Source organism: Arvicola amphibius, chromosome 14 (genome assembly GCF_903992535.2).
Source record: "Arvicola amphibius chromosome 14, mArvAmp1.2, whole genome shotgun sequence".
In the NCBI taxonomy this organism is placed as follows: Eukaryota; Metazoa; Chordata; class Mammalia; order Rodentia; family Cricetidae; genus Arvicola; species Arvicola amphibius.
The window spans coordinates 2,131,329-2,252,403 of NC_052060.1; the positions used below are offsets into that span (position 1 = coordinate 2,131,329).

Genomic DNA, 121,075 nt, shown 5'->3' on the forward strand with positions numbered 1-121,075 from the left:
GCTGGCCTGTGGGTGCTCAGAACTGAATCCTGGTCTGCTATAAAAACAGCCAGTGCTCATAACCACTGAGCAATCTCTCCAGTCCCTATCTTACTTCTGTGTTAAAAAGCCAGGCATGGGGCTGGAGAGATGGCTCAGTGGTTAAGAGCACTGCCTGCTCTTCCAAAGGTCCTGAGTTCAATTCCCGGCAACCACATGGTAGCTCACAACCATCTGTAATGAGGTCTGGTGCCCTCTTCTGGCCTGCAGACATACACATAGACAAAATATTATATACATAATAAATAAATTTTAAAAAAAAGCCAGGCATGATGGCACACACCTTTAATCCCAGCACTCAGGAAGCAGAGGCAAGCCGATCTCTGTGAGTTCAAGGTCAGCTGGGTCTACAGAGAGTTTCAGGACAGTCAGAGCAACAGAGAAACCCTGTCTTGAGGTTTTTTTTTTTTTTTTTTTTTTTTTTGTTTTTCGAGACAGGGTTTCCCTGTAGTTTCTAGAGCCTGTCCTGGAACTAGCTCTTGTAGACCAGGCTGGCCTCGAACTCAGAGATCCGCCTGCCTCTGCCTCCCAAGTGCTGGGATTAAAGGCGTGCGCCACCACCGCCCAGCTGTGAAACCCTGTCTTGAAAAACTAATAGTCAGGCAGGCAGTAGTGACACATACCTTTAATCCCAGCACTCAGGAGGCAGAGGCAGGCAGATCTCTGTGAGTTCGAGGCCAGCCTGGTCTTCAGGGCAGCTCCAAGACAGGCTCCAAAGCTACACAGAGAAAACCTGTCTCGAAAAACCAAAAAAAAAAAAAAAAAAAAGAAAAAAGAAAAAACAAAAAGAAAAAGATTTCCAATTTCTTTTGCAATAAGATAGTCCTATGTGTGGTGTGGGTTTGTGGGTTTACCAGGGGAGCTATTCTTGGACTCTTGCTTTTAATCAGCAGTATCTATGCTACATTTAAGGACATATTTGCAGAAATCATATTGTATCTCTGTTCTTTTGTGAGGTTTTGTTTTGTTTTTGGAAGGAATGTTGGCTATTTTGAGAGACAGGGTCTCATGTTGCCCAGAGGATCTCAAAGTTACTATGTGGCTAAGAATGACTTTTAAATTATTTTTTCATAGGCTGGGCGGTGGTGGCGCATGCCTTTAATCCCAGCACGCCTTTAATCCCAGGAGGCAGAGGCAGGTGGATCTCTGAGTTCAAGGCCAGCCTGGTCTACAAGAGCTAGTTCCAGGACAGGCTCTAGAAACTACAGGGAAACCCTGTCTCGAAAAAAAAAATATTTTTTCATAAAATCACTTTTGTATGTATGTGCATGCGTTCACGTGCACACGCGCTCATGGTATATGGGCATGTGTTCCACAACATGTATGTAGAAGTGAGAACAGCTCTGTGAAGTCAGTTCTTCCACTTCTATGTAGGTGGTCCTGGGAACTCTAACTCGGTCACCAGGTAAGCACAGCAACTTGGCTCACTCAGCCACCATACCAACACCTTGAACTTTGCATATGTGTTCTAGTAAGTATGAAACTGCACACGACATGGTGCATGTGCCATTGCACATGTGTGGATGTCAGAGGATAATGTCAGAACTTGCATTTGAAACAGGGTCTCTTGTTTCTCCACGGCATCTGCCAGGCTAGCTGGTCCTTGGCTTCTGGGGTTCTCCCGTCTCCATCTCGGACCCCAACACTCATTCTACCATAGAAGGAACTGGGATTACAGCCCTGGCTTTATGTGAGTTGGAGGCAAGTGAACTTGGGTCCTCATGTTGGAAGCAAGCACTTTACCCACTGAGCTATTTCCTTAATCCCAACCTTAAACCATATAAAAATATTTATTTATGTAGTGTGTATTGTAAATGGAGTCTGTGTGTTGATTTCCTGGACACCCAGACAAAAACTATACTCCACTAATTACAACAGTTTGGGCAGTGGCTTAGGAATATTCCTAGCTAGTTCTTATATCTTAAGTTAACCCATTATGGTTGCTGGGAATTGAACTCAGGACCTCTGGAAGAACAGTCAGTGCTCTTAACCGCTGAGCCATCTCTCCAGCCCCAACTTTTATATCTTTATACACTACTCAACACTGGAGGGCCCAGGGCATTATTCACAACCTTTTTTTTTAAATTATACATATATATATATACATATATGCATTTATTTGTTTTTTTTTTCTTTTTGTTTTGTCTTGTTTTTCAAGACAGGGTTTCTCTGTGTAGCCCTGGCTGTCCTAGAACTCACTCTGCAGGCCAGGCTGGCCTTGAATTCATAGAAATCCACCTGCATCTGCCTCCCTAGTGCTGGGATTAAAGGTGTGAGCCACCACTGCCCAACTAAGTAATAGCATCTTAATTTTTTAAAAGATTTTTATTTATTTATTTATTATGTATATAGTATTCTCAGTATTCTGTCTGCATGTACGCCTTCAGGCCAGAAGAGGGCACCAGATCTCATTACAGATGGTTGTGAGCCACCATGTGGTTGCTGGGAATTGAACTCAGGACCTTTGGAAGAGCAGGCAGTGCTCTTAACCACTGAGCCGTCTCTCCAGCCCCGCATCTTACTTTTTTTATGTGTAAAACAGCACACTCATCCCTGGTGTCCACAGAGGCACAGAAGAGGGCACTGAGTCCCCAGAACTAGAGTTTCTAATGGTTATAAGCCGCCATGTGAGTGCTAGGTTCTCTGCAAGTGCTCTTCCTGGACATTCATCTCGCAAGCACCCAAAGTGTGTGTGTGTGCGTGCGTGCTTACTACAAACGGTCAGAGGACAGTTTGCAGTAGTCTGCTATCATTACAGGCCAGGGGGCTTGGTGGTCTTGATGCTCTGAACTGTCTTCTAGGGCTGTAACTCAGTGGTGTAATTTGAAAGATCTGGAGTTGACAGTGGTGTCACCCTGGTGTCACACGTCCCTAACTGGGGAGACAGAGGCAGGTGGATCTCTGAGTTTGAGGCCAGCCTGGTCTACTGAGCGAATTCCAAGACAGTCAGTGCTACACAAGGAATTCCTTTCTCAAAAAAAGTAAATAAATAAATAAATAAACCTAACTAAATAATCCTAGAGTTGGGGAATTGGCTCACTGGTTAAGAACACTAGCTGCTCTTTCAGAGAGTCTGGATTTGATTCCATTACCACAAGGCTGTTGTCAGCAACTCCAGTTTCAGGGGAATCCGACGCCCTTCTCTGGCTTCTGAGTCACTGAATATACATAGTGCACAAATATACACGCATGCAAAAAAACCATACACACACATTAAAAAAAAATTTAAATCTGGATCTGTTGGGCCAGGTATGGTGGCACACTCCTTTAATCCCAGCATTCAGAGTCAGAAACACAGGCCAACCAGAGCTACAAAGACCTTGTCTCAAAATCAAAACAAACGGCTCAGGTCTGTTGGTGATCAGAGTGGAGCCAACGGGGCTCTCCTGCCAGCAGATTGTAGTCTCTGGTCTTCTGTTCGACATGGCATCTTCTGATTGATATTCAGGTGAAAGAACTGGAGAAGCATGCTTCAGGCCAGGCTTCTGAGCTGACTCGCAACCAGCAGTCAAAAGAATACATCCCCAATTTCCCCCTTTCCCTCCCAAAGAAGAAGGATCTTTATAGAAGCTGCGTAAGAATGGCACAAGCCTCATGACTTGGAAGTCCTAAAGCAGCCGGCTGAGAAGCAGGAGCATGAGAAAGAAGTACTTCAGAAAGCCATTGAGGAGAGCAACCTCAGCAAAGTGGCAGAGGAGAAACAGACCCACAAAATGGAAGCTAACAAAGAGGCTGCCAAACTGGACCATTCGCAAGGGAAGGACAAGCACCTTTTCCACTTCAGTACACTTGGCATGCTGTGTTAATAGCTAGTACTTTGTTGACATTGTGGAAGGCGTTATCAAAGATTTTGCAAGCTTCTTCCAACCTGTTAGATGCTGAATATCTGTATAGCCCTGACTGTCCTGGAACTCTCTGTAGACCAGGCTGGCCTCGAATTCACAGAGATCGGCCTGCCTCTGCCTCCCGAGTACCAGGATTAAAGTTGTGTACCAACATCACCCAGCCATGATGGATTTTTATTATGTGTATGTTCACTTGAGTCCTGGGATTCTCTACAGCAGGAGTTATAATAGGCAGTTGTGAGACACTGTATGTAGATACTATACACTCTACCGGTCCTCTAGAAGAGCAGGGAGTACTCTTAACCAGTGAACCATCTCTCCAGACCTTTTTTTAAAATTTTTTTTAATACAGTCTCATACCATAGAATATAAACTCCTGACCAGGGATTTGCTCGTTGAACCTAACAGTGTATCTATCTTCAACTGACACTAGTATGGCGGTGATGGTGGCTCACACCTGTAATCTCACAGCATTTGAAAGGCTGGAGAATTACCGCAGGTTCAAGGCCAGGATGGGGTACAGACACCCTGTCTTAAACTTAAAATACCCACCCCAAAACCCGTTAATTACCCAAGTGGCAGAGAAAGGACAATGTAAAGTTTTAGGCTCCTGTACGTGGGAGCAGCAGATACCCTCCAGGAATGGGAAAAGGAAGAGGCACGGCCCAGAGATGGCGTCAGACTGCAAGGCTTCTTGAATAATTCACAATCATAACAGTGTAGCCTCAGGAAGGGCTGGGACACAGCCAGGACAACAGAAAGAAGTAGGAGGTAGTAAATACTGCCCCAAAGGGGCAGTTTTTGGAGACTAGATATTTCCTATGCCAAGGCTCTTTAAGGAGCAAACTCAGGAATCTTGATCTGCTTCCGTGGGATGCGCTCAATGTGTATACCCACTCGCCCTCCCCTCGGCCCCCACACCACATTAGCAGCGCGTGGCCATTCAGACACAGCGGCGCATGCGCCACCCTCGCCACGCCTCGCCATCCTTGCCGCAGTGCAAAGTCTACACGGTAGACCAAGAACAAATTTAGGCTTCACGTGGGCTATGCCGGTCAGACAGACAACGCTGTCCCAGAAGAACCAATGAGAAGTAAGAGATCCCACCTCTTGGCAAAACCTCAACTCCTTTTCTAAGCCGAAGTCGTAGCCTGCGCACTCCGGTAGCTGCGCACGGCAGCTCTTCCCGCGCAGGCTCCGAGGGGCGCTCCCCTCGCGCCCCGCCCACCTCATGCCCTGCCCCCTCCAGTCTCGGGCCGCGCCGCATCTCCCCACCCCACCCATCCGTTCCCCGCCCTCCCGACTCACGCCCCCCCATCCCATCCCGCCCCGCCCCGTCCCGCCCTGCCTTCCGCCCCACCCCCGCCTTTATCACGGCCCGCCCACTCGCTTTTGGCTGCTGGGATTACCTTTAGCCTCCGGTTGGCGCTGCTGTTTCTCCAGTTAGACCTCAGGCTGAATTAATTCTGGGTTTGGTGTCTTTACTTTTCCCTTCCCAGCATTTGCACTGAGCCATTTCATTATCGTCCTTAGTTGCTGTGGTGGTTAGTGTTTGTCACCTAGGACACTTTGACACTCATCTGATTAGCCTGTGGAGCATATTTTAATTGCTGATTGATGTGAGAGGGCCCAGCCCACTGGGTGGCGCTACCCGTGGACAGTGGTCGTAGGTGTAAGAAAGCAGGTGGAGCAAAGCCTTCATTTCCCCATGGCCTCTGATTAAGTTTCTGCCCTAAACTCCTGTCCTGATGATGACGGGTGGTGTCTGGAAGTTATAAAAGGAAGAGAAGCCTTTCCTCCCCAAGTTGTTTTAGTTATAGTGTGTATCACAGAAGCAAACCAGAACAGTTACAAAGATACTTGTGTTTTACTAACAGAGAAAAGGTAAAATCTCAGTGTGTATACTATTGTAGCGTAGCCAGACAGCTTAAGTCTGGTCCATGGAGTTCATGTGAGAAAGGAAAGAGCCTACTCGATCCTGTTCTTTGACATCCACACAGTGCACCCTGGCAACTGCACACACACACACACACACACACACAAAATAAGTTTAATTTTTAAAAAGGGGGTAACAGATGGGCCAGATGGCTCAACTATTACTGGAACCCACATAAACATGGAAAGAAAACTAACTCTACAGAGTTGTCTCCCATTCTCCACACACATGCCATCACTCCTCCCCACCACCATACACACATTGAACCATTTTAAAAAGAGGTGAGTTAAGTGTGCTTGTGCAAGTTTTCATCCCAGCACTTGTGAGGCAGAGGCAGGCAGAACTCTGTGAGTTCGAGGCCAGCCTGGTCTACATAGTTTGTTCTAGTCCAGGCTACATAGTGAAACTTTGTCTCAAAGAAGAAAAAAGAGAGCTGAAGGGAGTTGGTTCAGCAGTTAAGAACTTGGACTGCTCTTCAAGAGGTTCAGTTCCCAGCACCCATGTGGCAGCTCACGATTATCTGTAACTCCAGTTCCAGGGGTCTGACACCCTCACACAGACAAACATAAAGCAAAACACCAATATATGTAATTAAAAATAAATCAGTCTTTAAAAAGAAAAAAATCAAGTTTTTATTTATGTTGTTTTTTGAGACACAGTTTCTCTGTGTTGCCCTGACTGTCCTGGATCTTGCTCTGTAGTTCAGACAGGCCTTGAGTTTACAGATTTGCCTGCCTTTGCCTCCTGAGTGCTGGAATTAAAGTCCTGCACCACCACTGCCTGGCAACAATCAAGTTCTTACTCAAACAAAATTAAAGCTGTGTGGTAACACACAGCTTTAATCCCAGCATTTGGGACACAGAGCCAGGCAGAGCTCTATGAATTCAAGGTGTGCCTGGTCTACAGATTAAATTCCAGGACAAAAACAAAAAACAAAAAAAAGAAAAGAAAAAAGAAAAAAGAGGGGCTGGAGAGATGGCTCAGTGGTTAAGAGCACTGGCTGCTCTTCCAGAGGTCGTGAGTCCAATTCCCAGCAACCACATGGTGGCTCACAACCATCCGTAATGAGATCTGGTGCGTGGGCATTCATGGAGGCAGAATGTTGTATACGGAAGGAAGGAGGGAAGGAAGGAAGGAAGAAAGGAAGGAAGGAAGGAAGGAAGGAAGGAAGGAAGGAAGGAAGAAGCTCTGGTTGGAGATGCTAGAGCATCTGATTGCTGAGGCCATCGGCACACAGCTGTGGAATTCTGGGTGCATAAACTAGATGGGCCAGGCCCCAAGGCGAACAGGTCCTAGGCAACACTTCCTGGAATCCAGGGAGTCTAAAGAAGCTGCTAAAAAGCCTGCTTAGCTGCAACATTCAGTGTGCAGCCCCGTTCATTCTAAGCATACTCCTCTCAAAACAGACCTGTGACCACTCCTCTTTTATGGATAAGAAACAGGTGTAGAGGAATTCAGTTACTGACCTCAACATGATAAGCAAACAGTAGGTGATTGTGAGTTGCCAGGACTCAAACACTACGTATCTCCCAGAAACTATACTTGAACATTGTCAGAATCCAAGATAAGTAATCAATTTTTCAGAGGGTGTGTGGCTAAGACTTCACTGTCATAATCATAAAAGCGTGAAAAGACTCAGTCAACAAGCATAGAGCTCCTGATGCCTATTAAGTGCCTCACTTGGCTTATCTTACCTAGCCGGTAGCCTCTGTGAGATAATGCTGTTGTCTCTGTCCTGCAATGAGGAAAAGACTCAGAGACCTGGCGTCAGGCAGACCATTTGGTGTGTGTCACTGCCAATAGATCTTACCCCAGGGACAGCCCTCTTCTCGGTCCACCGAAGGTTTCACTGTGACCAGCACTCCAGCTCTGAACTTCTTCATCAACCTCCCAGTCTTGTGTGGAAAGATGAGTAGCTTTCCAGTCAGCAGCTATGATGCAACATGGGAATCAGGAAGTGCCAGTGGGCAGGCATTACTTCCTCCCTCAGCCCTGCCACCCAGTGCCAGACTGTGAGTCCCTGCATGCCACTGTCACTGCAGCCACCTTCTCCTCCAGGAATCCTTTACGGAGAGGTCTTCAACCACAAAGGGTCCCTCTTCCTCTCAGGAAGTCCTCTACACACACCTGCCAACAGTTCTTTCTGTGCAACTGCCTGACTCGTGGGTGTCACAGTCTCTTTAGGGCAAAGAGTGTGTGGATGTGGGGTTTTCTTTTTCTTTTTTTTTTTTTTTTTTTTTTTTGGTTTTTCGAGTGGGGTTTTCGTTTGTTTCTTTCTTTCTTTGTTTTCGAGACAGGATTTCTCTGTGTAGCTTTTGAGCCTGTCCTGGTACTCACTCTGTAGACCAGGCTGTCCTGCCTCTGCCTTCTGAGTACTGGGATTAAGGGCATGTGCCACCACCGCCTGGCTATGTGGGGGTATTTTGTCTGTCTGTTTGTTTGTAATTATGTATGTATATCTGTGTGGTGTGGGCCACCACTGCCCGGCTATGTGGGGGTATTTTGCCTGTTTGTCTGTTTGTAATTATGTATGTATATCTGTGTGTGGGCATGTGCGTGTGAGCGCAGGGCCCTTGGAGGCTCTAAGTCCCCTCTGGCTTGGAAATAGGAGCCTTTACTCAGCTCCTACTCCACACAAATCCTTGTTCTAGCCTCATCCTAAAGCTGTCAACCACATAGGCCTCCCAGAGTTTTACAGGGTATGTAATGAATGAACAGCCAGAAAGAATCCAGTTGCCCATTACAATCATGGCTTCAATTGCCTCACTTCCTCTATCACGTGACTGTGTTAGTCATCACATGACTTTGTCCTTCCCATTTAAGCCGGAATTAACTCGCTGTGCTAGTCCTATAGCTATGTACCTGTCTTCATCCCTGTTTTTATCTCACAGATCTGTCTCTCCAAGACTCTGGAACCGCCACAATCTTCTCCTTATCCACTGACTCTGAGGAGCTTGTCTTTAAGACCTCTGCAAGGTAAGCAGGCAGGGCTGCTGTTTGCCTTGTCAACTTTGCTTCTGGAATTCTGCTCATCCAGACTACAGAATTCAACGAATGACAGATTCTTTTTCTAAATTCTGAGCAAGGCACAGGTGGAGAGAGGGCTGCAGGTTGAAATTTGTGGGCGGGGGAGGGGCAGAGTGAAGAGAGTCCTCTTTGGGGTGAACAGAAACCTCACGAGCCCAGTGGCTGCAGAGAGGAGCATCCAGTGCCTTTGAGCACTGTCCGGTCACGAATAAAGATGGAGACTATGCTATGAGCATCCACAGGCAGCTAAACCCTGGCCAGGAGAGGGGTTGTGGGGTAGAGAAGGACTTACCTTCTAGTCATACCTTATTCTGTTCTCAGGAGTGTCTCAAACACCTGGGTGGGGCAGGTGTCATGGCTGCCAGGCTTATAGGATTCTTCCTACTTCAGGCGATAACATGGGCATATGGTAAGTAAGTCAAAGAGGGGGGTGGCCCCGTGGACAATTCCCCTGCCCCACAGTCCTTTGGAAACCTCCCACTATGGTGGAGAACTTCCAGCAGGGGCTCTGTAACTCCTTTACAATGCCTGAGACAACTATGGGCTGGAAGTATAGTGGAGGGATTTCAAACAAATTATTGCTCGGTCTCCTTGACTGGCACAACCACTCCCCTCGTCCACCCACTTTGATGCTTGCCTCTGCTTGTGCCCCTGCCTTCTAGGTGCCCAACCCTGCATCCCTAAAAGTTTTGGCTACAGCTCAGTGGTCTGTGTCTGCAATGCCACATACTGTGACTCTCTTGACCCCCTGACCTTACCTGCTCCTGGTACCTTCAGCCGCTATGAGACCACTCGAAGTGGACGACGAATGGAGCTGAGTGTCGGGTCCATCCAGGCCAACCGCACTGGCACAGGTGGCCGCTTTAGTTCTCCTTCTAAGCCCGGCTGGGTCCCCTGGCTCAGAGTCACATCACTTATCAGTATGTTCTCCTCTGTGCGCTGATTACTCCCCCTTTTTCCCTACGGTGCCCTCAGGACTACTACTGACCTTGCAGCCAGAAGAGAAGTTCCAGAAAGTGAAAGGATTTGGAGGAGCAATGACAGATGCCGCTGCTCTCAACATCCTTGCCTTGTCTCCCTCTGCCCAGAATCTGCTGCTCAAATCATACTTCTCTAGTGAAGGTGAGGAAGGGCAGGACGAGATTACACACTATGATTGATACATTTTTATACCCTGGCTTTATTTATTTTTTTTTTAAGATTTATTTTTATTATGTATACAATGTTCCTCCTGCATGTACACCTCCATGCCAGAAGAGGGCGCCAGATCTCATTACAGATGGTTGTGAGCCACCATGTGGTTGCTGGGAATTGAACTCAGGACCTCTGGAAGAGCAGCCAGTGCGCTTAACCTCTGAACCATCTCTCCAGCCCTATTTTTTAAAATTTTTATTACATTTTATTATTTATTGTGTGTACTGTGACTGTGCATGAGTGTGGAGGTCAGAAAACAATTTTCAGATGTCATCTTCTTCCACCATGTGGATCATGGGTATTGAATCAGGTCCTCTGGCTTGGCACCAGGCACTCTTACCCACTGAACCATCCTGCCAGCCTTTTTACTCTGACTTTTGCGTTCTTCCCTGTCGTCTGCCTCCTCCCTTCTTACCCCCAGGGGGTCTCATGTATTCCAGATTCAGATCCACTGTGAAGTCAGTGCTGATCCTCCTGCCTCTGTCTGCTGAGAGCTGGATTATAGATGTGTGTCATCACACTGTTTACCCAGTGCTGGAGCTTAAACCTGGAGCTTCATGCATTCTTGGCAAGTGCTCTGCCACCTGAGCTGCATCCCCATCCTGCCTCTCTTTCTTTCCTCTTCCGCTGTCCCTTCCCACCTTTCTTTCTTTATATCAGGCTTGTCTAGAACACTCTATGCAGCTGTGACTGATTTCAAACTCTTCCTTACTTGGTCTTCCAAGCTCTGGGATCACAAGCTTATGCTCCCAAGTGTTGCTGCCTCAGTTCTACTGAAATGGGATCCACCTTTTCAATGTTTTGCTAAGTACTTACTGCTCAGAAGGGGCTTCTCACTCAAGTTCTGGTTTCTGTGATTCCATACCTACTTCCTGGGTTCCCTTTGGAGAAGGGACCGTATTGAATGAGAACCTATTGAGGACTAACATGTGATTAAAGTCAATTTTCATATTCACCTTTTTGGTTTTTGTTTGTTTGTTTGTTTGTTTTTCTGTCTTTTGTTTTTCAAGACAGGGTTTCTCTGTGTAACAGTCCTGGCTGTCCTGGAACTCACTCTGCAGACCAGGCTGACTTTGAACTCACAGAGATCCACCTGCCTCTGCCTCCTGAGTGCTAGGATTAAAGGCGTGTGCCACCATTGCCAGGCCCCCCTTTATTTATTTATTTATTTATTTATTTATTTATTTATTTATTTATTTATTTGAAATAGGGTCTTACCTTGGAGCTCTGGCTGGTCTGCTCACATGGATTTGGCAGCCTCTGCCTCTAGAGGGATGGGACTACCGTCATGGTTCCACCAAACTCAGCTCCATTCTCTATTGATTCAGATTTCCCTATCTTGGGCATCCTTTTCTGCAGGAATTGAATATAACATCATCCGGGTACCCATGGCCAGTTGTGACTTCTCCATTCGTATCTACACCTATGCTGACACCCCTAATGACTTCCAGCTAGCCAACTTCAGTCTCCCAGAAGAAGACACCAAGCTCAAGGTGGGCATTCTGGCTGCTTCAGTCCTATTGGTTTTTCTGTCTGAGGCTGAAGGCTGGGAAAGGCCAGGTTAGAACGCTCTGCAGGTCATGTAGAACCCTTCTCCTGCAGCCTACTTGCCCTGGGGTAGGAGGGTGGGGGCTGGTGGTTGGACCTGATGCACTGGTCGGGCTAGTGTGTGTTCCAATTCTGGGTGCCTCTCTCCTCACGACATCTATCTCCAGATACCCCTGATTCACCGAGCCCTGAAGATGTCCCCACGCCCCATCTCACTCTTTGCCAGTCCCTGGACATCTCCCACTTGGCTCAAGACCAACGGAGCAGTGAATGGGAAAGGGTCTCTCAAGGGACAACCAGGGGATATCTATCACCAGACCTGGGCCAATTACTTTGTCAAGTAAGGGACCATTGGAGCCATGGGGTCTGTACCAACCTCTTTGGGATACCATGGTCTATATCCTACCCCTTGGCTTGCTCCACTTCCAGATTTGCATCTCAGCTCATCTTTCTACGTTCTGTGCCTTTCAGATCATAAATTTCCAAGACCTATCCCAAGGTCTCCATCCAGTTCTTGCCTTTGATCACACGTGCCCTTTCTTGCCAGGTTTCTGGATGCTTATGCTAAGTACAAGATAAAATTCTGGGCAGTGACAGTGGAGAATGAGCCTTCTGCAGGGCTCTTGACTGGGTACCCCTTCCAGTGCCTGGGCTTTACTGCTGAGCATCAGAGAGACTTCATTGCCCGCGACCTAGGGCCAGCGCTTACCCACAGTTCTCATGATGTCCAGCTATTCATGCTAGATGATCAGCGTTTGCTGTTGCCCCGCTGGGCACAGGTGGTAAGGTCTAGAACTTCCCAGGGTGCCCCAGTGAATCCCAAGTCACCATCCAAAATGTCTGGTTACAATTTTAGGTTACCTTCCCTATGTCAGAGTTGAGATAGGATCTTGCTATCTACACCAGGCTGGCCTTGAAGTTGTCACCCTCCTGCCTCCTAGGTGCTGGCATTATAGGCATAAGCCACCACACCTGACTTCTTGCACCAGGCTGGCCTTGAACTCATAGAGATCGACTTGTCTCTATCTCCCGAGTGCTGGGATTAAAGGCACACAACACCATACTCTGGCCTCTCAGTATCAATTTTATGTCCGTGCAGGCAGAGGTGTGGCCCTTAGATTCACCAACAGCAGCTGAGTTTACTGTGGCCTTTGTTTTGTTTTGGTTTTTGAGACTGAGTCTCTCACCGATTAAGCTAGGTTTGCTACCCCTGAGCCCCAGGGATCCACCTGTCCCTCTTTGCCCTGTGCTAGGATCGCAAGGCCTTGAGAGGATGTGGTGCTAGAGATCAGACCCAGGTCCTCAGCTGCTAGGCAAGCACTTTGCCAGATCCAGAAAGACTTGTGGAACACCCTAGGCTGGATCTGGTTGCCCGGGACACTACCATCTCTGGACTCCAGGGCTTGACGAATCCCTATGGCTGTCCTGTCACTTTAGCTCCCAGGTCTTCCATCCTGCCAGCCACTTCCTTTCCCTTCAGAGTCCTCTGGGCAGGACTTGTGGCCAGGGCTCCCCTTTCCTAATGTTCCCTCTTTCTCTCTGTAGGTGCTCTCAGACCCAGAGGCAGCTAAGTACGTTCATGGCATCGCTGTACACTGGTACATGGACTTTCTGGCTCCAGCCAAAGCCACTTTAGGGGAGACACACCGCTTGTTCCCCAACACAACACTCTTTGCTTCAGAGGCCTGTGTGGGTTCCAAGTTCTGGGAACAGAGTGTCCGACTGGGCTCCTGGGGTCGAGGGACGCAGTACAGCCACAGCATCATCACAGTGAGTTTTACTGTCCCCTTTCCCACACAGACCACCTGGGATAGGCAAACAGGCCTTCCTTCTCAGCTCGCTTGGCAGCTTGCTCTTTGAGGCAACTGTGGGATGTCAGGGTTATTTTTTTTTTTTTTTTTTTTTTTGGTTTTTCGAGACAGGGTTTCCCCATAGTTTCTAGAGCCTGTCCTGGAACTAGCTCTTGTAGACCAGGCTGGCCTCGAACTCACAGAGATCCGCCTGCCTCTGCCTCCCGAGTGCTGGGATTAAAGGCGTGCGCCACCGCCGCCCGGCTGGATGTCAGGGTTATTATTTTCTTCATAGGTGTATATTCCCATCAGTCCTTTTTTTCTTGTCTGGGGCCAGACGGCCATATCTGCCTCCAATTTCCCAGTTCCGAGATGCCTTCATCCTCACAATCCTCTTCGCAGATATTAAGACAGGACACTCCTTCAAAGGAATAAGCCATTCCTACCCCAGCTCCCTTATGTGATTCTCACCTGTCTTCTCTAGGGATACCCCTCTTTAAGTTAACTTTTCCTTGCTTCTACTCTAGAACCTACTTTACCACGTGGCTGGATGGACTGACTGGAACCTCGCTCTGAATCCTGAGGGAGGGCCCAACTGGGTCCGCAACTTTGTTGACAGCCCCATTATTGTAGACATCCCCAAAGACACGTTCTACAAACAGCCCATGTTCTACCACCTTGGCCACTTCAGGTGAGCAGGGGGTGGGCACCCGCACTCCGTAGCAGGCTTACATCATCCTATACCATGAAGGAGCAGGAAGGTGTTCAGGGTGGCAACCCTGGGAGAGGCACACTCCTCCTCTATTGCACCATGTAGGCAGGAAGTGACTAGGTGGCACCATAGTCACAGGTAATCCCTGGGTGACTGATGCAGGACAGGGCAGAGGCCCAGCAGCACAGGAGTGAAGGGAGGTTGGCTGCCCAGGAAACCGTCATCTCCCAGCCCCCGTCCAGGTCTCCCACATAGCCAACGGACTATAGTTGCACATCCCCAGGCAGCTTTGGTAGGTCTCAGAAGCAGAGACGATGCTGGGGGAGCTTGATGGGACAGTGCCCTCAGGGTGGCCCTTGATGCTTCCTGTCTTTGCATTCAGCAAGTTCATTCCTGAGGGATCCCAGAGAGTAGGGCTGGTGGCCAGTGAGAAGAATGACTTGGACACGGTGGCACTGATACGCCCTGATGGCTCTGCAGTTGTAGTCGTGTTAAACCGGTAAGCTGGGTACAAGAGCAGGTCTGGGCCTGAGCAGCGTTGGGGGTTGGCTGCAGCGGGTTGATTTCAGCCTTTCTTCTCCCCAGCTCCTCCAAGGACATTCCTCTTACCATCAGTGACCCTGACCTGGGCTTCCTGGAGACCATCTCACCTGGTTACTCCATTCACACCTACCTGTGGCGGCGCCAGTGAAGGAACCTCATGGACATTAAAGGGAGTTAGCTCATGTGCTACCGGGTAACTTCACAGTGGCACAGGCGTAGGCCAAGGGTTGGGTATCTTGTTCTCCCTTCTAGTATGTGCTGAGGGGGAAGCCCTAGTGTCTTCAGTTCCCCATGCATGTGCTATAACTGCATGAGGAAACTGGGCCTAGGCCTTGGGTGAGTTCACTGTCTGTAAACACAAGACAGGGATGGGGAAGACTTGGGAAGGTGGACCTATGTAGAAAAGCAAAATAAGTCAGTATAAGGACTAAAGCAGTTTTAGAACCCAGTGGGGAGGCCTACACCTATGCATTCCTATTGTGGCAGCTAGGAAAATGGCAGACCCATAACAAAGAAAATGTTTGGTCTCAGTGTGAACAGCTTTATTCTAGGGATAGCACCCTATTTTGGGGTGCTCCAACAATGGGGCATCTGGAATGCATGACAGTAGAAAAATCAGTCCTAAGAGCATGAACACATCATTCCTCTTCATCCTCTTCAGCCATGCCCAAGGTCCGGGTGCTTGGGGCCCGAGCGGGAGATGCCCGCTGGATAGAAACAATGCCACTGAGCAAGGCATAGCCCACCATGGCTGCCAGCCCTGCCAGCACAGTCAGAATCTGGTTCCGGCGTCGGTATGGCTCCTCCTCGGTCTCAGGGCCTGCTGGTGTCTGGCGTGGAGGTGGTACCTCAGCTAGGGGACAAGAAAGGAAAGTGGGCAAGGGAGCTAGTCCTTGGACCCCAGCCCCTTCTCCGCATCCGTTCCTTACCTCCATCCCGGGGAAAGTAGAGGCTAAGGATGTGGGTACAGTAGACACAGAGATTGTGCAGCCCACGAAGGTGGGCCTGCAGCTTCCCACTGGGCAGTTTTGCCTGCAGCAGCAAGACCAAATGACTAAAAACAAAGGCATCCAGGGAGGCAGGGCTGGAGAGACAGAAAAGGGTGGGATGGAAGTGGACAACCATGCAGAGGGTCAGCATGGAGAAGAGGAGAAAGTCTGCTTTGGTGGAGTAAGCTCTGGGCAGCAGGGGTCACCAGGGGAAGGGCAGGACACCTAGCTCTGGATTTGGTGAGGGGAGTCTTCCCCCAGGTGGCGCCAGCCTGGCCCTGAATGAAGCTCTATCCCAGGGCTGCATAAAGGATACATTGAGTGCCCCACAGCCCAACAATTCCCTCCTGTGCCTGGCTGCTCTCCCTTCCCACCCTCCTGTACCACCAAGAAGCTTCTAGCCCCATATGCAGTCCCTGACCAGAGTCAGTGCCTGTCCTAAGAACTTCCTCTTCACAACCCAGTTCAGGCTGGATTTTCTCCACACATCCATTTGTTCCCCTTGGCGTTAAGACTCACGCATCTCCAAAGAAGAACTTCTGAGAGCCCAGGCGCTGAGAAAGAAGGGTTAGGCACTCCCGAGCCTCTTGATAGAGCTGTAGGGAAGGACACAGGAATGTGGCTGGGGAGCTGTGGCGCCCCCACTGTGGACACTCTTCATTCTCAGCCCTTCTCTTTGGCATTCATCTCATCTGTTCCAATGCTACCTCTTTCTCTAGTTCTTCCTCAGTCTCTGGTCTGTGCTCGCCACACAGCAGCTGCAGCCGCTCCATGTACTTGCGCTGCATGCGGCCAGGCAGGAAGAAGTTGAGAGGAAAGGGCATAGCCTCTGCATACCACTTTCGGGTCACTTCCACATAGTTCTTGGCATCTACCCAAAAAGTATGTATCTGGATTGGGCAGACAGAAGAGAAGAGAAAATGTGAGCCAGTGCACCTGCCTATCATGGGTGGAATTCTAAGTCCCGTGCTGCTCTGATATGTGTGTCTGCCCCCTTTCTCACAGGCTGTGCATGCTAGGTCCAGACGTACTCACCAGCACAGGAAGGAGTTTCTCCTCCAGCAAAGACATGAAGGCTAGGGTATCCGCTCCTTGCCGAGCTGACAGATCATAGTCAGCGTTATACTTCTGTGGAAGAAATGTCCGTGAGGTGAACACTAAAGGAGAGCAGGGTACGCTCTCAGAAGGGATGGTACCCCACACCAGCCTCTGAGCTTTGCCTGCTCAGGACTCCTTGCCTCAGCCCAGCCAGTAGCCTGTTGCTGTTGGCAGAAAGCCTGGGCTTTGGAGCCCACTGGCTGGTGAGGTCCTGCACCCACTGGGGGAAGAAAGGAGGCCTGGCCGCACAGTGGGAGCAGCTCCCAGAGTTTCCACGGAAAGCTGGCAGCATGCCGCTGACAGCCAACTTTCTAACAGTAGCTTCCTGATCCAGACACCGCAAAGCAGCAGAGTGGAGCTCACTGCGGGCTGGGCCTCAGCCCGTGATGCAGAAATCAGGGGGCACCATCTTTACCCTCCTTGAACCCTGTAAATTTATGCCCAGCCACCCCCACCTCCAACTTGTCTCTCATGACTAAGCTCTTGGCTCTCTTCTGCTTCACTCAAAGTCTGTGTGCCATCACTGCACATATATCCTGCCAGGACTCTAGTGTCTTAGTGGGGCCTACTTTTCCAGGCTTCAGTCTGGGGCTTAGTAGCTCCCTCCCTGTACTAAAAAGCTTTGTCCCCAGACAACCTCTTGAGTATGATACTTAAATTTCCCAAACCTCACTTTCTCCTTTATGGAATGAGATAGTAATCTTTTTCTCTCCATGTGGCTGGGTTTGGAAATAATTTAGGAAAAAACACTTTGGAAACTGGAAAGGCTGTGTTTATATGCAAGGAATCAAGGCAGGAACCCAGGTCCTGCCAGGAACCTTGGCTTTTGTCTGGATTCTATTTCTCTGGGCCTCTAAGCTTCCATTACTTTCCCAGCTCCCTGGAAAGTAGAGATGAGAAAGAGGCTCCTATTTCTGATGGTATGTTCCCTCTTGGAACAACACTGCGATGCCAGGCCTTTTAAAGCATGCTGGCTAAGCCCCCATGTTTTAAAGAGTTCCGGTTGGCGAGATGGTTCAGCAGGTAGATGTACTTACTAGCAAGCTTGATAACATGAGTCCCATCACAGGAGCCCATATGGAAGGAGAGGATTTATTCCCACAAACTGTCCTCTGACCCCCCCAAGCATGCTGCAGCATTCGTGCATACACCCCCACACACAAGATAAATAAATGTTTAAAAACAAAAACAAGAGTTTATTGCTTTTGTCATTGTTGTTGTTTTAAGACAGGATTTCTCTATGTAGTCTTGGCTGTTCTAGAATTCACTTTCTAGACCAGGCTGGCCTTGGATTCACAGAGATCTACTTGCCTTTGCCTCCCAAGTGCTGGGAGTAAAAGTGTGCGCCACTATTGCCTGGAGAATTTATTGCTTTGAAAAGTTAAGTTACTTGTTCCACATCACAGTCAAAGGCAAAAGAACAGAACTAAGGCCTCCCAAGCTCTTATAATTCTCTTTCGAATCCCTCAGCCTAGCACTGAGCTCTGGCCATCCTGAATCCTCTCCCCAGCATAATCTGGCCCCTGAAACAAAACAGCCTTAGAAATCCCTTCTTTCCTCTCTCTCTCTCTTTCCCTAGCCTGACCCGTACTCTTTTTTTCTTTGACAGGGTCTCACTATCTAGCCCTGGTTGGCCTGGAACTCAGAGATTTGCCTACCTCTACCTTCCAAGTGCTGGGATTAAAGGTGTCCACTGTGAAACCTGACTTTTTTTTCTTTTTGAGACAAGGTCTCATGTATCCCAGGCTGCCCTCAAACACATTATATAGCCAAAGATGGTTCTAAATTTCTCATAATCCTGCTCCTACCAAGTACTGGGATTATATGTATGTACCCCCATGCCTATTTCTATTAGAAGTTCCTTTCTAGTTCTGCTTCCAGGGCCTCCCCAAAGCCAACTGCCGTTCTCTATTCCTTTTTATTCCCCATGTCTCATCAGCCTCCCTCATTTTTCTCCCGCCCTACCCAGCATTCAGAAGAAACTGGATCTCAGTCTGCCCCTTCCCCACAGTCCTCTACGTTCAGTATCTGGTTATCACAGTGACACGATCTTCTTCACCCCATCCTTGGTGCTCTGGAACACCCTTATCTCACTTGGCATGTGTTTGGTGTGCAACAAACGTTACAGCGAACGAACTGGACTTCATTGTCACCCGTCAAGCCACCCACCTCTCTACGAAGACGGGTGATGATCTTGTGTGGTGCAGAGAGAACCTCTCCGTTACTGGTTCGAAGGGCAGGCAGAGTTCCTGATATTGAGAAAAAAGATCATAGTTTGCCTACTCCTGCTCCGCCCCTCACAATCCCCTTCCTTACAGCGCCACGATATACCTGAAGGGCTCTGCCAAGGGTTGCTGATCTTGTGTATCTTCAGGGGTGCACCTGTAAATCTGGTATAGGTCTGCAGGGAAGGAAGCAGAAGGGAGAGAGGCCCAGGTATGGCTTCCCAAAGTAAAGAAAAGAAATATTTCCTTAGACCACTATGTGCCAGGAGCTATATATACTTGGCACTTATACCGAGAGGAGAGGTGGAAGGAGGAGCCATTCCCATTCAGAAAGGGCCGACGGAACTCGGAGAGATTACGGGCATGTTCATTATGTCCGTTCCCACAATTCCACATCAGGAAAATCTACCTTCCTTTCTGCCGCCTACACTCTCAAAAGCTCTTCCTCACTACTATCCCTTCCCCTGGAAGTACTGACTTACTTTGGCAATCTCTATACTCTGTTCCTGCTTTTACATCAAATACCTGAACGTTTTATTTTCTGCTTACATGTTTGCCTTTCTGTAAACAACACTGCAAGGCAATGTCTGACATCTGTAAGAAGCATAGTAAATGCTTGTATAATTCTGAGAGGTTGAGTGAAGTGAAGCAAACCTGTCTAGTTACAGAGCTTTCCCGGACTCTGGTCCGGCTGTGGGCTGTCTGCTCGACAACTACACTCAATCAATTCTTAGTGAAGAAGGGGGTGAAGGGGGTTGAGGGGCAGGCAAGCCAAGTCTAAGATTACCCCAAGGTCACACAGGCAATAAATGGATTAGCAAGGTCTAAAAGGCATCTCTGAAATCCCGATTAGACCTGCTTCCACTGATACACGAATCTATCCTAGGAAATCATAGCGTAGTCACTGAGCCCACGTCGGCCTTCGATTGCCTCAGTTTCTCTCAATACGCTCGTGTTTGAGCTCCCGGCAGAGTTCGGACCCCCTCCCCGGGCCTCCAGGGCGTAGCAGAGGACGCCTGCACCATCCCTCACCAGCACCGCCAGACTGTCCAGGTCCACAGACGGCAGCCCCCAGCCCCCTGACCAGCAGAATAGCTCCATGGGCGCCGCCATCTTGCACACTCTCTGACCCGGAAGCAGCTCCCCAGAAGTTCCCGCCTTCCCTCGGCAGGGCCCGCCCCCGGCCGCCGCCTCTCGGGCCACTGGGGGCCGGGGGGCTGGGGCGGCCCCAGGGGAGGCGCGGTTTCTCGAGGCCTGAGAGGCAGCTGGAGTGCCGGGGGTGGGGCCGCGGACTTCTGAGGCGCGCGGCCGCGGGCTCATCCTGAGGCGGCCCCGGCCAGGGGGCAGGGCTGCCGTCCAGACGTGCCGGGGAGAGTCGCGGCGCCTGTGCCGAATGCAGCCGCGAACCGCCGCAGACCCGGAGGGCTTGGGAGAGGGGCATCGGGTGCGGCTCGGCGGCCTTTGGGGGCTCTTGCCAAACTGCACGTGGCCTAGACAACCCCGGGCCCCTTCAGGTCTCTGCCCCGAGCGGGAGTTGCGGGGGGGTCCCCCGGGCCGCATGTTTTCCACAGCGCGTTATGTTTGGAGCGGACCTCGCGCTGCCTGTCGCCATGGAAACAAAACAGGGGCGGTGGCGGCGCCCGAGCTGAGGCCCGGCTGGGGCTTGAGTGGGGGGAAGGGAGTGCGGCTCGCGGGCTGTTGCCTTCCGAGGAGCTCTCCTGGTTCGTCCCGAAGCTTCCCTCCGGTTCATCCCGGACAAGGCCTTCCCGCGGTACTCGGTGCCTACCAGTCCTCCTCGCCCCAGTCCTCTGGTGATGTCTCCCCCTTTCCTGATTTCTTCATTTCGACCTCACTAACCAGTTTAGGCTCCATCGTCTGGTTCCCGTCGGACGCTTCCAGACTTCCATTTTTCCCAAGAATGAGAGAAAATGGAGGAATGGGTACATGTCATAAAAAGTATTTTTTTTGACACCGTAATAAAAAGTATTTGTTATGCCACAGCAATAAGCCCCATGTCGTGGGCATCCTCTAGGTACTGTAGCAAGCTAGTTTCGGCCAAGTCCCTTGCTATCCTTCTCTATCAACTGCCTAGAAACCCCATGGCAGGTTTTCTGCCTTCTCCAGCCGCGGCTTCCACAGGACAGTAGCATTTGGTAGCGCTCGAAGTTGAAAGCCCCCGAGAACCAGATGTCAGAGGGAAGGGAGCCACCTAGAAGATGACCATTATGGAGGAGCAGGAGGCAAGGAAGGCTCTAGGACTCTCCCAGTGCCCCTGGTTCCTAGAGCTGATGATGCCTCCAAGGTGATTGGCAGCTCTTTGTTTCAGCCCCCCCTTACCCGCCTGCTGCCCCCCCCCCCCAGCTCGCTCCTCAGTCCCTCCGCCCCCCTCCCGCTCCTGCTCTCCGCCTAGTCCTTTTCCCTCCCAGTCGCCTGCCTGCCAGGGGTAGTGAACCGGCTAAGCAGCATGGAGAAGCCAGAACTTTGGGGGGCCCTGGCTCTTCTCCTCCTCTGCTCTTACTCATGTAGCAGTCAGGACCTTCAGGGTAAGCCTGCGCCCATCCTCTTTGACACCTCTTTGTCTCCTTTCTTTTGCCCCCAGCCAAATAGCAGACCACATGTGGGTTTGAGGAGAGAGGGAGGAGTCCTGAAATTGGGTTGGAGAAAAAAGTTACACTCGGAAGAGTAAAGAGTTGGTGATAATGTGGGAGGAGTGGGCACCAGAGGGTGGGTGAGTGCAAACTGGCCCAGTGTCGGGCGTTCAGACCGGGATGGACTCAGGATCTGAATGCCAGCACTGCATGGTTTGTCAGCGCATCAGCAGGACAGTCTGGGAAAGCAGCCTGATGATGGTTGCACTATATGGGACCCTGGGCTTGGTCCCCCCTTTATCCTTACTCTCGGATATTAAAAGATAGGGTGGGGGTGGGAATTGAGCGGCTAGAGCTCTCCCCGAGGTCTGGTGCTGGGATGGCTAATGGGTGGTGTAGGAGAGGTAGTTGAAGCAGATGACACAAGCAAAGATTCTTTCCTGGCTGGAGGGGAAACCACAGATTGGCCAGGACACAGGAGGCAGAGGCAGAGGCACTGGGTCCTACATTCCCGGGAGAGGGTGTGTGTGGGGGGCGGGGAGGCTAAACAGGGTTGGAAGGGTCAGAGCCCTTTGTGGACAACTGTCCTTATCTAGACACACGTGATGAGTCGCTAGGATGGGAGGAATGGCACCAGGATTTGAAGTGAGCTAAACCCAGTAGCCAAGAGAAGCTACCTCTGGTTTCTGAGCTGTGGACACCAGGTGCCACACCAGTCTGATCAGCAATGTCTCACTTGCGCCACCTGGTGGGACATACGAAGTTTGTGGAGTGGCTTCGATATTTCTAAGTGGACTCAAAGCCTATACGTTCCCAAGGCTTTGGAAGCCGCAGAAGGTGCTGGGAGGGAAGAATTGCCTGTTCCCTGTTGAAAAAGGGTTGAAGTTTTTGTTTATGTAGATGGGGACTTGTACCCTGGTCTATGTAGCTGAGTCTGGCTGTTAGCTTGAGGCAATCCTGAGATTGACAGGCATGTACACCACTCCTACTGAGTTTTAAGGAGGTGATTTATGCTGTCGGGATGCCTCACCTCTGGGGGCTCAGGAGAGAGGGCAGGCCTTAACACTACCTCCTTTCTCTGACTCTGATCATCCCTGCCTGGCCAGTAATTGACCTGCTGACTGTGGGCGAGTCCCGGCAGACGGTAGCTGTAGCAGAGAAGATCCGGACGGCTTTACTCACTGCCGGGGACATCTACCTCTTGTCCACATTCCGTCTCCCCCCAAAGCAAGGTGGTGTCCTCTTTGGGCTCTACTCTCGGCAAGACAACACCCGCTGGCTCGAGGCCTCTGTTGTGGGCAAGATCAACAAAGGTGACTGACTGGTGGGCACCTCCTGTCCTGACCCAATGACCCCTTGAGCAATCTCCTTATCCGCACACCCAGGTGCCTCTTTATTCTCCTTGACTTCTATTAAGGGACACCTGATATGGCAGTACCCCAACAGTTGGGTAAGGTCTGGTACTTATAGGGATGGGTGGCAGGTTGTATGTGGGGGATGCTCAGAGGGCGGGGGGGTGGAATATCTGTGTGTTAGGAGTAGTAGAACCACGTAGAGTTTGGCTAAAGTTCAAGGCTAGCTGTCGCCTTGGCAGAGGACAGTTACTTGAGGCATTGAGAACTAGTAAGGTCCTCATCTAAGGTCAATTTGAAAAACGTTTATTGTGCATCTGTTACATACAAGGTGTTGAGAGATACACATAAAAATTAGGAATTGTCTTAAGAGATGTGGTATCAGCCTGGCGTTGGTGGTGCACACCTTTAATTCCAGCACTCAGGATGCAGAGGCAGGCAGATATCAGTGAGTTCAGGGCCAGCCTGGTCTACAAAGAAAGTTCCAGGACAGTCAGAACTACACAGAGAAACCCTGTCTCTGGGGGATGGGGGGGAGTGTGTGTGTGGTATCTAGCTGAGCAGTGGTGGTACACACCTTTAGTGCCAGCATTCAGGGGGCAGGTGGATCTCTGAGTCCAAGGCCAGCCTGGTGTATAGAGTGAGATCTAAGGTTACACAAAGAAACCCTGTCGAGAGAGAGAGAGAGAGAGAGAGAGAGAGAGAGAGAGAGAGAGAGAGAGAGAGAGAGAGCCAGCGGGTGGGGGAGACGGTATCTAGAAATGATCCAAGTCAATCAGGATGGGATGGGGGCTAGTGCCCATACTGACATCCACTCCTGGGCAGTCCTGGTGCGGTACCAGCGGGAAGATGGCAAAGTCCACGCAGTGAACCTACAGCAAGCAGGCCTGGCTGATGGGCGGACACACACGGCTCTCCTGAGGCTCCGAGGACCTTCTCGACCCAGCCCTGGCCTGCAGCTCTATGTGGACTGTAAACTGGGCGACCAACATGCTGGCCTTCCAGCCCTGGCCCCAATTCCTCCAGCAGAGGTCAGTGGCCTGGAGATTAGAACTGGACAGAAGGCTTATCTGAGAATGCAGGTGAGAGGAACAGCCTCTGGTCTGGGGAAAATGGTCTGTAGCACCAAGAGCCAAGCTGCTAGGCCCTCCCTCTCTGCTTGCTGACCCCTAGGGCTTTGTGGAGTCGATGAAAATTATTATAGGTGGCTCCATGGCACGGGTAGGAGCCCTGAGTGAATGTCCATTCCAAGGAGATGATTCCATTCACAGTGCAGGTAACAGACTCTGATCCTCTCCACTTCCTCCTGCTCAATACCCGTCCCTTTAGCGTGCCCATTTCGGAGGCTCTTGACGGCACATCTGCAAATCTTTCATCCCTGACTTCATAAAATCATCTAGCAGGACTCTGGGGAACTCTAGGGAGTGAGGAGATGCTAGTCTCAAGGTCTCTGTAGTCCCTCTTAGCAGCTGTCACCTCCCAGCGGGCAGCACCTCCAGCCAAGGCCTCTCACTCTGGTCTTTAACAAGGGTGCTCAGAGGCCCTTACCTAAGCAAACACCCACTTCCCCCAGAGACTTCAAAGGGTTCTTCAAGTGGCAGCTTGGGAAAGGGTTTGAAATGGAATGTACTAGGGCCCTGGCCTCTCACTTGGAGTCCTCCTGGTACCACCATGCCTGGGATCCAAGATTTGGGTTTCTGACTTACTTTGAAGCAGTGCCCAGAGGGCCTTTAGGGCTGTGCTACAGCTGAGCGGCGGCAGGGGGAGACTGTCTGTCTGTTGCACAGGAGGCTGGTACTGTAGCACCCCTGCCCTGCTCTGCACCACCTCGATTTCACTCGGGCTCCGTCCCTGGCCCTGTCCCAGACCCCTTTCCCTGCCCCCTCCTCCCAGCAGCCCCCCTGACTGCTGTACTTCTCCCCTAGTGACCAGTGCGCTGCAGTCCATTTTAGGTGAGTCAACCACGAGGAGGTGACTGAGGCGAGGACAGTCCTGTCACGGGTGGGGCTGAAAGGTGTGGTGGGCTTGGGAACGAGCTGGCGTACAGTCCAGAAAGGGCCCAGAGTGACTTCCCAGTTCTGAGTCTCTCCATACTCTGGACCTTGGCAGGGGAACAGACCAAGGCACTGGTCACCCAGCTAACCCTCTTCAACCAGATCCTGGTGGAGCTTCGGGATGACATCCGAGACCAGGTTTGGGTGGGCCAGCCAAGGAAGCTTCTGACGTTGGGGTGGGGTGGCAGGTGCGGAGGGCTGACTGCTCCTCCTTCATCAGGTGAAGGAGATGTCCCTCATCCGGAACACCATCATGGAGTGTCAGGTGTGCGGTGAGTGGGCGAGGAGAGGAGGGCTCCAGACAGCACTGCTGTGCTTCCTCCTCTGTGGCTGTGGCGTCCCTTCCCGGGTGGCTCTGACTGTGTCCACCTCCCAGGTTTCCACGAGCAGCGTTCCCACTGCAGCCCCAACCCCTGCTTCAGAGGCGTGGACTGCATGGAAGTGTATGAGTACCCGGGCTATCGCTGTGGGCCCTGCCCACCTGGCCTGCAGGGCAATGGCACCCACTGTGATGACATCAATGAGGTGAGGAATGAAGGTGCCCTCAAGGGTACAAAAAGTTGGGTGAAGCTGGGCAGTGGTGGCGCACACCTTTAGTCCCAGAACTCGGGAGGCAGAGGCAGGTATCTCCGTGAGTTCAAGGCCAGCCTGGTCTATAGAGCTAGTTCCAGGACAGGCTCCAAAGCTACACAGGGAAACCCTGTCTCAAAAACAACAATAATGTTGGGTGAAAGTTGTGCAGAGCAAAGGAATTTAGGGGAGACCAGCACAGCCAGGCTGGAGGAAGGGGGCATAAGATAGACTGGAAGGTTATAGGGTGAAGGAGCTGGTGAAGAGGCGGAGAGGTCTGAGATGGCCAGCCAGGGGAAAAGGAGCACCAGGAGGTTGGGCTGGGAGCTGCAAAGGGACCGAGGAGCAGTGCTTCTAGGACCGCATACAGTTGCCTCACCTTCCCAGGCAAATGCCTGACTTCTGCCTTCTCATTTGGTCCCCAGTGTGCTCACTCTGACCCCTGTTTCCCGGGCTCCAGCTGCATCAACACCATGCCTGGCTTCCACTGTGAGGCCTGCCCTCCGGGGTACAAGGGCACCCGAGTGTCTGGTGTGGGCATCGACTATGCTCGGGCCAGTAAACAGGTCAGATTGTGTAGTCTATGTGGCTTTCTGGTAAATGAGATGAGGCTGTCCCACTCAGCTCTTTGGGTCTAAACTGCCCCATCATTACCGACTTCTGGATCTGTGAGGCCCGTCTCAACTCTGCCCTGTTAGGTCTGCAATGACATTGACGAATGTAATGATGGGGACAACGGTGGCTGTGACCCAAATTCCATCTGCACCAACACGGTGGTGAGCTGAATGCCCTGCCCTGCTCAGGACTGGCAAAGGGGGACTGTTTCTTCCTCTCCGCTTGGGTGCTACTCGAGTGCTCCCATGAGCCTGGCTGAGATGTCCAGGCTCTGCCTGTTACTAGGTGTGACCTTTGGCAAGTTAGTTAATCTTTTCGAATCTCAGCTTTCTCATCTGAAAAATTGGGCTATTGTCTACCTTAAAAGAGAACCCAAGGGAGACCGATGTGCCTGGTGTGGTTCTAGGTGTCTGTCTTATACTCTACAGGGCTCCTGGTGAGTTCAACTTCCTTCCTAACTCTACTCTTAGGGGTCTTTCAAATGTGGTCCCTGCCGTCTGGGGTTCCTGGGGAACCAGAGCCAGGGCTGCCTCCCAGCAAGGACCTGCCACAGTCCAGCCCACAGCCCCTGCCATGTCCATGCCCACTGTCTATTTGAACGCAATGGCGCAGTGTCTTGCCAGGTAACCTGGACCTAAGACAGAAGACAAAAAGGGAGGGAAAATGTGTAAGGCCAGTGAAAATATCTAGGGACTGACCTGAGTGCCTTCATGGGGAAAGAGGGAAGCCTGGCCCCGGGAACTTACTAGTGGGGAGAGCAGAGCCCAGAGCAGAACTGTAGGTCAGAGTATGGGGATGCCAAGCCAAACTGCTGATGCCTACTGTATGTTTTGCCCTAGTGTAATGTGGGCTGGGCAGGGAATGGAAACGTGTGTGGGCCTGACACAGACATCGATGGCTATCCGGACCAGGCACTTCCCTGCATGGATAACAACAAGCACTGCAAGCAGGTGCAGGCCACAGGCTAGCTGCGGGGGGTGGGATGGGCGGTGGCACAGTCTGGCTCACACTCACCCATCCTCTTCCTCCCTCTGAACCTCAGGACAACTGCCTTTTGACACCCAACTCTGGGCAAGAAGATGCTGATAACGATGGTGTTGGGGACCAGTGTGATGATGATGCTGATGGTGATGGCATCAAGAATGTCGAGGTACTGCCAGGCGGTGGTGGTGCACACCTTTAATCCAGCACTCAGGGAGGAAGAGGCAGGCGGATCTCTGTGAGTTTGAGGTCAGCCTGGTCTACAGAGTGAGTTCCAGGCCAGCCAGGGCTACCCAGAGAAATCCTGTCTCAACAAAACAAAATAAACACACAAAAAAATGTCAGCTGGGCGGTAGTGGCATACACCTTTAGATATGGAGGCTGGAGAGATAGCTCAGTGGTTCAGAGCAGAGAACCTAGGATCAGTTCCCCGCACCCACATGGCAGCTGACAACCATCTGCAACTCCAGTTCCACTTACGGCCTCCATAGGCACTGCACAAACGAAATGTGATGCAATAGACATGTATTCAGGCCAAAACCTCATACACAGAAAATAAAAATGAATATTAAAAAAGAAGAACTTCGAAGTCAACTTGCAATGATGGCATGTGCCTGTGATCAGCACTTAGGAGACAGAGGCAGGAAGACCACTGCAAGGGGGAAGTCAGCCTGGGCTACAAAAGGAGACCCTGTCTCTAAAAACCAAACAAGGCCAGTGACCTGAATTTAATCCCTGGGACCCACATGGTAGGAAGAGAGAATCTACAGCTACAAGTTACCCTCTGCCTTCCACATAGGCAAAGTGGCACTTGTGTGCCCACACACACGTACTAACTGACTAAGTACATCAAAGAAAAAAGAAAGAAAGAGGTGAAGTGAGACCAAAACAAGAACCAGGCCAGGAATGGGGGTGCACACCTCTAATCCCAGTACTCAAGAGGTGGAGGCAGGTGGGCACCTGGGGGTTCAAGGCCAGCAAGGGCTACATAGTGAGACCTTGTCTCAAAACAAGCAAACGACAGAACAACCACCAAGAACCAACAACAAAACCACCAAAGACCTCTAAAGTCAAAGGATGCTCTCTGTGCCCCTCTCAGCGCCTGTGCTCTCCCCATAGTGTAGTGTCTCTTGCTGAATCCCATAATCCTGCCTCTTCTTGGCCCTGGGTGATTAATTCCCCAGGATAGTCCCTATGACATGAAGTGTGGTGTCTGGACAAGGTAGACTATATGGAGGTCGGGCGGGTGGGACAGCATGAAGCAGTGGACCATTACAGGGCATTACCCTTCTTCTCCTACCCCCTTGCCCAGGACAATTGCCGACTGTTCCCCAACAAGGACCAGCAGAATTCAGACACAGATTCATTTGGGGATGCCTGTGACAACTGCCCCAATGTTCCCAACAATGACCAGAAGGACACAGATGGCAATGGAGAAGGAGACGCCTGCGACAACGATGTGGATGGGGACGGTGCAGGCCTGGGGCCCAGGGGATGGCTGGGAGAGCAGCAGGGATGAGGGAGGAGGTGGGGAAGCAGGCTCAGAGACACCCGCTAAGGACACGAAGTGGCTACAAGTGGTTAGTGTGTGTGATGCGAGTCCCACAGGGTGCAGGCAGGCTTCCCGGCAAAGCTCAGGACTTCCGCCAGCAGAGGAGAGCACGATAGCCTTGTCTCTCATATCTACCAGGCATCCCCAATGGACTGGACAACTGCCCTAAAGTACCCAACCCACTGCAGACAGATCGGGATGAAGACGGGGTGGGAGATGCTTGTGACAGCTGCCCCGAAATGAGCAATCCGACCCAGGTACAGGGGAAGGGGGAGGGACTGGTGGGTGAGGCCTGGACCTTTAAATAAGAGGCGAGATCACCCTCTCCAGAGTTATGAGGAGATGGTGAGATCAGACCCCTCTCTCAGACAGATGCAGACAGCGACCTGGTGGGGGATGTCTGTGATACCAATGAAGACAGGTAGGGTCTGGGCCAAGAGATCCAAGGTCTCCCAGGGAATATGTTCCTCTACTACATTCTCAGTTGCCTCATGATGTAGCCTTAACTCATTAGCCCACTCAGCAGGGAGTCATGCTCACAGTCCGCCCTATATTCCTACTGCTGGATTCTCATCTCATCTGGATGATGGCAAAAGGGACCAGGTTGAAAAAAAAAAAATTAAAAAAAGGCCGGGCGGTGGTGGCGCACGCCTTTAATCCCAGCACTCGGGAGGCAGAGGCAGGCGGATCTCTGAGTTCGAGGCCAGCCTGGTCTACAAGAGCTAGTTCCAGGACAGGCTCTAGAAACTACAGGGAAACCCTGTCTCGAAAAACCAAAAAAAAAAAAAAAAAGGGACCAGGTTGGAGGGCAGGCAGGCCCCAGAAAGGCCCCAGAAGACAAGGAAAAGATGGAACCTACATTTCCAGCTGGTACTTGTTGCCTTTTCTTCTGAACAGCGATGGAGACGGGCATCAGGACACCAAGGACAACTGTCCTCAGCTGCCAAACAGCTCTCAGCTGGACTCAGACAACGATGGACTTGGGGACGAGTGTGACGGGGACGATGACAATGACGGTGTCCCAGACTATGTGCCTCCCGGGCCCGACAACTGCCGCCTGGTTCCCAATCCCAATCAGAAAGACTCGGACGGTAAGGCTGGGGCCCAGAGATGGCTGGCGACGTGGATACAGGCAGACCCGAAGGGAGCCAGCGGGGCCTGAGCATGTGGCCTCTCTGCCCAGGCAACGGCGTTGGTGACGCCTGCGAGGATGACTTCGACAGCGATGCAGTGGCTGACACCCTGGATGTGTGCCCGGAAAGCGCAGAGGTTACCCTCACAGATTTTCGGGCCTATCAGACTGTGGTTCTGGATCCTGAGGGTGATGCTCAGATTGATCCAAACTGGGTAGTGCTTAATCAGGTATGCAGGGCAGTGGGCTGGGCAGGCGCTGGCAAACCATACCACCTATTGGTACCTGGGTGGCATCTGTGTACCTGAATCAGGGCTTTTAAAAAATTTCTTTCTTTTCTAACAACCCCAGGGCATGGAAATTGTTCAGACTATGAACAGTGACCCGGGTCTTGCAGTTGGTATGTAAGGGACACCCAGCTCAGTGATTCCCAAAGGGAAGGCTGCTAGAGAGGGTAGGGAAAGAACCAGATGGGAGGATGGGCGGGGGCTTACCGCAGACTCTGTCCCCAGCACCCGCCCACCATGGGCTACCCCTAACATGTATCCCACTCCCACCCCAGGATACACGGCTTTTAACGGTGTAGACTTTGAAGGCACTTTCCACGTGAACACAGTCACTGACGACGACTACGCAGGCTTCCTCTTCAGTTACCAGGACAGCGGCCGCTTCTACGTGGTCATGTGGAAACAGACAGAGCAGACTTACTGGCAGGCCACGCCTTTCCGAGCCGTGGCCCAACCAGGGCTGCAGCTCAAGGTATTCCAGCTGCCTAATTTCCCCAACCCACTGACTTGGTGAAAGCTGTTCCTGCCCAGCCTCAGGGGCTCCACTGCCTGATTAGGACCCTTCTTACCCAGCACCAGCTGTGTGGGGGGCTCCAGAGAATTTGCTCAGTTCTTGACTCCCTTTCTCACTAGCTACCATCTTTTGTCTCCTTTCACCCTGGTCCTGCCATTGACACTGTCAATAACTCCCAGGCAGTGACATCAGTATCGGGCCCAGGTGAGCACCTCCGAAATGCTCTGTGGCACACTGGCCACACCCCTGATCAGGTACGACTGCTGTGGACTGACCCCCGAAATGTGGGTTGGCGTGACAAGACATCGTATAGATGGCAGCTGCTGCACCGGCCCCAAGTTGGCTACATTCGGTAAGGAGAGGGCCTGAGCCCTAGGCAAGGGGGAGGGGCAAGACTCACTCTCCCATACCCTCTAGCTAGCAGGGACTCAGTACTGTGACTTCCCTCTGCTCATTTTCTTGGTGCCATGGGTAGAATCCACAGACAGTCTCTTCCATTTCTTATTTCAGCACAGAGGAGGTGGTGTTAGGTGCACCATTCCTCGGCACCAAATTTCCCCTTGAGATCCAGGCTGTTGGGCTGGACACCTTCCAGTTCTCTGGAGTGTGTAGGCCCCAGGCCGTCTGTAGAAGAGCCCATCACTTCCAGCCCCTTAAATGTCCAGAACTTGCTCCAGCAGCATCTGACTTTGGAAAGGGCCCATGGCTTCCATTAGTGCAGCCGGAGGCCCATGGCTTCCAGGCCTCCCTCTCAGTTTGGCTTCTTGTTTGTGACATTGGTTTCTCCCTCCTATCCGTGTCCCTGGTTGGTGAGGATGGCTTGAGAAGGGAAGGGAAAGGGATCTGCTTAAAAGCTGGACTTCCTGTAGCCCAGAGCCTAGAATCCTGGGGGCTGAGTTGGTTTCTCTTTAAGGTATCTAGAGCGGTGGGGCGCCAGGGCAGAGGATAAAGGGGGGGTGTGGACTAGAGCCTGGGAAGCGGGTGACTTCACCCCCCAGCCCTTTGTGCTCATTGTCATAGCAACCCAATCCTTGCTAGGAATGTGCTGGTGCTTTGAGATGCAAAAGTGGCTGGACAAAGAGCTAGGGGCCCAAGGCCTGAGAAAACGCACCCCTCCCTCCCCTTTCCAGCCTTCCCTCAGGACTAGTGTGCACAAGGTGGGGGGGGGGGGCACAGAGCCCACTGGCACCTTAGCACCAATGATACCTCTATCCTGGACAGGGTGAAGCTCTATGAGGGTCCCCAGCTAGTGGCAGATTCTGGGGTGATTATTGACACGTCCATGAGAGGGGGGCGTCTTGGTGTATTCTGCTTCTCCCAAGAAAACATCATTTGGTCCAATCTCCAGTATCGCTGCAATGGTGAGGCTCTAGACGGAGGTCAGCCTGACCGTGCCCTGGGAAGCCCTCATCCTCTGACGCGACTTGTTTCCCCTCTTCAGACACAGTGCCTGAGGACTTTGAGCCATTCCGGAGGCAGCTGCTCCAGGGAAGGGTGTGAGGAGTTGCTACCGGATTCAGAATTCCGATTGGAGACCTTTGACCTTGGGCTCTGTTCCGGAGACCCTGGGTCTAACCTACAGCCCCTCAGCCTAACATGGTTCTCTGGCACCCATCGGGAGCTCAGCCCCAGAGGGGTAGTGACCCCATTGTGCAGGGGCTGGGGGAATTTCAAGGGGGTATTGCTCAGGCACTGACCCCAGGAAAGACATCAGCACATTGCCATAAAAGTTACAGTTATTTTCTAAGTCAGTGCAATTACTTATTTTAGGCCTTTTCTAGGACAGAAAGGAACCTGAGGGGTAAGGAAGGCTGCTAACTGCAGGTAGAGCTAGGGAAAGTTTGACCGAGTTGGAGTGTGGATGGGAAAAACACCCAATGAAGGACGAGGCTGGAGGATGGCTGAAGTCCTTCCAGCCCCACTTACTCACCGTGGCTGCAGCGACACTTCAGTCTAAATTCCGCAGGGATCGAAAGCCCAGGGCCGGGGCTGCCCCGCTCTGGGTGAGGGGGCGCCGGGGGGGCCGAGGGGGCCGGAGGCCGGGACGAGTGCAATATTGGCGGGGGAAATAACAACACTGCACCGCGTCCCGTCCCTCCCGCCCGCCCGGGGCCCCGGAATCCCCGTTCCTTACCACGTGGGCCTTTGGAGCCCAGGGACTGGGGGCGGGCGCTCTGGGGAGTTTGGGTCACCTTAGAGGTATACCAGAGCCTGGGTGCCCGAAAGGGTAAAGGGGAAAGGGTGAGGAGAGAAGGGGTGCCCCCGGTGCTCGGGAAGGTTACTTTCCGACGCTGAAGCAGTGCGCGCGCTTGCTCTTTAAATACTGAGACTGAGAGGCGCGGAGCTATTGCCATGGTGACCGGTATCCCAGCAACCAAATTGAATGGCTGTTGCCTGGCAATTCTAGGAGTTGGGGTTTGGGGCCGCCCACCTAAATACTTGTGGGCGCGCTGACGTAGGGCATCCCCACTCTGTCTGGAGCGGGCCTCCCAAAATCGCTCGGAGGCACGACACACGGCAGGAGCGTGGGTCCCATGCCTCTGTTCATGCACCTCCGAAATGCTTTCTAAAGTATTAGCTTCCGTTTATATTCGTTGGGACTAAGAATTGTTTGCCTACTACAGTTGTATCTGCTCCTGTTGGTTTACACTACAACCTACACCTGCAGGATCTGACCTGGTACCCTCAGTCAGCATGCTGCTGTGAACCGAAAGCCCTCCCCGTCCCCAACTATTTCTGACCTTCAGAATACCTCTCCTCCCTAAATACACACATGAGTTTGCCCTGCACCATGTGCCTGTCCGTCCCAAATAACATTCCTCTTCCAAATACAACTCTGAGCTCCCAAATTCCATGGTTGCCCCATCTACTCTGCCTAGATGTCCCACTCTCACATTCTGATGTCATCACACAACTTGATGCCCCTTCCACATACCTTGGAACCCCGTCCATCTAACATCATTTCCCCCAGACACCAACCCCAGAAGTCTGAGTATCCCAAGTACTGATCCTTGCTCCTCCACCGCACTGTGCATTCCTTCCGATGTGTCCTAGGCATTGATCCTTTTCGTTAAGGCCCATCAACGTTCCTAAGATCTGTCTTTACTTGGGCTGTGCTGTCTATGTTTAGCCTTCTCATTTGTCCGGTGCGGGCCGGCCGCGCGATGCTCCTCGCTGACCACTAGAGGGCAGGCGTTCCTGACCAGAAGGACCGGTCAGCCTGTCACTCAAGGTGGAGAGTTGGCCAGGAAGGACCTCAGGCTTCGGTAGAGCCCCAGTTTTGTCCTTTTTAAGTGGAAATTTACTCCCACCGCCTTTCTCAGAAGCAAGCCAAAGAGGGACCCAGGCTACTGGAAAGTCTGGCAGGGGCGGAGACTGTGGTTTTCAGAGTACAGGGAGCGGCTAGAAGGGTGGGGCTATTCCGGGAAGTGGGGGGGGGGGAGCGACCTGTCCACTATTATCCAGCCCCCTTGTGTGCTCTCAACCTATGGAAAGCGGGTTTCAAGGGCCCGCAGAGAGAACAGGAAAAGGGATTGGGGGACCTAGGGATGGGTTTCTCTGGGCTCGATTCCCCGGGGCCTGTCTGTGTTACCTTTCCTCAGCTTGGCTGTTGCTCTGGGGCTTAAACCAGAGCCAGGAGGTCCCAGGTTTCCTCCACATACACACCTGGGGAAGTCAAGAACTGGTTTGTAAAAGGGGGAGGCCAATTGGAGAATAAACAGGTTGTCAGAAGGTTGAGTGACTGGAGCCCAAGTACCCTACACAGGAATGGTTGGGGAGGAGGAGGAGGAAAAGATAGGGGAGGGGGCGGAGTTTTGTTACCTGTCACCTGCTCTAGCTGTGCCTAGGGCGGGAGGGGTGCTGGTATAAAGCAGCGGACACCAGAGCTGCTCCATCGCACACACGCAGCACCCGCCTTGAGTCTGTTTCTGCCCCCTCCCCGCCTGCTCACCACCACCATGACCCCAGGCGTCCCGGCTCTTTTCTTCCTGACGTTACTTATAGCGCATGTAACAGGTGAGAGGCACACGGTGGGGGTGGGGAGGGACTGGGCTGCTCAGGTGCCACTCGTCACCTTTCTGTGGCCTTTGCATTACGAAAGTCATGCATGGCAGACAGAGATGGCACAGTATTGCTGGAGCGAAAGAAAAAGGCTAAGGACCCCAGGAGAGTGGGCACCATAGGAGGCAAATGCTCTGTTTGTGGGGTGTGGAGAGGCCGGCTGTGTAAGGAGAGGTAATGCGGTAGTGGAAGAATGGGCCAGGCTGCGTGCAGTGGTAGGTCAAGGCCAGCCTGGGCCTCAGGATGAATCCTTGTCTCAAAAGTAGTAGTGGAGGGATGAATGAGCCAGAAGCAGGGGTGAGTCTCTTAGAGAAGGAGAGAGTAGTGAAGGAAGTTGTCAGCCTTAACAGTTTCTGTCTCTAGCCAGAAATCATGCAGGTTACCTGAAGCAACTTAGTGTCCACCTCTGTTGAGAGGTGTGTGCACGTAAAAACGATCTACTCCCCACCTTCCACTCTGGTTCAGGCCTTTTTGCCCTTCCAGGTCAAAACAGTGTCACCTCATCTCAGGACACCAACAGTTCCTCAACCTTGACTACCACTGCAGTCCACGGTGGTGTCTCTGTCCCGGCCACCAGCTCCGCAGTGGACTCAGTCACCACCCCAGTCCACGGTGGTGCCTCTACCCTGGCCACCAGCTCCACAGTGGACTCGGTCACCACCCCAGGTCACAGTGGTGCCTCTGTCCCGGCCACCAGCTCTACGGTGGACTCGGTCACCACCCCAGGTCACAGTGGTGCCTCTGTCCCGGCCACCAGCTCCACAGTGGACTCGGTCACCACCCCAGGTCACAGAGGTGCCTCTGTCCCGGCCACCAGCTCTACGGTGGACTCGGTCACCACCCCAGGTCACAGTAGTGCCTCTGTCCCGGCCACCAGCTCCACAGTGGACTCGGTCACCACCCCAGGTCACAGTGGTGCCTCTGTCCCGGCCATCAGCTCTACGGTGGACTTGGCCAGCACTCCAGTCCACAGTGGTACCTCTGCTCCAGCCACTAATTCTACAATGAACTCGGCTACCACTCCAGTCCACACCGGTTCCTCCATCCATACCACCATGGCTATATCAGGCTCAGCCAACACTCCAATCCACAATGGCTCTTCGGTTCCAACTACCAGCTCTGCATTGGGCTCAGCCACCAGCCCAGCCCACAATAGTGCCTCATCTATGACTAATAGTTCCGAATCAAACTTGGTCACCACTCCAGTGTACAGTGGCACCTCAGTCTCTACTACCAAGGCTACTTTAGGCTCTGCCATCACCCCAGTCCACAATGGCTCCTTGGTGCCAACTACCAGCTCAGCTACCACTCCAATCCAAAATAACAGTTCTACAATGGCTACTACAACTCCAGCTGGCAATGGTACTCAATCTCCAGCCCCAAGCCAGCACCCTGTTACTCCCATCACCCTGGCCGTCTCTGGCAACAGCACCGTCCCCCTTAGCACAGTACTTTCCCTGGCCTTCTCCAGGAATACTTCACCCCAAGTGTCGCTTGAGGTGTCTGTCTTCTTATTGTCCTTCCACGTTTGGAACCAGCAGTTTAACTCCTCCCTGGAAGACCCCAGCTCCAACTACTACAAAGAACTGAAGCGGAACGTTTCTGAACTGGTGGGTACTAGCCTGGCCTCTGCCCTGCTCTTCTGAAGCAGCTCTGCAGGACTGCTTGGACCCGTTGCATCAAATTTGAGCCCTCTCTTCTTATCCCAGTTTCTGCAGATTTTTAATGAAGATTTTCTGGGGATCTCTACTATCAAGTTCAGGTACAGTGTAGATACGACTCAGGGTGGGGTGGACACCTGACTTTGTGGTGTGGGGGAAATGCTAAGCCATAAGCAGATCCCCGTGGCTGAACCACCCGTTTCCTGTGACCAGGTCAGGCTCGGTGGTAGTGGAGTCGACTCTGATTTTCCGGGAGGGTGCTGCCAGTGCCTCTGAGGTGAAGTCGCAGCTTTCACAGCACGCAAAGGAGGCAGAAGACTATAATTTGGCTATCTCCAAAGTCACTGGTAGGGCAACATCTCCACTTTCGGTGCTAGCCGGGGAAAGTCCACCTCCATGGGGGACCTCCCCAACCACTGTTCTCCCTTTCAGTGGATGAGATGCAGTTCCCTTCCTCTGCCCAATCCTGGCCTGGCGTGCCAGGCTGGGGTGTTGCCCTGCTGGTGCTGGTCTGTGTTTTGGTTGCTTTGGCCATCATCTATTTCCTTGCACTGGTAAGTCTCAGGCCTTCACCCATGTGCCCCAGTAAATGAGACCCCATGGGCCAGCATAACCTCTTGTTTCCCCAGGCAGTGTGTCAGTGCCGCCGAAAGAACTATGGGCAGCTGGACATCTTTCCAACCCAGGACACCTATCATCCTATGAGTGAATATCCCACCTACCATACTCATGGACGCTATGTGCCCCCTGGCAGTACCAAACGTAGCCCCTATGAGGAGGTAAATCTGTGTCCCACTGTTTGGGGCAGGGGCCCTGGCTTGGTAAGGGTTTCTGGAGAGGTTCCTGGGAAACCCAAGGTGCTTTAGAGAGCTGAGCAGTGGAGAGCCTGGCAAGGTGGGGAATGAAGGTGGAGTTCTGAGGGCCAGGTCTTGGGAAACTACAGAAGAAAGGAAGTAACGGCCCTAAAAACCCTTGCCCTCACCTCTGACTGAACTCTGAACTGTAGCAGAGTGTTTATTAGGATGCCCGAGGTGAAGTGAGGGGGTATTGTGCCCAAGGAGCCCTGCCTGAAGGAGCGAGCATTCCTGTCTCACTCACCTCCTAGGGGCTGGGGAGTAGATACAGAACTCGGGAGGAACAGAAGCTTCCTCTAGTGAGAGCAGTGTGCCCAGAGGGTTCTTGTGAGTTTTAGCCCTTCCCTCTTTCCTTACCCAGTCTCTCTGTAGGATCCAGTAAATCATTACTGTGGCTACCTGAGACCAAAAGGCCAGAGGGTGGGAAGGGACAAAAGTTTCCTTTTCTTGCCCCATTTTCCTCCTCTCTACACACACACACACACACACACACACACACACACACACACACACACACACACAGCCTGATGTTGGGCCAGATAATCAAAAAATAAGAGGGGAAAAGGACAGGAAGGAGGGGCCTACAAGAGGGCTGGGGACTTACAGCGAGGGGAGGGAGGGGGCAGTGGAGGAGTTGGGTGTTTACAGTCACCTGGCTGCTCTGAGGCCCAGCAGGTGCACACTCTGAATTAACTCCTTGAGAGCTTGCCAGACCTATAGCCTGGGGTGCCATCCGGGGTTCTACCTGACAGACTCTTTCACCTGAATTTATTTTCCCTCCGCTCAGGTTTCTGCAGGTAACGGCGGTGGCAGCCTGTCGTACACCAACCCAGCAGTGGCAACCACTTCTGCCAACTTGTAGGGGACCTCATCACCACCTCAGGGGCAGCGTGGCAGTCTGCCCCTCAGTTTTCGCGGCCAGACCCCTGCACTCTGATCTGGGCTGGTGAGCCGGAGTTCTGGTAGGCTGCTCACTGCCTTGCTGAGACTGCCAAGTGTCTCAGCCATCTGAGCCTGGTGAAGCCCAGCTCTGCCCTGGGGATGCCCTGAGGCAGGGGTGCAGTATATCTCTCAGGACTGGCCTAGAGAGCCTGGGGATGGACATGGGAAGGCAGACACAGTGAATAAAGGGCCCTCCCGTTACTTATGTCAGCCGTGACTCTTCATCGGCAAACTTACGGACCAAAGGGGCCAGAACGCTTCTGTGAGGGGCCTCCGGGGATCTGTGGGTGAAAATTCCTGAAGGCAAGGAGGCACGGAGGGCGGGCATATTTGAAAACATGGGGATATGGGGAAGAGGTGACACTGGGACAAAAAGGTGACCTGCAAAGGAACCCAGAACCCCCCCCCCCCCATGCCTGGCAGCCCTGAAGGAAGGAGGAAATGAAACCAGGACTGACTCCATTGGGCCTGCCCCCGACCGGCCTCAGCCCGCGCCAGTGACTCTCTTCTAGGGCCAGCCCATGTCCCTCTCCGGCTGGCATGGTGCCCCTAAGGTAGTTCTATTCTTAGTTGTCCAGGTGTGAAGCAAATCCTTGGGCCACAGATAACAGTGGAAGAGTCAATACAGCCATGATAAGCCAGGGCTGGGACAGATCCGGGTGCTGCTGGCACCAGGCCCTGGCCTTTTGCCATTCCACCCACTGCTGCCTCTGGGTGGGCTCTCTGGCACCCTGGGAATGAGGAAGTGGTTCTAGTTCCCTGACCCCATTGGGCCCAGCCACACCCCCACAGGGTCCATTGCCCCATTGGTCCAGATGCCCAAGCTGAGTGTGACTCTAGCCGTCAGTGTTGTGCCCTCCTGGCCGTGAACGTCAGCTGGGGCCTGGGTGTCACGGGAGGCTGTGCACACCTAACTTAGGGACCTTCATCCCTTGGGTGCCATTTGATGTAGGGCCTTTACCATGCCAACTAGACTGGAAACCCCAGGAAAACAGAAACGCGCCTGGTGTCGCCATTTATTGTTTCTAAACCATGAGAACGACACTGTGGCGCAGCACAGGCCTAGCCATGCCCACTGCAAGGAGGCGATAGCAGGCACCAGAGGCCTAGCTTGGCCCAACCCAATGGGGACACCAGCCTCAGTCGGGTTCCCAAGGGAGACTTGGCACATTGGCATGGGTGCAGGATAGGAAAAGCATGCAAGAGGGAAAAGAGGGACAGAAGGGACATGCGGTTGGGGGGTATAGGGACCCAAATAAAATGGTAGGTCCTCCTCCCTCATTGGAGAGGCTCAAAGCCTGGCTGCCAAGGCTGTGGTTCAGCATCAATGGAGCAGGGAGCTTGGCAAGGCAAAGGGCAGAGCTGTCAATCACACCCACTGTTCCAGGTGCCCTCCCTTTCAATAGCCTCAGGGGCACAGGACAGGGATGGGTCAGGGGCCATAGTTAAGACTCCAAGGGCAGGGCCTGGAGCCTAGGCCAACAGGTAACACAGAATGGAGGACAGCCAGAGGTAAGCAGGAGAGAGCCCCTTCGACAAGGAAAGCCCTAGGAAGACAGGGCTGGCAAGGTATGGGGCAGGACCACACACATAGTTAGGGAAAGTTGGGGGGAGAAGCTGCTGGGTAAACAACCTGCTGCCTGGATGCTTGGGGAGCAGAGGTCAGGTCTGGAAATGGGGGCTGAAAGGCTCAGTCCAGCTTGGCAAAGCCCCCGATGGTGACTTTCCTCTCAGGCTTAGTGCCCACAGGCTCCTGCAGCTGTACAGCGCCACCACCAATGAAGCAGAAGGCAGGGCACACAGGCCCTGAGCAGTCTAGGGGGCACTCGAGGAGCCCACGGAAGGACACAGCATCCAGGAAGGAAACTCGTCCCCGCTCATAGTCCAAGCAGATGCCCAGGCGGGGTGGCAGGGGCACTGTGCAGCTGGCTGCTGGGCCATCCCTCCCTGTCAGCCCTGCATTTGAACTTGCTCCAGAGCCCAGCAGGATCTTGCCCATGCCAATGGTGAGGAAAGCAAAGGGTGGCAGCGCCTCCACTGTGGCATCTTCAGCACCACTGTCGTGCCCGCTGTCCGGGTCATATCTGTAGGAGTGGGAATCGGGAAGGAGGATGTTGGGAGGTGGAGGAAGGGAATGGGGGAAGGACCAGGGAGCTGAAATGTTGGGGAACAAGAGGGTGCAGGTATTAAGGTGAACACGTGTTGAGGTGGCAAAGGTCAGAGTGTAAGGCTTGAGGCTTCAGTTTGTGTAAGAAAGAAGTAAGGAGAGGACAGTGAACGAGAAAGGGGTTATGGGAAAGAGAGATGGGTGGCTACTAGAGCACACTGAAGAAACGAGGGACTGCTGAGGGACATCAGCTGAGGGACATGGTGCTGACAGTTGGGGATTTGAAGACGAGAGCACAGTGATTAATGTGCGGGTGGGGGCAGGTGCAGATGCAGAGCAAGGGTCGGGAATAGGAAGAGAGATAAGGATGGATTAGTGTCAGGACGCTAGAGGGTACGGGAATGCGGACGACAGAAGTCCATCAGGACGCTAGAGGGTACGGGAATGCGGACGACAGAAGTCCATCAGGACGCTAGAGGGTACGGGAATGCGGACGACAGAAGTCCATCAGGACGCTAGAGGGTACGGGAATGTGGACGACAGAAGTCTATCAGGACGCTAGAGGGGTACGGGAATGCGGACAACAGAAGTCCAAAGGGAATTTTAGTTGGAGAGAAGGTATTTTGAAGAAATGGGATGGTGAAGAATGGAGAACTTGGGAAAGAAGGTTCAGGAGGGAATTGTGGGAAGAGGTATTAATGAGGCATCAGAGAAAAGGAGGGCTGCAGAGATAGCTTTAAGGGAACCTTTGAGATGGTGAGAGAGAGGTAGGTTAAGGATCTTGGAGAGACAGCTTCACATGGAAATGAAGTGCTAGGGGGAAGGACAGGACAGGGAGCTTAGATAGATGGAGCACTGGTCCTGAGTGACAGACGGAAGAAAGACGGAATAGCTCTGCCTTCTATCAACCCATTCTCCAAGCATACACTCTGAAACCCCACCCTCAAAGACCCTTCTGCTGAGTCCACATCGCTTCCATCCGTAAGCCTCCCAGTCTGGCTTCCATGCTACTTGCTCTTACCCCTCCCCAGCCCCACCTCAGCAAATCTGTGCTCCCTGTACCACCCTTGCCAACCCCAGCTCCTTTCCCAGGGCTTCATCCCCCATCCCTTGCAGAAGGGCCTGACCTGGGGCTGATCACATCCGGGGCACCCTGGAAGCTTTCCTGAAGCTTGCTCTCCAGCCCGACGCCCACCTTGACCAAGTAGGAAGCAGGGTCTACTGCACAGGCCCAGTAGCTGCGGCCCTGGGTCACAGCCACATCACCCAGGACCACGTCCACACTCAGATGGCAGCCCGTGAGCAGCCGCTCAGCAGCCAGCAGCAAGGGAAGCCCCGGAATGCTCCGCACCGCTCGCTGGTCCTTGCTGATAGCTAGCCGCTCTCGGCTCGCGCCCCAGCGGCCGTCAAGGAAGAAGTGCAGGACTAGAAGCAGGAGGAGGTTAAGACAGAAGGAAGGGTTTCAGGGACACACACTGGCACTGGGGATCATGGGGTGTCAGCACAAACACTGGGAATTTTGGGCACAGGGAACATGGTGTCAAGAGATTCAGTCACCAGGAACTGGAAGGGGCCCAAAGAATGGGTGTGGGGAATTGAAATAGGGACATAGGGAAGAAAGCGGCACCCCAAATAGGCTTGGGGCCCCAGGAAGAGCTTCAGAGATGACTAGCGGGAGGATCTCTAGCTGACTCAGTGTCTCTGGAGCCCGTCTTCCACACTGGCCTTGTGCACCGTCTCCAGCCGTCCTGTTCCACTGACCAGGACTTTCCGCCCATGCTCTGCGCTCATACGCTCATACCTGAGCCCTATACCCAACCTCATCTCTTCTGACCTTTACCCAAGTGGTGAGCACACTCGGCAAGCCACCTCGCTAACAGGGACTGAGCCTTTACTGTGAGTCAGGGCTAAGTCTTTACATGTGCTGTCTTATAATGTGTTAATTATCAAACCACTCTATTAAGTATTATTATTACCTCTGTAGAAGAAGATTCTGAAGTTCAGAGAAGGGAAAAAAAAATGTGGCTAAGGACACACAGTTGTCAAGGGTGGGTTTTGAACCAGGGCAGTTTAGCTCCAGAGGAAATGAATGTAACCCACAAATTAAATTGTACAAATCATATAAATCAAATTGTATTCAACTGCTCTTCCTGTGCCCATTGGGAACCAGCTGAGTACCTGAGCCATTCTGTGCCCTCTGCACGAACACCTAGACTCACCAATGAAGCCATCCGCCTGTCTACTCACCAGGGGCTGGAGGTGTGTGCAGGTGCACGTCCTCACTGTATTCTCCATAGCCAGCCTTGTTGCAGCCACGGACACGCAGCACATACACAGAGCCCGTGTCAGGGTTCTCAAGAAGGGCACTGGTGCCCCTCACCTCCTCCCGACGCTGCCAGCGTGCAGGGCCTGGCTGGGCAGGGACATCTGTACGCCGGAATTCAACAGTGTAATGCCAGGCAGGTGGTGAGTGGGGGGGTAGCCTCCAGCACAGGAAAATTTGGTCGTAGGCGAAGGTGCGCTGGGTGTCAATGACAGGAGCCTCAGGCACTGTGTGAAGAGACAACAGGGGTCAGTCAGGGTCTGGCCAAGGGCCTGGCGTGGAGAAAGGGGCAGGAGGGAAAGAGGAAGCAGCGGGAGCCGGGGGGTGAGTGTAGGTGAGGGAGCTGGGGGAAGAAACCTGGGTGGACAAAACAGGGCCCAAAGGAGAAAGAAGTGGGTAAGGGCTGGGCAGGGAGCAGGAGCCCGAACTCTGGTCCAAGTCTGCCACTACCCTACGTTGGCTGGAAGTGAGCCACTTTCCCTCTCTGGGCCTCAGCTTTCTCCTCACTCAAATGGCAGCGTCAGACTAATTAGGTTCTGAGGGCCCTTACAAGCGTAGACTCTCTGAGTTAGGAGAAGCCCCAGAACAAGGCAGGAAAGGCTACTGGAACCCAGGCAAGAGAGCCCTGAGCAGGAAAGGATGCGAAAGGGTCAGGAGCAGGGTAACAGGGTCAGCAAGACAGAAAACAGAAAGGGAGCAGAGGAGAGTAAGCCTGCTAGCAGGGCAGTGCATGTGGGTCAAGAGGAAGAGAAGGAAAGTCCAGAGGGCAAGGGCCAAGATAATGAGAGGTCAGGAGGAACAGGATTATGCAATAGCCTAAAGAAGGTCGAAGAGACAGGGCGTTTGTCAAGTGGGAAGACCAAGAATTCAGAGTACACTGGGACAGAAGGAAGCAATATGTGGGTGGCCAAGCTGTGTGGGAGCACGGGGAGGGAGTAGGGAGGGGGCCCGGCGGGTAGCAGGGCCCCCAGGGCAGGGCTGCTGACTTGCCTGGGGTGTTCCGGAGCACAGTCCGCCGTGGCCACAGCCTACAAAGAGAGAGGGAGAAGCAGCGCTGAGCGCGGTAGGATGGTGTGTCAGGGTTGGCTGGGTGGGAGTGGCTGGCCAAGCCAGGCAGGAGGCCAGGAGGTCCCTGGTGGGCACTGCCCCCCGGGTCCGCTGCTGGTGGGAAAGGGAAGAAGGCTCTGGCTGGACATGGGCCTGGCTGGCTCCTTACCTCGCAGGAAGTTAAGCTCTGTCAGCAGCTTCATCTCACGCCCCACATCCAGCTGACAATGGCGGAAGGAGGAGCTGGCAGCTGGCCGGAACGTCTGCAGGGCCTCAGTAGCTCGGGCAATCCTAGAATGGGGCAGATAAGGGTCAGGCATGGCCAGGCGGGCAGCAACCCCTCCTCAGGGCCCTGCCCTGCCTACCCTAGAGCCTTGCTCTCTGCTTCAGGTCTCTACCTCACTCCCCAGAAGACACTAGTATCAGTCTGACCACATGAAAATTCTTGGGGCTCCACTTCTCCACCTGCATAGTCTATAGTCACTGTTGTCCTAGGCACTAGCTACACCCGTGATGCCCACCTCCCTGGAGCCTGCACCCTTGGACCACGTCGCTCAGTACCTGTTATGCAGCTGTTTGGCTGCTTGCACAAAGCAAGGCTGGTCTGTTTCCTTAAGGACTTCCTGGGCATAACCCACCAAACCCGAGCCATCCAGCAGGCTCTGATGTTCGTGAATCTGGGCGCTGAGCCGTGATAACCGTTCTTGCTGGCACTCTTCGATGGCCTGCAGCAGTGAGGCCCGCTTCTCTTCCAGCACAGCCCCCAGTCCCCGAACCAGCTGTGACACCTCCTCCTTCGCCTGCTGACCACTCACCTGTCCAAGGAGCAACACCCAAGGGATGAGAGACTGAACTGTCTTCTTGGAGGCAGCAGCGCTTGGACCTAAGATGCCATACCATACTATCCTAGGGAATCTGGGCAAATTTAAACTAGCCATCTTAATTGGGCCAGGGTCATGGCAAGACACCTACACCGCAGGTGTGGTCACCTCCTGATCATTTGTACTGACTTTCCTGAGTGCTATACCATAGTTGTAGGCGAGAGGAGAGAGAGGCCCCTTCTATTTTTTAGATTTTTGGTTTGATCTAAGAAACCAAACTAACAAAGGAGAAAAGTACAAAAGTCATATTAATTCAATACCTATTTGGGGATCTTTTAAAATGCATTTTTATTATTTTATGTGTACAGGTGTTTGCCTGTATGTATGTATGTATTTATGTACACAAGTGTGGGTCTGGTACCTGTGAAGACCAGAAGAGGGTATCAATACCTTGGAACTACAGACAGTTGTGAGCCACCAAGTCAGTGTTCTCTGGGAGAACAGCCAGTACTCCTAGCTACTGAACCATCTTTCCAGCCTTTTCTTGGGGATCTCTATAAGAGACAGGGTTTCATGTAACCCAGGATGACCTTGAACTTGCTGTGTACTGGAGAGAGATCCCTCTACTTAATTTCTCAGTCCTGGGATCACTGTGTAAGTCATTGTGACCAGCTTAATTTTAAAAAAAAAAAAAGAATAATTAATGCCTGGTGGTGGTGGTGCATGTCTTTAATCTCAGTACTCAGGAGGCAGTCAGGAGGATCTCTGAGTTCGAGGCCAGCCTGGTCTAAAGAGCGAGTTTCAGGACAGTCAGGGCTACACAGAAAAACAAACCTGTCTTGAAAAATTAAAATAATAATAATAATTCAGGTGCTGGAGAGAGGTTAATAGCAGATATTGCTCCTTCAGAGGACCCGAGTTCAATTCCTAGAATCTATGTAAGATAGCTGAGCCACCTTCAACTAGAGCTCCAGGAGATTCAATTCCTCAGGACTCCATGGGCACTCCACACACATGGCATGCACTCACAGAGACACATACGCATAACACACGATTAAAAATTTTAAAAAAAATTTGAAAAGAATAATGGTTATATTTTTAACTTAAATAATTCATTTAATTTTTTTTTCGAGACAGGGTTTCTCTGTAGCTTTGGAGTCTGTCCTGGAACTAGCTCTTATAGACCAGGCTGGACTCGAACTCACAGACATCTGCCTGCCTCTGCCTCCCGAGTGCTGGGATTAAAGGCGTGCACCACCACTGCCCGGCAAATTTGTTTAAATTTAATTTTGCCAGTTTTGTGTTTTATTGTTGTGGTGATTTGGGGCCTTGACCATGTATTAATGCATCAGGTATACAGTCTTTCAACACATTTTTTTTAATAAAAAAATCTTGATTTCATTTATCTCTGTGTGTGCTGGTGTGTGTTTGTAAGCACCACACTTGATTTCATTTATCCGTGTTTGTAAGCACCACACGTGTGCAGCAGCCCAGAAGGAGCTGGAGGTCAGGTGGCCATGAGCTGCCGTGTGGGTGCTGGGACTGAGCCTGGCTCCTCTGCAAGGACAGTAAGCATTCTCAACTGCTGGGTCATCTCTCCAGCCCCTTTGCCCTTTGTGATAGAGATATGCGTGCTCGCCATTGAGCCTCACTGTCAACTCTAGAGCGATGCACTGGGGAAGAAGTGATGTGATACATGAATACCTGGGCTGACTTAGCCATGTTGCTAGGAGACCAAGGGGGAAAGCCCAAAAACTAGGGGAAAGTAAGAGCTGCTTTAAATAGTTGGTTATTTGGGTACATTGAAGCCTCAATACCAGTGTCTGGCAAAGAAGATTGTTTGGCTCTAGTGAGTCAAGAAGAGCCTTCTCTGAAGAACCCTTCTATCTCGATGCACATCAGAAAATACAGCAAAGAGCCTTTTCTGAGACTATAGCTCCTCAAGGGACTGCAGCGTGTGGTCATCACTACACGAATTGGCCATATTTTGCCTTAGCTCTTTCATAGTCTTAATCTCTTTCCTTCCTTCCTTCCTTCCTTCCTTCCTTCCTTCCTTTCTTCCTCCCTCCCTCCCTCCCTCTCTCTCTCTCTCTTTTCTTTTGAAAAAGTGTTTCCTAATAGCTTTGGAGCCTGTCCTGGAACTTTGTAGACCAAGCTGGCCTCGAACTCACAGAGATCCACCTGCCTCTGCCTCCTGAGTGCTGGGATTAAAAGTGTACACCACCACTGCCTGGCTATAATTAATTAATTAATTTCTTAATGTCTCATCCAAGCAAGAAAGGCCATGAATGCTCTAATGTCCACTTTTGGATTACACTAGCGATGGCGCGCTGGTGACTGGGATTACACTAGCGATGGCGCGCTGGTGACTGGGATTACACTAGCGATGGCGCACTGGTGGCTATGGCATCATTATCAACCTTGCAGAAGCTGTTTGTGCCTCACCTGACTCCTAGCTGTAGGGTTGTACCCATGCAAGGCTGAACGGAGGCGCATCTGAGCTTCTTAGCTCCCATCTGTGGCACTCCTACCCCCATTGCAGCCCTAGCTACAGCCTAAGCCGGGCACTGGTGTGCTTGCCAATGAAGTTTAACCAGAGCCTCCACCCACACACATCTTCCTCCTGCGGGCTCTGAACTGGCAGCAAGGCAAGGGGGGCATGCCCATCCAGCAGGACCTGAGGCACACATCCATGCCTTTCCTTACCTCAGTATGCCTGATGGTCTCTTCCAGCTCACAGATTTGGGTCTGTACTGTGTCCTGGTTTCCCAGGATGTATGCCAGGCTCTTTGTCAGCTTATCCTAAGGGCAAAGAAAGAGGTGGGCGTCATCCTGACTCTGCAGAGGCGAGTAATTAGGAGGTGTGTGCTGGTGTGTGTTAGCGCTGGAGCTGAGTAAGTAGGGGTCTTTACCTTGAGGGCCTGGTAGGCACTGAGCACTGGAGTGATCTTGTGTCCACTGTGGGTGCGCCGTACCCTGCAGAGTTGACACACCAGTCGTTGGCACGTCTTACAGTAGTGAGTCACCTCTTCCTTGTGGTCTGGACACATCAGACCCTAGAGGGACAAAGGACAGTGAAACAGCCAGCGGCAGTGCTGACCTACCAGCAGTGGGTCACCCTCCTCCAGCACTGAGATGGGTGGGAGTGCTCCATAGTGCCATCTGGTGGTGGATACTGGCATTAAAACACTTCTGAACTGTCCAATGTCCACTTCTCTGGCACTGCTCTCTCCTCATCTGCTTCAGAGATATATATTCAGTAGTAACAATGATGATAATTAATATAACCCTGTAGCTCATCTTTGTTCACGCTGTACCCAATTTCTAGAATAGCAGCATCCTACATATAAACAACTTTTTGTTTTTGTTTTTTAGAGACAGGGTTTTTCCTGTGTAACAGTCCTGGCTATCCTGGAACTCTATTTGTAGAACAAGCTGGTCACAGATTCACAGAGATCTGCCTGCCTCTGCCTCTCGAGTGCTGGGACTAAAGATGTGTGCCACCATTGCCTGGCTATACACAACTTTTTTTTGAGATAGAGTTTTCCCGTGTAGCCCAGGCCGACCTTCAACTTCCAAGTCTCTTGATTTAACCTTCCAAGTGCTGAGAACTCAGGCATGTACCACCATGCTTGGCCAGATAACACTTTTTAAGGCAATAACACCCCCTGTGATGCTATCAACAGTCTTTCCGGTAAAGACATCGCAGGTAGATTCTCTCATCTGTGTGCAGCAGATGAGATGAGTCGTGCACAGATATTGGATCACCTGGCTGGTGAATGTTAGAGACGGGCTGTCAGGAGGCCAGATGTGAAGGTCACCTGGTCAGTGAATGTTAGAGACAGGCTGTCAGGCAGCCAGATGCGAAGGATCACCTGGTCAGTGAATGTTAGAGACAGGCTGTCAGGCAGCCAGATGCGAAGGATCGCCTGGTCAGTGAATGTTAGAGATGGGCCGTCAGGCGGCCAGATGTGGTGGTGCATGTCTAGTACTCAGGAAATGGAGGCAAGGAGCTTGCCGTGATTTCAAGGCTAGTGTGGGCGATATGGCAAGGCCCTGTCTTGTTTTCCTTAGTATTTCATTTTGAATTATGTGTATGTGTGTGTGGCTATGTGTGGAAATGTGCGTGTGAGTGCGGGTGCCTGAAGAGGCCAGAGGGGTTGTATCCCCTGGAGCTGGGAGTGGAAATTACAGGGAAGCAAACTGGGATTCTCTGGAAGAGCTTTTAATCACAGAGCTGTCTCTCTGGCTCCAAGACCTGTCTGTCTCTCTCTCACACACACAAACACATGAGTGTGCACACACACTCACACATACACACATAGACAAAAACTCAACCTGGCCCACCACCCTTTGGAAGCCCAAATGCCAGCCACCCCCAACCATTGGTTCAGTACCACCATGCCCCTCCCACTTCAGACCCTGCAAGAACTGGCTCACCTTGGGGCGGAATGAGAGAGTGGGCAGAGTGGGCTCATGCTGGGCCTTCTGGGTGCCCCAGGGGTGGAAGAGTTTGAAGCATTCATTGCAGAAGGTCGCTCGACACTCTGTGCAGCCCTTGGTGGCCTCTAGCGGTGGGGGCTTGCACAACTGGCACAGGATGGCGCCGCCCACGCTCACGCTCTGTCGGTACCTCTCCACCACGCGCTCTAGGGTCAGGTTTCGGAAAAGCCCAGAAAGGCCGCGCTCCCCCAGCTCCACATCGCCTTGGCAGGCTGGGCACGGGAATATGATCGTCTGGGGGTGCAAGGCACCCCGCTTCCGCCCAGGGTATGTCCCAAAGCCTGTGGGAGGACCCAGTAGGCAGAGGTTAGAGTTACAGCTGACTGGCGGTGGATGGCATCTGCTCAATTAAAAACCGGACTTTCATTTCATCCGAGCTCAGCCCTCCTAAGTATCCAGGTAGGCAGTAAGTAGTTCCACCCCGCCGACCCTCTCCTATCTTTCTGCATTCCCACCCCATCCCACAAATCCCAGCCCCACCTGACTTAAGGAGCCGGTCCAAACGATCTGGCTTAGGGAGAGTTCTCCGAGAGAGGCGGGGGCTTCGGGTAGAAGGAGAGGAAGCAGGAGAAGTGGGTTCTGAACTGGGGTCCCCACCATGGCCTAGGTAGCCCTGCTGGCCCAAGACCTCCCGGGCACAGGCCTGGCACACGTTGTGGGTACAAGGCAGCACTAGCGGCTGCTTGTACATCTCTTGGCACACTGGGCACAGCAGCTCCTTCTCCATGTTCTTCATGCTTGTCTGTGGAAAGACAGACGGGAGGCTGTGTGAGAGCGAGGACACTCGGCCGTATCTCAGCCGGTCCTTTGGCAGTACAAGCTACTGTTTTGGCCCAGAACCTGCCTTGGTTGGTCCACACACCTTCCCAGCTCTCTGTCTCCTGTTTCTGTTTCCCCTTGGAGAGCTTAAGGCCCAGCACGATGGTATAGTTGGAGCTCAGGCTTCCCCTAGCATCACGCCCCACCCCCATCACTCCGGATACAGCAGAGCTGGCAGGCAGTCCTCCCTGCTCACCTGTCTCCATCCCTCCATCTCTGAATTACCGGCCGGCTTCTGGGATTTATTTCAAGGGCACCACCCATTCTACATCTGGGTGCTGTCCCCCGCCCCCTTTCTTAGCAACCCTTAGGCGCATGACAGCTCCCCGCGGCCAGGGTGCGCTAGCTCTCCGAACTGGCTGGGCACTAGCCCGTGGCCACCCCAGCGCCCATCCTCCATTCTTCACTTCTATTTCTTTCAGTCTCCCAAAATCAAGCCATTCCTCTTTGCCTCCTATACTCGAGCTCTTCAGCCCAGTCTGGTGGAGAAACTGGGCCTGCTGCAACCCCTTCGCCCAATCTGAGGGGGAGGGGGAGCGCCCCGCCTACTTGCCCCTTCCCCACCGGAAGTATCCCTCCCCCTTTTGGTGAGGGGTCTTCTGGCTATTCCCCACCCCCACACCTCACCTTGGTCCCTCTCTTCGCAGCCATCCCGGTCAGGGGCGCAGCTGACACAAAGGAGGGAGGGACAGGGAGGGAGGGGGAAGGAAGTGGTGGGGGGGAGTAGGGTTGGCACCGCCTCTGGGAGAGCCGGGCACGGGTTGCCATGGCAACCGCAGATTGCATGGCAGCTCGCAGGGGGTGGGGGTGGTAGGGTGGGGGGTCGGGAGGGGTCCAAATTGGGAACTGCACCTAGGGAAAGCTTTTTCATCATTCCCCCGACCTGGCCTCAGTTTCTTGGAAAACATCTAAGCTCACACATGTCCCTTCTCATAACCCTGGTGCACTGCTGGCCGCTGCCCCAAGCCTACCCGCTGGGTCCGGACAGCTTCTGGCGGCCTACACCCCAGCAGACGGGAGTCTTTAGGGCACTCAGCACCCGGCTGTCGCCAGGATCCCTGCACACCTGCACTCCGCCTTCCCGTCATTTCTGTCTTAACTAGACCTGTCTCTACATTCCAGACTCTTCCTGGACCCCCACCTGTTCAAGGAGCTGGCTTTCCCCGACCCTCTACACCCCCTCCCTTCCCCTTGACCCCACCTTAACTCACACTGATGCGGACTAGTGCATCCATGATGGAAGTGAAGGTCTGCATATCCTCACCCTCAGCCATGGCCCAACTGTGCCCGCCCGCCCCCAGTGGCCCGACCCGGCTGCTGCTGCGAACCCGGGGCTTAATGCAGGAGCCGGGTGGGGTGTAGGAAGGGGTGGGGAGGGTGAGATGTCATTGCGCATGCTCCAGGGACCTGCCTCGAACTGCGCCCGTCGAGGTAGGGGGTGGGAAATAGTTCTTCCCACGTGGTTCTTCAAAGGCGGTCTAGGGGGTGGCTAACCTGGAAGGGCATTCGAGAAAGGAACCATTCCTTCTATTAGAATCTTTCATTGATCCCTCCTCATCCTACTCACATAGGGCAAGAGGCTGATTTCAGAGGAAGACGAACTCCTGGTTGACAGTGCTACATTTTGGGTGGGGCATACCTTTGGAGATGTTGAGGCAACCAGAGTAGGGCAGGGAGGTCTGAGGAACTGGTACTACAGATGACAAAAATAGCAAAGAAGACATAGGTGACTCTAGGCCATGGGGTCATGACTGACCCCACGAGTGAGTGCATCTGGTCCTGAGAGGCAGCAGATGCCCCTAGGTGCAGAAGAAGGCTGGAGACCAAGCAGGGCGGTGGCCTAGAATGCTCCTCGAAGCACTGTTTCCTCCTTGCCGCAAGAGGGCGCTGCGTCCAAGGCGCCTAGAGGAAGAAGTAAAGCGAGTCCACGTTGGCCCCGACGCCTGCGTACAGACACCCGCGTCGGTTTGGCTCCTCTCTTTCTCTGCCAGAGGCACAGATTGGACCCACGGGCGGGGCGTGATGGGTAACCGGACCAGCGGAGTCCCCGGGCTGCCCTAGCGGGGGTGGGCGTTGGGGTGGCCCTCTTTTCCCGGTAGCCTCCGTAAAGCTGACGTGTCCTGGTTTCCAGGGAGCTGGCATTTCCTCGGGACAGGCGGGAACTTGGGTGTGGGGCCGGGGGTTCCTGGAGGTCGTCGTGGGGTGAGGGGAGGGAGTGTGGCTGCAGTACCCCGAACGCTTGGAAGTGGTTGGCGGACCGAACTCCGGGGCGAATCGGCCTGAAGCTTTGCCTGACTCACTTTCTCATCCCTAGTAGTCGGTACCGGAACCTCCTTGGCGCTGTCCTCCCTCCTATCCCTGCTGCTCTTCGCTGGCATGCAGATATACAGCCGCCAGCTGGCCTCCACCGAGTGGCTCACTATTCAGGGGGGCCTGCTGGGCTCCGGCCTTTTCGTCTTCTCCCTGACTGTATCCTCCCTACGCTGGAAAAGGGGTTGGGGTGGAGGTGTTTGAACAGAAGATGGGTAGGAGACCGTGTGGGCTTTTGCGTTTCTCCTTCTCACCCCCCACCCCCCGCCAGCCCTGGGCTTTGCTTGTCTCTTACTCCCCAGCCCTGTCTTGTTGCAGGAGTTTCTCCTTAATTCCCTCAACCCAGGCCTTCAATAATCTCGAGAATCTGGTCTTTGGTAAAGGTTTCCAAGCAAAGATCTTCCCAGAGAGTAAGTGAAACTCGGTAGTTGGTTGAACTCTTTTAACCTGTCCCAAACATGATGCCGAATTTCCCTGTGGTTAAGATGGTACCGGAGAGCCGGGCGGTGGTGGCGCACGCCTTTAATCCCAGCACTCAGGAGGCAGAGGCAGGTGGATCTCTGTGAGTTCGAGACCAGCCTGGTCTACAAGAGCTAGTTCCAGGACAGGCTCCAAAGCTACGGAGAAACCCTGTCTCGAAAAACAAAACAAAACAAAACAACAACAACAACAAAAAGATGGTACCGGAGAAATATGTTTGCTAAAACTGTCTTGAAGACAGAGTGCTTTTGGATCAAGCATTTTGTTCAGCTCCTGGCGTTGGGACTGGAAGAGAAGCACAAAGACAAAAAGAAGAAAGAGAAAGGAAAACCTGGCTTGCTCCCAGAAAAGGTTTCGAGCAAACAGTTAAGTTTCAGCTGATGTTTGATAGGCATCCTCAGGAAGGTGTTCTTTGTCCCTGTGAGAAAAGGAAGCAAGACACGTTCACTGAGGGATTTTGATTTGAAATTGAGCCCATACTAGGGTTCTCTTGAGGGGATTGTGAAGTCGGTACTTTCTGGGATGTTACTGATAGATAGCAGGAACCCAACCAGAGGAGAATAGAGACCACTGTTAGAGCTCTCTCTCTTTCCTCCTTCTCCCCTTGAACTTACAATGTAGCCAAGGATGACTTTGAACCCTTGAACTGCTGACTCCCCCCACACACACACACCCAAGTGCTGAGATTAGCACCATCTCATGTAGTTGATGTGGTGCTGGTATGGAACCCAGGGTTTCAAACAAGATAGGCAAGAACTCCACCAACTCCACATGTCCAGCCCTGATAGATCAATTTTTGATAATCCTTATTAGATGGTTCCTGTAAAGATCTGATAGTTTAATTATTTGTGTGGAATTAAGTTCACAAAGCAAAGTCAGCATCAGGACCAAATCGCGTCCGGAAAGCCACACGCTCAGAAACTCCTAGCAATTGCAGTTGTGTGAAAGGTTGACCCAGTAACACCGACCGGTCATCGCTGTCCACACTTCCCTGCCCTCGCTGGTGCAGGTTTCCAGAACTTCTGTCCCTTAAACTTCATTCCACGTGTACCATCACCGTTACTTTCTGAAAGAAACCGTTGTCGGGGGACAAAATCCTTGTCTTTATTTGCCTTCCTGCTGGCTTCGGCTGGGCAGGTGGAGCCTCTTCACCCTTCTGCCCTCTAACCCCCTCCTGTCTGTCAGGCCTTGGTTCTCTTCCTAATTTGCTTTTGAGGCAGGATCTCACTGTGTTGTCTTGAATTCTTGGGTTTAAGGGTCCTTCTGCTTGAGCTGTGTAGGCATGTACCACTGTATTCAGCTTCCTCTTGTTTTGGGGAGGGCACGGGTTGTTTTGGTTTTTTTTGGCGGGGGTGGGGGGATGGCCAGGAAGTTAAATGGGATGTGGAGCAAAGCGAGTAAAACAAAAACCAAACAAAACTCCAAGTCTTACTTCCGTGTTCTGAACAATGTTAAGGCCTTCTGAACTCACGACTTTTAGCAGGACATTTCTTTGCTTTTTTGTTTTTGATTTTTTTTTTTTTTTCAAGACAGGGTTTCTCTGTGTAGCCCAGGCTGACCTCAGACTCGCAGAGCTCCACCTGCCTCTGCCTCCCGAGGGCTGGGATTGAAGGTGCGCGCACCAGGACATGCCTTTTCCCCGAGGGCTGGGATTGAAGGCGCGCACCAGGACATGCCTTTTCCAGCATCCGTGTTCTTGCCTCCCCAGTCCTCCTCTGCTTGCTGTTGGCGCTCTTTGCATCTGGCCTCATCCACCGCGTCTGCGTCACCACCTGGTATGTAGCTGATGGCTGGGCAAAGGGTACAGGGACGCCTGTCTCTGTTACCAGATCCCCTGTAGCTGATGGCTGGGCAAAGGGTACAGGGACGCCTGTCTCTTGTTACCAGATCCCCTGTAGCTGATGGCTGGGCAAAGGGTACAGGGACGCCTGTCTCTTGTTACCAGATCCCCTGTGATGTTGCCAGTCCTTCTGTTTCCTCATTTTTGTTCTTTGCTGATTTCCCAAACTGAAACCTGAATTCTTTCCCTGAAACTTGTGCCCGCCCTGCTAGCAGCATGCCTGTTGATGTGCTGTCTTCTCTTTATCCTGTAGCTTCATCTTCTCCATGGTTGGCCTGTACTACATCAACAAGATCTCCTCCACTCTGTACCAGGCAACAGCGCCAGTGCTCACACCAGCCAAGGTCACTGGCAAGGGCAAGAAGAGAAACTAACCCCGAGTGACTAATAAAGTTGATTCTTTGTAGTTCTGTCTGTGAGCACTGTTAAGTTGTAGACCTTAGCTACCAGTGCCTGAACTTGGCCGGCCCTGCACTGCCCTCTGTTTACCAGAGAGCCCCTGCGGAAGAAGATGCAAATGGGATTCAAGGTGTTGACCTGTGGGGAGAGACTAAAGGCTGAGGGGATAACACAGGAAGGGCCGTCTTCCCGAACCAGAGTAGATTTTTAATATTGATTGAGTGTGTGTGTGTGTGTGTGTGTGTGTGTGTGTGTGTGTGTGTATATGTGTGTGTGCGCGCACGCACGTGAGCTGTAAGGTGGCAGTGTCTTCTTCAAAGCCGGGAAAGATCTTACAACAGAAGTGGACCCCTTAATTTCTAGAATGTGGGTTCCACATGGGCTGTTACTCCAGCTCCCGTGATGAGAAATGAACTTTTGTCCTCCCCGTGAGCAAAGGACCCTGGATCCTTTTGCAGCAAGCTGGGAGGTAGGAGTCTCATACTGATGTTGCTCTCCTCATCCATCTGCTCTACTCTAGCATGGGCCAAGTGCCTGTGTTTACACGGACCCGAGGCTAGTCTCCAGCCCTTGCCTGTTTACACGGACCTGAGGCTAATCTCCAGCCCTTGCCTCTTTACACGGATCCGAGGCTAGTCTCCAGCCCTTGCCTCTTCACTCTGCTTTTCCCCCTTTATCTTTTGTCTCAGATACTGGGAAATTCATAAGTTTTCTCAGAGTATATCGAGGAACAGCCAGACCACTAGCCTCAGCCAATCTTGATGGAAATGAAGCACGTGGCCCTCAGATCGTGTTCTGTGCTGTCATGAGAAGCAGCTCTGTCCAGTCCAGAGTGCTTGTCCTTTTAGCCACCAAGGCTCCTCTTCTGGGGTGCTGTAGACTTTAGAGAACACACATCCTGGTCACTTTTGTGTGCTCATTAGTGCTTGATAATGGAAAGTAGGTTGTTTGAATGAAAGAACTTGTCCTCCAACCCTTGTAAGAAGGACAAAATTCTATTTTTTTAGACGCACCTAAAAGTTAGGGGATAAGGTCTAGTTAAGAGGAATGAAAGTGTCAAAGGAATTCTGAGGGAGGGTTAGACGCCACCCTACCTGTCCCATAACCTGGCTCTGTCCCTGTCTACACCAAGTGCCTGCAGAGGGCGATGTGAGCTCATCTGTCCTGGACACCTAGTCAGCGCACTCCCTGCAGATTGTCCCTAAAAGGCCACTAGGGGGTGCTCTAGGTCTTTGGAAGCCAAGGGTCCAACCACCCTCCTGGGAGGGCAGAAACCTCCCTTCCTAGCCTTGGGCTGGGAGTGGGGCAGAGATTTCGGTAGAGATCTCAGTCTTCCTGAGCGTGGATTTCCAGACTCCTGGCTTACCTAGTGAGATGGCAGGCAAGTCAGAGGAATGTGAGGTGGGTCCTGGGTGTGTGGAAAGCTGGTTGGTTCTAGATCTTACTGTCAGACTTTGACTTTCTCCTTAACCCGGAGTGGGAGCAGTAGGTAGGTCGCATACAGCCCTGGGGTAAGGCTTCCTGTGTATCCAGAGGCTTCCAGAAGCCTATCTTGGGTGGAGCCAGGCAGACAGCATCACTTCTATGGCTAGGGGAGTGAGGGGAAGAGCGGGGAACAGGTGTTTTAGCAGTGCTAAGGGATCTAGCCACCTGCTACCACCCACCATGTAGGACCAGGGGCAGCATGTGCCTCAGGAATAATGACCCATCCCTCAGGAATGGGTGGATTTACAAGGCAGGTCGGCGCCAATAGCAGCTTTATACTCACCCTATCTGTGGTGTCTAGTTGTAGGCTTTGCACAGCTGACCTGCCAATTAACCCAGGCAGGGATATCACGGCCTCTAATCACCATCATTAGGTAAAGGCCCTGAGGACACGGTGGCTTCCAAGACCTGAAGGTCAAAGAGGCCAAAGAACCTGGGGCACGGGGGACTCTGCTTTACCCTGGAGGCAGTAGACCTGAGTGAGAGAGGGGCATTCCCCTGGAGGACAGAGGGAGCCAGCTGTTTCCTCCAGTTCGCTCACACGTGGCAGTGACACCCGCAGGCACCCGCCACCAACTCCGGAAACAGGAGTAAATAATACGTGGGCGGAGTCGGTGTAGCCTGGCGGGAGGCCTCTGGCTCCTGACCCGAGGTGCTCCTTGGAGTCAAAGGTGATCCCACCCTCCAAGAAGGCAGAGGGACATTGAGTCTGAGGCGAGTAGGCCGGGCTGGCCTCCCTCCCGGGACAGGCACCAGCACGAAGAGCGCCTGGCATTTAGGGCATACCAGTGGGACAGGGCGGGACCCGGGGGCGCCCAGGGCAGGCGGGAGGGCTAGTCTGCGCCAGGCCTTGGCTCCAGCCCTTTCCGCCCCTTATTGTCCTTGGTGAGAACCGGACACTGTCCTTTTCCCACTGCCCCCTGCCTCCACAGCTCTGCTCCCCAGGGCCTCTGGAAGGATGCTGGGAAACAACAGAGGGCCAGAGACCCACAGGGACAGAGGTGCTGAGAGACAGAGACGGATGGACAAGGGAAAGGGTTCGGTGAAAGGCACACAAAGTTCATTGTGAAGTCACTGGGGGCAGGCTCTGTGGGAACCCTGATAAAATGGGAAACTGGCAGCCCTGTCTTCCTTGGGGGACTCCAGCACTGTAATCTGGGCAGCCCTTGATTTGGGTTATAAATACTGCTGCCTCTTTAGCCAGCAATGGCCAGAGCCCCAAGGCAGACAGCCCAGGTACTTAACTGTTCTCTTTAGGTACATTTCTTTGCCTTTCTTCAAGGGAAATGGAAGTTTTTGGGGGTTCAAGGGCCAGAGCCAGGATCTTGCTCCCCAATCCACCCCTTCCAGGGCTTAGAGCCAGTTGGACTTTATTAAAGTTGTGCCATAAATGCTACTTGGTTGGGTTCCTGCAGAGACAGAGAAGCTCCTAGTTGGCCATAGAGTCAGGCATTCTCAATATCTATAGCAAACAGCTATAGGCCAACTACTGGTAATGGAGACTTCAAAGCTTCCCCTTGGGCTCCCAGGGACTGCCACACCCAGCTAGCCTCTTCGGCACTAGGCCTGGACAGGGTGGGAATTGTGGCCCACAGGTCTCAGCAGCTCCCTGGGATTCAGATCCTTTGCCAGTTGGAGAGAGATCCAGGTTCCTGTACCTATAGAGGTTCCAGCTGCAGCTGGAAAAACCAGGCACGTCTCTACTATACAAATTCATGGTTTTTTTTTCCTGTATGGAGTGTGTATGGTGTGCACACATGTATGAATATTCACATGTATGTGGGTAGGTGGGTGTGCACATGTATGCCTATTCACATGTATGTGGGTAGGTGGGTGTGCACATGTATGCATGTAAGGGTGGAAGCCCAACGTTGAAGTCTAGTGTCTTCCCCAGCCCCAGTCTCTCCTACCTGTTTACTGAGATAGTCTCTCACTTATCACTGAAACTAGAGGTCACAGACTCCCAAGTCAAGCTAGCCAGCTGGCCCTGGGAATCCCTTGTCCCTGTGTCCCGGGAGCTGGGACTGCAGGAGGTTACCATGCCTGCCTAGTTTTTAAATGGGTTCTAGAGATCTGAATCCTGTCCTCACATAAGCCCTTTCTCCACTGAGCCATGTCCCTAGCTCAAAATGAACAGTCTTTAGCACCGTGTTCCAATTGCACTGCTCATGCAATCGTTCAGGATTTATAGAAAGTCCCATGATAGAAACGAGGCTCCTGCTTTATCCCTTCAAGGTCTGTGGTCATGGCACACTGGAGTCATTGGGCTATTCTGTGTTTTGTATCTGTGCGAACTCAGAAACAAAGGTTGATCAGTGTTATGGCAGATCCTGTCTTTCTTTGTCGCTGGAATAACCGTGACTTTAGCTACGCTGGAAAATAACACCAGTTATTAGTTGGAGGCCCTGGAAGCAATAAAGCCTAAATCAAATGGCTTTCCTGGCCTGTGAGGTTCTCGCACCTCGAGACGTCTGGGGAAGGAAAGTAGGGGAGGTCTCAGTGCAGGAGGCAGAGGCTTCACTGTTTACTCAGGGGACCAGGAGAGCAGGATTGCTGTCCCCGATTCTATGGAGAAGAGTTGTACTCTTTGTATCTGTGGAGAGTTGCCTTGAACACTGACCTCAAGCTATTTCAAGGGATTTCTGGGGTTGGGGTGTGTGTCTATCCCTGGGTAAGGCTCTCAGCGTGAGACTAGCGGACTAGCAGGAGTGAGCATTGCAGGAGACCACCCCTTCCTGCCTGTTCCTAGGCTGTGCTTCAGGCCAATGTTAGGTCTGTAGCCAGTGTGAGACTAGAGAAAGGTCACTTCTTGATTCTGTTGTCACTGCTAATCTAATTTGTGTGAGTGAGTGTTTGCCAGTGTGTGTTTATGTACACCATGTGTGTGCCTGATGCCTGCAGAGGTCATAAGAGGACATGGGGGCCCCTGGGACTGGAGTTACAGATGGTTGTAAACCACGATATGGATGCTGGGAGCCTAACCCAGGTCCTCTGCAAGAGCAACAAGCGCTCCTTCCCCTGAGCCCTGAGTTGTGTTATGTTTTCCTGGCTCCTGCTGGGTTTTGTTGTTGTTGTTGTTGTTGTTGTGTTTTTTGAGACAATGTCTCATATATCCAAGGCTGGCCTTGAATTCCTTATGTTGCTAACAATGATCAAGTTCTGATCCTCCTACCTGCATCTCTCCAGTGCTAGGATTGCATGTGGACCACTGTGCCCATGGATGTAGAACCAGGATCTCATGCGTGGTGGCAAGTACCCCTAGCACCAAGAGCTACATCTTGAATCAGACAACTCTGAGATGTAGTTTGAGCTCTGACGCTGAACAGGTGAGTGACTTCCCCACGTTTTTGACTCCTTGACTGTAAAATGAGGCTAATCATAGCTACCTGGATTATAGTGTTAAAGATTCGAATTAAATCCTGTGGGAAGCTTTGTAGCTGAGAAATGTTTGTTTCTCAGATGATGACAACAGCTGTTTCGGTGGGGGTTAGCAAGGTCTCACACGATAGACAAGCTCTTCTCAGTGGAGTTACAGACCCATCAGGAATATATTTTAAATGAGATTAACTTATCTTTAAAAAAAAAGGGGGGGCTGGAGAGATGACTCAGAGGTTAAGAGCATTGCCTGCTCTTCCAGAGGTCCTGAGTTCAATTCCCAGCAACCACATGGTGGCTCACAACCATCTGTAATGGGGTCTGGTGCCCTCTTCTGGCCTCCAGGCAAACACACAGAATATTGTATACATAATAAATTAATAAATAAATATTTAAAAATTATTTTAAAAGGGGGGGGTACTAGAGAGACAGCTCAGTGTCTCAAGTGCTTGCACTCAGGGTTCAGGCCCTTAGAACCCACAAAAAATGCCAGGTGGGTGTGGTAGCCTATCTGTGATTTCAGTCTTAGTATGTGGGGTCGGGGATCCCCAGAGCAAACTGGAGAGCAAGATCACTAGCCACGTAGTGAATTCTGGGCTCGAATGAGCAATGCTGCCTCAAAGAAGGTGGAAGAGCGGTAGAGGATTCCTGGAATCACTATCTACACACACACACACACACACACACACACACACATACATTTACACACGAACACATCCATGCACACAGACACACATGAAAATGAAAAAAGGAAAAAAAATAGAGGAGGCCTGGGTGTACCTCAGTGCTAGAACACAACCTAGCATGCAAGAGATCCTGGGTTGAACCCCAGCCTGAAAAACATGGGACTGGTAGGATTTTGAGTAACAGTTGCTATTATGTTGTGGAGAAGCTTCGTCAGTTTGTTAGGACAAAAGATGGGCCTTTCTCAGCATGAGGGGACAAGCAGCGCACACCCTTCACACTGCACTGAAATCATGGTCTCCTGGTCTCCAGCCTGCTGGCCCACCTTCAGGCTTTGGACTTGGCTGCTTCCACAATTGCTGACCAATTCTTTAGAATCAGTCTATCAGTCCCTTTCTCTCTGTCACTGGTTCTCTTTTGTGGGAGAACCCTGACTCATACACTGTTTTCACAAAAGGAAGGAAAGGCTAAAGTAATCTGCTCACGGCTACACAATCTCGGGACTGGCAGGGTAGCTGTCAATGCTCACACTCTCTGTTCCCATGCCCAGGGCTCCCCGCCCCCAGTTTAAACAATTAAAAAAAAATTAAATTACATTTATTTATTTTAAATGCATTTATTTTTATCTTATGTGCTTTGGTGTTTTACCTGCATGTGTATTTGTGTGAGAGTATCAGATCTTGGAGTTACAGACAGTTGTGAGCTGTCATGTGGGTGTTGGAATTGAAGCTGGGTTCTCTAGAAGAACAGCATGTCTCTTAACCATTGAGCCATCTCTCCACAGAGATCCGCCTCCCTCTGCCTCCCGAGTGCTGGGATTAAAGGAATGTGCCACCACTGCCTAGTCAGTAAAATGCATTTTTAAATTACATTTGTTTGTGTGTGCTATGGCATGCCTGTGGAGAAGAGAGGGACTAACTGGGAGTTGGTTCTCTCTTTCCACTATGTGGGTCCCAGGGACAGCATTCAGGTCACCAGGCTTGGGGCCAAGCACCTTTATGTACTGAGCCATCTCACCAGCCCTTTTCCCCGCTTCCCTGAGATAGAGTCTTACTACCTAGTACTAGGTGGCCTGATGCTTGCTGTCTAGCCCAGGATGGTCTCAATCGTGTGGCAATCCCTTGTCCTTGGCCTTCTATGGGATGGATGTATACCAGCTCATCGGGCTTCCCACTACTTGATATAGCAAATATTTATTTGCTTGTCTCTGTCCTAGGACCATCCACTGCATGGAATCCAAATCCCCCACACTATCTGAGACTCTCCTTCCCTAGACCTTTATCTGTTTCTTAGTCAATAGAACCCATCCTTAGGGGAGATGTCACATGTACTTTATAGCTTGGTGACCTCTGTATGACAGAGACCACACCAGATCCTGGGCCCTTAAGCTATAGACCTATCTCTATGGAAGAGGTCACATGTACATTTCAAACAAATTTTGTTGTAATCATGTACACACGGGATTGGGATAATTGTTACTAGGGATTTTTTCTCAGAATTACTGTACTTAGCTGCATCTAAATAAACTGCCCGGGTCAGGCTTTAAGAGTCTAACGAAGTCTGCTGAACCTGATTTCCTTCTTGCCTTCCCCAGATCTGCTTGTGGTACGTGCAGAGACCCACACAGGTCGATCAAGGCAGCTCCCAACTGCACACCTTGGCGCACTGGGCTTTGCTGACACTCAGCTTCTGCCTTCAGTCAGCTTGAAAACACTGAACTCAGACGAGGCAGATGCCTCTGCCAATGGCCCAGGTCTGTCTCTGGCTCCTTCCTCCCTCCTGTCATCTTTTCCTGTCTGGGTGCTTTAGGTTAAGTTCCCCAGAACCCCTGATTCACCTGAGCTCTTTCCCCAATCAGTACTACATCTTTGATCTGTCATTTCCCCATGGAACCTGGCTGTAATCTTCCCAGTGTGTGTTTTTGTTGATTATATGTATGACTGACTGTACAGTTGTCCCTAGGAAACTGTAGGTGTCCCAGGGCAGGCACGGATACAATCTGACTATCTGGAGCCCTCCTGAAGGACTTAGTAATCTCTGTGGCACCTGTGGGTGCCTGGATGCAGGTCACAGGGTGAACCACTGACTAAGTCTTCGCCTCCAACATAAACACACTCCCTGCCTCCCCTCCAGCTCCTAAGGTCATCCTGAGGGCCTTATGCATGCTAGGCAAGCTCTCTATGACTGGGTTATATACCCAAGCCTCAAATACAAATACTTTTTGAAAGATTTATTTATTTTTATGTCTGTCCTTTGCATGTCTGTATGTGTGTGCACTTTGCGTGTGTCTAGTGCCTGCACAGGACAAGGGAGAGCATCGGGGTTGTGAGCCACCATGCAGGTAGTGGCTTCTGCAAGAGCAGTAAGGACTCGTGACCACTGAGCCATCGCTCCAGCTCCATGAATACGTTAAAACAAATGTTTTAAAAACTGTTTTTATTAAGCCGGGTGTAGTAACACACAGTTTTAATCCTAGCACTCAGGAGTCAAAGGCAGGAAAACCTGCATGAGTTTGAGGGCCATCCTGGTCTACATGGAGAGCTCCAAGAGAGCCAGGACTCTAGAGAGAGACTCTGTTTCAAAAAACAAGTAAAAATAAAAAAGATTTATTTTTATGATGTGTGGGCTGTACACAGGCATCTGAGCTCAGAACAGGGCTGTGCATCCTGTGGGCTATAGTTTTAAGTAATTGTGATCTGGCCAACGTAAGTGCTGGGAACTGAACCCAGGTCCTTTATAAGGGCAGTCTTGTGCTCGTAACCATTGAGCCATCTCTCCAGCCCCTAACACAACACAGACACTTTTCAGGGGGTTTTAATCACCTGATCCCAGCCAGTTTTTCAAGCTTGTCTCCTGCTATTTCCACCCCATAAAGCATTCTTTGTCCTGGAGACAGCCGCGAGAATTACTCGACATGAACTGTCACACCTCCGTGTGTGTGAAGGCTGTCCCGTGGCTTTGTACACTCTTCCACGGTCCAGTCGCGTTCCTCCATGAAGTCCTCCTCCTCTGTCTTCCGGTTAGGAGTGTACATTCCTCCTCCTTCATTGACTGCAATAAGGAGCCCTTCGGCTTAGAATGCTTCCTTCTAAACCCAAGCTAGACGGGTAGACAGTGCTCACAGCCCCGCGCTTAGCCGTGTGCAGAAGGAACTGCCCTCAACCAGTTCTGAATGACGACAGGGGAGGGTAGCGCGGGTTCACGGTGAGGCTTGAGCAGGTGTCAGCCTTTCTTAATGTGTATTCATGTTTTGTCTGATGTATGTCTGCAGACTGTGGCCATGCCTCGAAGGCCAGAAGGTGTTGTGTGCCATGGAACTGGAGTTACTGATGGTTGTAAGTCACCATGTGAGCGTTGGGAATTGAATTCAAATCCTCTGGAAGAACAGTCTTTTAGCCACTGAGCCATCTCTCCAGCCTCCACATAAGATTTTTTTTTTTTTTTTTGTCTTAGGAGACAGGGTTTTTCTGTGTCTCTCTATCTGTCCTGGAACTCACTCTGTAGACCAGGATGACCTTGAACTCACAGAGATCTGCCTGCTTTTGCTTCCCTGAGTGCTGGGATTAAAGGTGTGTGCCACCACTGCCCGGCTTGGGTACCACTTTAAAAAAAATGTGCCAGGTGGTGGTGACGCAGGCCTTTAATACCAGCACTTGGGAGGCAGAGGCAGGCAGATCTCTGTGAGTTTGAGGCCAGCCTGGTCTACAGAGCGAGTTCCAGGACAGCCAGGACTGTTTCACAGAGAAACCCTGTTTCAAACAACTAAAAAAAAAATTGTTTATTTTTTGGACAAGGCCTCCAAGCTTGCCTCAGACAGTCAGCGGTACAGGCCAACCTTGACTTCAGGGCACTCCTCTGGCTTCAGTTCCCAAATGCTGAGGGTCAAGCATTTAAGTATTGACTTAAAAATGTATTAGATTTTTTGTTTGTTTTGTTTTGTTTGTTTGAGACAGGGTTTCTCTGCACAACAGAGAAATAACTTACCTAATTTGTATATAGGTTGCCAATTTCCTGATAACAACACCAGTGCCAGTCCCTGTTTGACAAGACTTCTGCTGCCCCACTCCTGCCCAGTCAGGAGTTTAAGCCCCATCTGAAACCTCATCTTTACTCCTTCAAAGCCCTGCCGAGCTGAGCTCTCCCTGACCCAACCGCTGTGCTGTGATGGAGCGCCCAGGCTGGAGCCTGCCATAAACGCTCTTGGCTTCTGCATACTAAGTCAGAATCCTGGTGGTCTCTGGGGGGCTCGTGACATGGGCATAGCAATATCTTATACCAAGATACCTAATACATGGCCTGGAAAGACAGCTCAGCAGGTATGAGCACTTGCTGCTCTTCCAAAGGCTCTAAGCTGAGTTCTGTTCCCAGGTCTGGAAGTTTCACAACCTCCCGTCAGTCAGTTCCAGGGGATTCCATATCTTCCTCTGGCCAAAGAGAGCACCTGAATATTATATGTGGCATAGATAGACACAAATAAAAATAAAATCTTTAAAAAGAAGTATCCTTTAAAAAATATTTGCTACAGTAACCTTTCTTTTTTAGATTTATTTATTATATATACAGTGTTCTGCCTGCATGTATGCCTGCAGGCCAGAAGAGGGCACCAAATCTCATTATGGATGGTTGTGAGCCACCATATTGAACCCAGGACCTTTAGAAGAGCAGTCTTAACCTCTGAGCCATCTCTCTCCAGCCCCCAAAGAAGTATCTTTTTAAAGGCAGCCACGCATGCCCTTATTCCCAGCACTTGGGAGGCAGATGCAGATGAATCTCTGAGTTTGAGGCCACCCTGGTACTGGAAGTTAGTACTTGTTTATTTCAATTCTGATTGGTCCTCCACAGGGTACAGTCTGTGGCTTTTCCTGATCATTGTAAGGGTGAGGCCAGTCCCAGCATTGTTAGTCTGCAGCCTGTCATGGCTGCAGTAATGTTAGGCCAAGTTAATATGAGGTTGAAATCTAACTTAATCTTCTTTTTAAATAGTAAACTCGTTTTGGTGCTGGGGAGTGAACCCAGGGCCTGTCACACTCTGCTTCCATGGTTCCCCCAACAAACTATCTTCTTAGCCAAATTCTAGCTCTACCGTGACAGACAAATTGGGATGCTGTTCAATTTCTTCCCCCTTTCTATTTTTTAAATCCATTTATTTATTATGTATACAGTGTTCTGTCTGCATGTATCCCTGCAGACCAGAAGAGTGCACCAGACCCTATTACAGATGGTTGTGAGCCACCATGTAGGTGCTGGGAATTGAACTCAGGACCTCTGGAAGGGCAAGCAGTGCTCTTAACCTCTGAGCCATCTCTCCAGCCCCCTCTTCCCCTTTTTAAAGAATTATTTTTAGCCAGGAGGTGGTGGCGCACACCTTTAATCTCAGCACTCGGGAGGCAGAGGCAGATGGATCTCTGTGAGTTCAAGGCCAGCCTGGTCTACAAGAGCTAGCTAGCTCCAGGACAGGCTCCAAAGCTACGGAGAAACCCTGACCTGAAAAATCAAAAAAGAAAAGAAAAAGAAAAGATTTATTTTTATTTTATGGTTACTAGTAGTGTTTTGCTTATAGGTTGGTCTAGGCACCACCTGCCTCCTGCCTGCAAGTGCCTTCAGAAACCTGAAGGGTACATGAACCTCTGGAACTGGAGTTACAGAGAGTTTTAACCACCATGTGAGCACCGGGAACAGAACCCTCCCTGGTCCTCTACAAGAGCATGCATGCTCTTAACCACGAGCTGCTTCTCCAGCTCTCTCTTCCCCTCCCCTCCCCTCCCTTTCCCTCCCCTCTCCTCTCCTCTTCTTTCTCTTTCTCTTTTGCCTGTCTTAGGCTGGCCTAACACTCCTTTGTACCTAGGACTGAACAGTTGTGTTAAACTCAGGAATGCAAACACACACATACACATGTAACAACAATTAAAGAAAAAGAGGCTGGGGCTCGAGAGATGGCTCACAGGTTAAGATCATCCACTGCTCTTGTAGAGGACCTGTGTTCAATTACTGTCACCCACATGTTTTGCTCATAAACATCGGTAACTCCAAGTCAAAAGGATCTGATACCCTCTTCTTACCTCCTTGGGTATCACACATACACACCATGCAAACACACAGAAAAATACACAAGGTGTAGAAGTACATACCGGCACAACATGGATACACATAGAATATAAGTCTAAAAGAATTAAAGACAGGCCATGCATTTGAAAGAGAGCAATGGAGCGGTTGAGGAGGGAAATGGAGGGGGAAGTGGTATTATTATACTCTCAAAATTTTAAAAACTTAGCTGGGTGGTGGTGGCGCACGCCTTTAACCCCAGCACTTGGGAGGCAGAAGCTGGCAGATCTCTGTGAGTTTGAGGCCAGCCTGGTCTACAGAGCGAGCTCCAGGACAGCCAAGCCTACACAGTGAGCCTCCATCTTAGAAAACAAAAACAAACAAAAAGTTTTGAGGCTGAATCAGGAATTTGTGCCAAAACTGTCACTCTGTAAAATTTGTTTTGTTAATCAAATTCAAGGACACAGGGCTAAGACTCTCCCCTTTCTAAAGTGATAGACAGAAACTCCAACTTCGCTATTTGAAATCAGTCGATGGAAACGGCACATCCTACTCTTCTTGCCTGGTCGTCTGAGTAACGTTGGTTACTTTCTTTCTCGCTTTCTTTCTTTTTTTTAAATAGTAATTGCAGATAAACAGCGAAGACTTTGAGAAAGTCAGTTTTTTTTTTCTTGTAGACATATTTTCCATTGGGCTGCCAGCTCACAAAAATGATATGGAGACTTATAATTTTTTTAAAAAATATATTTGATACGCATTGGTGCTTTACTTACAGGTATGTTTGTGTGAGGGTGCCAGATCCCGTGGAACTGGAATTACAGACAGCTGTGAGCTGCCACGTGGTCCTCTGGAAGAATAGCCAGTGCTCTTAACTGCTGAGCTAGCGCCCCAGTCCTATGGATCCCTCTTTGACATACCAAGGTAGTCTGGATTTCCACATCCAGGTAAAAAACACTTTGAACAGTGGCTCTTTGAGCATCACAGTCTGACTTTATCTTCCCTTTCTAGTTCCCAAGTGGACCTTCAGTCCTCTCAGGCCAGAGTTTCTCTTTTAAATCAGGATCTTCCTTGTGTAGCTCCCATTGGCCTTGAATTTGGAATAATCCTCCTGTCTCCTGAGTCTTGGTGTTTTAGGTATGTGCCATCTTTTCCTGGCTTAGTCCAGGACTTCTTGACCCGCCCCCCAACTCTTCTGCTTACCTTGAACCCTACAGAATTGCTTCAGGCTGGGTTTGGTGATTTGTAATCCTAGCACTTGGAAAGCAGACACAGGAGTATCAAGAGTTCAGGGTCCTCAGCTAGGCCATGCTCTAGGCCAGCCTGGAGTCATTAGCCTCTGTCTTAAAGCAAAACAAAACCCAGTCTGGAAAAATGGCTCAGTAGTTCAGTTCACCTAGGATCTGAGCACCGATGTCACCCAGCTCACAACTGCCTCTAACTCCAGCTCAGGGGATGCGATAGGCTCACCTGGCCTCCGCAGGCACCCGAAAGTATATAGCATGTGCTTACACAGACACACATATGCACACGTAAAGACGTTAAACCGAAACAAACCAAAGATCAAACAAAACCCCCTCTTGTTTGTTTTAAATTGGAATTCTAAAGGCAACTCTTTATCTTATCCTGCATTGATCCTTTCTTCTTTTGTTGGGTTCCTCTGGAATCACAGGTATGTGCCATTCCGAACACGACTGTTTCTTTCAGATAGGGTCTCTAATTGTTCAAAGTCATCCTAAATACTTAGTAAAATCCTGTTTCAAAATAAAAAGGGCTCAGTGGAAGAGTACTTGCCCAGCAAGCGTAAGACAGTACGTTGATCTTCAGTGTTTGGTGGGAGTGTTGGAAGAATGATTTAATAATTAAATGAGTGGGGTCTCTGCGCTGGAGAACTGAAACATTTGGCCTATCCTCAAACTTTCCACTAGTCCCAGTCAGTCCAGATCTGGGTGCCCACGAAAAGCAGCGCAAAAACTTCTCTGGACTTATTCTGCAATTTCCGAAAGAGCGCTCTGTTACCTTCCCGGAAGTTCCCCAGGCGCTGTCCTGAGAACTACAGTTCCCAGAAGGCAGTGCGGAGGAAAAGCAGTAGTAGAAGAGAACTTCCGGACGCTGATGCGGACCTTAACGCGACGCCCAGAGGTACGCTTAGGTGGCGGGCTGAGTGGAAAAGTGGAAGAGGGTGGCAGTGAATGGGAATGCTTGTCAGATGCAGAGCGGGCAATGGTAGAAAGGATTCTCAACCTAGATTCTTCTCCTTGCAGCGACCATGACGAAGTTAGCCCAGTGGCTTTGGGGACTGGCGCTCCTGGGTTCTGCCTGGGCTGTCCTGACCATGGGAGCTCTGGGCCTGGAGCTGCCTTTCCCTTGCCAGGAAGTCCTGTGGCCACTGCCTGCCTACCTGCTGGTGTCCGCTGGCTGCTATGCCCTGGGCACTGTGGGCTATCGCGTGGCCACCTTTCACGACTGCGAGGACGCCGCCCGAGAGCTGCAGAGCCAGATCCTGGAGGCCCGAGCGGATTTAGCCCGCAGGGGACTACGCTTCTGACACCGTCACCCATTCCATCCGGACATCCTTCCTCGTTCCCCATTAAAGTGCAGTTTTTAGTTTCTAGCCTTGTGTATCTTGTGTATTGGGGATTAGGTATTGGGGTTCTATCTATCAGAAGTCAAGAAGCAGAGGCAGGAGAGCCACCTTCTCAGGCTTTAGCTTTGTATTTTGGTGGTGTTCTGTCCCCTTCTCAGACCTTTCTCTTTTCTTTTTGAAATAGGGTCTCATGTATCCACGTATGGCTGAGGATGCCTTCCTCTACCTCTACCTGACATCCCTAATTACAGGCAGAGGTTTCATGACTAGATTATGTTTGGGGATTGAACCTGCTGGGCTTCAAACATGTAAGCCCTCAACTGAACTACATCCTCAAAGCTGTTTTGTTTATCTGTTTAGATGGCTTTACTAAGTAGCCCAACTTGGCCTACAACTTGTGTTGCTCAGACTGCCCTCAACCTTGCAGTCCTGACTCAACCTCTTTGTTTTGTTCGAGACAAGAGTTTCTCTGTGTAGCCCTGGCTGCCCCAAAACTCTGTAGACCAGGCTAGCCTCAAAATGAGAGATCTGCCTCTCTCCACCTCCTGAGTGCTGGGACCACCAGGCTCTGCCTCAACCCTTTTAAGTGCTGGGATTATAGGCTTCCCACATACAGCTGTATGTATATCCAGTTTCCTTTTTTTATATAACCTCCAAGTTTTTGCTTTTTCCTTTTTAAACGGCCTTCCAGGTCTTTGTGACTTCTAGCTCTGTCAGAGGTCAGTCACAGACTCACCTTGTATCAAGTCAGGAAGGCTGAGAATCATGAAGAAAGCACAAACCCTGCAGGCAGGGATGGGGAACAGTTTATTTTAAGGCACAGTCTAAAGATACCACCTCAGCCTCCAAAATGAGAAAATATAATCTCTTAAAAAATGTGATTTCATCCCATAGGTCCCATCCAATCTACGTAAAAGTCTTTCTTTGATCCCTCTAGTTTCAAAATCAACTTTTTTTCTCACAACCCATTGTATCCGTGGAATTTGGTCAGGAGGACCAGCAGAAACAGGAGCTCTTTTTGGTATCAAGTGAGCCCTACGGTGGTGCCTGTGGTCAGGTCTGCAGAAGGCGGTATTTCCTGTCGTGCTCTGGGGGATACTTGCAGAAAAGCCCAAGGCGGATCAGGCTGGTAAGGACTCCGGGAAGGTTGGGCACCTGCAATCACAGAGCTGCCATGAAGACAGGAACTGTTTGCTTGTAGACTCCTTGTCCCATCTGGGATCTTCTTACCGTGATGTATGGGTCTCTGAGGCGAAATCCGTAGATGGACCAGGAGGTGGAGGAGAGGAGGGTGGCAATGGTGAGTGAGAAGGAGAGACGCTGGGTTGATTTAGTCTGAATGATCTTAGCCTAGGGCAGAAATACTCCTGGTTCAGGTCCACATTACCATTCCTGAACCCGTGCCTAGGAATTTCCGTGGAAAAAAAGACCCAAATCCCTCTGCTTTTTCACCCAGCCCTCTCCTGCACCCTGCTCACCCACCTCTATGCTCTGGCCTCCTTCCAGGAGCTGGATCTTTCCCTCCCCTTAGAATACTAGCCAGTCTCTGGCTAAGGTAGCCAAGCCCTTCTCTCCCCACCTCTTGGCCACCGCACTCACCAAATCAGCCAGTGGCGAGAGGTACATGCTGATAGTAAAGATACTGCAGAAGAGGCCTAACTGCCGAAGCCGGGCCTCCAGGTCTGGCACCAGAAGCCAAAAGTAGCCGTAGCCCAGGAGAAGGAGCCCCAGCAGGGCCGCAGTCTGCAGGAGCACAGTGTGCTGCGGGGGGAGAAGCAGCTTACTTGGGCTGCACTAGAACATGATTTCTGTGGTGGGATTGCTTCGTCCTGTCTTGGTCCATGTTCTATGGGGAAGTCAGCTTTCACCCCAGCTTTGAAGGAAATCTCACCCACACAGCACTGGAGGTCTCCAGGGAAGGGAAAGTTGATCTTTTTTTCTCTCTCCCCTTTTCATGTGAGCCTCATGTATACAGTAGGAGACAAGCGAATGTTTCTGTGATTGAGTGGGAAAGCAGAGCTAATGGCCATTCTTAGCCCCTGGCCCAGGCTCTAGTTCTAAGGGACCAGAGACAGTATAGTCCCCTCTCCCCAGCACTGACACCACCGGGTTAGGGAAGCCACCAGCCTTGTGAGCAAGAGGAGGGTGGGTAGCTGTGAGTGCATTTTGTAGGCTTCCTGGGAAGGAGAACCAGAAGGGCCTTCTAAGAAAAGGAAGTAATGCCACCCTACTAGGCTTCCAGGAAACTGTCTGCTAGCACGGCGTGGCATGGGGCAGAGGTGGGTGCGAGGGTGGGCCTCTACCTTCTGAGGACTGTAGTGCAGATATGCCAGGATATAAAGAGTCTGAAGCACAGCACCCACGGTATTGACGATGATGAGGGTCCCATCTCCTTTCAAGACGCCATAACTCAGCCAGCCCAGGTTGCTGTGAGGGGAGGGATTATGGTCCAAGGGGCTGAGTGTGTGTGTGTGGGGGGGGTCCCCAGGGACCTCTTGCGCCTCCCTCAGCCTTTCCCATCACAGCCAACAATATTCTCACTTGACATCCGTGGTGAGAAAAGGCAGGAACTGGATGCTGTCCACGCTCCGTGTCCTCTGCATGTGCCTGAGGTCCGAGCTGGAAGGGGACCCAAAGGGAATTGTTAAGAATGGGTCCTCGGTGCTTGTCATCCACCCTGAACAAGCAGATCTCCTCCCTCAGGCTGAAGGGCCAGCCTCGCCCTAACGCCCGAGATCATCCAGCCCTATGCCACTTTCATTCTGGGTTCCAGACACAGCCAGTAACTGTAGCCCCGTCTCTTGACCACTTTCCTCTCCTGGTATCCTGGTCCTATCTCCAGCCCAATCCACTCGCGCTCTCACAGGCCAGTGGAGAACATGCCCAGGGTGAATAGCACGCAGGCACCGGAAAGGAACGAATCTGCCACGCCGCCCGCCTCCATCCCACCGGAGTCGGTTCCCTTGCCCAACGCTGTGCACTAGCTGTTCAGGTCCAGAGCAGGCGACTGCGAAGCCCCGCCCTCCCGCGGACCGGCGCCGGAACCCGCCCTCGCCAGAACGGCACCGGAACTGGGGCCTCTGCCACACCAGCGTTGCACGCTGGAGGGCTGGATTGGTTCCTGAGCTTCCCCTTCGGATGGCGCTTAATGGTTTTAGTAGGGACCCGAATTTGTCCCCGACCGGGCCCCTCCTCACACTGCTCACTCCTTGATGACCACCAGCCTCAATGTCTGTGTTCCCACGTGACCTTGTATGCTAGAAGGCAAACACCAGATTTAGTCTCACCCAGTCTTCAGCGCGCCTCCTATTAAGTGCTCCAAATCAGAACCTTGGTTACTCAGCTTTAGGAAGTTTTTCCTGGAGGTTATTGAAATCCTTTTAGCCTGTCCCCTAAATAGCAGGAATTGCCAGGAGTTGCCATCTTTCTTCAGATGCTCTTCCTATCCATGGACAACCCTACCCGGCCCCCTGTTCAACATACTCGCTACTGGGAACTTTCCCTCCCATCCGCCCACGCGGCTCTGCTGGTGGGGCTGCGCACAGGCTTCAGCTGGCAGCTAGCTCCTGACTCACCCAGACAGCGTGAGTACCTGTATGGTAGCCAAAGCCCTGCGCTTGAGGCTGAGGGGAGTGGGGTAGAGTGGACAGGAAGGGAAAGCATTCAAAACCGGGTGCGGAGGGGATCCAGCTCAGACTACAGGGAATTTTGCAGAGCCGTCAGAGGAGGAAACGCCCTGTGGCCTGGTAAGAAGCATGTCTTTTTAGAAAGAGAAAGAAGTTAAACCAAGTTGTGTATTATATCCCCCCATCCTAGTCATTTACTAATTTTGTCTTTTTATTTACTTTTTATTTTGTTATTTGTGAGACAAGGTCTCACACTGTAGCCCAGGCTGGCCTTGAAATTTTGACAGTCTTCTTACTCAACCTTCTAAGTGCTGGGATTCCAGGCGTGGGTCACGCCATGCCCCGCTCCTCAGGCTTTGTGCTGCGGAGGAGCGAACTCAGGGCTTACACATACTACGCTAGCACTCCACTTCTTGAGGTGATTCCCAGTCCCTTGTTTTTGTTTTTGAGGCAAGGTCTGAGTTGCCCGTGCTTATCTCAAGTTTGCAATCTTCCCCCCTCAGCCAGGAGCGAAGCTGGGATTCTAGGTGTGTACCATACCAGCCCCATTTGTGTCCTGCATAGCTCCTGCTGTGGCAGAGTCTAACACACAGTAGGGACTCTGTGATCATGAATCGACATACAGGGGCAGAAAAACATGTCCAAAAAACCAAAAACATTGCTTTATTATGAATCCAGGAACACTGTATAAAAAAACAAACAAACCTCCATTTGTAGAAATGAGCAGACGCAGCACATTTATATACAGACACTGTACATGTGGGCCCTGCCCTTACAGCTACATTCTACACAGACTGTGCACATGGGCCCTGCCCTTACAGCTATACTCTCAGTATAGTCCTCGTGTTGGCACAGCTCCAGGGAATGCTGCCCGAAGGACGGGGAGGATGCAGTCGGTGCCTGGCTACAAACCTCTCTGGCAGCTCAGCAGGTGGAAATCTTGCAGAGATGCTGGGTCAGCCCAAGCATGCTGCCTCTCCTGTACCTGGCTCCCACGCAGGAAGCTGTCTCAAGCTTTCCCTTCAGTCAGTTCATCTGGACATCATAGTTTCCTTGGAAGGGCATCTTTAGTGTTCAATTGCATGACCTCGGGCCCCCCAGCTCATCTCCCACCGGGCCCTCTAAATGGTCTGGGCCTGCACAGCTTGTTTCTTTGGCTTAAAGGAAAAAATCGCAGGGAAAGGACCTCCCCCTCTTCTTTCTCCATCCCTCTGAAGTGAAGGCAGGAATGGCACAGTCAGGCTGGTTGAACTCCTTTGGGTTGAAACCCTTAATCCTGAGCCTTCAGAGGCTTCAGGGTGGCAGCTTGAGCATGTAATGGGAGTGTTCCCCAGGGCTGGAGCTTTGGGGTGCTTCTCCCTGCTCCGCAGCCCAGTTCCAATCCTTAAGCCAGATGAAGCATCCACCTTCACTGAGTTTGCAGTAGCAGCAGCGGCAAGAGCAGCACAGCCCAGACCAGTGGGAAGAGGCGGGGGGCAGCACTGTAACCGATGCTGTGCAGAACCTGAACCTCCGGGTCATCTGCAGGTGAGAAGGTAGAGACAAGGTCAGTGGCCCCGCTGTTTGCACCACCTTCCAGCCAGCCCCTGGGTGGCAAAGGAGCTGCTTCTATTAGCAAACCCTTCCTGGGACCCAGGCCCACTTGGCTCTAGTGCCCTACCTGCTAGAATTCTCTTCTCCTGTGAATTGGCATGGGCCTGAGGGCTATGAGCTGAAAGACAAGAATGGTAATAGGTCAGGTATTGCTACGCAGGCAAGGAGGCAATTTCCTCCCCATCCCAGGCTCATGCTCAGCATGGGAGGCACGCACAGGGCCTTACACTCACTGATTTTGCCATCGACAGTCACCCTCAGCTTCAAACACTGGTTTTCTTGATGGTAGATAGGTTTGGCTGTAAAATAAATCCATAGGATGTTAAGGAAAGAGCCTTTGCTAGAAGAAGATATGATTTCAAATTTGACTCTGCTTTCCCCGTGCCCTGTTTACTTAAAATTCTTTTCTGTATTTATTTAAGACAAGATTTCACTATGTAGCACTGACTGCCCTGGAACTTCTTATGTAGACCAGGCAAGCTTTAAACTCATAAAAATCTACCTGCCTCTGCCTCCTGAGTGCTGGATAAAGCATTCAAACCATATACAACCTTTATTATTATTTATTTTTAAATTTTGCTTTCTTCTTTAGTGTGTGAAAGACGGTGCACAAATGTTGGGGTCAGTTCTTGCCATCTGTCTTACCTCTGCACTGCATGCTCAGTAAGGCTGTTTCTTCTCTGCTGTTTCTCCCTCTCTTTTTTTAAGACAGGGTCTCTACAAACTCCCTGCAGTTCTGAGACTGACTATGTAGACTGGGCTGGTCTCAAACTCAGATACACATGCCTCTGCCTCTCAAGTGTTGGAATTAAAGGCTTGGGCCACCACACCCCACCAATGTTAATTTTCTTGTCCCTGCCTCCCATCACCAGATAGGAGTGCTGGGGTTACAAACATGTTCTGCTGTCTTTGCCCTTTCCTGTGGACTCCAGGGCCATGGTAGCCGCCACACATGGGTTCCAGACAGGATTCAGGTTATCAAGTTTATGCAGTAACTGCTTTTTTATTTTATATTATTTATTTATTTTGGTTTTTTTGAGACAGGGTTTCACTGTGTAGCCTTAGCTGTCTTGGAACTCCCTCTGTAGACCAAGCTGGCCTCAAACTCACAGAGATCCTCCTGCCTCTGCCTCCTGCGTGCTGGGATTAAAGGCGTGCACCACCATGCCCAGCCCCTATTCATTTGACTTTCTTTACTCTAGCCCACACTGACCTGAAACTTTGTCTGTAGCTCAGGCTACCCTTGAATTCATACTAGTCCTCCTATCTCAGTCTCTTGAGTGCTGGGATTATAGTTGCAAGCCCCCATGCCTTGCCCAATCTCGATATTTATTTACCTTCAGTTTTTGCCTACTTTCTGATCAGTGTTCAGTCCCGTCTCTCATTCTCCGGAACAACACTCAACTTTAGCAGTGGTATGGGGACGATGTCCCTTCTACATATCCCATCTCTCATGACTCCTAGCCTGAAGTTGGGCGAGGTGTTCTCAGTGTAATTTCCCTTTCCCCGTGCCTTTTTCTACTGTGCTAGCCTAGACCCAAGCGGAGAACAAGCCCTGGATCTCGCCTTCACAGAGCCCTGGACCTTGTAACTTTCAGGATTCATCAATGGGTTCCTGCCACCCTCAGGATGAAGTATAAACGCCTACTAGTATTTCGGTTCCAAGAATCTGTCCTATCCACTTTTCAAGCCCATCACTGTATTTCTCGTATGCCTCTTATTCCCGGAGCTCTACAAGTAGGCACTCCCCCTTGGTGTGTGCGCCCTTCCCTTTGTCATTCCACACAGTCTTTGTAGTCTTTGACCTTGACAGGCACACGGGTTATTTCCCCAAGTGCCCCGTGTTTATGTCAGTCACACCACCCTCTTCTACTGGCCCGAAGATTTATGTGAGTTCCTTCCCAGCTTCCTTGAGGGCAGGGGCTAGGAATGTTTTAGTTATTTTGTGCCCATGTGCCAATCTGAGTGCCTAGCACACACCTGAAGCTTGTTCCACATCTGTGATAATATGAATGAGAGAAAACTGAGTTTGGATCTGGAAGGGGGCGAGGCTCTATGCTATTTGACCCCCCTCCCCCCACGCAAGCACCCAGGCACACGCTGCCGGCCACTAGTGCTCTTGTGTGTACTCACAGATGTAGTAGTAGCTGTGCCCTTCCTTGAACTCCTTGCCCAAGGTAAAAGGTGTGAAGCGCTGGAATTTCTCAGATAGCTTCTCTGGGCCGTGCTTGGCACTGGGCTGGTTGCACTTCCACCGGACCTGGTCCTTGGACTGGGGCTGGCATGCCGTGTACTCGGGCTGCTCCACCATGTACAGTGTATACCGCTCCATGGCAGCCTCCGCCACGGAGTCGTCCTCGTAATGAGGGCAGATGATGTCGAGGTAGTCGTTTAGCTGCACGTGGACGGTGTAGTCCTCCTCCCGGAACCTGGGCCAGTGCAGAGCAGAGGGAAGCAGTTCACTCAGAAGTCAGGCCGGAGCCAGAAGCTTCCAATTGGCCACACATCATCCCAAAGAGTCCCAAAGAATTTTTCCCCAAATCTTAACTCCCATATTTTCTGATCTTGATCTCTTTCATCTTTCTCTACCACCTTCAACCATTCCCTCGCTACCGGCATCTCCTACTCCTTCTCCAAATAACATCCACTAAGTATCTCTCAGGTACCAAAGTACTTTCTAGAACACCCCAGGTATTTGCCCAAGGATAGGTTCTTCTTTAAATGCCAGGGAACTTCAGTCTGGGCTGCTCTGGATTCAGGAGCAGAGCTGGGTCTCTCTACTGTTGCTGAGCTCCTGGCTTGCTTATCTCATCTGCCCTGGCTCTGGCAGAGGCTCAGATTTCCACTACCCTGCAGCACCCAATCTCTGGTCCAGACCCAGACTCAGAGATAGTAAAACCGTTCTTATCAGGTGATTCAAATCTCTACGCCCTGATCTCCTTGTCCCATTCCCTCAGAGCACCCCAAACATCCCTGATCTCCTTGTCCCATTCCCTCAGAGTACACCAAACACCCCCGATCTCCTTGTCCCATTCCCTCAGAGCACCTCCAAACATTCCTGATCTTCTTGTCCCATTCCTTCAGAGCACCCCAAACACCCCTGATCTCCTTGTCCCATTCCTTCAGAGCACCCCCAAACACCCCTGATCTCCTTGTCCCATTCCCTCAGAGCACCCCAAACATCCCTGATCTCCTTGTCCCATTCCCTCAGAGCACCCCAAACATCCCTGATCTCCTTGTCCCATTCCCTCAGAGCACCCCCAAACATCCCTGATCTCCTTGTCCCATTCCCTCAGAGCACCCCCAAACATCCCTGATCTCCTTGTCCCATTCCCTCAGAGCACCCCCAAACATCCCTGATCTCCTTGTCCCATTCCCTCAGAGCACCCCAAACATCCCTGTCTTTTTAGGTCCAAGAGCCTCAATCCCACCTTCCCCCGATGAGATGCTGCAGTTCTGAGACCTGAGACTTTGCCTTTCCTTCTCCCCAGGTGGAGCCAGCTCCCCTCCCCCAGTCGGTTCCCCCCCAAAGCCTGGCAGGCTCCAGCCTGACTGCCCACCAGCCCCTCCCACTTAGCTTCAGACACCTGGCTCCAGCCTGGGTAGGGTCTTAGCAGTGGGAAAGTGCTCCCCCCCCTTTGAAAGCCAGTCAGCGCTCTGAATTCTCCCTAGCTCTGCCAGTGAGAGGCTCAGCAGAGCTGGCTGCCAATTTGCTTTAAAACCAAGTCCTTGGCATGGGTGGTGCCCACAGTGATGGTGGGGTTCCATGGTGGCCACCCACTACCCAGTCATCATGACCCTTTAGAGGCCTGGCCCTGCAACAGCTTGCAGCCTCTGGAACTAGGCTTAGCAGGCCCCTCCCCCACCCCGGGGAAAAGAGAGAAGCAGAGGGAGGGCTTTTAAAATTCCTCTCTGGAGAGATAAACATAGAAGCCATTTCAGAACAGGTATTTCAGCTCTGGGCCTGGCGTCTTTCCCCCATTCCCGTGATGGGCACTGACTCATGCCTCATCCACCTCTGCTACCCGCCCAGGCGCTCTTGAACGCCTGTGGAAATTTTACCTTGTCAAATGAAAGCAGACCCCAGGACCCCAGCACCCCAGGACAGCTCAGTACCACTGGGCAGAGGGGTCGGAACAGCTAGGGTGCCTGTCTCTCCAGACCTCTGCCTGGAGCTTGGGGATCCCAGAGCTAATGCCCACTACCCTGAGTCACCCATGCCAACCCTACACCCGCCCTGCTCACTGCCGCCTCATCTCTTCCCCCAAGCTGGCCCTGGCTAGACTGCCCATGACCTCCACGCTAGACGGGCTTTCCTGTGTGTGTCCAGAGGGACAGGGCCGATGCTGTACTTAGTGGGGCACTATCTTTTCCTCGTAGCCTGCCTGGGACACTGCGTCTCCATCTGGAAAGGGGGGCTACATTAGTGGTGGAGAAGACAGGGAGGGGGGCAAGGAAGAGGCTCCTTCCTGAAAGAGAGGAAACCTGGGAGCTTGGGAACGGAAAAGGCCAGAGATCCCCCCTCCCTACTCATGGCTTCCTGTCCCCTCCTCCTCCTCCAGCCAACACCTGGCATGGGCATAAACAGGGACTTTGCTCTTTCCCACTACTAGGCAGGACTGGGTCAGGGGGACAAGGCTGACTGGGCTGCCGTAGTACCCCAGTGCCAGGAAGACACTGTCCTTAGGGTTGGCAGCTGGTTCTGTGCTGCCAACAGACCCTCAATAGGCAATGCCACAATGCCAGGAGACCAGCACAGCATCTGTCTCAGGGGAAGGTTTAGTGGTATTTTTTGTGCCCCCCCCCCCCGTCAGGGGTGAGGCTTTTTTTCTCCTTGTCCCACCCTAACCCCCTCTTGGTTTTCCCCAAATACTGTTCTCACAACTTGAGGAAACTCAAGGGCAAGAACAAAGGGTTTGACAGGGTCTTCCTCCCCAAACCGTTTGCTTCACAGCCCTAAACCTGCCCAGGAGAAATTACCTCCTTCCGGTTACAGCCCGCTGTGGCCGCGTGAAACCCCCCTGCTCCTCCCCAAGTTTTCCAGAGACAACTCCTCTCATCAGTTCCTTAGTGTGGCCACCTTGGCCACTCCCTCGGTCTGTCCATGCACAGCATGTGCCTAATTTATGCCACCCCAAAATCCTTGGGGCACTCTCCAGGGTCATCTTAAATACAGAATGAATACCTAATGCCCGAAACCTAGACTCCTACCAAGTCTTCCCAGGACTACTCCGAGCGTTGTGTTTACTCTCGTGTCAATAGATGCCTGTCAGTTTACAAACGCTCAAGCGGCACACAAAAAGACAGGGCACAGACGTCTTGTGGGGGGACTTAAAGAGCCCTGGAGGCCAGGGCCAAGGCTACATTCTCAAGGCAAGGACGCTCGGCATGAGATCCTTACTTTAGGAGTGATAGGATGCCAGAGGGAAGGAAGAGAAGGGCAGAAATAGCGCCTGTGCAAGTAGGCATGAGCCACGGTCGGGTGTTGCCAGTTACTAAGGGAAGGTAAAGACGGAGATGGGACGCTGCAGAATCCTTCCCACTCCTGGTCACCCTTCCTAGGCTCAGGCCAGAGGATGGCTGAGGAAAGGCATTGCCAACCAGGCGCCCAGGCTACCAGAGGGAGTCTCGGGGCTTACTTGGGATTTGAACTGTTCCAGAAGACGATGTGACGGTCAGCAGCGGCCAGACTGCAGCACAGACCCAAGAGAGGGGCCCAAAGGAACTCCATAGCGTGGGGCCGGACCGGGCCAGGCCGGGACGAGAGCTCTGCTGTGTAAGGTTCCCACTTGCTCCTCCACCGTACAGTAGGCACCGCGATCACAAATCTGGCCTCTTCTCTGCTCGACTCCGCCTTTTGGGCCGGCGCCGCCCGACACCCGCCCCGCCCCCGCCCCGCCCGGCTCGCGCTGCCCCAGGGCTCGGTGGCTAGGGAGGTGGAGGATGGGAAAACGATCGGAGTGGGGGGGGGGGGGGGGTGGGGGGGGGAAGGGGGGGCTCCCTGCCCCTGGGACGGAGCGCGCTCCGGGGTGTGCACGGATCTCCCCTTAGCTGCGTGTTCACTTACGGGGGGCTGGGGGGGCACACGTCTGTGTGAGGCTCTGTAGGCTTTGTGGGACAGGGCGCGGCGCAGAAGCAAACTGGAAAAGGGAACTCACTCATGTGGGTCTGGGAATCAGCGGCTTCAGGACCCGGTTCTGCAGCGCGGGGCGCCAATCTTGCCAAGGTGCGAGGTGGGGGCTATACCCACACCTTTCCCGAGATTCACACCCAGGCCCGCGCACTCGCCTTCTCACACTCTCTCGCGATTGTCACCCCCCCCCCATGCCCAGACTCTGCGCTTGACTGCCCCTCCCCACACAGACGCGGCTGTTTGTTTTTGTTGGGTTTGTCAATGTTGTCTTTGTTCAAGAGATTGTGTCATCGCTTAGATGCCGGGAATAAAGTGCGACGCTGTGTGTGATGAAGAGTGTAACATGTGCGGCCAGAGCTAAGGGCGCCTCGGTCCATCAGTACTTTGTGCGAGAGGAACAGGACCCTGGGCTCACGAGGGTCTTAATATTTTAGTAGTGCCGAAGTACACTGATGACCTGTTTATAAGTCTCACGTGTGCCTCGAGCGAATGCGCTCTTGCAGATGGACTGTGGGAATATGGTCATGAAGGGTGACAAACTAACCGACACATGTACATATGGCGTGTGTAAATGCGTGTGTTGGCGGGTAGGTGTAAAGACACTTGTGAGTGTGTGCGGAAGCGTGTGAAACGCCTGGCATACGTATGCTAATGTTTGTGAACAGTGTGTGAAGAAGAGGGGAAAGGTGTTTGGGCGTGCAGCGGGGGCAGGCTGGAGTAGGGGTAGTTTGGGCTGCTGTGTTTGGCTCAGTCAGACTTGGGTCTTCCAGTCCGCCGGGCCTCACTACCAGGCTCAGATCCCCCTCCCCCGCTCCATGTAAACAACCTTGCAGGAATTCACCTCTCGAATCACAGCTGTCTGGAGAGGGGTTGGCGGCGTCTGCGCCTGGGTTGGAGCTGGCGGGCAGGTGTTTGATTAGGCTCGAGTGCGTTCCTGGAGCTGGAAAGCTGAAAGCTGAGTGTTTGATAGTTTGCCTGTATGGCTGTGTGCCTGCAGGGTTGATGGGGCAGGGGTTTAATTCTTGCCCTCCCCCCCCCCCTCCGCCTTTCTTTGCGGCTGCGCATCACAGCAAGCCGCCGACCCGGGGCTCTTTGCCGGCTCTGGCCCAGCTTCCTGGGTTTCCTGGACGTTTCATCCTGGTTTTTTACGGCCAGGCCTGGCGGCAGAGCCTGTAATTACGCCGGGCCAGGACGCCACGGCCAGTCCGGTGCTGACCCTGCTGGGGAGGAGCCTGGCGTTGAGGAGGGCTCTGACCTTCCTCCTCCTCCGGGAGGTGGGCCCTTCTTGTCACTCTCACCATAAATATTTACTGAACTCCAACTAGGTGCCGCGCCCTGTAATCCCGCTCCTGGGTCAGGGTCCGGCTTTGCACAAGCACATGCCACCTGCGAGCACACCTGCCTTAAGCGACGTGCCGGAGCCCCACGCAGATCCAAGGTGTGGCCCGCCCCTCCCGCCGGGTCCGAAGTTTATCAGCAGCCCTGGAGAAGCGCCTCACGCGCTTTTTGCTCATAGGTGAAGGTCCCCCACGCGCTCCCTGTGGTGCGAGTACCCCCTCCTCCCTCCTAGTTCTTTTGCTTCGCAGGGTTTTGTTTTGTTCTCTGTCGCGTTGCCGGCGCCAGCGCGAACAGTAGCCGGTCAGAGTTTGTTGAGTGAGGTCACTCACTACAAAGGTGTAAACGTGTGACTGCTGAGAAACTCGCAGAGGGGTTAGGCAGTAGTACATCTTTAGAGAAAATAGCCCAAGATTGTCTCTTGGGGAGACGGCGTTGGGGCCGCATCGCCTCCGTTGGCTGCCACTGGGCGAATACGTGTGGGGTCCCGCGCTGCGCAGCTCCCGCCTGGCGGGTTCAATCTTCCTGGGTCCAGCCTGGCAGGGACTTGGCGCCCCCTGATTACCCGAGTCTAAGGCAGGAGCGAGCTGGGTGGGGAGGGGGGCGGAAACCTCGGCATCTACAGGACGCAGAACCTCTGGTTTGGGACCTTCTCCAGCATTGTCACTTCAAACCTTGATCCTAGCCATATATTTGTACTTTTAAAAGTAGCTCATCTGTTTCGGCTATCCCTTGGCATGTAAAGCGCAAGGATGAGGCTGAAATAAAGACTTTGCCCTCCCAGAGTCCCGCAGTAAGCAGGGCACTTTTGTTTGGGCATGTTTTCCTGGAACTGGGTAGGAGAGGAAATACGCCTGGCAAACAACCGTCTTGCAAAGTGCAGAAACTAGACCCGCAACACATTCTCACCACCTCGGTGCTCCCAGAGACGCTGCGCCGCCTGCTGGGCGGAGAGGAGAGTTTCAGGTTCTGTGAGATGCCGTGGTGGAAGACAGAAGGGACTTCAGAACACAGAATAAATCTAGGCCTCCTGGGCATCCCAGTTCTAGCTCGCCCCGGCGTGTCTGACTTTGTTTGGGGCTACCTGTTACCCTAAAGTTGTGTACCTGCATTGTCTCCCAGCGCTCCCACCCCCAGGCAAACGTCTGTGCTAGGTGACAAATATATATGAGTCTGGGGAAAACCCCTTTGTGAATCCCTTCTGGGAATTTTTGAGGGCTAGGCTTAACTCCGGGTGTGCTGGGTGGGGGTGGGGAGATCCTGGTCCACCGAGAGCGCTGCTCACCCGCAGGCAACTTTTCCAGACTGGAGCAGCCACAGACACTCAGCCGCTTGTCTGATGGATGCTTCAGAGTAGGGAGACCAGAACCGCTGCCATGGGGCATCTGTAAGTACTTGGGCAAGCAGTGGCATAGTAGGCCCTAAACTTGGAGCCATTTTTGCCTTCCTCTCTGAAGGCAGTTTTGAAAACGAAAGTGTACAATTTCTTACTTTATTAGCAAATTTTTCAGTTTGGAAAATAGAGGTGCGAAAGAAAGAAGCTTCGGATAAGGATTTTTTTTTTGATAGGGTATTACTAATATGCAGTAGCCCTGGGTGTCCTGGAAGTCATTATGTAGAGGAGGCTGGCCTCAAACTCGCAGAGGTCTGCCTTCCTCTGCATCCTGAATGCTGGGATTAAAGGCGTGTGTTATGGGACTGGAGACATGGCATAGCAGTAAAGATCAGTGGCTGCCCATCCAGAGGACCGGGACGCTATTCCCAGGTCCACATGTTGGCTCACAACCATCTGTGACTCCAGTCCCAGGGCACTGAGGTCCTTTTCTGGTTTCTGAAGGCAGGGGCATGTAGGCGGTGCAGAGACTTTTATGCAGGCAAAGACATCAATGCACATAAAAAAAGTTAAAATATGAAAACAAGCAAAACACCAAGCAATCACGTGCTACCAAAGCCAGCGCTTTGTTTTGATGGAGTTCGGAATAGGACTCATTTCTTTTTTTTTTTCTTTTTTTTTTTTTAAAGATTTATTTATTTATTATGTATACAACATTCTGCCTCCATGTATGCCCACACGCCAGAGGAGGGCGCCAGATCTCAGTACAGATGGTTGTGAGCCACCATGTGGTTGCTGGGAATTGAACTCAGGACCTCCGGAAGAACAGCCAGTGCTCTTAACCTCTGAGCCATCTCTCCAGCCCAGGACTCATTTCTGCTGGAGTGTGATGGTTAGTGTTTGAGCTTCAGCAGGAGACAAATTTCTGGGACTGCCTGGGAGGGAGTTTCTAGACTGGGTTCAATGAAGTGGAAAGAGGAAGATTTTCTCTGTGAGTGACACCGTGGACCAGTGCCTGGGCTGAATGGGGAGGAGAAAGCCAACTGAAGAGGCACACTCTTGTGATGCTTCCTGACTTGCAGCTGCCCCGGGATGAGCTGTAAGTCTTCCCTGCTGCGGTGCAGAGTGCTCAACAGGGCGAGCCATAGTACAGTTTTCATTAAGTTGCTGTTATTGGGTATTTTTGTCACAGTGTAAGAAAGGTAACTTTCTTTCCCCTTGTTAATTCCACAGCAGAATCTTTTCCCATCACACACAAGCTCACGTACCATACATTTTAAGTCTGGGTATGAATGAGATGCTGTCATAACACGCTAGGCATGAATTCTCCCTACCATGGGGCCACACCCCAGCTCTGGAATGGATTTATTTTCCAAACCTAAGACCCATGTACTGGAGACAAACCCTCTAATACAGACCTACATTTCCTAATGCCCACGAAGGATTTATTTTATTTTAAGATAGTGTCTCATTATATAATCTAGGCTGACTTTAGACTCATGATCTACTTGCCTCAGCTTCCTAACTTTGAAGGCTACCATACCCACCTGCAAGAAAAGAAAAGAAAAGAAAAGAAAAGAAAAGAAAAGAAAAGAAAAGAAAAAATGCTTTGGATAGTGCAGGCCGAAGGAAAATCTTTTGGCTACTAGTCCAGCTATCTTACTGAAGGCCAAAGTCAACAGATCCCCATACATCTGCTCCTCACCCTCCTACCCAGGTGAGACTCTGGGTTTTGGTGCGATTCCCCCTCAGGTTAAGGGGGACTGGACAGAAGGAGGAAAGAGATAGGGACGGAAGAGCTAAGGACAGGGCCAATGGGTCCTTCACGGAAGCACCAGAAGGGGATTTATAGTGCCTTTTACATGCACACACACACGCACGCACACGCACACACATGCACACGCATGCACACACACACATGCACACAACGCACGCACACACGCGCGTACACACGCACACACACACGTGCACACAACGCACGCACACACGCGCACACGCGCGCGCACACACACGTCACTGGAGAAATCTCCTAAAGCACTGGCGCAGTGTCCACCACTGTCCCGGGAGAGCCTGGAGATACTGAGATGCCTCCTTGCCTTAAAGGGATCCAGTGCACCAGGAAATGTGGGCAAATGTGAGAATGATACAGCTAAGACTTCAGAGCGAAAGCACGTTTATCTGGGATGGGGAGGACATCCTAGAGAAAAGGCCGTTTGACATGGGTCTTCGAGGACACATGGAAGAGGACATACACAGAGGCATGGCTGTACAGTGAGCACTATGCCATAGCAAACACCCCAGTATATCAGACCTTATCTGATTGCGGAGAATGAAGTTCTGTCCTCTGTATGCCATGGCCATTACCATCTCGGAATCAGAGTAGCTGACTTTACCCATAAGACCCTCTGACAGGACCAGGGCTATCAATGTCCCCTGTAGAAAGGTGGGGAGTGCAGGAAGGCTCATTAGACCCTCACCTGAGATTCCAGGGGCTCCCTCCTGCGCACCACTCACCCCAGTGTATGTAATCCTGCCACAGCCTATGGTCAGTGGTCTCCAGGTGTGTGTGTGTGTGTGTGTGTGTGTGTGTGTGTGTAAGTAGACAGGAGAGAGGCTACCGGAAGGAAGGGCATTTTATGCTGTTTTTGCAGGGTGGTTACTCACGTCGGGTGCAGCCGTTTCGGGGCTGCCCTCAATCTTCTAACCCTTTACTAATGTTTCTATGGGTAAGCTGAGTAAACTCCTGAGTTCACCAAGCCAGACTTGCGTGGAATCATCTCTTGGTCTGTCACTCATGTTCAGTCTGGCATGAATAGATAGGTGTTCACATCTCCCGAGAAAGTCACCCAACACTGCCTCATGGTGTTCAGGGTCACAGGAAGGAAAGGCTGGCAAAAGGTCTCCCAGGACACTCTCCGGCCTGGTTCTTTGCTCTTTTTGTTTGCAGTGCTGGGCCAAGAGGACCCCGTGTTTACGCACCAGAAGCATCGACGACACCTCTAGCCTTTTGCTATTTTCTTCAAGGTCAAGGATCTTGTTACACTGCCCAAGCTGGACTTGATTTCATGTAGCACAAACGAGCTTTGTGCTTTCAGTCCTCCTGCTTCAGTCTCTGGAGTAGCTGGGGATGCAGGTTATATTAAAATTTTTATTAAAATGTAATGTTTTTCTAATTATGAATGAGATGATCACTACAGAAATTTTTGGGAAAAACAAGGAACAATGTTCGCATGAAAGCTGTCCTCAAACACGTGCCCTTCATGGTCCTTTCCCCAGACTGTGTGGTTGTCATGGCAGATGCCTCTGAGAGGTTATGGCTTGGTGTTCAGGGGCCCAGAGAGGAAGCGCTTGTGTTTGCTGTAGGGTTTATGATAGCATTGTTCACCTGCGCTTTGATCATGCGCTCTCTGGTCTTTATGGGCTCCTGCAAACACTGATTCAGGCCCAACCCCTGAGCAATAGAGGAGAGTGGTATTGGGATCTTTGATTGGTGCCCTTTGTGGGGCTAAGGCCCTAAGGTGCTGTTTCTGCCCCCAACCCGCTGCCCAGTATCCACAGTCCTGGGGATGGTGGAGGTGTTTGCCAGGAGAGAACGGAGAGCTTGTGTGCAGAGAAGGAAAAAGAAAGGGTTAGAGTCGGGTATCTGCCCAGGATCAGAACACTGGGAGTGTGCAGAAGGAGCTGGATGGAATTGAAGGGCCTAGAAGGACAAGAGACCTTCTTGAGACAGGCTTTGAGATGCTGTCTCTGGAGCATAAGGCAGCCTGGACTGAAGCTGAAGGTGGCAGAGGTCCTGGTGGTCCTCTGATTCAGAGGACGCCAGACAAGGCCACCAGTTAGCCAGAATGGTGCCAAGAAGTCATGTGTATGTCTTGGCTGTGGAAACCTAAGAAAGTTATATTCTGAGCCTTGCTGGCTGTTTTTGTCTCCCCCTCCCCAGACTGTGAAATAAAGACAAGAACACTTTCTCCCTAGAAATACTGAACTGAATATGTGGGCTTGAAGGAGGCCTGCAGGAGGAGGCTTCTCAGAGCAGTGTGTGCTCCCAGCCTTCACAGGAGCTTTGGAAGGAAGTGTGCTAGGGGGGATCTCCAGAACACAGTTATGGGGGAGGTAGGTGACCGTGAGTTTGGATATTTGTTGTATTAGGAAGGATGTGACAGATTTCCAGGACTGTGGCAGCCAAGAGGTAGGAGTCATTGTGGGCAGACAATGGGTGGCAGAAAAACTTGTGAAAGCCAGTGCTGGGGGTAAGGACAGACAGGGCCAGAGAATGCTAGCAGCTCCGCTGCCTGTGCCTGCAAGAGCAACGTAGAAAGGTGAGGAGAGCGCCTGTCCCTTGGAGTCCATTCTGCCTCCTCCCCGTTTATTCTCTCTTGCTCCTCTCTAGTTGCCCATCCCTATCCTGCTTTAGGCCTTGGCACTAATAGTATGCTGGGCACTGGCTTGTGCAGGAGATTGTGAGCTAGGTGTTAAACAGGAGCGTGAACGGACTTCATAATGGTGAGGATAGGTACAAGAGACAGATGGGAAACACCGCTCGGGTGGTGCAGAGAGGTTGGAACAGAAGAATAGAAAGAGCTGGAACACGGGATGGTAAACGACAGGGTTGGGGGCGTTGGCTGTGTTAGGGTATATGCCGGACAGACTCTGGGGAGGTTCTGTGGTGAAGGACTTACAAGTAGTCTGAGTTTAAACGAGCTTCCATTTTAAGTTGGACTGGAGAAGGGCCGTAGGATTAGAGGGTGGATTTGACTGGGGATCCTTAGGCAGAAGGGAAACAGAGAACTGGGAAAGGTTTGAAGAGTAGAGAGTAGCCAGGGCATCCTGGGAATAATAACAGCGTTAGCTTGTGGTTCTAAAAGCCTTTTCCAGTCCAGGCTCGTCATCCAAAGCACTCTGCAGGCAGCGGCGGTAGCACTTCACCGCTAAAGGCAGCTTAAGCGGCGGACATCGCTGGCGTCCTGATTTTGCATAGGAGCGAAGGAGCCCAGCGAAGCTGGCAATGTCCTCGAGAATACAGTCAGAAAGCAGTAAAGCCAGAATGCGTAACAGGGTAGTTAACTTGAGAGCCTGCATTGCCCATTCCTAGGGAGAAACACCATAGTGATATTTCATTTGTATTTTAATAAATAAAGCTTGCCTGAGGATCAGGAAAAGTAAAACGGCCACACTGGCCAGCCTTACAGACCAGGCAGCAATAACACACACCTTTAATCCCAGTAGCCACACTAGCTTGCTTTAGAAACGATATGGTAGTTGTTCACGCCTTTAATCCCAGAACTAGAGAGGAATATAAAACAGGAGGAGACAGCTCTCAGTCAGTCTCATTCTGAGATTCCTGGAGGCAGGGTCGCCTTTTCGGACTGAGGTCGAGGTGACAGTCAGTGGCTGGTTGTTCTGCTTTTCTGACCTTCAGGTTGAACTCCAACTTTTGTCTCTGAGATTTTATTAATTGTGCTTCAGAACACTGAGTCCCAGGGCAGCCTACTAGAAACAGAGAGAGATGCAAGACTATTCTAGAGACAATCTTCTCAGAATGCTGCAGCTATTTGGTGTGTGTGTGTGTGTGTGTCTGTGTCTGTGTCTGTCTGTGTCTGTGTATCTGTGTCTGTGTGTCTGTCTGTGTCTATCTGTATGTGTCTATGTGTATCTGTGTGTCTGTGTCTATGTGTGTGTGTCTGTGTGTGTATCTGTGTGTCTGTGTGTATGTGTCTGAATGTGTGTGTCTGTGTGTATGTGTCTCTGTGTGTGTCTGTGTCTGTCTGTGTGTGTCTGTGTGTCTGTATGTGTCTATCTGCATATGTTTGTGTGTCTGTGTATCTGTGTGTGTCTGTGTCTGTCTATGTGTGTGTGTGTGTCGTGTGTATCTGTGTCTGTATGTGTCTATTGCATATGTTTGTGTGTCTGTGTATCTGTGTGTGTCTGTGTCTGTCTATGTGTGTGTGTGTGTCGTGTGTATCTGTGTCTGTATGTGTCTAGCTGCATGTGTTTGTGTGTGTGTGTGTCTGTCTGTGTCTGTCTATGTGTGTGTGCCGTGTGTATCTGTGTCTGTATGTGTCTAGCTGCATGTGTTTGTGTGTCTGTGTGTCTGTGTGTGTCTGTGTCTGTCTATGTGTGTGTGCCGTGTGTATCTGTGTCTGTATGTGTCTAGCTGCCTGTGTTTGTGTGTCTGTGTGTCTGTGTGTGTCTGTGTCTGTCTATGTGTGTGTGCCGTGTGTATCTGTGTCTGTATGTGTCTAGCTGCATGTGTTTGTGTGTCTGTGTGTCTGTGTCTGTCTGTGTCTGTCTATGTGTGTGTGCCGTGTGTATCTGTGTCTGTATGTGTCTAGCTGCATGTGTTTGTGTGTCTGTGTATCTGTGTCTGTGTGTGTCTGTCTATGTGTGTGTGCCGTGTGTATCTGTGTCTGTATGTGTCTAGCTGCATGTGTTTGTGTGTCTGTGTGTCTGTGTCTGTCTGTGTCTGTCTATGTGTGTGTGCCGTGTGTATCTGTGTCTGTGTGTGTCTAGCTGCATGTGTTTGTGTGTCTGTGTGTCTGTGTCTGTCTGTGTCTGTCTATGTGTGTGTGCCGTGTGTATCTGTGTCTGTGTGTGTCTAGCTGCATGTGTTTGTGTGTCTGTGTATCTGTGTCTGTGTGTGTCTGTCTATGTGTGTGTGCCATGTGTATCTGTGTCTGTATGTGTCTAGCTGCATGTGTTTGTGTGTCTGTGTATCTGTGTCTGTGTGTGTCTATGTGTGTGTGCCGTGTGTATCTGTGTCTGTGTGTGTCTAGCTGCATGTGTTTGTGTGTCTGTGTGTCTGTGTCTGTGTGTGTCTGTCTATGTGTGTGTGCCGTGTGTATCTGTGTCTGTATGTGTCTAGCTGCATGTGTTTGTGTGTCTGTGTGTCTGTGTGTGTCTGTGTCTGTCTATGTGTGTGTGCCGTGTGTATCTGTGTCTGTGTGTGTCTAGCTGCATGTGTTTGTGTGTCTGTGTGGATGGTAGAGAGGTGGAGGAGAGCATCAGCAGCTGTGGTGGAGGCAGTGAGGAAACTGAAAGATTCACTATTAAATTGCTCGGGTCTATTCTGCTGATGCTCAACCAATCAGGCGCGTCCACCCAGGACACCCGATGCAAAGGACGTGCTCAGTTACCAAGCTTAGAACCCATTTCTCTCTGGTCTGGGTCCTGATTACAGCTCTGCCTGCGCTCTCCACTCGGACTTCCATCAGTCACGTTAGGCTGAGCTTTTCCTTCCGTTCTGTGAGCCACTCTTCTGTTTCCTTCCGTGAGTTCTTTTATTGCTTCAAGTGACGCGTAGATTGGGCTCTGTCCCTGACAAGCCAGTGCCTCGACCACCAGAGGGAGTGGGTAGTGGCTATGAGGGTCTGTCAAGATGCACACAGCTGGGGAACTCAGAAGCACACCTGGGTTTGCAGGAGGGACAGAGTTCTGTTTCCGCAGGTCACATTTCAGTTCTGGGAATTCCCTGAAGAATGAATGGCGAAGAAGCTACAAACTGGGGCCCAGACCTGGGAACGGCTCCTTGCGCACAGGGTGTGGAGGGGCAGAGTATTTGACTGTGCAGCCCTGCGGTCACCATGCGAAAGGGCAAAGAGCTGGCAGCACCTGGAGGAGCAAGGCAGGTGGCGTCAGATGGAAGAGCAAGACAGGCACACTATTAGGGAAGAAGATGACAGGCTTCTGGCTGCTGTCCTCAAGGAAGAGGCCTCTTCATGGTTCAGCCAATGTCAAGGGGACTCATATTGACCTGGCCTGGCCTATAAGGTCATTCCCCAACCTATCACTGTGACCAAAAGCTGCTGTTTAGAGACTAGCCAGGCTCAGGACACTTATGCTACCTATGGTATCTAAGAGATAAGGTGTTCCCTACCTAGGCCATGTGTGCTGAGGATGGAAAGGGAACACCAGGGTAAATGCAGGCCTTATACCCTTAGTGTCGGGTTCTGGGCCTGCACCACTAGGCTCAGTCTTTAGGGTTTCCTTTAGGATCAGGGAAATCTGGGCCAAGCTGTAGATTAGGAGGGAAGAAGCCGCAGAGAGCCAGGAGTGGCGTGGGGAAACCGAGGACACAGGCTCAAGGAGGAATAGGAAGAGATGTAGTTAAGGGCAGAAGGGGAGAGTTTCTTTTCAAGGGGGGCATGGCTATTTGTCAGCGTGGAGTGTGTAGCGCCAGTTCTCAGGCTACCTGACCCAGGTGACAGACTTCAGGGACACAAATCCCCATCCCATCAGGGTTCCCCACTCTATGCTAAGACGAGGGGAGGGAAGGGGGAGGAGGAGGGGAGGGAGGGGGGAGGAGGAGGGAAGGAGATGGAAATTTTTAAATATAAAAAAAAAAATAAACCATGAGGAAAAAAAAAAACCAAAAAACAAAACAAAAAAAAAAAAAAACAAATCCCCATCCCATTGTACCCCTGGCCCTAGGCAACTCTCAGCCACGTCTACTTCCTCACCTAGGGAATAAGGATCTAACTGCCTATGCTTCGTATTAAGTGAGAGTGTTTTAAAGTGTCTGGGGGCTGGTGCATCTGGCACACAAAGACCTTGAATGGGCTGTTTCATGGTGACTCTTACGATAGCAGCAAGTTCCAACCCAATGGGCTCTCTCCACTGCCTGCTGATGTATAGGCCTCCCATTGTCCTGGAGGGTCCTACCCAAATCCTGTCATGTCCCTCAGAGGATGGTTTATGTGCGTTCACAATGTACCTGTGCTCCCGTGGGCGGCAGCTATTACCACTGCAGTGTGGCTCCATGTGTCCCACGGGCAGGAGCCGAGGCAGCAGAGTGAGCTGTCCTGGTTGGGAGGTTCCCAGGAAAGCTAGTTGTGTTTCCATATGTCATCTTTCATTACTGCCCTGTCACCTTCTGTGGGACTGGGCAGAGTGTGGCTGTGATTGGTCACCTCTTTGCTGTAATACTAGGATTCCAGTTCTTTCTGAGGGCAAAATCTTTCCATGAGTCACTTGGAAACTTCCTCAGCCTGTCTGGCCATCGCTCCTGGCTGCTCATTGACTGCTGAGCCCAGCATATGCACAAGCTACCAGGCTCACAGTGGGTCGCCAGTCACGGCAGCCCAGCTCTGAGCGAAGTGAAATGCTGTGCCCTAGACGAGAGCACCCAAAGTAAGGGGTGGGGCTAACGACAGCGCGCAGTCTACCAGCACAGGCTGAAGTGAAACCTCTCTCCCGCTGTAAGCTACACTAGTCACCTAAACCTAGGCCTGGGTGTGATGGGCCCTCCTCACAGTCAGCTACCTGGTGATCTGACATCTGCTCCCAAACTCTGCCAGGCTGAGGAGAAACTTAAGACCCTCCTCCCAAGGCCTTACTCCCTCCCTTGCAGACTCTTGTTTCAACAGAACTCTCTCCTTCTGATAGACATGGTTCCCATGTGTCATTAGGTGCACTAGAATGTTCTGTAAGGAGCTGGCAAGGCAGGTGGTGAAGGAGGGACAGTCAGACATCTGCTGCCCCACAGGAAAAGGGGACTTGATGGCAGAACAGCTCCTCCATTGAATCCGTCGTGACAAAAGACAGTTTAGTGATCAACTGGGATTGGACCAGGAGTAGATTTGGTTGCAAGTGGTGGGAAGGGTTGCAGTGGAGTCCTTTGGGATGCGTTACAGAAGTGTGTGAAAGTGCCAAGGTCATCTCTGGCATGTACAGAGTGCTCCCGTGGGCAGGGAAGGATCGAAATTGTTATATTGTATGAAGCTGAGCAATGCTAGCAGACACATTTAATATTAGCACTCAGGAGGCAGAGGCAAGAGAATCTCTGAGGTTGAGGACAGCCTGGTCTATGTATCGAGCTCCAGAACATCCAGGATTACATAGAGAGATTCTGTCTCCAAAAATCATAACAAGTCAGGCAGTGGTAGTGCACACCTATAATCTCAGAGCTGGGAAGCAGAGGCAGGTGGAGCTCTGTGAGTTTGAGGTCAGCCTGGTCTACAGAGTGAGTTCCAGGAAAGGCTCCAAAACTATACAGAGGAACCCTGTCTTGAAAAACAGCAGCAGCAGCAGCAGCAGCAGCAGCAGCAACAACAACAACAACAACAACAACAACAACAACAACAACAACAACAACACACCTTCCTGAAAGAAACAACAGGCTGGGCAATGGTGATGCACATGCCTTTAATCCCAGCACTTGGGAGGCAGAGGCAGGCTGATCTCTGTGAGTTCGAGGCCAGCGTGGTCTACAAGAGCTAGTTCCAAGACAGGCTCCAAAGCTACAGAGAAACCCTGTCTTAAAAAACCAACCCCCCAAAAAAACAAAAGAAATAACTAGAGAGCTGGTTCATTGCTGTTCAGGTGCACTTGCTGTTCTTCCCGAGAACTGAGTTCAGCTCAGCACCCTTAGCAGGATGCTCACAAACACCTGACTCCAGCTCTAGGGCACTGGATGCCCTCCTGTGTGTTAAGATGGGAGCGTAGATCCCAGCCCCTTGCATCTATCCCAGCCTCTAGGCCTAAGAGTTGTATTGGTCTGGACTCCAAATCCCAGCGGGCCAGGTCCTGACCCCTCCCTGGGGTGGGGGAGGTCAGGACCACTCTCAAGAGTATTTAAATGAACTCTCAGAAGAGGAACATGTGGTCTCTTTTCCTTCCTCCTGCAGGTCACGTTCGCCAAGAGTGCAGGACTCCCATTAAACCTGGATATTTTTAATTTGGCTTGTTTTGATTTGGCTTGATTGGGATTTTGCGTTGGCAGAGAGCTCATGTTAGGAAAATGTTCCTAGCACTGTGGCCTCCTCAGTTCCCTGCACATGTGGCACACACCCACATGGACACATACACACGGGGCACACGCCCACACGGACACATACACACGGGGCACACGCCCACACGGACACATACACACGGGGCACACGCCCACACGGACACATACACACGGGGCACACACCCACACGGACACATACACACGGGGTACACGCCCACATTGACACATACACACGGGGCACACGCCCACATTGACACATACACACGTGGCACACACCCACATGGACACATACACATGGGGCACACGCCCACATGGACACATACAAATAAAAACCATTAAAAACTTTTCCCTAAAATTTACTTTTTAAACGAAATGCCAACAAGAAAAAAATCTACATATGTTCAGTACAGACACATTTATTTTTTCTGAAATTTTTGTTCCTGGCTGACTGCCTAGAGGAGGAGCCCACAGACATGGATAAGGGGCCAGGTGACTGGCTTGGAAGTAGAATATTGTGTAATGTTTGCAAGTCCTGGTTCAGTCCACATTACCCCAAAACAAAGCAAAAGAAGAACCAGAAAATGTGTAACTATTACTATGTGAAAATCATATTTCAGCGATAAAACACCACAGACAACCAGAACTATAGTCAGCAGGGCCCAAGTCTGCGAGCATCAGGAGGACCACACGGCTCTCCAGAGCTTTCTTGGGGTAACGGGTCTGGTCACAGGCCAGGGCCTAAGGTTTAGGTCATCTCAGCCCGGGACTGCCAGCACTTTGTCTCTGCTTGTCTGATGGACTCAGAGGCTGGGAAAGCCTTTCTTTAAATCCCTTCCCCATAGGGACACTGAGGGTCTCCTAGATTTCTGTCTCTGCTTACTGGGTAGTCTAAGAAACAAAAAACATACCAACCCGTTTTGGCTACTGGCAGTGCCTATAAAATAAACATGATTAGAAAGGCCAGGGACCACCAAGACACCGAAGAAATGGTCCACAAAGCCTCCCCTCCCCTGCCTCCACCCCCATTTCAGCCTCAACAGAACTCCATGCCCCCACCCCGCTTCCCAAGCTGGGTGGGGCATAGCACAGGCCTGTTTGGGTGATATTTATATAAGAAGCTGGGTTCTTCCCTGGGGCAAGTAAAGTCAGTTGTAAAATTTGAAGGTGTGTTTTAAAATTGTTTCAAATCCTCCAGTGTGTTTCCTGTCTGGCGCTGTATACGGGCATTGGTAATGCATGTGTCTGTGTGGCCTGGAGGTCCCGTTAATGAGACAGAGGTAGAGATGTGAGAGGCCCCAAACATTCAAACATGGGGTGGGGGAGACCTGTTGTTGGTCAGGGTGTGCGTTGTGGTGTTGGAATGCCTATAAAGGCCTCTAGCCTCGGGAGGGTGGCTTAGTCCGAGAAATTAGCATCTTTGAAAAGCCACTATATTATAAATCATCAGTTAATGGCCCGGAGGGACAGGGATCCAGGTCTGTTGTTTTGTGTGATACTGTTGGACAACACATCCTAACTAGAGTGTAGCAACCTATAATTTGACAGGCGAGATAAGGAGATGTGTGGTCCCATCACACAGACCTGTGTCCATCCAGTCTGCCTGGAATGTCTTCCCCAGAGATAAAATTCCAGATCCTCGTTCTCACTCGGCTTCCTACCACACCACACAGTGGGAGTCACTCCTTCTCTGGCCCCTTCTCTTCTGAAACTGAGTGTGTCATTTCAGGCTCTGAGGAGCAAAAACAGCCTTTCTTGGCTATTGTGTTCCGTTTGGTAAAAGCCATCACATTGAGGTTGTTTTGAAAACAATTTCATGCTTTTAACTTTGCACTATTTCATGTAATTACTTTAGATTTAGAACTGGCGAGACAGGGCTGGCAAGGTGATTCAGCAAGGAAAGGGCCTTGTCATCCAGACCTTGGAACCCACGTGGTAGAAGGAGAGGCCTGATTTGAAGTTGTCCATTTACTTCCCCTCCCCCAATGCCTACCCACACACTCACATGCATGCATGCACACACATGGAACATGCGCACAATGTAAATCGGGAATCTGGGGAGACTGAAACTTTCATTTGAAGGAAATGAGGCTTTTGTTATGTTTCTAACTTCTGTTACATTATCTGCTTGGGGACCACATTTGTGTGGGACAGGATGACCCGTGGCAGGCTTGTCTTCATTGTGACATTTCCGGGCCATTGTTAATGAGGGATGGTGACGGGCACTCTTCCTATAGCTGGGAACATGAAACTGAAACACACAAAAATACTGATGCAGATGAATAATTCAGTCACCCAAGATGCAGCCTGCTTCCGCAGGGATTCAAGAGTGTGCATCTGTAACTGTAGCTCTTATGATCAGCTGTGGAGAGCAAGTTCCAAAAGAGAGGGAAGGGAGGAAGGAGGGAAGAAAAGAGAAAAATGTGGTCATGGTATTGTTCAGCACGACTGTGTGAAAGGGACCTAGGTAGGCGCCCCCATGCTCATGGGCACTCATGTCCTCTCTGCCTTGCTGTCCAGGTCGTGGGCAGCAGAAGAAACAGGCGCTTAGGAGCTGAGTCCTGGGTCTCAGCTCCCTCGTCTGTAGAGTGAGGAAGGACCCCTCAGGAGGCTGCTGATACTCTTGTAAACTGCCCAGCTTGGCAGCTGGCAGGTATATACACGGGCATTAGCTCTGGCTCAGCCCAGCATTTCCCCACCACCCTCTCCTGAGGGCCTATCCATGCAGCCAATTCTTTAAGTTTAGGCTGCACTGCCATATAGAATTGTGGGATACTCAGTTGAGTCTGAATTTCAGATAAACAATAAAAAATGTTCTAGTATAAATATGTCTGATGTAATATTTGAAATATATACCCACATATATTTATATATTTTATATTTATTAATTAATTTATTTCTGTGTTTGTGTCAGAGTATGTATGTGGAGTCCAAAAGACAACTTTCTAGCCAGGCCTGGTGGCATACCCTTTAATTCCAGCACTGGGAGGCAGAGGCAGGGGAGTCTGTGATTTCAAAGCCAGGACAGCTAAGGTTCTGTAGCACCTGTTTCAGGAAACAAAACAATGAGCAGGGCATTGGTGGCACAGGCCTTTGGTTCCAGCACTGAGACGGCAAAGGGAGGCAGATCTCTTGAGTTTTTGAGGCCAATTTGGTCTAGAAAGAGAGTTCCAAGACAGCTGGGGCTACATAGAGAAACCCTATCTCAAAACACAAAAAACACAAAACAAAAAAACAATGGCAGACAGTAGTGGGCACGCCTTTAATTCCAGCACTCGAGGGGAGGCCGAGGCAGGCAGATCTCTGAGTTTGAGGCCAGCCTGGTCTACAGAGGGAGTTCCAGGACCACCAAGGCTACACAGAGAAACCCTGGCTCAAAAGAACAAAAATCAAAACAAAGGGCAACTTTCAGGAGTCAGCTCAGGTCCTCAGGTTTGGTGTCAAGCACCTTCCTGCTGAGCCAGCTCCCTGGCCCTTACTTTACACTAGAACAAACAAACATTGTTCACGTGACATCCCCCCAGGGGTCCTGCCGTCTGTCCTCTCCTGAGGACAGCTTGATGATGGCCACACCGCCTGAACTCCCGTGGCCTTCGTGATTCAACATTTTATTGACATCCCAGGAGCAGGAACACTTTCCCTTATTAGTGACAATAACTATGACCAATTGTTGATCATCTATGATCTGCCAGGCACGTAGGCACGTCATGCAATCCCTGAAGTGACCCCGACGGCCAGAGTTAATGTCCTCATGGAGACACCGGAGGGCCAGTGCCATGCAGCTGGCATCGTCCTCCCAGGCTCAAGGTTTCAGGACAAGATCCCAAAGCCCTCAGAGCTGCTCCTGGCAGGCAGTGACTCTGTTGGCCTCTGCCCGTGCTCACACAGTGGCATCTGCCCAGCTCTGTGGTCATGGAGTCTCACAGGACAGTAACACCCAAAGATGCTCCTTTCCAGAAAAGAAATCCTAGCAGCAGAGTTGGTTTAGGGGCGGTGGCATTGACATCTCTTCCAAAAGTCCTAAGCCATGTTGCGGCAAAGAGGTGAGTTTTAGACCAACAAGGAAGTTTCTAAGCTGTAGAAGTTTCTGGATCTTGTTTGCTTTCCCATGTGAACTCTGGCACTGCTGATCAAAGTCTTGAGAAACTGGTTCCCGAACAAAGTCCTCCTGGACATGGCTTGGGATGTGTGTGGCGTGATGTGTGATGTAGAGTGCTCACAGCGCATGGCAGAGCTGCCCTCACACGCCTTTGGGCTTTGCTGGTTTAAGATTTAGGAGCCATGAAGATGAAGCTGTGATCCTCTTTCAAGAGGATATACGGCACGCCGGGCGGTGGTGGTGCACGCCTTTAATCCCAGCACTCGGGAGGCAGAGGCAGGCGGATCTCTGTGAGTTCGAGGCCAGCCTGGTCTACAAGAGCTAGTTCCAGGACAGGCTCTAAAGCCACAGAGAAACCCTGTCTCGAAAAACCAAAAAAAAAAAAAAAAAAAAAAAAAAAAAAAAAAAGAGGATATACGGCATTGTTATATTTAACCAGCACTTTCTGGTACTTTTCTTGTTTTGTTTTGTTATAGGAAGGGTCATAGTCTGCAATTTAGACTCCCATGAACCTCACTAAGTAGGTCAGGCTGGCCTCCATCCTCAGCCTGCTAAGCGTTAGAGTTATAGGAATGAGCCATTGTTTTTTCTTTTTCCTTTTACTTCTTTCCTTTCTTCCTTTTTTCCTCCTTTTTTTCTGTGATGTTGCAGATAAAACAGACCCTTATGAATGCTAGGCAAGCAATATATATATACTAGCTCTATTCCTAGCCCCTTAATTTTTAAAAATAAAATATTTTAAAGTTGCCTATGCTGTCCTCCTCCTTGAGACGCTCCAGTTTTTAGTCGAAGGGATGACAGGTTTGGACTGTCTCAGCAGACAATCCCAGCCTTTATTTGGTGGCTGTCTGTTGTCACCCTGTCAAAGGATGTAGGCCCAAGCGCTCATACGTCCTAGACTGGGTTTATAAACTGGAGAAGGTTTATTGTTACCAAATGGGAATTTGGTCCTTTCTGTTGTCTGAACCTCAGCTATCCTGTTAATGTTACTTCCTGCTTTATGCTTGGAAGCATGCTCAGATGCTGTTAGCTCCAAGGTAGACAGAAGTCTCAGGGCTGGGCAGATTGGATACAGTCATGGAGATGCCAGAGTTTGGGGGCACTTTTCTTTTGGGGTATGGCTACTTTTCAAATCCCTCTTCTATCTCTCTGTGCTGAAGACTGAACCTAAGGTCTCAGGCTTGCTAGACAAAGGCTCACCCTCTGCGTGCATCTCTAGCTGGTTTTTGACTATTTTATTTTTGTTGTGTTTTGGGAGGTGATTCCTGTAGCTCAGGCTGGTCTCAAAGTTGCTACGTAGTGGAGGATATCCCTGAACATCTGATACTCTTGCCTTCACCTCTAAAAGTACTTGGATTACAGATGTAAACCCAGCTTGCTTTCTTTTCCTCTCCTCTCCTCTCCTCTCCCTCACTCCCTCCCTTCCTTACTTTCTTCCTTCTTCTCGTCCTTCCTTTCTTTTTTCCTTTTCTTTCTTTTTGGTTTTTCAAGACAGGGTTTCTCTGTGTAGCCCTGGCTATCCTGGAACTCACTCTGTAGACCAGGCTGGCCTCAAACTCAGATCCTCCTGCCTCTGCCTCCCTAGTCCTGGGATTAAAAGCGTGTGCCACCACCATTAGTCTCTATTTTTTAGAATTTTATCTTGTTACTCTTGAGTGTGTGTATGATTTGGGAGATAGTGACTGCGCACATGGGGAAGTCGGAGGACAAGTTGTGGGGTCAGTTCTCGCCCTCCCTCTTTCTGTGGGTTGTCACCCTAATCTGTCTGTTTCTGAGGAGCTGGTCTGCAAGGTTTGGAGAGAATCAGGAGGACCACTCTGTCCTCACTGCACCTTATTGTACCCCATCCCAGAGTGGGGGCCAGCTGGCCTAAAAGCCTTTGCAGGCCTTCCTTGTACATGGAGCTCTGGTCTGATCTGAGTGTGGGTCTCTGGACTTTGGCTCTTCAGCTGTTTGTGGTGACACTCAGATACTGGTCTCCAAAGACTGGGATGAGGACAGAAGAGAGCACAGCACACTCAACCCTGGGAGATTGGCAGCAGATGTGGGTGGAGACATTTCTGGAGAGAGGAAGTAGCTCCAAGCTGAAAAGTTCAGCCAACAGTGAGTATGCCGGCTTCCTCTGATGCCAGGGAAGGCTAAGGGTTTGCAGTGGGGGTATAGCCCAGGCTCGAACTGGGAATGGGCCGGGTTTGGGAGGAGGCGTGAGGGCAGTCAGGGTCTCAGTCTTTCCTGACCCCTCAGAAGCTAAGCAGCTATATCCATCCCACACCGGCTTTCTGGATCTCTACTGACTGGTCACGTGCCAGCCTCAGCAGATTTGCTCTCCAAACATTAGGCCAGAAAGTTCTTCCTAGGTTACATCATGTGGCTCATTTGGATGGATAACCACTGGTTCGAGATTTCCTTTCTGAAGGCTTGAGAAGGCTCACCACAGCCAGTGCACAAAGCTACAGACAGGCTGCTACACATCGTCTGATTTTTCACCTTTTCCCCTCCTTCCCTCCCTCCCTCCCTCCCTTCCTTCCTCCCTCCCTCCCTCCCTTCCTCCCTCCCTCCTTCCTTCCTTCCTCTTTATTTTTTTTCTTTGAGACAGGGTTTCTTGTGTAACTGTTCTGGCTGTCCTGGAACTTGTTCTGTAGACCAGGCTGACCTTGAACTCAGAGATCCACTTGCCTCTGCTTCCCGAGTGCTGGGATTAAATGTGTGCACCATCACGCCAGCTACATCTTTTTATTCTTTGCTTATATCTTTCCTGTCTTTCCCTTTCTGCAAAAACTTAGCGCCTACTGTATATCAGGCAAGAATCTTGCATTCTGGGGAGGGTGCAGGCACAAAGCTGTCTTGTGTACCATCCCTCATCAGTTCTGTGCCTCGTGTTTACTTGTGGATCAACAGCAGGGGACGGGCAAACATTTGAAGTCCCCAGCCCCCAATGGGAAAAATATATCAAAACACAGAGGGGCTAGTGTGAGAGCTCAATGGATAAGGAAGACCCCAATGATCTGAGCTTGATCTCCAGGACGTGCTTGGTAGAAGGAGAGAACCAATTTTCACAAGCTGTGCTCTGACCTGTGCTGTTCTACCCATGTAATACACATATACTCACACACAATAACACACATACACTCACACACAATAATACACATACACTCACACACAATAACACACATACACTCACACACAATAAAACACATACTCTCACACACAGGAGCCAAAAAGAAAGAGAAGTGGGGCTGGAAAGTTGCCTGAGGAGTTAAAAGATCAGAGTTTGGATCCTAGCTTCAAAGAGGGGATGTTCAGGCCGGGCGGTGGTGGCGCACGCCTTTAATCCCAGCACTCGGGAGGCAGAGGCAGGTGGATCTCTGTGAGTTTGAGACCAGCCTGGTATACAAGAGCTAGTTCCAGGACAGGCTCTAAAGCTACAGAGAAACCCTGTCTCGAAAAAAACCAAAAAAAGAGAGGGGATGTTCACAAATGCCCATAACACATATGAGTGACCCACCTCCCTCTTATGGCCTCCGAGGTCACTGCAGTCACATGCGCACCCTGCCTCCCCAACCCTATCCACAAACACATACTAAAAATGCCAATAAAATCTTGGAAGAAAGAAAGAAAGAGAAGCCAGGTATGGTGATGCTTTCCTGTACCTGCCCCTGAGAGAATCAGAAGTTCCAGACCAGCCAGGACCACTGCTATGGGAGCTCCTTCAGCCAATAGCCTTTAAGATACCAGCCCAATATGGCTCGAGCCAGTACCTCCACTATGAGGCTGGACTCTCAGAAAGCTAAGGAATGGGGTGGATCCAGCCATCCAAGCCACTGCTTTAATCCTAGCCATATTGCTTAGCAAATTAAAGACTTGTGTGATCAGAAAAAGAGAGATATACAATAAAGATAGATTCAGACAAAAAAAACCCTCTAAACAGTTTACAGTGTATTTAAAATATATGTAGGCTTGGGAGAGAAAAGAAAAAGGATAAAGTCCTTAAAAAAAGAAAGAAAGGGGCTGGAGAGATGGCTCAGAGGTTAAGAGCACTGGCTGCTCTTCCAGAAGACCTGTGTTCAATTCCCAGCAACCACATGGTGGCTCACAACCATCTGTAATGAGATCTGGTGCCCTCTTCTGGCGTGCAAGTGTACATGCAGACAGAACACTGCATATACAATAAATAAATTTTAAAAAGAAAGAAAGAGAATAGTTGGGTATGGTAGCACACACTTCTAATCCCCACACTTGGGAGGCAGAAGCAGGTGGATCTCTGTGAGTTCAAGGACAGCCTGGTCTACAGAGTTCCAGAACAGTCAAAGATACACAGAGAAACCCTGTTTAAAAAAAAAAAAACAAAAATAAAAATAAAAGAAATAGAGCTTAAAATAAAGCCACGTAAAGATGGAAAATACACAGAGAATCTGGATACTGTATGTTACTGTGTTGTCTTTGAATTGTTTGATGGCTGAAGAAGGAGCAACAGCTTCTAAAAGAAATTTAATTATAAATGCTGCTGGATTAATCCAACATATATATTTTGAAAATGCCTTGACTTCAAAATTTAAGTCAAAAGATATGTTACTTTGAAGAAGAGGTTTTGCTTTTGTTTCAACAGGAAATGAGATGCTGTGGACTCATTCTGGGTTAAGAAAAATCAGGTTTGATCAAGGAAGACTCCCAAAGAAATCTCTGATAGGGATGGGTGGCCCAGATGATGCAGCATTTCAGAGAACCCCTGTTGGAGCTTTCTCTGAGCTCTACTTCCAGAACGGCCTCAAGACTGCTGGCTGAGATGATCAAGCCTCACAGAATATTCCAGCTAGGACTTGATAATTCTAAATTTTCTTTAGGTCCCCATAAGAATATCAGCACCCCCAATCAGCAGGAAATAACCTAGAAAACTATGCCTAACACTCCCAAAAAAATGGATTATGGATGTTTGTCTTTGTTTAGAGTGTTGGTTACAAGTTGCTATGGATAATGGTCAGGAAAATAGCTGAACAAAGGAGAGTAGACTCAGAGTTCTTGTTTTGAAAAACAAAAGGGGGAGGGAAGTGCTGTGGGACAATGGTCTTGTACCCCGTAAAGATTTGTCAGTTGTATTAGTTTAATAAAATGCTGATTGGCCAGTAGCCAGGCAGGAAGTATAGGTGGGGTGACCAGAACAGGAGAATTCTGGGAAGAGGAAAGGTTCAGTCTGCAGTCATTACCCAGACGCAGAGAAAGCAAGATATAACTGCCTCACTGATAAAAGATACCAGGCCACGTGGCTAACACAGACTAGAATTATGGGTTAATGTATGATGTAAGAGTTACTTAATAAGAAAGCCTGAGTTAATAGACCAATCATTTATAATTAATAATAATAGACTTCTGTGTGTTTCTTTGGGACTGAACTGCTGTGGGACAGAAAACCTCTTTTGACATAAGACCCTGTCTCAACCAAACCAAACCAAACAGAACACGAAGAGCAGAGGCAGGGGGATAGCCAGTCAAGTGCTTTCACTGAAAGCATGGAGACCAGAGTTTGGATCCAGTACACATCATAAGAGCCAGGCACTGTGGAGCACATACAATCCCAGCACCAAGGAAGCAGAAATAATAGGATCCCTGGACTTCACTAGCCAGTTGGCCTTGCCTAACATGTGTCTGTGCGTCTTTCTTCATCCCCTAGCCCCCTGTCAGAGTCTCAGGAGCCAAGTCATCCTGGACACAACAGGCATGTGATGTTAACCTGTGGCCTCTGTGAGCACACATACCTATATACACATATGAATACATACATGTATCACATACACATGAACATAAAAACAGGCCTGGGAGATGGCTCGGTGGATAAAGCATGAAACCCAAGTTCAGATCCCTAGAACCTGCTTAAATAACAGATAGGCCTGGCAGCCACCTGTAACTCCATGTTCTCAGGAAGCAGAGGCAAGGATCCCTGCAATGAGCTGACTGGAAAGACTAACCATATTGACAAGCTCTGATCATGACATCAGCCTTGGGTCTCTACACTCACATACATACACGCACAAACACATGTGTGAACATGCATACTTACATGTATACATGCTACACACATGCACACTAAACAGAAAAGAAAAATAATTAGAATGAGAGGCATTGTGTGGAGGGGTCAGTGCTGTGCACCTCTGTGCAGTCGGAAGCTGTCATTTCATGTGTGCCCCGCAAGATGGTAAACATGAAAAGCAGGGGACACGGGAAGGGAGACAGGATTCCTAGAGCGCCAGGCCACGCCTCTGTGTAGAACAGGAACAAGCAGTCCAAATCTAAGCAAGGACACGCGTGGGTCTAGGAAAGACTCCAGAGCAAACGGCACTGCCGCACTGGTCAAGGAGCTTGACTGCACAGCAGAATGTAGGAACTAACAGGATCTTTACTATTTGCTTATTTAATTTTTGTTGTAGTTTTTGAGGGTGGCGCATGACCTACAGCAAGAGCGTAGGTCAACTTCTGGGAGTCAGTCCTCTCCTCCCACCACGTGGGTCATGGAGATCCATCTCAGGTCACCAAACTTCGGCAGCAAGCACCTTTATCCGCTGAGCCACCCCACCAGCCTAATAGTAAATTTTAAACACATAAAATAAATAATCTGAGCAAATTACAAACTTAAATTCTTTGTTTTTTAACCGTTGGGGCTGGGGACTGGACCAAGTAACTACATGCTGGGCAAATGCTCTACCACTCAGCCATGCCCTCAGCCCCCACACGAGTGTGTATGTGGGACCGGAGACTCGGGGGATCGAACCTAGGGCCCTGCATGACAGGCAAGTGCTCTATTAGTACAATAAACTCCAACTTGCTTTTTGCATTATTTTTTCTCTTTTATGTTGCAACAGGGTCCCAGCAAATTGCCCAGACTGTTCTTGAACTCATTCTTTTTTTAAAAAAATGATTTATTTATTTTTATTTTATGTGCATTGTTATTTTGCCTGCATTCATGTCTGTGTGATATTGTCAGATCCCCTGGAGATAGAGCTACAGGCAGTTGTGAGCTACCATGTGGGTGCTGGGAACTGAATCCAGGTCCTCTGGAAGAGCAGTCAGAGCTCTTAACCACTGAGCCATCTCTCCAGTCCTCCTTGAACTCATTTTATCCCACCAACCAGATATTCTCTTGCTGCCACCTCCTGAATAATTGGGACAACTGTCTTAAGCCACGAGGGTTGGCTTCTAAACATGGAATACATTCACATGGTTCAAAGACCAGTACTAGGCTCTATGTGGCACCCGCCTTTAATCCCAGCACTCAGGAGGCAGAGGCAGGCGGATCTCTGTGAGTTTGAGGCCAGCCTGGTCTACAGAATGAGTTCTAGGCCAGCCAGTGGTACCCAGTGAGATCATGTCTCAATAAAAAGGGATGGTGGGGTGAAGACATGGGTCAGCACCCACATGGTGGCTCACAATCGTCAGTTACTCCAGTTCTTTAGGATCCAGTGCCCTCTTCTGGCCTTCCCAGGCTTTGGGCGTGCATGTGATTTGCTGACATATATGTAGGCAAAACACCCATACACAGAAATAAAACCAAATTAAAAAAATAAATTCCAAGCAAACAAAACAGAACAAAAGACTCAAACTATTTTAAAAAGTAAAGTAGCTGGGCATATGTCACCTCCTCCAGACAGTTTTGTGTGTGTGTGTGTGTGTGTGTGTGTGTGAGAGAGAGAGAGAGAGAGAGAGAGAGAGAGAGAGAGAGAAAGAGAGAGCTGTGACTAAAAGAAATTATAACCAAATTTATCATCTTCACCATTTTCTCCTTGAACCAAAGCATGAAGCTTAGCAGAGTTGATTGTGCCCACACAGTTGACCCTGAGGGACAAGCCCTTGTTTTTCTTACATATTTTATACGTTATTCTCCCGTGTACTGTTCTCAAAGTCTCCCCTCGAGGTCCTTCTGTGGAGAACTTCCGCTGTGCAGACACAGAGAAGGACAATCTCCTGGTGAGTGAGTGTCGCAGTGAATCAGGAAACACACTGGCATTGCACACACTTGTGTTCCACACACTGGCGTTGCACACACTCGCATTGCTCATGTGCGTGAGCACAGGCGAAGGGCAGCCTCTCCAGAGCAGGAGCTGGGCTGCAGGTAGACACTTTGGTAACTGTGCTTGCTGTCTCCCAGTCTCTCTTCCTGTGAGTCTGACTGCTGAGTTTTCCCCACTGGCAATGCAGGAAAATGCCTGTTCCCCAAAGCCACGTCAACAGACCGTGTTGTAAACCTTTGGGTTTTTGCTGATAAGGGAGAAGCTGTCTGATAAGGGAGAAGCTGTCTCGATGTAGTTTTAACTTTCACTTATCTTCTGGGTGGGGCTGAGCATCTTTTTAAAAATTTAAAAGCCATTTGCATTTCCTTTCTGTGAACTGTTCATAGTCTCTGGCCACGTCTCTCTTGGGTTGCTGGTCCTTCCGGTTAATTACTAGCTCCAAGCAAAAGAAAATGCTGGAAAAGAAATAGAATGAATCATAGAATAACACAGAGCTGGACTGGGAATAGTGGTTATAGCTTCACAACCAGCTAAACGCTAAATGTTGATTTAATCAAAATTTTTGTTGAATTCTCTTGGGAGGGTATGTGTGTCCCTGCACCAGGTTGGGGTAAGACATAGGAAACCAAACCCTCACTTTCTGTGGGGAAGGCATAAATCCAACACAAACAGTGTCACTGTGGCGTGTGACTCTGGACATGTGAAGGTGTGTGGAAGACGACAGTCCCCTGGGGGCCCCATGGTTCCCCCTGAAGTGGGGTTGGGGGCTGTGGGAGGAGGTTACAGGAGCAGTGTTTGTTTAGTTTTGTTTCCTTTAGCAGTTCTGAGGACTGAAGAGCCGGCCCTGCACACCAGAGGCCAGTGCCCGCCCACTGAGTTACGCCCTCAACACACAGGGGCTAAGGGTTCCCATCAAAGTTCTTTAGCCCATTTAACTTTGTAAAAACTATCACTGTGGTCTAATAAAATTAACTATAGACAATTAAAGGGGATGATATGTACATTACAATATAAGGCCTCCCTGTTTTAAAGAGGGGATATCATAAAATCTAATATATAGGAGTGGGTTGGGGGTTTGGTTTTTTTGTGGCACTGGGAATGGAATCCAGAGCCTAACATGTGCGGGGCAACTATTTTTATCGCCGAGCCACGTCCTAGGTTCTACAAGGGGGCTTTGTGCTAGTGACCATAGCAAGGAATTAAAAGAAGCCCCACAAAGTCTCCTTTCTTTTTCTGTTTTTCTTTTCTTTTCTTTTTTCTAGACAGGGTCTTGCCATGTAGCCCTGACTATCCTGAAACTTGCTTTGTAGACCAGACTGGCCCCAAACTCACAGACCCACCTGCCTCTGCCTCCTGAGTGCTAAGATTAAAGGCGTGCCCCACCACACCTGCCTTCCTTCCTTCTTCCTTTTATTTTTTTTAAAATATTTGTTTTTATTATTTAAATTATGTGTAGGTGTGTGTCTGCATTTGAGTATAAGCTCATGAATGCAGGAACCAGCAGAAGCCAGAGGCATTGAACATCCTGGAGCTAGAGTTACCATGGTTACAGGAGTTGCAAGATGTGGGTGTTGAGAACTGAACCGAGGTCCTCTGGAAGAGCAGCAAGTGCTCCTTTTTGTTTGCTTGTTTTATTTTGCTTTGCTTTTTGAGAAAGTGTTTCTTTGTGTAACAGCTCTGGCTGTCCTGGGACTCTCTTTGTAGACCAGTTAGCTTTGAACTCACAGAGATCTGCCTGCCTCTGCCTACACACCTGGCATATAGCCAGAGCTCTTAATGGCTAAGCCATCTCTCTAACCCCCAGGGGTGTGTGTGTGTGTGTGTGTGTGTGTGTGTACTGCATCCCTAGCCTTTAGTTTTTTAGACAAAGTCTCATCATGCAGCCTAGGATTTCCTCCAATACACTATGTAGCTGAGGCTGGCCTTGAACTTAAAATCCTCTCGCTTTAGCCTCCTGTGTGCTGGGACTACATGTATAGGCTGCCATGCTGGGCGCCTGCAAGGCTGTTTTGAAAAGCAAGAAAGGGCGGGAGTGATGGCTCAGTATTTAAGAACACTATCTACTCTTCTAGCAGACCTGGGTTCAATTCCCAGCACCCACATGGCAACTCACACCTGTCTGTAACTCCAGTTCCAGGGACCTGACACCCTCACACAGACAAATACAGACAAAACATCATTGGTCATAAAACAAAGATCAATTTTAAAATAAAGAAAAGAAAAGCATGTAAAGTCATAGTCCTATTGAGAGGACAGACTTCCAAAATCAAAGGATGACTTTGAGTGTGTTGTTTTGATTTTGGTTGATTTTTAAGCAGGGTCTCACTCTGTAGCCCTGGCTGGCCTGGATTGTTATGAAGACCAAGATAGCCTTTAACTAACAGAGATCCATTTGCCTCTGCCTCCTGAATGCTAGGATTAAAGGCGTGCTCCACTATACCCAGACTAGAGTTTTCTTTAAAGAAAGTGATTCTCTGTGTATGTGTGTGAGTCTGAGTGTCTATATGAACACCGTGTGCATGTAGGAGCTTGCGAAAGTCAGAAGCAGGTATCAGGTCCCCCAGCTGTAGTTACAGAGGTTGGGAGCTACCACGTGGGGGCTGGGCATCGAGCAGGTCTTCTGCAAGGGTCCTAAGTGTTCTTAATCTCAAAGCCGTTCATGCAGTCCCTCATTTGCTGTGGTTTTGTTTAGGTTTTGACACTGAGGGATATGCCTCAGGCCTCATGCTCTCTCACTTTGCCCAATCCATACCCCAGTCCACAGACCTTTGGATTCTGGCCTGATGGAGTACAGAAACCACTGTCTTCTCTGCTGCCTTAACTAACTAAAAACATAGCCTGGCGGTGGTGGTGCACACCTTTAATTCCAGGAGGAAGAGGCAGGCAGATCTCTGTGAGTTCAAGGACAGCCTGGTCTACAGAGTGAATTTCAGGACAGCCAGGGCTACACAGAGAAACCCTATCCCCAAACCCCGCAAAACATTAAAGAGCAAGGAACAGACCCCGTGAAGCTCTGATAATCAGGAGAGGGCAAAACTGAGTGACCGGAGCCCCAAAACTGCCCAGGTTCTCAGGTGGAGCTACCAGGCTCGGGGTAGGAAGCACAGCCTGCTGGTCTCTCAGAGGGAAGGCTGGAAGGATGGGAGACAGTGAGACCAAGGCAGTTCTAGACTGTAGCGCGGAGTTCCAGAGTGGAGAGCGGCACAGGGAGGGGCCTTTGGAGACCCACAGAGTGGCCCTCATCTTTTCAGTTGTGTGATTAGCGAAGCCTGGGAGAGAGCCGCTCTGGGGTGTAAGACCCAGGAGAGAAGAGCAGCAGGCTACCAACCCCTCACCTTCCCACAAGCCAGAGCAGGAAGACAGTCTTGCAGAGGCCGCTCTTGGCTGCTTCGGACGCACTGCCTCTTAGCCCTACACTGATCCTTCATAGTCGGCTCAGTAAAAATGGAGAGACAGCCTGAGCACGGAGCTTAGCACGGAGCTTTCCTCAAGATGCTGCCGTATCCGGCTGATTTCTGCAGCGGCAGCAACTCCCTGCTACAGCCGCAGAAGCGCTGCTCATCAGCGGTGGTCTCAACCCTAGGAAGAGTGCTGTCCTTATTCTTCCGTTCCCGATCTTCGCCTTTCAAACACATCATCATCGTCATTATTTTAGATGGTAGAGACTATGTCGCCTAGGTGGGTCCTGAGCTCCTGGGTTAAGCAATTCTCCTGCAGCAGCTTCCAGAGTTCCCGGAACTACAGGTGTGCTTGACAGTTCCTATATTCTGAGTTCTGCTGCCTTCTTGCTAGCCAGTCCCTCCCTGCTCTAATCCCTTATTAAGGTTAATAAGTCTTCACATTAAACTGCTCTGTGCGAAGTACCGTGTGCCTTCTTTCTCCCGACTGGATAGCTGCAGCAGCAACAGCTACTTCAGAATTGCCTCTTTAGACTAGCCCTAGAACAGAGATTGCTCTGGTCTTGCAAGACGTCACCTAGAAGCGAACCTTTGAAGGGCCAGGCCAAGGTGGATGTGGTGGCCCACATCTGGGAAAGTGAAATCTGTGTGATCAGGAGTTCAAGATCGGCTTCACAGTGAGCTCAAGGCCAAGGCCAGCATGAGACCCTGCACCCACACAAAAGTCAAACTGTTTTGTCTGTTCTAAGTAACACAATCAAGTTTCTGAGGAAGGCTAAAAAACAGTGAAAGAATATTTATAAAATTCTAGCATCAAACAACATTAAATGTCTAACATCTAATATCCAATCAGTAATTACCAAATGTTTGAGAATATCAGATCCTCTGAAACTGGAGTTACGACAGCTGTGAGCTGCCATATGGGTGCTGGGAATTGAACTCAGGTCCTCTAGAGAGCAGCCGGTGCTCTTTAACTGCTGATCCATCTCTCCAGCTCCAAATTTATTTCTTTTAAAGTCAAGCTAGTGGGACTCATGGGAAGAGTCCAGGGGAAGAAAGGGAAGAGGAAATAATGTGATTATATCATAATCTCTCTCTGTGTACACACACACACACACACACACGCACACACACACACTGAAAGCTGGCATAGTAATACACACCTATGATCCAGGCACTTGAGAGATAGAGGCAGAATGATCAGGAATTTAAGACTCACCTTGAAGTATGTGATACTGTCTCAGAGAGACAAAAGTGAAGAGGGTTGAGCCCAGCACACTGAGTGTATAAGGCCTTGGACTCAAGCCCTGCCCTGGACAAAAGAGTCTACATGAGGCTGGAGAGACGGCTCAGCGGCTAGGAGCACTTGTTCCTCTGTCGGAGGACCTGGGTTTGATTCCCAGCACCCACATGGTGGCTCATCACCATCTGTAACTCCAGTTCCAGGGGATTCAACAGCCTTCTCTGGCCTCTGTAGGCATCAAGCGTGCATATGGTACACAGTCATACACACATGACGGAAAACTCAATGTGCAGAAAAGTTCTTAAAAGTCTGCAGAAGATCTAACACAATGTTTTCAGGTGAAACTAGTTGTAAAGTTGAAATGAATTTTTAAATTACGTTCATAGCACTCACCTTATTCCACTGGCGTTGCCTTTAGTGGCACAGTCATTATTTTTGATTAAAGTCATAACATAAATTTTTTATTAAATTTTATTGAGCTCTACATTTTTCTCTGCTCCCCTCCCTGCCTCTCTCCTCCCCACTTCAACCCTTCCCCAAGGTCCCCATGCTCCCAATTTACTCAGGAGATCTTGTCTTTTTCTACTTTCTACTTCCCATGTAGATTAGGTCTATGTAAGTCTCTCTTAGTGTCCTTATTGTTGTCTAGGTTCTCTGGGATTGTGGTTTGTAGGCTGGCTATCTTTGCTTTATGTTTAAAATCCACCTATGAGTGAGTACATGTGATAATTGTCTTTCTGTGTCTGGGTTACCTCACTCAAGATAATGTTTTCTAGCTCCATCCATTTTCCTGCAAAATTCAAGCTGTCATTATTTTTTCTGCTGTGTAGTACTCCATTGTGTAAATGTACCACATTTTCCTTATACATTCATTGGTCGAGGGGCATTTAGGTTGTTTCCAGGTTCTGGCTATGACAAACAAGCTGCTATGAACATAGTTGAGCACATGTCCTTGTGGCATGATTGAGCATCCTTTGGATATATGCCCAAAAGTGGTATTACTGGGTCTTGAGGAAGGTTGTTTCCTGATTTTCTAAGAAATCACCACACTGACATCCAAAGGGCTTGTACCAGCTTGCATTTTCACCAGCAATGCAGAAGTGTTTCCTTTCCCCCACAACCTCTCCAGCATAAGTTGTCATCAGTGTTTTTGATCTTGGCCATTCTTACAGGTGTAAGATGGAATCTCAGAGTTGTTTTGATTTGCATTTCTCTGATGGCTAAGGATGTTGAACATTTCCTTAAGTGTCTTTCAGCCATTTTAGATTCCTCTGTTGTGAGTTCTCTGTTTAGGTCTGTTCTACATTTTTTATTGGATTATGTGTTCTTTTGGTGTCCAATTTTTTTGAATATTTTGTATATTTTGGAGATCAGACCTCTGTCTGATGTGGGGTTAGTGAAGAGCTTTTCCCATCCTGTAGCCTGCTGTCTTGTCTTGTTGACTGTGTCCTTTGCTTTACAGAAGCTTTTCGGTTCCATTTATTAATTGTTTCTCTCAGTGTCTGTGCTGCTGGGGTTATATTTAGGAAGTGGTCTCCAATGCCAATGCATTCAAGTGTATTTCCCACTTTCTCTTCTATGAGGTTCAGTGTGGCTGGCTTTATGTTGAGGTCTTTGATCCATTTGGACTTGAGTTTTGTGCATGGTGATAGATATGGGTCTATCTTCATTCTTCTACATGTTGATATCCAGTTATGCCAGCACCACTTGTTAAATATGCTTTTTTTTCCCATTTGATATTTTTGCTTCTTTGTCAAATATCAGGTGTTTGAAGATGTGTGGATTGATATCTGGGTCTTCTACTCGGTTCCATTGGTCCTCCTGTCTGTTCTTATGCCAATACCAGGCTGTTTTCAGTACTGTAGCTTTGTAGTGGAGTTTGAAGTCAGGGATTGTGATGCCTCCAGAAGTTCCTTTATTGTACAGGATTGTTTTGGCTATTCTTGGTTTTTTGCTTTTCCACATGAAGTTGAGTACGATTCTTTCGAGGTCTTTGAAGAATTTTGCTGGGATTTTGCTGGGCATTAAGTTGAATCTGTAGATTGCTTTTGGTAAGATTGTCCATAACATAGATTTTGATTTGCAGCTTGTACCTTAGTGGTGCTGTTTAAGGAACATTGCTAAGCCCTTTACACAGATCTCTAACTTCTTCATAGCACACATTTAATGAAGGTCTGATGATTTCAAAAGAAACAAAACAAACAAACAAAAAGAACATTTAAAAGCTAATCAACAGGCTAGGCATGGTGGTGCACGCCTTTAGTCCCAGCATTTGATAAGCAGAGGCAGGCAAAGCTCTGTGAGTTGGAGACCAGTTTGGTCTATGTAGTGAGTTCTCAAAGCCTACCAGAGCTACATAGAGAGACCCTGTTTCAAAATGAGCAAACAAGCCAGGCAGTGGTGGCACACGCCTTTAATCCCAGCACTCGGGAGACACAGGCAGGTGGATCTCTGAGTTAGAGGCCAGGCAGGTCTACAGAGCAAGTCCTGGGTAAAAAGATGTCTAGTGGTTAAGAGCACTGGCTACTCTTGCAAAGGACCTGGGCTTGGTTCCAGCACCCACCTGTTAGCTCATAGCTGTCTATAACTCCAGCTTCAGGGGATCCCATGCCCTCACATGGACTCTGAGGGCACCAGGCACATACATGGTACACAGACACACATAAGGGCAATACACCCATACATATAACAATAACAATAAAAAAAAATTAGTGATTGTTATGGCTGCATGGCCAGGGTAAGGAGGAGTGGTTATTCGATTTTTTTTAAGACTTATTTATTTTTTTATAAATAATGCATTGGTGTTTTGCCTATATGTATGTTTGTGTGGGGGTGCCAGAACCCCTGAGTTACAGACAATTGTGAGCTGCCATGTAGGTGCTGGAAACTGAACCCAGGTCCTCTGGAAGAGCAGCCAGTGCTCTTAACCACTGAGCCGTCTCTCCAGTTCTGGTTGTGTGATTCAAACTGAGAGTTGATATTCTCCGTCCACCAGTGGGTTCCAGGGATCAAACTCCAGGGTCAGGCTTGACAGCAAGTGCCTTTACCCTCTGAGCTCTGTTGGCCCTGATTTGAGTTTTGTTTTGTTTTATTTCGAGACTGTCTTACTTAGCCCAGGCTGAGGCTGAACTTCAGCCTTTACGACTTAATTGCTGTGTGTGCCACCATGCCTGGCCTCCAGGACATTGTTTGTTGAGGGGATAGGTCTGTGTGTGTGTGTGTGTGTGTGTGTGTGTGAGAGAGAGAGAGAGAGAGAGAGAGAGAGAGAGAGAGAGAGAGAGAGAGAGAGGAAGTGAGAGAGAGAGAGAGAGAGAGAGAGAGAGAGAGAGAGAGAGGCTTCCTACTGGCCACCATGCACTGCTTGTGATTTCTGTTTTCTTTCACAAGTACAGTAATGTCCAAAGGCTGTTGTGGGTCAAACTAAGGAAAGTGGCTACTGAAATTCTGTCCTCACTCCCCCTGCCTGCGTAGACTTGCTTGCTGTCCTAAGATTGCTCCTAAGTGCTTACAAAGGTTAGGCTGGCACAACTTGAGCACCCTGGCCGCTGGCCACAGTAGTCCAGAGCTACGGCGCTCAGCAGCAGTGCTGGTTTTCAGTCCCGCCTTCCTTTTCCCGTCTTCGTGGCTGCTGAGCACCAGCAAGGAGCAAAGTCTTAGGAGCAAGCCCGTCGTGGGAAGAGGAAGCAGGAGCTGCTCCTCTCCAGAAACCTTTCCTATGCGAGGACAGCGGAGTCTCATTTTTACAGCTTAAGAGACTATCGAGCTGGGTCTATGTCAGGATCATTCAATATGATGATGCAAGAAGGGGTTTCCACACATTTAAAAGCAGAAACGATCTTTCCGGGGCAGCCTTGCATTGTAAAAAATGTTTTTAAGAATCCTTCAAGCAGAAGAAAAATGACAGATGATAGAAAGGTGCAGAGACTCAACAAATAGTAAGCCTGTAAGTGTTTTATTCTATTTATTTATTTACTGAAACAGTATCTCACTTTATAACCCTGGCTGACCTGGGACTGAGTTTGTAGACCAGACTGGCTTTGAACTCACAGAGATCCGCCCCCTCTGCCTTCCAAGTGCTGAGATTAAATGTGTCCTGGAGTTAAAGGTGTGCACATCACACCAACTGTGAGTTTTATTTGTTTGTTTCCTGAGAGAGGGTTTCTCTGTGTAGTCCTGGCTGTCCTAGAGCTAGCTCTGTAGACCAGGCTGGCCTCAAACTTGTCATTTTGTTTATTTTTTATTTTTTTAGGGAACTAAAAAAAAGAAAGAAAGAAAAGAAAAGAAAAAAGAAAAAAAGAAGAAAGCTGGGTTGGAGAGATGCTCAGTGGTTAAGAGCACTGACTGCTCTTACAGAGTTCCTAGGTTCAATTCCCAGCATCCACATGGCAGCTCACAGCTGTCTGTAACTCTAGGATCCAACACTCTCATACAAACATACATCCAAGAAAAAGAACATCATCATCATAATGAACTTTTAAAATTGTTAATGAGGCCTGAAGAGGTGGTTCAGGGGTTAAGAGCACTGACTGCTGTTCCAAAGACCTGGGTTCAATTCCCAGCACCCACACAATAGCTGACAACTGTCTGTAACTCCAGTTCCAGGGGATCTAATACCTTCACACCAATGCACATAAAGTAAAGTTAAATAAATTCCTTTTTTTTTAAAAAAAAAAGAAAACTAACAGAAAAGAAAAAGGAGAAGGAGAAGGAGGAAGAAGAGGAAGCAGAAGAAGAAGGAGGAGGAGGAGGAGAAGAAGGAGGAGGAAGATCGGCTGACCCAGGTTGTAATTCTAGTTCCAGGGGCATCCAGTGCCCTTTTCTGTTCTTTGTCTGTACCATGCACTTGGGTAGTGCACAGACATACAAGCAGTCAAAACACCCACACCCACACACAGTACACAAGCGTTATATCTGTTGTGGGACTCACAGGCTGTATACAAATGAAGTCCATCGTGACTTGAGGACACGGGCACAAGCTGGAAGACTATCTGATGACTGGATGTGGTTTGGAGATGCACTCATCGTCCTAAAGGGAATGTGTTAAGTTGAAATGAGCCAGTACAGGAAACGACATGAAGTTATGATCACAGGGAGCCCACTCCCACAGAGCACGTAGCTGCCCACTCCGCAGGGCAGTGGGGCGAGGCTCCTAAGCAGGCGAGTTCCCACTAAACTGCTGCAGTTGTTCCAGAGATCAAGAAAGAGCCCCTCTCCTGCCACCTTCAGGTGGTAATCTGTTGTATTTTAGACTCTGGCCTCTGCTTAAGACAGTGCTTCCAAAATGCTGGGGCTGGGGGTGGGAAGAGGGGCTGTGTTTGGGCGGGAGCAGCGCTCTCCCTGGCTTCTTTGCTCTCCCCAGATCTGGAAAGCTCAGAGACTGCTAGATGCTGGGGTCCCATTGCCAGTGGCCACAGAAAAGGGGTTCACTAACTGTGTCTCCCAACACACATGCAACCCGACAGACAACTCACAGATATATGAGAGAATCTCGGGGGGGGGGGGGCGCCATTTGCGCAGCTTCGGCACCATGGGACTGGGGACCAATGCGGTGGGTCAGGGAGCCGGGAGTAGCCTCTTGCTCAAGGAGGGCCTTCACCGAGGTGTTCTGTAAAAAACGGCATGCTCCGCTCTGAGTGGGAATGTTTTTGTGACTGTCGGTGCTGCAGAACAGCAGCCTCTGCCCTGCTGATGTTGGGAGGGTTGCAAGGCGTGTGATTTTGTTTATGCTGCATTTGTTTAACTGTATGAAGCTGTGATTATGTGCCTGTCTAAAACACCTGATGGTCTAATAAAGAGCTGAACAGCAAATAGCAAGGCAGGAACAAGGACAGGCAGGGTTGACAGAGTATGTACACACACACACACACATACACACACACACACACACACACACACACACACGAAACAAGGAAAAAAAGAAGCAACCAGGAACAAGGGGAGGAGGACATCAGGGGCCAGCCGCCCAGCCGCCCAGCCGCCCAGCCGCCCAGCCGCCCAGCCGCCCAGCCGCCCAGCCGCCCAGTCAGCCACGGAGTAAGAGTAAAAATAAGATATACAGAAGTGAAAAAAGAAAAAAGCCCAGAGGCAAAAGGTAGTCAGGATAATTTGCTAAGAAAAGCTGGCAAGAAACAAGTCAAACTAAGGCCAGGCATCTAACAAAGAATAAGCCTCCATGTGATTTATTTGGGAACTGGATGGTGAGCCCCCCAAAAAGTCAAAAGAGTAAAACGTCACACAACATTTTGGTCCAGCTTATTTTGTCTGTTCAGTCTCCCTGCAGTAGGGTGAGTCCCCACTGCCTCCCGACCCCCACTTGGCCAGATGTCAACCATCCCAGAGGCATCAGATCCTTCTCAAAGCCACCTCAAAGGTTTCTTTCTTTCTTTGAAGAGGGGATCTCATGAGCCCTAGGTCGGCCATCCTGTACGGCTGAGGCTGGCCTGGAACTCTTGCTCCTCTTGCTGCCAGCTCCTAGGTGCTGAGCCCACAGGCTCACACCTCGAGGCTCAGCTGTGCGCATTCAAAGTTCAGCTCCTGCCTGCGTGTAACTGGTGCTCAAGGGGTAAGGGACGTTCTCAAGACATATTGTGGTAGCTCTTCTAGGGACCACTTTCTGGTGGGGGACGGTGTCACTTCCTTTTCTCACTCCCAGGAGTGTGGGGGGGGCGGGATCATCTCTCTTGGTCAGGGATCTGTGTGGGCCATCCTGGGGCCCTGGTAGGCAGACATGGGCATGGCCCCATGTGGGTGAGACACCCACTGTTAGTGTCCAGAGGCCCTTGTGTGTTTATCTGTCTGTGTGTCTATCTGGATGAGCCTGTCTGTGGTGTGGGCAGAAAGGTCTCTCTGACCTCAGGCTAAAATCTTCCTAAATGGTCCTTCATTGTCTTCTCCTTAAGCGAGGTGGTGTAGGGGGGAATGTTCAAGTTCCGGGGGCAGGTGGGCGTCTCTAGGGGTTTGTAAAGTTTGTTTGTGTCCATCCTGACAGTTGTTTTGTGTCGCGTGTGTGGCTGTTGGTGTGCTCTACAGATTCCAGGAATGTGACCATGGCCCCAGTACCCTCCTTCCCTGTCTGTACTTTCCCAGACTCCTGACATTGCCCCGTTTGTTTGGCCACTGCCCTTCTTGGCACCAAACACTGTTTGTTTTGTTGGAACTGTCAGCAGATCTGTGTTGGACAACTGTCATTTTTTGTGTCACCGTATGTGACCCCAGATCCCTGGATATGAATGTGCCCTGGGTTGCCTGTAAACCCCTTTCTTTGTGTGTGAGCTGGAGTTGTAGGGATGTGTTGGGTAGGTGGACGTGAATGTGTGCTTCTGTGTGTTGAAGGATTGGAAGTGGGCTGAGCATGTGTGTGCCGTGTATTCATGGTCTGCGGGACTGAGTCTGTCTGTGGGGATCGAAGCTAGTCCCTCCGGCATAGTGTGAGGTCCCTTGCACCCCAGCTGTGTAAACAAGCACGTGTTTTTCTTCCTAAGGCCCATCCTCCCCACCGAACAGTGAGTTTGACTGTGTGGGGGTTGCACAGTTGTGAGAGTCTGTGAGTGAATGTGACCCAAATGTGCAAAGTTGTGAGTTAGAACAAAAAAAAGCTGAGCGTGCCCTGGACATGCCCAGTCTCTCAGGGCCAGAGGAGCCTGGTTCTTCCAGGTTCCTAAGCTGGCAGGCCCACTTCTTTATAGCCAGGCTTGACAACAGCACCGTAATGACCTGGGGCCAGGTGCTGTGATGAAGGTCACCAGACTGGCATTGGCTCTGGCGGGGAGCCTGTCTGCCCCCACTGGCCAAGCCAGGGGAGACTAGAGGAAGCTAGACTTCAGGATCCAGTTGCAGATGCACAGCTCCAGGCTCAGCCTGGCCTTCCCCTGCAGCTCAGAGCCTCAAGGGTCTCTGGCTGACCCGGCTCCAGCACATCCGGGCCCTCCCTTGACACTTTCCCAGACTTTGTCTCAGGGCTGTGGTTCTCTGTATTTCCCACCTGTGTTCCCCATGCCAACCCGTATTCCTCACCAAAGTCCTCTGTTCTTCTCACCCCAGTCCTTGTCTCTAGGTCCCAGCCGGCGTCCATCTTGGACGCCGTATTTCACCTCCTCCTTCAAACGAGGTTTCCCCAGTATCCAGCTGCACAACTAGAAGGTGTTAGAGAGAGAATGAGAATACAGGCGCTGAGTAGACCTGGGACGGACAGGGGTAGGCTGGCCCAAGTCTACTCCCAAGTCCAGAGCACCTAGAACTGGCACAGGCTGTGGTGGGATGTTTGGACACCGCTGAAGATGTGTTGCTGTGATTGGTGTAATAAAAAGCTGAATGGCAGCTGAATGGCCAATAGCTAGAAGGGAGAGTATAGGCGGGACTTCTGGGCAGAGAGAACTCTGGGAAGAACAAAGGCAGGTCACCAGCTAGACATGGAGGAAGCGGGATGGGCAGTATGGAGGTGAGGTAAGGAGCCTCATCAAAGAACACAGACTTAAAAATATGGATTATAGCTGGGTGGTGGTGGCATACACCTTTAATCCCAGCACTTAGGAGGCAGAGGCAGGTGGATCTCTGTGAGGCCAGCCTGGTCTACAAGAGCTAGTTCCAGGACAGGCTCCAATGCTACAGAGAAACTTATCTCAGGAAAAAATAATGGGTTTTAAGAAGTAGTTAGGAACAAGCCTAAGCTAAGGCTGAGCTTTCATAATTAACAGTAAGTCTCCAGGTCATGATTTGCGGATTGGTGGCGCCAATGAGAAAGCACCACTACAGAATGGACAGAGAGTAAGAAACTTTTGTGTGTGTGTGGAGAGGGGTTTGACATGCTTGCTTCTTAATGACCAATGCTCCTTCACCCTTTCATAACTCACAAATCCTACCCAGTCCTGCGGTGCTGGTCCAGCAGGCTGTGTATGAGACTGTCTCAAAATGGCAATCGCAAAAGAGCTCGGCAGGGTGGGACATGTCTGTGATGCCAGCACACAGGAGGTTAAGGCAGAGGAATCACTGTTTCAAAGATAGATAGATAGTAGATAGATAGATGATAGATAGATGATAGATAGATAGATCATAGTAGATAGATAATAAATAGATAGATAGATGATAGATAGATAGATAGATAGATAGATAGATAGATACAGCTCAATGGCCATAGAGATGGCCTGTTGGCTAAGAGCACTTCCTAATCTTGCAGAGGACCTGGATTTGGTTCTGAGCATCCACACAGTGGTTCACAACTGTCTGAAAGTCCAGTTTCACATAATCTGTCATCTTCTTTGAACTTCCACAGGTACCAGACATGCACATACACACATACAGAGACACACACGGACTCTCTCTCACACACATGCACACATACACACACACACACACACACACACACACACACACACACACACATACACATTCAGGAAGAACACTCATAAAATTACAATACAAATAAATAAATAAATAAACTTACAAACTTGGGTAAGAGCCTGGTAGTGGCACAGTCCAGCACTGAGGAGGCAGGGGAAAGTGGATCTCTGTAGTGTGAAGCAGCAGGGCTGCGTCCCGCCACCCAGCTGCTGGCTAGCTTTACACCCGAAATAATTACACGGAAACTGTATTCTTTTAAACACTGCCTGGCCCATAGTTTCAGCCTCTTATTGGCTAATTTTCACATCTTCCTTTAACCCATATTTAGTAATCCGTGTAGCACCACGAGGTGTGGCTTACCAGGAGAGATCTTAACCTGCGACCATCTCGGAGAGGAGAAGCATGGAGACTCCTATGGCGACTGCCTGAAGTGTCTCCCTAACTCTACTTCCTTGTTCCCACAATTCTGTTCTGTCTACTCCACCTACCTAATTTTCTGTTCTTAAAGGGCCAAGGCAGTTTTCTTTATTAATTAACCAATGAAAGAAACATAGACAGATAACTCTCCTCCATCATTTCCCCTTTTTCTGTTTAAACAAAAAAGAAAGGCTTTAACATAGTAAAATTACATGTAACAAAACAGTTATCAAGCAAGAATTACAGTTACAATATTTAAATCTATTTTATCTTTTATCATAACTAAGGAAATCTATAACTATCTATTTATTCTTCAACTCCATCAAAGACTCCAGAAGGATATAATATTACCTAAGTAAACAAGTCATTTGTAACTTTTAAACTCTAGAAATGACAGAGACAACTCGCTGCCTAGACAGTCACCCAAAGTTCCTCTGTACCGTTGGGGCATCCATCTTCAGCCTTCAGGCCCATAGTGTCCAGCAGACTTTTTCATGAAGCAGGAAATTCCAAAGACAGTTCAGTCACTTTCTGCTGTGTCCTGCAGAACGTCTCGCAGACTCTTTAATGAATCAGGAACCCCAAAAGGCCATCTCACCTTTAGGCAAGTTCAGCAGTCCTCTTTCTGTGGGTTCCTTGTGTCCAGTTTATGTAGCAGTCCAGGCAAGAACAGTTTCTTGCCCAAATGGCTAACAAACTCCATAAGTAGCCTCTTCGATGCCCATCTTCCTCTCGAAGTAGATTGGTGCTGCCAGGAGCAGACGTGTCTCATTGTCATGAAAAACCCTAAGTTATTAAAACATTAAATGCCATATTCTGCAGTCTTTGAAAGATATGAAGAATGCCTAACTGAAATATATCTATGCACATCTAGAAAATCTAACTAACATGACTACAAGCTTGACTATTATTG

General features: G+C 50.5%; 9 protein-coding genes across 23 annotated transcripts; 5 read left to right on the plus strand and 4 right to left on the minus strand.

Annotated features, from left to right (window-relative positions):
- Positions 1-8,636: 8,636 nt before the first annotated feature.
- Gba (glucosylceramidase beta) lies at positions 8,637-17,915 on the plus strand. 2 transcript variants are annotated; one of them, XM_038311087.1, is made up of 12 exons: positions 8,637-8,796; positions 9,169-9,256; positions 9,510-9,701; positions 9,823-9,969; positions 11,401-11,534; positions 11,757-11,929; positions 12,137-12,371; positions 13,135-13,359; positions 13,907-14,070; positions 14,474-14,590; positions 14,677-14,827; positions 16,629-17,915. In XM_038311087.1, the coding sequence occupies exons 2-11, from the start codon at positions 9,202-9,204 to the stop codon at positions 14,780-14,782; spliced, it is 1,548 nt and encodes a 515-aa protein (XP_038167015.1). In that variant the 5' UTR covers positions 8,637-8,796; positions 9,169-9,201; the 3' UTR covers positions 14,783-14,827; positions 16,629-17,915. The 2 variants fall into 2 exon arrangements, with proteins under 2 accessions (XP_038167015.1, XP_038167013.1); XM_038311085.2 differs by lacking the exon at positions 16,629-17,915 and having other exon boundaries at positions 14,677-15,272.
- On the minus strand, positions 15,155-20,535 carry Mtx1 (metaxin 1). Of its 2 annotated transcripts, none has more exons than XM_038311088.1 (8): positions 19,979-20,535; positions 19,053-19,122; positions 18,891-18,970; positions 16,659-16,751; positions 16,331-16,513; positions 16,143-16,219; positions 15,564-15,718; positions 15,155-15,487 (listed from the first exon to the last, which is right to left on the minus strand). In XM_038311088.1, exons 1-8 carry the CDS (start codon positions 20,504-20,506, stop codon positions 15,273-15,275), a joined length of 1,401 nt encoding a protein of 466 aa, XP_038167016.1. In that variant the 5' UTR covers positions 20,507-20,535; the 3' UTR covers positions 15,155-15,272. The 2 variants fall into 2 exon arrangements, with proteins under 2 accessions (XP_038167016.1, XP_038167017.1); XM_038311089.1 differs by having other exon boundaries at positions 15,260-15,487; positions 15,564-15,666.
- An 841-nt stretch (positions 20,536-21,376) lies between these two features.
- Positions 21,377-32,338, plus strand: Thbs3 (thrombospondin 3). Its single transcript, XM_038311084.1, has 23 exons — positions 21,377-21,489; positions 22,641-22,847; positions 23,712-23,968; positions 24,060-24,162; positions 24,812-24,838; positions 24,996-25,078; positions 25,161-25,212; positions 25,317-25,465; positions 25,936-26,076; positions 26,209-26,286; positions 26,596-26,748; positions 26,965-27,075; positions 27,168-27,275; positions 28,419-28,578; positions 28,797-28,915; positions 29,027-29,079; positions 29,556-29,749; positions 29,842-30,020; positions 30,142-30,190; positions 30,353-30,549; positions 30,771-30,943; positions 31,813-31,952; positions 32,033-32,338. The coding sequence occupies exons 1-23, from the start codon at positions 21,411-21,413 to the stop codon at positions 32,089-32,091; spliced, it is 2,871 nt and encodes a 956-aa protein (XP_038167012.1). The 5' UTR covers positions 21,377-21,410; the 3' UTR covers positions 32,092-32,338.
- A 2,212-nt stretch (positions 32,339-34,550) lies between these two features.
- On the plus strand, positions 34,551-38,030 carry Muc1 (mucin 1, cell surface associated). The gene is made up of 7 exons (XM_038311745.1): positions 34,551-34,608; positions 35,119-36,263; positions 36,363-36,415; positions 36,528-36,661; positions 36,747-36,868; positions 36,944-37,093; positions 37,956-38,030. Exons 1-7 carry the CDS (start codon positions 34,551-34,553, stop codon positions 38,028-38,030), a joined length of 1,737 nt encoding a protein of 578 aa, XP_038167673.1.
- A 1,224-nt stretch (positions 38,031-39,254) lies between these two features.
- Positions 39,255-51,004, minus strand: Trim46 (tripartite motif containing 46). 2 transcript variants are annotated; one of them, XM_038311363.1, is made up of 10 exons: positions 50,942-51,004; positions 49,392-49,653; positions 48,849-49,192; positions 47,321-47,464; positions 47,115-47,210; positions 44,149-44,402; positions 43,757-43,878; positions 42,465-42,767; positions 41,345-41,642; positions 39,255-40,194 (listed from the first exon to the last, which is right to left on the minus strand). In XM_038311363.1, exons 1-10 carry the CDS (start codon positions 51,002-51,004, stop codon positions 39,801-39,803), a joined length of 2,280 nt encoding a protein of 759 aa, XP_038167291.1. In that variant the 3' UTR covers positions 39,255-39,800. The 2 variants fall into 2 exon arrangements, with proteins under 2 accessions (XP_038167291.1, XP_038167292.1); XM_038311364.1 differs by lacking the exons at positions 41,345-41,642; positions 50,942-51,004 and adding an exon at positions 50,358-50,387 and having other exon boundaries at positions 39,940-40,194.
- Positions 51,005-51,627: 623 nt separating this feature from the next.
- Positions 51,628-54,766, plus strand: Krtcap2 (keratinocyte associated protein 2). Its single transcript, XM_038311417.1, has 5 exons — positions 51,628-51,756; positions 52,048-52,199; positions 52,387-52,450; positions 54,229-54,295; positions 54,614-54,766. The coding sequence occupies exons 1-5, from the start codon at positions 51,753-51,755 to the stop codon at positions 54,732-54,734; spliced, it is 408 nt and encodes a 135-aa protein (XP_038167345.1). The 5' UTR covers positions 51,628-51,752; the 3' UTR covers positions 54,735-54,766.
- Positions 54,767-56,008: 1,242 nt separating this feature from the next.
- Dpm3 (dolichyl-phosphate mannosyltransferase subunit 3, regulatory) lies at positions 56,009-68,956 on the plus strand. 9 transcript variants are annotated; one of them, XM_038311946.1, is made up of 8 exons: positions 56,009-56,160; positions 59,431-59,570; positions 61,898-62,056; positions 63,575-63,638; positions 67,121-67,266; positions 67,354-67,479; positions 68,271-68,484; positions 68,607-68,956. In XM_038311946.1, the coding sequence occupies exon 8, from the start codon at positions 68,612-68,614 to the stop codon at positions 68,888-68,890; it is 279 nt and encodes a 92-aa protein (XP_038167874.1). In that variant the 5' UTR covers positions 56,009-56,160; positions 59,431-59,570; positions 61,898-62,056; positions 63,575-63,638; positions 67,121-67,266; positions 67,354-67,479; positions 68,271-68,484; positions 68,607-68,611; the 3' UTR covers positions 68,891-68,956. The 9 variants fall into 9 exon arrangements, with proteins under 9 accessions (XP_038167874.1, XP_038167873.1, XP_038167867.1 ...); XM_038311945.1 differs by having other exon boundaries at positions 67,121-67,479; XM_038311939.1 differs by lacking the exon at positions 67,354-67,479 and having other exon boundaries at positions 67,121-67,289.
- Positions 68,957-69,719: 763 nt separating this feature from the next.
- Positions 69,720-71,949, minus strand: Slc50a1 (solute carrier family 50 member 1). Of its 3 annotated transcripts, none has more exons than XM_038311461.2 (6): positions 71,837-71,949; positions 71,471-71,548; positions 71,233-71,356; positions 70,529-70,690; positions 70,160-70,279; positions 69,720-70,084 (listed from the first exon to the last, which is right to left on the minus strand). In XM_038311461.2, the coding sequence occupies exons 2-6, from the start codon at positions 71,530-71,532 to the stop codon at positions 69,983-69,985; spliced, it is 570 nt and encodes a 189-aa protein (XP_038167389.1). In that variant the 5' UTR covers positions 71,533-71,548; positions 71,837-71,949; the 3' UTR covers positions 69,720-69,982. The 3 variants fall into 3 exon arrangements, with proteins under 3 accessions (XP_038167389.1, XP_038167388.1, XP_038167387.1); XM_038311460.2 differs by having other exon boundaries at positions 70,160-70,175; positions 71,794-71,943; XM_038311459.2 differs by having other exon boundaries at positions 71,794-71,943.
- Positions 71,950-73,195: 1,246 nt separating this feature from the next.
- Positions 73,196-80,041, minus strand: Efna1 (ephrin A1). Of its 2 annotated transcripts, none has more exons than XM_038311797.1 (5): positions 79,788-80,041; positions 76,282-76,577; positions 74,376-74,447; positions 74,216-74,266; positions 73,196-74,076 (listed from the first exon to the last, which is right to left on the minus strand). In XM_038311797.1, exons 1-5 carry the CDS (start codon positions 79,877-79,879, stop codon positions 73,964-73,966), a joined length of 624 nt encoding a protein of 207 aa, XP_038167725.1. In that variant the 5' UTR covers positions 79,880-80,041; the 3' UTR covers positions 73,196-73,963. The 2 variants fall into 2 exon arrangements, with proteins under 2 accessions (XP_038167725.1, XP_038167726.1); XM_038311798.1 differs by having other exon boundaries at positions 74,382-74,447; positions 79,788-80,038.
- Between the last annotated feature and the right edge of the window lie 41,034 nt (positions 80,042-121,075).

What these genes read in the sequence shown, in the direction of transcription:
- Krtcap2 (XM_038311417.1), top strand. An exon ending in AGCAAAGATCTTCCCAGAGA is followed by an intron (nt 52,451 to 54,228) that starts GTAAGTGAAACT and finishes TTGCCTCCCCAG; the next exon opens with TCCTCCTCTGCTTGCTGTTG. An exon ending in CGCGTCTGCGTCACCACCTG is followed by an intron (nt 54,296 to 54,613) that starts GTATGTAGCTGA and finishes TTTATCCTGTAG; the next exon opens with CTTCATCTTCTCCATGGTTG.
- Mtx1 (XM_038311088.1), bottom strand. Translation starts at nt 20,506, where the DNA reads ATGCGGCCCGGGGGACCCCCCCGCAACTCCCGCTCGGGGCAGAGACCT. An exon ending in CCCTTGGCAGAGCCCTTCAG is followed by an intron (nt 18,971 to 19,052) that starts GTATATCGTGGC and finishes TCTCAATATCAG; the next exon opens with GAACTCTGCCTGCCCTTCGA. An exon ending in TCACCCGTCTTCGTAGAGAG is followed by an intron (nt 16,752 to 18,890) that starts GTGGGTGGCTTG and finishes TTTCTTCCACAG; the next exon opens with AAGTATAACGCTGACTATGA.
- Thbs3 (XM_038311084.1), top strand. Translation starts at nt 21,411, where the DNA reads ATGGAGAAGCCAGAACTTTGGGGGGCCCTGGCTCTTCTCCTCCTCTGC. An exon ending in ATGGCATCAAGAATGTCGAG is followed by an intron (nt 27,276 to 28,418) that starts GTACTGCCAGGC and finishes CCCCTTGCCCAG; the next exon opens with GACAATTGCCGACTGTTCCC. An exon ending in AAATGAGCAATCCGACCCAG is followed by an intron (nt 28,916 to 29,026) that starts GTACAGGGGAAG and finishes CCCCTCTCTCAG; the next exon opens with ACAGATGCAGACAGCGACCT.
- Trim46 (XM_038311363.1), bottom strand. Translation starts at nt 51,004, where the DNA reads ATGGCTGAGGGTGAGGATATGCAGACCTTCACTTCCATCATGGATGCA. An exon ending in GTGCCTACCAGGCCCTCAAG is followed by an intron (nt 47,211 to 47,320) that starts GTAAAGACCCCT and finishes CTTTGCCCTTAG; the next exon opens with GATAAGCTGACAAAGAGCCT. An exon ending in AGAGCTTAACTTCCTGCGAG is followed by an intron (nt 42,768 to 43,756) that starts GTAAGGAGCCAG and finishes CTCTTCACACAG; the next exon opens with TGCCTGAGGCTCCTGTCATT.
- Gba (XM_038311087.1), top strand. Translation starts at nt 9,202, where the DNA reads ATGGCTGCCAGGCTTATAGGATTCTTCCTACTTCAGGCGATAACATGG. An exon ending in ATCATACTTCTCTAGTGAAG is followed by an intron (nt 9,970 to 11,400) that starts GTGAGGAAGGGC and finishes CCTTTTCTGCAG; the next exon opens with GAATTGAATATAACATCATC. An exon ending in TACCACCTTGGCCACTTCAG is followed by an intron (nt 14,071 to 14,473) that starts GTGAGCAGGGGG and finishes CTTTGCATTCAG; the next exon opens with CAAGTTCATTCCTGAGGGAT.
- Slc50a1 (XM_038311459.2), bottom strand. Translation starts at nt 71,873, where the DNA reads ATGGAGGCGGGCGGCGTGGCAGATTCGTTCCTTTCCGGTGCCTGCGTG. An exon ending in GGCATGTTCTCCACTGGCCT is followed by an intron (nt 71,549 to 71,793) that starts GTGAGAGCGCGA and finishes GTCCCCTTCCAG; the next exon opens with CTCGGACCTCAGGCACATGC. An exon ending in TGCACTACAGTCCTCAGAAG is followed by an intron (nt 70,691 to 71,232) that starts GTAGAGGCCCAC and finishes CTCCCCCCGCAG; the next exon opens with CACACTGTGCTCCTGCAGAC.
- Efna1 (XM_038311797.1), bottom strand. Translation starts at nt 79,879, where the DNA reads ATGGAGTTCCTTTGGGCCCCTCTCTTGGGTCTGTGCTGCAGTCTGGCC. An exon ending in CGATGGCAAAATCAGTGAGT is followed by an intron (nt 74,267 to 74,375) that starts GTAAGGCCCTGT and finishes CTTGTCTTTCAG; the next exon opens with CTCATAGCCCTCAGGCCCAT. An exon ending in GGAGAAGAGAATTCTAGCAG is followed by an intron (nt 74,077 to 74,215) that starts GTAGGGCACTAG and finishes TCTCACCTGCAG; the next exon opens with ATGACCCGGAGGTTCAGGTT.
- Muc1 (XM_038311745.1), top strand. Translation starts at nt 34,551, where the DNA reads ATGACCCCAGGCGTCCCGGCTCTTTTCTTCCTGACGTTACTTATAGCG. An exon ending in ACTTATAGCGCATGTAACAG is followed by an intron (nt 34,609 to 35,118) that starts GTGAGAGGCACA and finishes ACTCTGGTTCAG; the next exon opens with GCCTTTTTGCCCTTCCAGGT. An exon ending in ATCTCTACTATCAAGTTCAG is followed by an intron (nt 36,416 to 36,527) that starts GTACAGTGTAGA and finishes TCCTGTGACCAG; the next exon opens with GTCAGGCTCGGTGGTAGTGG.
- Dpm3 (XM_038311938.1), top strand. An exon ending in TGAGCTCTGACGCTGAACAG is followed by an intron (nt 59,571 to 68,270) that starts GTGAGTGACTTC and finishes ACTTTCCACTAG; the next exon opens with TCCCAGTCAGTCCAGATCTG. An exon ending in CCTTAACGCGACGCCCAGAG is followed by an intron (nt 68,485 to 68,606) that starts GTACGCTTAGGT and finishes TTCTCCTTGCAG; the next exon opens with CGACCATGACGAAGTTAGCC.